General features: G+C 53.7%; 7 protein-coding genes and 1 pseudogene across 11 annotated transcripts; 5 read left to right on the top strand and 3 right to left on the bottom strand.

Moving 5' to 3' along the window:
* Nucleotides 1-6,836: 6,836 nt before the first annotated feature.
* Nucleotides 6,837-10,125, top strand: SLC25A1 (solute carrier family 25 member 1). Its single transcript, XM_082640407.1, has 9 exons — nucleotides 6,837-7,399; nucleotides 7,661-7,768; nucleotides 7,837-7,936; nucleotides 8,022-8,160; nucleotides 8,539-8,623; nucleotides 8,767-8,871; nucleotides 8,963-9,078; nucleotides 9,157-9,230; nucleotides 9,447-10,125. Exons 1-9 carry the CDS (start codon nucleotides 7,315-7,317, stop codon nucleotides 9,559-9,561), a joined length of 927 nt encoding a protein of 308 aa, XP_082496533.1. The 5' UTR covers nucleotides 6,837-7,314; the 3' UTR covers nucleotides 9,562-10,125.
* A 3,053-nt stretch (nucleotides 10,126-13,178) lies between these two features.
* On the top strand, nucleotides 13,179-25,887 carry GSC2 (goosecoid homeobox 2; the record flags this gene model as incomplete). Of its 2 annotated transcripts, none has more annotated exons than XM_082640521.1 (3): nucleotides 13,179-14,365; nucleotides 19,134-19,242; nucleotides 24,975-25,679. In XM_082640521.1, the coding sequence occupies 3 exons, from the start codon at nucleotides 13,889-13,891 to the stop codon at nucleotides 25,265-25,267; spliced, it is 879 nt and encodes a 292-aa protein (XP_082496647.1). In that variant the 3' UTR covers nucleotides 25,268-25,679. The 2 variants fall into 2 exon arrangements, with proteins under 2 accessions (XP_082496647.1, XP_082496648.1); XM_082640522.1 differs by lacking the exons at nucleotides 13,179-14,365; nucleotides 19,134-19,242 and adding exons at nucleotides 24,618-24,873; nucleotides 25,743-25,887 and having other exon boundaries at nucleotides 24,975-25,228.
* Nucleotides 25,888-28,969: 3,082 nt separating this feature from the next.
* Nucleotides 28,970-38,586, top strand: ESS2 (ess-2 splicing factor homolog). Of its 2 annotated transcripts, XM_082640043.1 has the most exons (11): nucleotides 28,970-29,137; nucleotides 30,155-30,323; nucleotides 30,415-30,516; nucleotides 31,375-31,500; nucleotides 32,289-32,458; nucleotides 32,562-32,679; nucleotides 32,956-33,089; nucleotides 33,717-33,819; nucleotides 35,155-35,264; nucleotides 37,519-37,634; nucleotides 38,027-38,586. In XM_082640043.1, the coding sequence occupies exons 1-11, from the start codon at nucleotides 29,003-29,005 to the stop codon at nucleotides 38,304-38,306; spliced, it is 1,563 nt and encodes a 520-aa protein (XP_082496169.1). In that variant the 5' UTR covers nucleotides 28,970-29,002; the 3' UTR covers nucleotides 38,307-38,586. The 2 variants fall into 2 exon arrangements, with proteins under 2 accessions (XP_082496169.1, XP_082496170.1); XM_082640044.1 differs by lacking the exon at nucleotides 31,375-31,500 and having other exon boundaries at nucleotides 28,972-29,137; nucleotides 38,027-38,585.
* A 1,658-nt stretch (nucleotides 38,587-40,244) lies between these two features.
* TSSK2 (testis specific serine kinase 2) lies at nucleotides 40,245-41,321 on the bottom strand (the record flags this gene model as incomplete). The annotated part of the gene is made up of 1 exon (XM_082640617.1): nucleotides 40,245-41,321. One exon carries the CDS (start codon nucleotides 41,319-41,321, stop codon nucleotides 40,245-40,247), a length of 1,077 nt encoding a protein of 358 aa, XP_082496743.1.
* Nucleotides 41,322-45,700: 4,379 nt separating this feature from the next.
* On the bottom strand, nucleotides 45,701-46,807 carry TSSK1B (testis specific serine kinase 1B; the record flags this gene model as incomplete). The annotated part of the gene is made up of 1 exon (XM_082640245.1): nucleotides 45,701-46,807. One exon carries the CDS (start codon nucleotides 46,805-46,807, stop codon nucleotides 45,701-45,703), a length of 1,107 nt encoding a protein of 368 aa, XP_082496371.1.
* Nucleotides 46,808-49,196: 2,389 nt separating this feature from the next.
* DGCR2 (DiGeorge syndrome critical region gene 2) lies at nucleotides 49,197-123,153 on the top strand. Of its 2 annotated transcripts, XM_082640519.1 has the most exons (10): nucleotides 49,198-49,468; nucleotides 82,117-82,239; nucleotides 98,735-98,860; nucleotides 99,576-99,786; nucleotides 101,730-101,806; nucleotides 103,151-103,327; nucleotides 112,159-112,362; nucleotides 118,085-118,237; nucleotides 118,946-119,182; nucleotides 120,454-123,153. In XM_082640519.1, the coding sequence occupies exons 1-10, from the start codon at nucleotides 49,390-49,392 to the stop codon at nucleotides 120,708-120,710; spliced, it is 1,644 nt and encodes a 547-aa protein (XP_082496645.1). In that variant the 5' UTR covers nucleotides 49,198-49,389; the 3' UTR covers nucleotides 120,711-123,153. The 2 variants fall into 2 exon arrangements, with proteins under 2 accessions (XP_082496646.1, XP_082496645.1); XM_082640520.1 differs by lacking the exon at nucleotides 82,117-82,239 and having other exon boundaries at nucleotides 49,197-49,468.
* Nucleotides 123,154-124,237: 1,084 nt separating this feature from the next.
* LOC309814793 (carbonic anhydrase 15-like) lies at nucleotides 124,238-127,207 on the top strand (annotated as a pseudogene). The gene is made up of 7 exons: nucleotides 124,238-124,304; nucleotides 124,563-124,598; nucleotides 125,093-125,246; nucleotides 125,888-126,046; nucleotides 126,147-126,227; nucleotides 126,601-126,684; nucleotides 126,769-127,207. The product of its transcript is annotated as a carbonic anhydrase 15-like (transcript).
* A 1,093-nt stretch (nucleotides 127,208-128,300) lies between these two features.
* FAM246C (family with sequence similarity 246 member C) lies at nucleotides 128,301-129,127 on the bottom strand. Its single transcript, XM_082640905.1, has one exon. The coding sequence runs from the start codon at nucleotides 129,082-129,084 to the stop codon at nucleotides 128,416-128,418; it is 669 nt and encodes a 222-aa protein (XP_082497031.1). The 5' UTR covers nucleotides 129,085-129,127; the 3' UTR covers nucleotides 128,301-128,415.
* Nucleotides 129,128-138,214: the final 9,087 nt, after the last annotated feature.

Below are 138,214 nucleotides of genomic sequence, written 5' to 3'. Positions count from 1 at the left end.
CAGCACAAGATCCCTGGTCGGCGGTTGATAGCGGGAAGAAGGCCGGTCTGGATGCAGCCAGCACACCTGGAGCACACCTGTACCGCCCGTGGGAGCAGGTGGGCCATGAGGGTCACACACTAGGAGTGGGGCCAGGCTGGAGCCGCTCCTTCCTCCAGGGCTCTGCAGGCCCAGGCTGCTGTGTGATCAGAGAGATACTCACCTGCTTTGAAACAGAAAACACCGCTTCCACCTGGGAACTTCCGACCAACTCTGGGGGGCATCCCATTTAAGAAGATCTCAGTAGACCTGATTGTCTATAGGTTGGAGACCCCTGTTAGGAGTAGGGGGTGTTTGAGGCCGCTGAGTGCTGTACAACAATGTCCCCAACCACACCTGTTGTCAAAACACAAGTTCATGTGCCTGACACACAGTGAGGCCAAACAAACTGAAACATGGGAGTTTAGATCAGAGAAAGGTTTATTGCAGGGCTGAGCAAGGAGATGGGGAGCTCATGCTCAAAAACCCGAACTCCCTGTTGGTTTCTGGGGAAGAGTGGGTTTGGGTTTTTTTTTTTGAAGTATAGTTGATTTACAATGTTGTGTTTACTTCTGCTGTACAGCAAAGTGTGATACAGTTATATATATATTCTTTTCCATTATGGTTTATCACAGGATATTGAATATAGTTCCCTGTGCTATACAGTAGGACCTTGTTTTTTATGTATTTTATATATAGTAGTTTGTATCTGCTAATCCCAAGCTCCCAATCCATCCCTCCCCCAGGTAAGAGTTGTTTTGTTTGTTTGTTTGTTTTTGTTTATTTTTGGCTGCGTTGGGTCTTTGTTGCTGCACGTGGGCTTTCTCTAGTTGTGGCAAGCGGGGGCTACTCTTTGGTGTGGTGCGCAGGCTTCTCATTGTGGTGGCTTCTCTTGTGTGGAGCACAGTCTCTAGGCACATGGGCTCAGTAGCTGTGGCTCGCAGGCTCAGTAGTTGTGGCACATGGGCTTAGTTGCTCCATGGCATGTGGGATCTTCCCAGACCAGGGCTCAAACCTGTGTCCTCTGTATTGGCAGGTGGATTCTTAACCACTGTGCCACCAGGGAAGTCCTGGGTAAGAGTTTTTATAGGTAAAATTTGGGGGGAGGTCTGCAGGGTGTGTGACCTTCCTCTGATTGGTTGGTGGGGAGGTAACAAGGTGGCGTTCCCAGAATCTCAATCATCAGTCTTATGGTTCTAACCAGTCTGGGGTCCACTGCTTGTGCTCAGCCTGAAGTCACCATCCTCCACCTGGGTGGGGGCCTTAGTCCTTGCAGAAGCACTCAGAGGTATATGTCAGACTGTTATGTGCCTCCCATGAGGAGGAGCTGGGCCCCTGCCCCATGCTGCACTGTTGCTGCTTTCTGCATTCCCTCACTCCCTAATTAGTACCAATAATTGAATCTGCCTTTTGGAACTCAGGGAAGGTCTAGGAGGCTGAAGCCATTTTCCTACAAACAAGAAGCAGGGACACGGACAGGCTTTTGTACCTGGGAGGGCCCCACAGGGTCATGCTCAGTTTCAGTTCCCCCTTTTCTTTGATACGTGTCAATCTTGAGGGAACAGGTGTTGGACAAGAAAAGGGAATAACATTTTGGACAGAGAGGTTCATCATAAACTCGGCAGAGGGGACTTCCCTGGTGGTGCAGTAGTTAAGAATCCGCCTGCCAGTGCAGGGGACACGGGTTCAATCCCTGGTCCGGGAAGGTCCCACATGCCGTGGAGCAACTAAGCCCGTGCCCCACAACTACTGAGGCTGTGCTCTAGAGCCCGTGAGCCACAACTACTGAAGCCCGCGCGCCTAGAGCCAGTGCTCCACAACAAGAGAAGCCATCGCAATGAGAAGCCCACACAACGCAACAAAGAGTAGCCCCTGCTCACCTCAACTAGAGAAAGCGTGCACGCGGCAACGAAGACCCAATGCAGCCCTAAACAAACAAACAAACAAACAAACAAACACTCCTTAAAAATAAATTAAATAAACTCGGCAGAGGACCTGGGTTGTAGGGGAACTTGGTTTCATGCCCACCTGGCTTCCACCCTGGTCACCCCCACACCCTCAGCCTGCCTTGTCCTCTGGGATGACTAGGAGAACCCTGTAAGCAAAGGCTCAGGGGAACCCCGTGTTGGTTAATCGGCTCTGGAAATTGTCCTAATAGCATGGAATTATCAGTGTTATTAGTAGCATCCCAACTTAAAGTATTTTCTAAAATCGTATCACCTTATTGGCATAATCAGTGTCAGTTGGCGTTGTTGGTTTTCTGTGGTCGGTTGGCAGGAAGATTCTCGAAGCTCTCTGACAATATCAGAATCATCTGTGAGTGGAAAAAAGTTTGTAAAGATGTGCACATGGTTTAGCTTCAATGAATGTGTGAAGCATTGTTTAATAAAAGAGTAAAATGTCCAATCAGTAGCAAGGCATTAATTAAACAGTATATATGTCATGAATCTACCTACCCTGCTGTCCAGAATGAACAGACAGAGCTACAGGAGAGGGTGTTTCCAGTTTCAGTGGGAAACAGCACAACCCCATCTGTTTGTGTGAGTGTGCAGGTCCAGGGGTTTCTGGTGACACATCACACAGAAAACACGGGCCAAGATCACCCCCCAGGGTAGCAACCAGTTATCTCTGGGTGCTGATTACTTTTATCTGCGTTTTCTGCCTCTCGCTCCAAGAAAACTTGTGCTGTGTGCCACAGGCGGGGAGGTGGGAAAGCTCCAAGAAGCTGGCTCTGCTGGCGGTGGTCCTCCCGGTCAGCCCTGGAGAGGCCTGCAGCCCGACGGCCTCGCCAGAGCCCTTTGGAGCAGAAGCCTCTTCTGCTCAAGAACAAGGGGCTCCAGACTCTTGCATCTACCCATACATGGAAAAGCACTAAATTCCTTAACTTGAGATATCTGGTTTCCTTTAGTTAACAGTAATCTTTTGATGTGCAGACTACCTGCCCTTTGTTGCAAAACTCCTATATATCCTGACTCCCCCATCTCCTCCTTAGAGCAGTTGGCTCAGGGTTACTTGAGATGCTGCCTCCTGGGCTTGAAGTCCTAAAAATTTCCACTGAATAAAACAGAACTCTCAAAAAAAAACCAAATAAAGAACAAGGGGCTCTTTCTTCACTTCCTGACATCAGCATCGTGGGTGCATACAGTACGTGCCGGGAGCACAAGTACAGTTAAGATAATCATCAGCGCCACCCGCATGGACAGCCCTGGGGACCCCGTCAAACCCTTTGCACACCCCAAACCCACCCCCGTCCCCTGAGCAGGCCTGGCAGGAACAGGGAGTCCTCCTCACCCCACTTCTCCAACACCCGCCTGGCCTGTGGGTCAGATGCACCCCGACGTCCCCCACCCCCAGCTTCGTGCAGCCCACCAGGTCTCCGCTTGTTCAGAATCCACCTGCGAAAGCCCCAGTGCTGGTGTTCCGGCGTTGGCGCTTACGCACTGCAGACAAAGGGGCGGTTGTCACCCAGAGGGTAGGCAGATGACCCCTCTGTAAATGAACCCCAACTGGCATATGAGACATCCTGGGCCCCATTGCCAGCTGGTATTTGGGGTTTTCCAAGTGCCCTCCCCTCTCTTGTGTCCTGGGACCTTCAAAAGCCCTGTCAGTCCCCATGGGACCACCCTTGGGTGACTTACTGAGACCACTGGGCTGGTGGTGACAGAGCCATAGCCACACCCACGGGGCCTTAGGGACAGAGGCCATGCAACAGTCCAGGAGGGGGACCCCGGGAGACCTTTGGAAGGGTCGGGCCTTCGTGCTGGTGCTGTAGTTACGCGGGGCAGGAGCCTGGGGGGGCTTAATGAGTCCCAGGACTCGGGGACCTGTGAGCCTGTGAAGGTGCGTGCCACCGAGGTCCGGTGACATGAGATTTCCTATTGCGTAGAAGTTCTAGAAATGAATTGTAAAGCAAACAGTGGAGGGTATTGAAGCAGCCCGGAGGCTGGCAAATAGAACACTCACCGTTCAGCAAATGTTTGAGCACCTACTGTGTGCTGGGCATTATTCCAGGTAATGGTTATCAGTGGGCAAAACACAAAAACCCTATTCGGTTGAATTCACATTCAGTGAGGTTGACAGGCGACAGACACAGTGTTTGAAAGGGATGAGTTTTGGGGGTGGGGCAGGTGCGGGGGCCACGGTGCCAGTGGAGCTTCACAGTGGGGCCGTCAAGGCAGCTCAGTGAGAAGGCGGCCCTGAGCAGAGCCCAGAGGAATCCAGGGGCAAGGTCTTGGGGACATTTGAAGGGAGGGTCAGCGGCCAGGGCAGGTAAAGGCAGGAACGTGCCAAGTGTTCAAAGAAGGGCCTTGGGGGTAGGGGCGGGGGGCACAGGCTGTCGTCAGGCCTCAGGTCATACTCGCAGTGGGACCTGGGACCTGAGGTGAGGGGCCTGCTGCTGAGAACGGGCTTCAGGGGTGGGAGCCGGGAGCCCTCGGGTGGTACTGACTCGAGTGAGAGGCCATCAGTGATCCTTCGGGGTGAGTGGGCGGCCATCCCCACGTGCACATGGATTGGGTGTGGAGTGACAGAAGCCAAGGATGACTGCTTTGGTACTTGAACATCAGAAACAGAGGGTTATCATCACTGATGGGGAAGACTAAAGCAGAGACGGCTGGAGGGCAGGACAGGAGCTTGTCTGGGACAAGCTGAGGGGGTTCGAGTGAGGCTGCTCAGGCGGTGGGGGGCCTGGCCAACTGGACAGTGCTGTGAGGCTGAGGGCCTGGACAAGAAGGCCAGGGCCCCTTCCCGAGTGGAAAACCGGGCCCTGGGCCTCTTGGCTCATCCGGGAAGCTTGAGGGCCAACCCTCCTGGAACAACCCCCTGGGCTCTCCCAGGGGAGTCCATGGGCCCAGCTCAGACTGTCTGGCTCCTCTCCTCAGCCCTGGTCTCATGGAGGGAGTAGAGGGCTGTCTCTGCTTGGTCCGGGCTGGGCTGGTCTCTCCCAGATCTGAGTATGTGCCGGACACGTGACTTTCTTCTCACCCAGGTGCTTGTTTGGAGTCCCAGACACACAGTTGCTCTTGTCTGGAGAACACAGTGTGTCCACCCCGCAGCCCCATGGCTACGCCTCACCCTCTTCCCTCACTGTCCATGTGTCTGCACAGGCCTGTGAGCACTGCACGGGCAGCATCTGGGAATTCCTGGAGGAAGGGCGGGGGGCAGCTTGTCCTCAGATGGCTGGTGCGGGGGGTGGGGGTGGGGGCGGGGGGGTGAGTCCCAGGTGTCAGGTGACTGGTCTCCTTAAGAGGGATGGGCAGCCTGGACTGGCTGAAAGCAGGAAGCACTGCCTTGTCTTGGCAGTGTCCCCATGTCCAGAAGAGGACTCAGCTGCACCCATGGACTGCTGTTGCTGTCCACCACTCTGGTGCCTTGGCAGCCAAGTTCCCACTTGAAGGCACAGGGCTGCAGCGGCGGCTGGGGTTCACCAGGGTCCCCCGCCCCATCTCTGCCTGGTTACAGACGTCATGGTGGGTGCCCCATGTGCCCAGCCTCAGCTCTAACTCTCCTGGAGGCTATGTGCTTGCTGCACAGCCCCCCACCAACCCCAGGCCCAGCCCGCACGCAGCCTGTCAGGCGGGCACTCGGCACTCCCTCCTCTTTGCAGGTGGACAGACTGGACGCCCCAGAGAGCCTGTGGCAGTGAGAGGAGCACATGGTGGCACCTGTCCCTCTCCTGTTTGGTAGGGGGCAGCCCGTAGCCCCTAGTCCCCTGTCCCCTGGGGAGGGGAGGAGAGTGGGGCAGTGATTGACACCGCCTGCCCTTCCCTGGCTGGGTTTCGGGCAGGGTGGGATGGACGGGGAGGACAAAAGTCAGTGCTCCAGGACTGCTGGACTGGCATGGCCTCATCTTCCCAGATATGCATGCCTGGCGGTTGCCCAGCTACAAATACTGCTGTTCCCCCCGCTGCCTGGCCCCGGGCAACAAGCCTGCGCTTGCTCTGCACTGGAAAGCTGCCTGGATGGCCTGGCCGTGAGCAGACAGAGCGGTTGGTGTCCCCTGCACAGAGGCTGCAGGAGGGACACAGGCCTGAAGTGTGTGGGCAGGCAGCACGGAGCCTCAGGCCTCCCACACCTGTGTCCTCCATACTCAGGCCTACCCAGCATTAATGTCAGTCTGTTTCTTAATATTTTGATGGGCATGCATGGACGCAGCCCACTGAGCTAAGTAGGTGTCTGTGTGGGGACTAGGTTACAGCCTAGCCAGCCCTCCAGGGGCCCCACAACAGCAACTCCCACCATCCCTGCAGCCTCTCTGCGGTCTGGGCTGGCCTGAACCCTGCTCCTTGGACCCCTGGCCACTCGGGGGCAGCAGGAGTCCTCACCCTGGGCCTCTCCTTACGCAGGCCGACCCTTCGCTGACAGCAGGCCCGCTGCAGGCCCGGCCTGCCGGATTCCCCGCCGGCTCCCTTGTGCAGCTTCTGCGGGGAGGGCGCCGGGTGCAGCACCCTCTACGGGTCACTGACCTCCCCAAGGAGCGCGTCACCCCAGAAGCGCAGAGAACCCACGGGAGGCGGGACGCCTGGACATCATTTATTTTGCTGGAGCCCAGTGATGGCAGCCTCTGAGCCGCCCGGAGCCGGGGGCGGCCACTGACTGCCCGAGGCAACCGCTGCGGCCAGCCGCGCAGGAGGTGGACTCCGACCTCCGGGCCCTCAGGCTGGATGGAGCCTACACTCTTGGGGAGTCGAGCGCAAGTACTCCCAGGCGCAGGGGAACGGCGCCCAGTCCACTCCGCGCTGGCAGAGCTGCCCCCACCCCCCGGGCCACTTCGCGGACCCGCTGGACAGAACATGTAACTCGCACATTAAATGAAAGTCTGTTTATCCGGGCCGAGCTTCCCCGCCGGTGCTGGCGTGGACGGAAGGGGCCCGTAGAGCTGCGGAGACTCTTGTGGGGGGGAGGGCGGTGAGCAGGGATTGTCAGGGGTCTTCTCCCCACCGTGTGCGCCGCCCGGAGCCTGGAATCCCGCGGCGGCCTCGCAGCGCGTTGGGTGCGGGGCGGCCCCGCCCTCCCGGTAGGGAGGGGGCGGCCCCACGCGCCCCGGGGGCGGGGCTCCGGGGGCGGTGCCTAGTCGGGCCCGCGCGGTCATTGGCTGGGCCGCCGGCCCACCCGGCCTTAGTTTCCCGCGGGCTCCGGGCGGCCCGGGGGCAGGGCCGGGCTCGGACTACGCAGGGCGGAGCCCCGGAGCGACGCGGCCGCCCCGCCCCGGCCCATAACCGGCGCCGCCGCCGCCGCCACGACCGAGCGCAGGAGCTCGGACCCGAGGCCGCCGCCGGGCCCCCCACCCCGCCCGCCATGCCCGCGCCCCGCGCTCTCGCGGCCGGCGCGCCCGCGCCTGGAAAGGCCGCACTCACGCACCCGGGGAAGGCGATCCTGGCAGGTGGGGCACGCGCACGCGGACCCCGACCCCCACCCGACCCCGCCGCGTTTCCGGGTGGGCCCGGGACACCGGCTTTGCCGCGCTTCCGGGCGGGCCCGGGCCCCTCCGCGTGTCCCCCCGGGCGCCCCGCTAGGACCGCGGGAGGGGCGTGGGCCCGGCTCCCGGGCGGCGGGCAAAGTCCGGGCGGGGGAGGGGGAGGGGCACGCCGGCAGGGAGGGGGAGGGGTCTCAGCGCGGTCCGGGTCTCGGTCCTTCCCCGCAGGCGGCCTGGCGGGTGGCATCGAAATCTGCATCACCTTCCCCACCGAGTATGTGAAGACGCAGCTACAGCTGGACGAGCGCTCGCACCCGCCGCGCTACCGGGGCATCGGTGAGTGGGGGCGGCCGGCGGGGGCGGGCAGGCCGGCGGGTGGGGTCGCTGACCGCCCCCTCCCCCAGGGGACTGCGTGCGGCAGACGGTCCGCAACCATGGCGTCCTGGGCCTGTACCGCGGCCTCAGCTCCCTGCTCTACGGCTCCATTCCGAAGGCGGCCGTCAGGTGAGGCGGGCTCGGGGCCCCGGGGCCGCGGGAGGGAGTCCCGGCCCCGCGGCGGCCCCTCTCATGCCTCTGCCTCCCACCCCAGGTTCGGGATGTTCGAGTTTCTCAGCAACCACATGCGGGACGCCCAGGGACGGCTGGACAGCACGCGCGGGCTGCTGTGCGGCCTGGGCGCTGGTGTGGCCGAGGCCGTGGTGGTCGTGTGCCCCATGGAGACCATCAAGGTGGGCAGGTCTCGGTAGGGGACAGGCGTGAGAGAGTGCTGGGGTGGCCAGGGTAGTGGTCTTGTGCCCGGTGGAGACCATCAAGGTGGGCAGGGGTCTGCCTGGGGAGCCTGGAGCAGGAGGCCCGCTGGAAGAGCCTTCTGTGGACTGGACTCTATTCTGGAGGCAGTGGGAAGACAAGGTCTTAAAAAACTTACGAGCACAAACCATAAGGTAACACGTGTTTGCTGCCTAAGTTGTGGGAAAAACCAGCAGACATGACGGCGGAGGCTCCTCGGTAAGGCGGCCCTCTTGATCCTGGGGCCACGTGTCTCAGAGGCCAGGTGTGCCCTTGCCCTGACCCTTGGGAGCCAGCGCCTTTGCTTCCCTCTTTCTCAGGTGAAGTTCATCCATGACCAGACCTCCCCCAGCCCCAAATACAGAGGATTCTTCCACGGGGTCAGGGAGATCGTGCGGGAACAAGGTGAGCCACTCAGCCTTACCCTCAGGTAGGGTTAGGGACCTGGGTCCGGCTGGAAAGGACTGGCACCTCCCCTTCCTGCCTTGGCGCTCCTTCGGGCCGGGGCCTGGAGGCGTCAGTGTGACCACAGTGCCTGCCTGCCCCAGGGCTGAAGGGAACGTACCAGGGCCTCACGGCCACTGTGCTGAAGCAGGGATCCAACCAGGCCATTCGCTTCTTCGTCATGACCTCCTTGCGCAACTGGTACCGAGGTGCGTCTGTTCCCCAAGACCCTACCTCCAGGCCTGGAATCCAGCCCTTGTCCTCCGTCCCCTTCTGACCGCAGCCCTCACGCCCATCCAGGGGACAACCCCAGCAAGCCCATGAACCCGCTCATCACTGGTGTGTTTGGAGCCATCGCGGGCGCAGCCAGTGTCTTCGGGAACACTCCTCTGGACGTGATCAAGACCCGGATGCAGGTGGGGGCGGGGGCCGGGGGCGGGGCCGGGAAGGGGTGGGACTGGCTGCTGAATCCCGCAGCTGCTGGTGTTCTGCAGGGCCTGGAGGCGCACAAGTACCGCAACACGTGGGACTGCGGCCTGCAGATCCTGAGGAACGAGGGGCCCAAGGCGTGAGTGGGGGAGGGGCAGTGCTGCCGTCTCCACCCCAGGCCCCCCGCCTTCCACCTGGGCCACACCCCACCTCCTGTCCACCCACCCCAGGCCCTCCCCTTGTCCTGTCTCCAGGGAGTCTGCTCTTTCTGCTCTTGCTCCTCCCTCCGATCTCTGGACCCACCCGCACTTTCCAGACATGCTGGCTTCATCTTCTCTTCACCCTCCCCCCTCAGGTTCTACAAGGGCACTGTCCCACGCCTGGGCCGGGTGTGCCTGGACGTGGCCATCGTGTTCGTCATCTACGACGAGGTGGTGAAGCTGCTCAACAAAGTGTGGAAGACGGACTGAGCCCTGGGGTCTGCGCATGGGCTGCCCCCAGCGCCCCCTTCTCACAATTCCAGTGCAGTCGTGCCAAAAGGCCCCCTCCCCCTTCCCCCGTACAGTCCATGGCCCAGGGCTGTCCCCTGTGGCCGTCAAGTCCATGTGTCCCCTGTGGTCTGTATGACATCACCATGGTGTCCATGTGTTCAGCTGAGACCGGGTGTTCCTCTGGCCTGTGAGTCTGTGCCCACTTGTCCACGTGCTTACTCGTATGCCTGTGTTTCATGTTTCGTGTCCTGTGACCCTGTGCCCCACTTCCCGGGGTGCCTGTGTGGCCTGGGTCACGGCCCTGTAGCCATGGCCTGGTCCCAGCCCGGTGCCTTCCACCCTGGGCAGCAGGGGCATCACCCCGGCCTACCACAGCTGCCTCCGGGCCTCAGCCTGGCCTCAGTGCATTCCAGGGGCTGCGTACCCCCCGCTTCTCCCGCCACTGGCCTTAACCAGCCCTTGGGCCCTCCCTCCGCCCAGGACAGGGTGGCACCTGCCACTCTCAGGACCACCCTTCCAAGGCAGAATAAACTGGATCCTGTTGCAGCCTCCTGTCCCTGTGTCAGCCCATCTGTGGGTGGGCAGTGGTGGCCACGCCTCTGCCAAGGGCAGGCCCACTCCTCACCCGAGGGCACTTGGGGCCAGGCAGGCTGGTGGGCAAGCGAGCTGTGGCCACAGTGTTAGCCCCTTGGGAGGCCTGGCACCAGGCCAAGGAACATCTGGCCTCCATCCAGGCCTTGCCTGTGGCCTGCGGGCAAGATCCTGCAGGGTCACCTGGCAGGCAACATTGAGTGGGCAGAGGAGAGCTGCCCCACGTTGGTGGCTGCGCCTGGAGACAGTGCTCTCGGGCTCTTGTCTGTCCTGCAGCCTGTGGCCCAGCCCAGCTTACCCCCTCATGGTTTCCCTGTGATGGTCTGCTCGAGGGGCACTGCTTTGGGGTGACCAACTTTTGGTTCCCTGAGACTCTGAGCAGGAGGTCCTTTGGTCTTTTTTTTTGGCTGCATTGGGTCTTCATTGCTGCGTGTGGGCTTTCTCCAGTTGCGGGGAGCGGGGCTACTCTTGTTGCAGTGCACGGGCTTCTCATTGCAGTGGTTTCTCGTGGAGCACAGGCTCTAGGCACGCAGGCTTCAGTAGTTGCGGCACGCGGGCTCAGTACTTGTGGCTCGTGGGCTCTAGAGCTTGGGCTCAGTACTTGTGGCTCGTGGGCTCTAGGGCGCAGGCTCAGTAGTTGTGGCGCACAGGCTTAGTTGCTCTGCGGCATGTGGGGTCTTCCCGGACCAGGGCTCGAACCCATGTCTCCTGCATTGGCAGGCGGATTCTTAACCACAGCGCCACCAGGGAAGTCCAGGAGGTCCTTTCTTAATCCTTCACTTAGTCTGGGAGGTAGCAGCCCTGGGGCAGGAAGGGGTGGGCACTTAGAGCCCTCACTCCACAGCACAACCTCAGGAAGGTGTCCCTCTTGCTGAAGACCCCCTATCCCGGGGCCCAGCTGGGAGCTCAGCCCAGCATGGGGGCCAAAGAACCCTGAACTGGAGGGCCCCTGTGGCCCAGATCTGGCTGGGAACCACCACCCACAAGCCAGGTGGAGGAGGTGTGAACAGGATGGGATAAGCCAGTGCCCCAGGCTGTGAGGGGGCGAAGGACCTTCCTGTCCAAGGGACTACAGGGCAAAAGCCACACAAAGGGCTTAGCTCAGACTGGGAAATTACCTGCCCGCAGGAGACTCCCAGCAAGCAGGTCCCATTCCTGGAGCTGCTCCTTCTGGGAGAGAGTTCCCCACCCCAGCAACCTCACACAGCACCTGGTGTCTGGGGCAGATCTGGGGGCCGAGGGTGGGCTTGAGGGTGCAAGGGAATGTGGTTTTGAAGGGCCAGGCTGTGTGTGTGCCCTCAGTGCTCACAGGAGATGCAGGAGAAAGGGCCCAGCAGCAAAGCTTGCCTGTTGACAGGCTGAGGCAAGCCACCTAATCTTCATTTCCCAACCTGTGAAATGAGGTGACACAAGAACCCACTCCAGTGGACTATGAGGCTGGAATGATATCATGTCTGTAAGGCACTTAGAACAATGCTTTGCACAGAGTGAACCCTCACGGGAGACTACTGGCAGTGCCCCAGGGTCCCAGGTAGTTCTAGAGCGGGCAGAGCCCAGGAGCTGGGCCCTGAGGGGACTTAAGTGTCCTGGAATTCTGACCTCTAGGAATGGCGTCTGCTCACTGGCTGCACCCTGAGTCCTGTCCCCATCACCTTTCACGAGGAGGAAGGGGACAGGCTACACTGAACTGAAAGAAGGGCATGGGGACCTGTACCCAGGAGGGGCAGGGACCCCTCTCTTGTGCCACACAGCACAAGGTGGACAGCAGGTAGCCCAGCCAGAAAAGTTGGTTGAGCTGGGCCTGTGTCCCCTGGGGCTGTGAGCCTGGAGAATCCACCAGCCCCACTGGACCACTGGTCCCCCACCCTGGCCCCGACTGTTCACACATAGCTGGAGCAGCCTCAGTTCCTGGACCTGAGACCTGAGGGAGGGGGGGAGGGGAGGGGGAGGGGCAGGGTCTCTGAGCTGAGAGAAGACCAGCAAGGCTGGAGGGAAGTGAGCAGGTGGAGAGTGGCTAGAGAGGCAGGCAGATGCCTGGAGGGAGCCCAGCTGCATTTAACCAAGATCTTGAAGGCTGTAGGGAGGAGGCCGATGGCAGGGGAACTTGCCTTTGCAGCATTAGGGCAAAGGGGCAGAATGACGTGGGCAGATCTTTGAGCAGTCGGGAGGCGAAAGAATCAACTTCCAGTGTGATCCCCCACCAACCTGGACACACAGGCCAGGGCCAGGGAGAACACCAGGAGGTGACTGGGTCTGCATATCAGAGGAGAGATGTGAGCTGAGCATGGAGACTCCAGGTCACCATATGCTGCCCACAGCCAGAGCCTCTGTGCCCAGCTGGAAGCCACTCAGCCTCAGGCAGCCTTCACCATCTGGCATCATCTTGAGCCTGGGATCATCACAAAATGTGCCCTGGACAATGGCCTCAGACACAGGCCAAGGGAGCAAAGGGTGAGGTGGTGGCCACTCCTGGGACAGGGCTTGGCCAACCTCCAGCCCCATCACAGAGGCCCTCAGGCAGCTGCCCTCCAGGTACCCCCGCCCCCACTTCCTTGAGGCCTCTCCTCACCCACTATTGCACAGGCGTCCTCTGGTTTTTCCATGTCCTTGTGTAGGTGATGAATGGCAATCAGAGCTTAGTACACACACACACAGAGTCACTCCTGACAAATGGGTCTCTCTCCTTTTAGCCAACAAAGAGAAATCTGTTTTTCGGGTTGTGCCCTCAGCCTTCACAGCAAACACAGTCTGAGCTGAGGATGCCAGAGTATTTTCCTCACTGACATTCTACTTTCTACGTGTTCTCAGATTCCCTGGACCAGGATCCTTTGTATAAGGCACAGAATCGGGGGGGTCTGAGGATCTCCTGCCTCCTTAAGATCTGGCAACAGAGCCAAGGAGAGAGATGCAGGCACAGCGGAGAACTAGCCGAAAAGGACAATGGGAGGACCACAGAGAACACCTAGGATCGTGGACAAACGTAGCCTAGGCCAACAGAGTGGGTGACCCATGGAAAACATGGTGGCCCCTGGTGTGGCCTTGTAGCTCCCCTCTTCCCACGCCCATCTGGCGAATATCCCTAAGAGTAACCTCCCCTCTGCTCAGATTGGTCTAGGCCCTGACCCATGACACTCCCCAACTGTTGTCACTTTTGTTTCCTCGGCCTGGCCAGCCACTCCCACTTATTCCTCCATTGGCTGGGCCTGGCCCGGTGGCCCCACTTGGCCACAGGACTGTCATCTCCCAAGTGACCTCCAGAGACGGGGCATCCCAGCGCCCCTGCTCAGCAGCCGGCAGTGGCCTGCCGCCCAACCCCCCCCCTCCCCCCCGCTGAAAAGCGGTCTAGGGCCCAAGCTCTCGGGCCAACAGGCCTGTCTGCCCCTGGCGGCCCTCCAGGCTGACCGCACCCTGGAGCCCCGCCTCCAGCCCACTATCCTCGCGGCCCGGGGGAACACCCCCCGACCCAGGGCTGTGATCGGGGAGATAAAGAAACATCCGCGACCGGGGCCGGAGCGCGGGGAGAGGCTGTGCCCGCGTGCCGTCAGCTAAAGGCCGCAGACCTTCAGGGCGACTCAGTTCCCAGCCTCGGAAATCCGGAGACACTCAGGAAGCTTTCCGGACCCGTTCGTGAGGGAGGAACCGAACTCGCCGGGGCGGGAACCCGCGACGCCGGCAGGGAGGTCGGGGCCTGACCTCACAGAGAGAGCAGCCGAGGATGACGGGAGCGGCGCCGCTCACGCCCGGAATTCGTGCGGCGCGCGCTGATGGCGTCACTGCGCGCCCGGCCGGCGCAGGCCCGCGCATGCGCTCGGCCCGCAATCTGAAGGCCCCCTCCTGCTCACTGCCGTCAGACCCAGGTCCTCGGAGCGGATCGCCTGTGCCCCGACCTCGTCTGCAGCCTCCAACAGTCAGCGCTTGGCCGGCGCAGCCACCATCGCCCACCCTCCCCAACGTCCAACTCCCACGCTGGACGCTGCCACGGGCGCTCCTGACGCGCCTGCCTGAGGCTCACCTCTGTGTCTTCCTCCCCGTGCAGCTTTTTGCTCCAAGTCCCCAGTCTCAGCCACGGGAAAGGAGATGGGGTCGCGGGATGGGACCAGGAGGTCCACCAGCCTCTCCACTGATGGTGCCGCCCAGTCCTGCCTGCCTGGCCATCTCCAGCCCAGCCACCTGTTTCCAGCCGTGGGCTCAAGTAAGGCACGGTGACCATGGCACATCCCCATGGAAGAGAAGGCCAGGGCAACCATATGGTGCAGGCACACCCCTCTAAGTCCCCCACTCCCGGAGCCTGTCATTACCGACCCAGGAGAAGAAGTGGGGCCTGGGGCATGTCCCTCCAGAAGGCAGCAGTAAACACAGGTGGCACCTCTGGTCAGTGGGCCTCCTGCCAGGACCTTTCCTACTCTCAGTCAGCCTCACTTCTCGGATGGGAAAACCCAGGCAGAGACAGAGGACCTCTCTGGGATCTATGGAGGCCCAGGTCTGCACAGTCCTCACCCTGTTCCACCTAATGAGGGAGCTGAAGATAAGCGGTTGGGGAGGCCGCAGGTGGCATCACGTCAGCCGGCTCAGGGGTCCACACCCTGGGACGGGATTCCAAGGGAGAGATGGAGGGTCTGCAAGCAGTGGCTCCTCCCTGGCCTCGAACAGCATCCCCTTGGTCTGCGACCTGCCTCCTGGCCTTGTGGGATGGGGAGGGGTGTGTGCCTTGCTTTGGAACCCGAGCTCAGTGGGGAGGCCGGCACCAAGTCCACAAGGGGTGAACGGAGCCAGACGTGGAGTGCGGAGGGGAACAGGATGGGGGAGGAGCCGACCAGGAGAAGGGAAGGGGTCCCTGAGGACAGGCAGGGGTTGTGTCCGGACCTCCCGCAGAGGCTGGCAGAGGTGGAGGCTGCAGCCAAGACCCAGGCTCCACTCACACCTGCTGGGCCAGGTGCACGCGTAACCCGTTGGCCTGATGGACCGAAGGGTTCATCCCTTCCTCTGGTTCTCGGGACCGGGCTTGGCCCAGTCACCGCTGGGGAAACCGAGACCAGCCCGGGGCCTGGACTGCAGAGGTACCGCGGTCGGTCCACCGAGGGGTCCCCCGCGCGCGCGTCCCGCTGACAATTGAGCGGCCAAAGCAGATTAACCCTCGTGCTAATCCCCGCTAATGGTTTCAGAATCCCCGGCGCCGAGTGGCTAAGCCGGCCTTTCTCCGCGGCGCGGCCGGCCCTCCCCGGCGGCCTCAGCCCGCGGCCGCGCGATGCTATCTCGGCCCCGCCGCGCTAATCCCCGCGCTCGCTTTCTTCCCGGGCCCGCTCGAGATCGGCCGATTGGCCCTTGATTACGGCTGCTATCGAGGGCCTCTTTGTGCTGTGGGCCCTAAATCCCCTAATTCCGTGATAAAGGAGGCATTAGCTGGCGTTTGCTGCTGAGAAAGGCACCGGCATGAAAGAAAGCAATCAGGGGAATCCTGATGGCCTCGCCTTTCCCGCCGGGGAGGGGGCAGGAAAGGGGGCCCGGGTGGGCGCTGCGGGGAGAGGGAGGGTGGGGGCCGCTTCCCACCTCCATCCCGAGTCCGCCTTCCCCAGCCCCGAGCTGCGCCCAGGACCCCTCCCCGCCCCCACCCTGGCTGCCGAGGGACCAAGCTCCCCGCCTCCCCTCTGGCCTCACCTCCGCACTTGCTGGGACCTAACCCCCAAACCGGCCCTGGACCTTGCTGGGCCTACCTTGCGCTCCGGCCTCTGACTGTCCAAAGCCCGTGGTTCCTCAGGACTTACCTGCAGATCCATTCCCTTGGCCCCTGACGCTCCTCTGGCCCCTCCTCACCCCCCGGAGCCCCTGCCCCCCATCTGCCCCTGTCTCTTGGCACTGACCAGCTTTGACCAGTCCTGGAAGCAGCTGGGTCTGTTCTTTAGTACGGGAAACAGAAAGGAGGGCAGCCGGGAGCGACTGGGATTGTGGAGGGAGCGTGTGCAGGGGGAGGGGGCCTGAGACCCCTGGCGGCGGGCAGGTGGGGTGCACAGGGAAGGCCCCTCTGCAGAAGCCACGCTGAACCCCAGGATGGAGCTGAGAGCACCGGGCTGGCTGCGAGCTGAGCGCAGTGGTGGAGCTGACCCAGAACCTGGGCAGCTGGGGGAAGGAGGCAGAGGCCAGCTGGGGCAGGTGGACAGAGGTGTCAGGGTCCAGGGGCTGGGGGAGCACGGAGATGAGGCGGCTGATCCTCTTATCCTGAGCGTTTGGAGCAGGGGAGTGCCGTGATTGGATCTGTATGCAGAGCGCACCTGAGCCACCACAGCAGGCTCACTTTGGGGAGAGTCTCAGGCCAGGAGAGTAGCCGGGAGTATGTAGAAAGGCCATTGTGGGGGCCCAGGTGGCCGGCATCTGCATTGGCACTGAGGGGGTGGCAGAACTGGTGAGATTTGGGGGTGGCAGTAGGGGATTGTCCAGCACTGCATGCACTTTGAGGCTTGGGCAGCTCTGAGGGCAGGTGGGTGTCATGGAGGCACATGGGTGGGTGGGCCACTTACCTGGGTGGACAGGTGTGCATTTACCAAGGTGAACAGAAGTCTAGGTGTTGTTTACCTAGGTGGTGAGGTGGAAAGGCAGGCCGTTTACCAAGGAGGACCAGTGGGTGGGTGTGGACGAGCGGATGGTGTCGTGGACCCCTTCAGTGGTCAGCTCACCCATCCTGCTCCTCTGAGTGTTGGCGACCAATGGTGCACAGCTGCCTTCACCTTGGAATGTTGGATGGAGCCACCTACACAGCAGACAAGGGCTGACCGGCATAGGGACTAAAAGGCTGGTCCCTGCTTCCTCGGAGACAGTTGAATACTGAAGCAGCCTGTGTCTGCCCCAGTGCTTCCCTGGGGGGGTTCCACGGACCCAGATGCCTTGTCGCTTAACACTCCACCCCTCACCCATGTCACCCTATTCATCAGTTTCCCAGGAAGCAGGACTCTCAGTGTGCAACTGGGATGGTTAGTCCCCCTATGCTTCTGTTGTGTCCCCCCAAAAAGAGATGTTGAAGTCCTAAGTGTTGGTACATGTGTTGACTCTCCTTCTAGTTTCTACCTGTTCATATACAGTGTTTTCAGTTTTTAAAAAAATATATTGTTCAGAGTTTATCATTGTTATCCATAGGAGGATTAGTCCAAAGCAAGTGACTCTACCATTAAGAGAAGTGTAACTCTGCTCACTCATTTAAAATATCTTTTGAGTCTTATCTAAATTACTAGATACCGTGTTTTTGTTTTTTGGGTTTTTTTAGTTTTTGTTTGTTTGTTTTGACCGTGCTGCGTGGCACGTGGGATCTTAGTTCCCCGACCAGGGATCGAGCTGTGCTAGGCATAATAATGGTCCCCTCGAAGATGTCTACATCCTGAGCCCCAGAATCTGTGAATATGTTACCTTACATAGCAAAAGAGACTTTGCAATTGTGATTAAGTTTATCATCTTGAGATAAGGAGATTATTTCTGGTGGGTCCAATGTAATCATTAGGGTCCTTAAAAGTGGAAGAGGGGGGAGAAGAGGTCAGAATGATACAATGGTCAGAAAGACTTGACCCACTGTTGCCGTCTTTGAAGATGGAGGAACAGGCTATGAGCCTTGAGAAACTGGGAAAATCAAGGGGATGGGTTTTCCTTCATCTATGAAAAATATAACCTTTGCTGCATCTATGAAAGACCTACATCTATCATCATACTTAGTGCTTAAAGACTGAGTTGTTTCTCTCTAAGACTGGAAGCAAGGCAAAGATGTTTGATTTCTCAATTTTTATTCAACGATCTACTGGAGGTCTAGACATTTCAATAACACAAGAAAAAGAAATGAAAGCCTGGAAATTCCCTGGCGGTCCAGTGCTTAGGACTCAGCACTTTCACTGCCGGGGCCCAGGTTCAATCCCTGGTTGGGGAACTAAGATCCTGCAAGCCATGCTGTGCCAAAAGAAAGAAAGGAAGAAAGGAATGAAAGCCATAAAGATTGTAGATGGAGAAGTAACACTAGCAGATAATATGTTCATGTGATATCATCGTTTACATAGAAAGCCTTAAAGTATATACAAAATCAAATTGAGGTCTATAAATTAATACATGAAATCAGCAGGGTTGGATTGTATTTCCCCCCAAAAAATATGTTCTACAAAGGGCCAATAGGCGCATGAAAAGATGCTCAACATAAATAGTCACTAGGGAAATGTAAATCAAAACCACAAGCTACTGGGAAGTTCCCTAGTGGCCTAGTGGTTAGGATTCAGCGTTTTCACTGCGGAGGCCTGGGTTTGATCCCTGGTTGGGGAACCATCCCACGTGCTGCCAAAATACCAAAACAAAACAAAAACATAAGCTACCACTTCACATCCATTAGGATGACTACACTTTTTTTTTAAAAAAAGGGAAAATAACAAATGGTGAAATGTGGAGAGATTGGAATTCTTGTGCTTTGCTGGTGGGAATGTAAGATGGTACTGCTGCAATGGAAAACAGTTTGGCAGTTCTCAAAAGTAAAACATACAATTATCATGCGATCCAGCAATTCCATTCCTAAGTATCTACCCTAAATAAGTGACAGCAGGGACTCGAGCAGATACTTGTACACCCATGTTCACAGCAGCACTATGCACAATAGTCAGAAGGTAGGAACAACCCAAATGTCCACTGATGGATGAGTGGATTTTAAAATGTGATGTATACATGCAATGGTACTCAGCCATAACCCCTGGTTGTCAGGGGCTGAGGGTAGGAGGAAATGGGGACCTAGCATTTAATGGGTACAGGGTTTCTGTTTGGGATGATGGGAAAGTTCTTGAAATGATAATGATGATTTACAACATTGTGAATGTACACTTAAGCATGGTTAAAACGGTAAATTCTATGCTATGTATTTTTTATCACATTAAAAAGTAAAATAATAGAAGAGCAAAAGACTGAAATCACCAGACCCAAAGGAGTGGCACAATCCTTTGCTCAATTTCCAGCCAGTTCTCAGACCCAGACCTCATCTGCTGAAGTCTCCTCCCGTGAGGAAGGATCCGGCAACACTGTGGAGAGTGTTTGTAGGCTTGATGCCCCTAATCCTCTGCAAAGGTACGTATGTCCCTTTCCTCAGGTAATTTTATGCTGGAGAAGAGGAGAACCCAGGCCATCTCAGAGCCATTGGATACAGGCTCCATGTTAACACTGGTCCCTGGGACCCAATGTGCCATCATGGCCTCTCCGTTGGATTGGGAATATAGGGAGGGCAGGTGATAAATGGAGTACTGACCCAACTCCATCTCACAGGGGACCCCGGGGGGCTCCTAACCTACCCACTGGCTATTCTCCAGTTTCTGAATGCATAATTGGAATAGACATATGTAACATTTGGCAGAACTTCCTCAGTGGTTTCTGATCTTTAGAGTAAGACCTATTTTGTAAGTGAGAGCTCCTGAACTGCCCCCTACCAAGATGAAAAAAATGCTTCCTCTTAGGAAGAATAGCAGAGTCGAATGTCATGGCTAAAGACTTAAAGAATGCAGGTGATGGTCTCTAACAAACCCATGATTTAGTTCATTAGTCTAGCTCCTGAAAAAACCAGATGGATTGTACAACACTTCTTTGTGATAAAACACTCAACAAACTTGAAATAGCAGGGAACTTCCTCCACCTGATAAAGGGCATCTATAAAAAAAATCCACAGTTAACATGATACATTATGATGAAGACTGAATCCTTTCCCTCTAAGAGCAGGAACAACATGAGAGTGCCCACTCTCACCACTGCTGTTCGGTGATTTATTGGAGGTTCTAGCCAGGGAACTTAGACAGGAAAATGAAGCAGAAGGCACCAATGTTGTAAAGGAAAAAGTAAAGATCTCTGTTCACAAATGACATTACCCTGTATATAGAAAACCTTTAGAATCCACAAAAAACTATTAGAATTAATAAACAAATCCAGCAGGTTGCAAGATACAAGATCAATGTACAAAATCAATTGTATTTCTATACACTTGCAGTGAGCAATCTGAAAATGAAATTAAGAAAATCATTCCATTTATAATAGTATCAAAAAGAACAAAATACTGAAGAATAAATTAAAGAAGTAAAAAATGTATACTCTGAAAATTACAAACATTACTGAAAGAAGTTATAGATGATCTCAATAAATGGAAGACATCCTATGTTCATGGATTGGAAGAGTTAATGTTGTTAACATGGCAGGGCTCCCCAAATGGATCTACAGATGCAATGTAATCTCTATCAAAATTCCAGCTGGTCTCTTCGAATAAACTGATAAGCTGGTCCTAAAATTCACTTGAAAGTTTGTGGGAACCAGAATAGCCAAATCAATGTTGAAAAAAAGAACAAAGTTGAAGAGCTCACACTTCCCAATCTCAAAACTGACTGCAAAGCTACAGTAATCAAGACAGTAAGGATAAATGTATAGATCGATGGAGCAGAATTCAGAATCCAGGAGTAAGTCCTCACATTTATGGTCAATTGATTTGCAACTGGGGGGTGGGGAACAATTCAAGGAGGGAAAGAATAATCTTTTCAACAGATGGGACTGGGACAACTGGATATCCAAATGCAAAAGAATGACATTGGATCCTCACCTAACATCATACACAAAAATTAACTCAAAATGGATCAATGTAAGAGCTAAAACTAGAAAACATAGTTTATAAAACTGTAAAACATCAGGGTTAATCTTCATGATCTTGGATTTGGCAATGTCTTAGAAATGACACCAGAAGTATAAGCAACCAAAGAAAACAACTCAACTTATTCAAAATCTTAAAATCTTATGCTTCAAAAGACACCATCAAGAAAGGGAGAAACCACCTACAGAATCGGAGAAAATATTTGTACATTATATATCTGATAAAGAGAGGGGGATGGCGCCAGGTTACAGCCTTGGGACCATGGCAGCCGCAGCCTGTCCCACTAGCTTTCCTCTCCCACTTACATCCAGAAAATATGCCCAACCAGAATCCTGGGGAAGTTGACTTCAGTGCACTTAACGTGAGAGTGGGTGGGCTGAGGGTGGCAGGGCTGCAGGAAGTGCCCTAGCGGTGTGAGCTGGTGACTTGCAGCTGCCCCTTTCCTGGAGCATCACTGGTGGGAGCTGCCTTGGCCAAGAAGGCTGTGCACCCCGACCTCACTCAAGGGGGCCCCAGACCCCCTGGGCTAGAGTGGAACCAGCCTCCCCTCAGCACCCACCCCCACTCCCTCGGGTGCTCCCCCACCACAAACACTGATTACATCGCCATCACTCCAATGTTGCCTTTTTCAAAGTGTCCAGTACATGCAGTCATACAGTATGTAGCCTTTTGAAAGTTGTTCTTTACTAAATACGATGTGTGTGAGGTCCATCCGTGTTGTTGCACGTGTCGCTGTCACTCTGGGCTCCTCCCTGGTGTGCGTGGACCCCGGACCCCGGCGTGTTCATCCATTCACCAGCTGATGAGCGTCTGAGTTGTTTCCAAGCTTTGTCGATAATGACTAGAGCTGCTCTAAACATTCATGGGCAGCGTCTCATGTGAGCACAAGTTTTCATTTCTCCAGGGTGAATCCCAGGGATGGAATTGCTGATACATGCTGTAGGTGTAAATCTAACTCTGGCTGCTTTGTTTTGAACATCTCTTTCTCCTTCCTCTGTAGGGAGCTAGAGGAAGCCAGGCAGCTCCTTCAACACCCCCACTGGGCATCTCCATAGCTACATCATCTGCCTCACCAGGTACATTTCCTATTTCCTGTTCTATGACAGGTGACAATGTTGCTAAACTTCTTGCCACTCCACAACAAGGGTCTCCTTCCCTCCATCTTCCAGTACATTCTCCTCACCTTCCCTAAGACCCACCGTCAGTCTCAGCAGGGTCCTTCCCACTCCCCCCGCCCCCGGCTGCCTGGTCACAAAGCCAGTGCCCATGGTTTAGGGTTTGTATCTGCAGCATTGCATTCCAGTACCAGGACCCGTCTGGTTACCTAGAGCCCATGATAGCCACCTCACACTCAGTGCTGAGGACACCACAGTCACCTCCTGCTGTTGCCTTTCACCGTTCTCACTTTCCCTCTCCTGCGATTGCAGTAGATGGTGGCCAGGACAGAAGCCACCGGAAGGCTGACTCACTCCTTGGCGGTGCTCCATACTGGCTGTTGGCTGGTACTTCAGCTGGAGCTGCTGGCGGGAACTGCTCTGCCTGTCCTCTCCTTGTGGCTGCAGGCGCCTCCTCTCAGCGTGGTGGCTGAGCTCGGAGAACAAGCATCCCAAGATGAGAGAGAGAAGCTCTGTCACCCAGCTGTAGGACCTGGCCTCAGAAATCACAGTGTCACTTCTGCTGCCTCCTAGTGGTTAGAAGCGAGTCACTAAGCCAGCCCACGTTCAAGGAGAGGGGATTAGATTTCACCTCCTGGAGGGAGGAGTGTCAAAGTATTTGCTGACATCTTTGAAATGCATCACGGTGGGCCGCTTATCAAGGTGGGCCGCTTATCAAGGTGGACTGGTGGAGACATAGGGTGTATGCAGAGGTGGACAGGTGGAGAGATGGTGCATCTACCAAGGTGGATAGGTGGGTAGGCGACCCATTTATCAAGGTGGGGAATACCAAGCAAGGGATGGATTTTGAGATCTTGAGTCTGCCCCAGGCATGGTGACTGGGAGATGTTCATTGGTGGCTGAAATGGGACATGGAGCAGGTACTTAGGGAGATGAGAGCCTGGAGCAGAGGGAGAAGTCAGGCTGGAGGTATCAACTGGGGAGTCCTTGGCACAGAGGTGGTGTCTGAAGCTTCAGAAATGGGGAGGGATAAAGGAACAACCAGGGCCCAGCCTTTATGACCACTGACCCTGTAGCCCCCATCCTTGAGGAACTGACTTCGATGGGTAGTTGACCCCCAGGTTCCTCTCTGATCTAATGGTGAGCACATGGTTCTGCGAGGGAAGTTGGCTGGGCGAGGTTTCCAGGGTCACCCAAAGGGACACGTGGGAAGAGATGGGAGCTCTGGGGCAGTGGCAGCCATCTTGTGACCATGAGGTGGCCCACTCACAGATGTGGTGGCTCCCTCACAGAGCTTCCAGATTAACAGATCCTGGGCAGCTGGTGTCAGGACTCTTATGACAGTTGAGTCAGCAGGTTCTGTCAGTTGAAGTCCAGAGTCCTCACTGACACCAGAGTGGAGTCAGCAAGGGAGCTTGAAAGGTGTGTGAGGTGGGAGGAGAAGCATGAGACCGTGTGTTGCCCCCCTAATGGTACCTGCCATTCATGGAGGCCCCTGCCCAGCGGGGTTCTAACCTCGCACACAGTAACTGGTTGAGCCCTCCAAGCACCTGAGAGTTAGGTCGCTATTATTATGCCAGTTTATAGATTGGGAAACTGAGGCACGGCAGGGGGGTGGTGGTGGTGAAGGAACCTATCCCACAGCCAGGAAGTGACAGCTGGGGCAGAAGCCAGGCCGTCTGCTGCTCTGTCCTGTGAGCCACACAGTAACTTTTCAGAGGTCCAGAGAAGGCCTTCAGCAGAAGTCCTGGCCAGCTGTCTGACACTGCTTAGATGAGGATGAAATGGTCTTCCTGGAACTTGGCAAAGTGCAGGCCACCGACAGAGTTGGGCAGAATGACCCGGAGGGATGGTGTGGACGGAGCTGAGGAGTGGGGGTGTGGGCACAGGAGGAGTCAGCTCCTGAGAAGAATGGCTGTGATGAGGATGGGGAGGGGGTGGTAATGGTTTGGGGTGGATTCTGGGAAGTACCGGAAAGCAGATGATAAGTTTCCCCAGAGCACATAAGTGGGGCCTCCGATGGGGCCCAGGAGAAAAGGCAAAGAATTGGGGGCTCAGGGCAGTGGGGCTGCGGGTTTAGTGATGAGCAGAGATAGCTTCCCACCCGCACCCCCGTATCCTCCACGAGGTTGAGACCCGGGCTCCTAAGTATGTGTGTGGAGGGGGCGGGGGAATTTGGGCCGAAGTGCGGTGGGACCGCGGGGTTGCCGAGGGTATTGGGCCCCATTTGAGGTTGGGGCTCAGGAGTTTGGGGGCCAGGAGACTGTGCAGTTTGGGGGGGGCTGTTCTCCAGACTTGCTCCTCCACCTGGTAGGTCCCCGAAGGGGACAAGGAACCAGCCCTGGCCGCGGTGGCTACAGGACCAGGGCACCCAGGAGTTGGACCAGGAGGCGGCCCCGCGCCCAGGGGCTGCCGTGGTCCAGGCGTCCTCGGGCCCTTGCCCACGCCGCAGGGTTGGACCGGGTGCCGGCGGGCAGTGGAGGCGGCCCGGCGCGCCTCTGCCAGCCCTGCGAGTCGGAGGCATGGACTAGCGGCGCAGGGCTTCCTGCGACCGCTCCCGCCCGCCTCCGCCGCCGCCGGGGATTAGCACGCTCCTGGCCGCGCGGCGGGATTAACCCGCGTGGACGCGGCGCCCGTCTCGGGGATTACGGCGCGCCCCCCCGACGGATATATTCCCGCGGCGGCGGCGGCGGCGGGCGTGAGGAATGGCGGCGGCGCGGGTCGCGGCGGGCCGCAGGGGTCCCGGGCGGCCCTGCCCCTTCTCCATCGAGCACATCCTCTCCGGCCTGCCCGAGAGCAGCCCCCCGGCCCGGGTCGCCCGCCCGCCGCCGCCCGCCGGCCGCCAGAGCCCCGCGGAGCCGCGGGAGCCTGGGGCGCCCGAGGCCGTGCCCTGCGCCTGCTGCTGCTGCTGCGGCCCCCGCGCGGCGCCCCGCGGGTCCCCGGAGCCGGCCGCCGGCCTGGGTGAGTGGGCGCGGGGTGCGGGAGCTGAGGGACCCGGGGCGGCGTGGCGGGGAGCGGAGCCCGGCCCCCGGCCCGCGCCTCACCGCCCCCTCGTCCCGCAGGCACGCGGCTGCCGTGGCCGCTGAGGCTGGGGCCCGCGGCGCCCTTGCCCTTGGCCGCACCCACCGAGGGCTCCGGGGAGCCGCCCGGCGCGGGCGGCCCTGGCCCACAGCGGCGCACGCGGCGCCACCGCACCATATTCAGCGAGGAGCAGCTGCAGGCGCTGGAAGCGCTTTTCGTGCAAAACCAGTACCCCGACGTGGGCACGCGCGAGCGCCTGGCCGGCCGCATTCGCTTGCGCGAAGAGCGCGTGGAGGTGGGTGCCTGCAGCCTTGGAAGAGCCGGCCCCGCGTGATGGGCGGAGGCGCACAGGCCCCGGGAAAGCAGGGGAGCCGGGTGGGTCCCTGGAAGCGGCGCCTGGGGATGGCGCGGGAGGAAGGGCGCGGGCTGGAGCAGAGGTCGGGCTCGTTTTCTTTTCCTTAGTTTTAATCCCCCACCCCGGCCCAAGACAAATGAGGCGCGCGTTTCTGTTCCGGAATTTGGGGAACTCGGAAGAGCGCGAAGCTGTTGAAGGGGTGTCCCGGGCGCCGTCGGACGAAGGCGGGGGTGGGAAGGGGCGGGCGGGGAGAACGCTCCGGGTGGGAAAGGGGTCCCGGTCCCGCGGCCCGAGCCCCGGTCCCCATCGGCAGCGGATGAGGGACGGTGGCGCAGCCGCTGCGCGGGGCTGGCCCCGCCGCCCGCGTCCGTCCCGAAGCCCCGGCCGGTCCACTTGGGAAACGCGCGGGACGCGGGTCCGGGGCTGGACCTGCTTGAGCGCCCCTCCTCCTCAGGTCTGGTTCAAGAACCGCCGTGCCAAGTGGCGACACCAGAAGCGCACATCGGCGTCCGCGAGGCTCCTGCCGGGAGCCAAGAAGCCCCCGAAGGAGAGCTGCTGACGGCTGCAGAGTTACTCCTGGGCTCGGTGGCACCCTCTGAGGCCGGCTCAGGGAGAGGACAGACCTACCCTAATAGGAGTTGGTAGAGGACGCCAGCCTCTAACCTGGTGTCTGCCCAGTTGCCTGCGCCCTGGAGCTCAACGCGGGAGCCCCTCTGCGTGTGTCCCCGCCCCACCCGCCTCGCGGAAGGAGAGCGCACTGATGCTCCGTGCTCCATGCGCCTTCCCTCCCAAGCGCAAGCGGGCAGGAGGGCCGGGGAGATTCGGGGGTGGGGTGCGGGGCACAGAGCAGATCAATTTCCTCAACCCCCACTACACCCCAGGAGGCACCAAGCCACCCCAGGACAGGAGCCACCCCTTGTCAACAGTGGCACCCAGCGTCCTCCTCCCCGCCCACTTCCTGCTGGCCTCAGTTATCTCCTCAGCAGGGACGCAGCCCCCTTGACTGGCCTAGACCCCTCCAGAGGCTGGGCGGGTGGGGTCTCTGCGTCCCGGGGCTGGTGCCAGGGGCCTGGACGTCCTGACCCGCGGAATAAGAAGGCTGAGTGAGGTAATCTCCAGAAGCCCCGTTCCCGCTGTTCAATCTTGTGAGTCTTGTGTGGATACTGAGAAATAAACAAGCTACTACAAGCTCTGAGAAAGCAGTCCAGACTCAAAGTCCTCCGTGGCTCCACTCCACACCCAGCCGGGACCTGCCCCTCCTCTCCTTCCCAGGGAGTAGGGGGCAGGCTTGTCACAGCCCAGTGAGTCCTCTGTCCCTGTGCCAGGGTGGGCCCAGCAGAGCAGACTGCCCCACAGATCGTGGCCCGGCACCCTGCACTGGCCTCTAGAAGCTGCTTCTTGGGTGGGGATCCTTGGTTTCCTAGCTCTGGGGTTTCCATGCAGGAGTGTCTGCCTCCCTCACAGCAGCCAATCTCTGCCACCCTGTGGGGCGGGACCAGGTTCAATTAGGAGAATCCCCCCCTCCACTGCCTTGGAAAATGCTGTCCCCTCCATCATCCTGGCCCCAGCAAGGACAGCATGAAAACAAGGCTTCAGTTCCCCAAGCTGGCCTGTATGGTGGGCGCGAGGCACCTAACACCCCCCTCACCTGGTGTGGGGACTTTGTTCTGCCTCCTCACAGGTTCTGGAGGGATGCAAGTGGGTATCTGGCAGGAGACACAGTCCCTCCACAAAAGGTGCAGAAGCCAGGGCAGCTCCTGGGCAGAACTCTCTGAGGCAGGTCAGGTCAGAGAACACAGAGCACGAGGGGTCCCTGGGCAGGACAGCAGCTCTCGCTCACCCTCCAGGATGCACACTTCCTGCTGTCACAGAGCCCGTTTTCCTGAATCCTAACCGTATCCCTGGAGATGGCACAGCCTGCCTGTGGAGCTTCCCCACAGCTGGGACACCCTCATCCCCCTGGTCCCAGAAAGCTCGCCCTCTTTGGCTGAGTGGCTTTATGTCATGGTGTGGGGCACCCATGATCAGTGCTCTGCTTTCAAGGGACCAGTAGTTATGCTGCCCTCCTGGCTTTTCCCTCCTCTCCAGCTATCTTGGGCAGGCTCACCCCGCAGCTGCCTGTAACACAGGTGTCCTTGGGCCGAGCCCAGACTCTCCCCTCTCATATCCATTCTCACCCTGGTTTATCTCATCCACCCTCAGGCTTGAGTCCCATCTCCGTCTCACATTTACATCCCAGCCCAGGGTTCTCCCCTGTGCTAGGCAGTTATGTCCAGCTGTCCCTTTGATGACTCCACCTGGAAGCCCAGTGTTCCTCTAGATCACTTTGTCCATGGCAGGCTGTTTCCCTGTGCATCCTCAATGCGTGAGCCAGAGAGCTAGGGGCAGGCGCCCTGACCCCTCTTCTCCCTCACCCACCAAACCCAGGCCAATGGCAAGTCGATTTTACCTCCCCAAACAATCCCAGAATCTGCCTTCTCCCCAGCTTCGACTGCACCATCCTGATGAAAATCGCTGTCATCTCTCACCTTGACCGTTGCAGCTGCCTCCAACTGGTCCACCTGTACCTACTCTGGTTCGTCTGTGATTCATTCTCCATAAAAGTCAGGTTGCAACTCTGAACATGCCTCTCCCCTGCCTACAGCACTCCCAGGGCTCCCACTACTCCCAGAACAAAGAAAAAACTCGCTGTGACCCATGACCCACGAGCCCCATGCAGCCTGGCCCTGCCCTTCTGGCGTCAGCTCCCACCCCACTGCTCCTTGCACTTTGTGTATCCAAAGGTCTCCTCCCACTGGAACTTTGCACATGCTCTCCCCCTCCACCTGTTCAATGCCTGTTCATCCTTTGGATCTGCAACCACTTCCTTCCTGGGGAACTTCACCTGACTGCCCCCTAGGTAGGCTGTCCCCTAGGTAGGCTACAACCTAGGTAGGAGGTCCCCTGGGTAGGATGCTCCCTAGGTAAGATGCCCCCTGGGTAGGATGGCCCCTAGGTAGGATTCTTTTTTTTTTTGCACCTGCCCGCTGCAGGGTTATGCTTGTTTGTGGGATGATCTGATTAGTGTCTGTCTTCTGCATTCAACTGTCAGCTCCACAAGGGGAGGAATCATACCATGGAGTCCCCACTGAATTGTACTGAATCGTTCTGGGGCAGAAATTGTTTGACATAATTTACAACCTTTGGGGAATAAATGATCTTTCGTGAGAAATGCTTAGACAATTTTCTTGTCCATTTCAATGAGGATTAGCCTTCTGGGAAGCCAACTCTGGCACTTAGGCACCAGACATTTATTTTCTTGCATAAACTTTGAATAAAAAGTTTGAAACTCATATATAACCAAAATTTCGGAAGCGTATTTTTTTAAATAACATAGAAGCGTATATTGATTATTTGCGAGAAATTGGAATTCCAAGTCTTCCAATTCCGTAGTGCTTTAATTTTTCACGACTAGCGGGAGCAACATGCCCCTAGCCCCTACCGCAGCGCCCCGTGGCTCCCACAGCCCAGATACTAAAGACCAGAGCGGGGCGGGACGAAGACTACAACTCCCATAAAGGTCAGGGCTTATGGTGACGTCACACGGAGCGCGGGCCGGCCTTCGAAACGCGCGGCTACCCCATTGGTAGGGCTGTTTCAGGCGCATGCGCAGTTGGAGCGCCCCGCCCCCGGCCTGCGCCGCGCCTGAGCCGCCGGGGCGGTGCTGGGATAGCGATGGAGACGCCTGGCGCTTCGGTCCGGGCCGTGCTGGTGCCCGCGGCGTCTGGGCCCCGGAGGAAGCGCGCCGCCGGAGAGGCCGGGGCTCCGACGAGCAGGCAGCGGGTCCTGGACGAGGAGGAGTACATCGAGGTAGGACTCGGCGTGGACGCCAGCGATTTCCAGGCCCCTTCCCTGCCCCGCGCTCCCCCGCCCCGCGCTCCCTGGGTACCGACGCTCTTGTACGCTCGCGAAGGTGGAGCAGCCCGAGTCTCTGCCCTCGGGATGTGGACAGTCGGGGGGACAAATAAGAACAGTGTGGAGCAAGGTGTCCCTGCTGTCAGGGAGCAGAAGGGGCGGATGTGTCTGTACGCGGTGGGGGGGGGCGGGTGTCAGGAAAACAAGGTTCTGTTAAAGGGTCAGTAGGAATTTGGGAGGATGGTGACAAAGAGGGTTTCTTGGAGAGCGATAATGGCAAGTGTTAAGGCTGGGGGTCCTGGAAACGGGCTGCCACTGTGGCAGCATCATTGAGCGGGTGGGCATCCCACCGCCCTTGAAGTAGGAGGAGCTGGCACGGGGCTGGGAGGAAGTTGGTTAAGTTTGGGAAGCTCCTGGGATGTGCAGGCAGGTGGCGTTAATGGGCAGCTGGGTGTGCAGACGTGCAGCTCAGGGGCAAGTCTGGCTGGAGGTGCGAAGCTGGGAATCTCCACCAGTGCTGGTGGTGGGGTGATTGGCTGAAGGCATCCCGGTGAAGGATTCAGACTGGAAATAGGAGATCATGGGTGGAATGAAGGTGGCAACACGCACATTGGTCCAGCTGGTGTGGAGGTGGAGCCAGCAAAGGAGAATGAAAGTGACCAGTTAGTGAGGGAGAGAGAAGGCTTTGAAAGTGCACCCAGTGGAAGTTCCCTGGAGATCCAGTGGTTAGTACTCCACGCTCTCACTGCCAAGGGCTTGGGTTCAATCCCTGGTAGAGTAACTAAGGTCCCACATCCCACAAGCAGCACAGCGTGGCCAAAAAAGAAAAAAAAAATTACAGCACTGTGTTCCCCCAAGTTCTGGGGATTCTTGGTCTGGACAGAGGTTGGGGGCCTCACACGTACCCTGTGGGCTGAGTGGCAGGGGAGAGGCAGACGGGAGCTCTGACTTGTGTTCTGATCGCGCCTTTAGGGCCTCCAGACGGTCATCCAGAGGGACTTCTTTCCTGATGTGGAGAAGCTGCAGGCACAGAAGGAGTACCTGGAGGCCGAGGAGAATGGAGACCTGGAACGGATGCGCCAGATTGCCATCAAGTTTGGCTCTGCCCTGGGCAAGATGTCCCGAGAGCCCCCTCCGCCCTGTAAGAGGAGTCCTGTTGGGGGGCGGGAGGGGACCCCCGCTGAACTGTTGTTTCAGGCTCCCTTCAATCCCCGTCCCCTCTCTTCCCCCAGATGTGACTCCAGCCACATTTGAAACCCCTGAGGTGCACACGGGCACCGGGGTGGTGGGCAGTAAGGCCCGGGGCCGGGGCCACAGCCTGGAGGACGGCGATGGTGAGTGAGCGCCCCATTTCCCTCACACTGTTGGGTTTGCCTGGGGACCTTGTCTGTGGGGCCCTGGGGTGTTCAGGGGAAGACTCCTTCTTGTCCCTGAGGGTCTCTCCTTAAAGGGCAACCCATGGGGTCTAGGAGGCAGAAGATCTGGGTCCAGCTCCCAAACATGGGGGTCATCTGAGCCTCCGGCCCTCCTCTGTGGCATGGGAATCTCGCCTCCCCTCTTGCTGGCCTGCTCACTGTACCAACCTCTGTCCGGGGGGGCGTCATGAGCCTGGGGCGGGGGCTCCTTCCCTCACTGCCTCCTTCCGATGCCTCAGGGCCTCTGCACTTGCTTCTCCTGAGCTGGTCGCCCCCTGTGGGTGACTGCATGGCTGCTCCTTCTCTTCCTTCAGGTCTCTGCTCAGATGCTGCCTGTCAGGGAACCTTCCCTGACCTCCCAGCGCAGTCACTCACCCTGTTCTCTGTGATTTGCCACCTGGCTCTGTTTTCTTGCTGGAGGACACGCCAGTTTAAAAGGCGTTTCTGTTTGTTTACTGTTTCTCCCTCCACAAGAGCAGGTCCTTTTGCTCCCGTCTGCATGTCCTGCACCTAGGGTGCGCCTGGGCCTCCGGGTCTCCAGCACGCTTACTGGAGTGTAAAGATTCATCCTGACTTTTCCGGGGAGCCTTCCCCAGAAGGAGCATCTTGGGCCCTGTGAACAGTGTGCCTTGGGCCTCCTCTCAGTCGTTGCTTCATCAGGGGTGGACGTGTGTGTGTAGATGGCCATGAGCTGCTCTCTACCGGCGTCTCATCCACAGTGTCCTCCGCTGGCACTGGTGCCCTGTGCGAGCACATGTGTGACGTTTTCTGCTCCAGAACCCAGCCTCCTGCCAGTCACAGCGCGTCCTGTGTGTCCTCAGAGCGTGGTTCTCCGTTGCGATGTGGCTCGAGAATCACAGACTGTTGGCAGATTCCTTTCCTTTGAATCCCCCTTACTTTTCGGTAAATGCAGGAATCCCCTGAGTAACCTGAGCGTAGGCACCATGTAGTTCACGGTTGCAGGCACGGGGACTGAGGCTCAGGAGGGCAGTAACCTCTGCAGGTCCCAGAGCTTTCGGTGGTGGGACGGGGTGTGAGTGCCCACCTTTCTGACACTCGTCTTGACCTTTTAGGCACAGTGCTTTGCACGCTGCCTGGCAGGTGGTCGGGGGTGGAGTAGAGACCCTCCCCCGTCGTCCCCACCGCACCTGCACCGCTGTATGCGGTGCTGCACCACCTCAGCGGGCTGCCCTTTCACTGGCAGTGGCCAGGGCGGCCCGGGGTGTGGCCCAGTGCCTGTTAGGTGCCCCCTCGCCCACTGCTAGATAATACAGGGTCCTTGCCATCAGGTCCGCTAGCGGGTCACAAGGCTTAGGTGACAGTCACCCCCCTTTAGCACAGATACCAAGAAGGGAGGGAGTCAGGATAAGGGACAGGGGGACAGCCCAGGGTTTTGGAGGCAGGGCCTACAGGACAGGCACTGTTTTGCTGTGGGAGGACCCCCTGTGATCATGCTGCTCTAAGGCCTGACGCCCCCTCCCGGCCTGAGTCAGAGTGCACTCTTCACTGGTATCCAGCAGATGGGAAGGGCCCCTGGGGGATCCCTGGGCAGCTGGAGGAGTTGATTCCCCCCAAGGGGGTGTTGTCTGGCAGTGTGGGTTCTCACGGACAGACCCAAGGCCAGAGACAGGGTTCCTGGGACCGAGTGACTGCATGATGGTTTCGTTTCACCTGCCTGCACCCCTGCACAGGAGAGGCCACAGAGGAGGAGGAAAGGGAACCCCTGCCCAGCCTGGACGTCTTCCTGAGCCGGCACACGAGTGAGGACAACGCCTCCTTCCAGGAGATCATGGAAGTGGCCAAGGAGAAGAGCCGGGCGCGCCACGCATGGCTCTACCAGGCCGAGGAGGAGTTTGAGAAGGTGCCCTGGTGCAGGGTCCGTGGTACCCACTCGGGGTGGGGGTCCCCGGGCCAGGGCCCAGGGCCGGGGGTCCTCCCTGACCTGTGCTTCCACCATGACGCAGAGGCAGAAGGATAATCTCGCGCTCCCGTCGGCAGAGTGTCAAGCCGTGGAGAGTGGCCAGGCTGGTGTGGAGACCTGGAAGTACAAGGCCAAGAACTCCCTCATGTACTACCCAGAGGGTGAGCGGCGGGCCGGGTGGGGGTGCAGGCTGGGGCTGAAGGTTTGGATTGGTTTCTGGGAGTGTGTGTCTGTGCCCCCTGTACTCTGGGCCTTTGGGGGTCCCGGTCCGTTTCAGGGCAGGCAGGTTCGCCTGTGGAGTCTGCGCGGTCGTGTGGCTCCCCCAGCTGCATTCAGGCTGTGCTCCATGGGGAACCAGCTCCTCTCCCTCAGGCCCTGAGCAAGGGGCGGGGGGCCTGCCCACCCTGACGCTGAGGCGATTCTGCTCCCGCTGCCAGGCGTCCCCGACGAAGAGCAGCTCTTTAAGAAGCCACGGCAGGTGGTACATAAGAACACCCGCTTCCTCAGGGACCCGTTTAGCCAGGCCCTCAGCAGGTCCCAGCTGCAGCAGGCCGCTGCCCTCAATGCCCAGGTAAGGGTATGGGCCAGCGGGGTGGCATGGGCATCCCCGCCTTTCTGGTCCTGGCCACCCCCATATGTTAGGACCATCCTTGGGCTCAGCAGGGCTCGGCGGTGGGGGTGTGTCTGGGTCCCTATGTGGCGGGGTCTGAGTCTCTTCTCCATTCGTGGAGGCTTCGATCAGACACATTCTGTGGGTTAGGTCTGTTCCAGTTCTCATGGGGTGGGCTGGGCTCGGTGTGGCGGACAGCAGAGGTTCCTGACCCTGGATTTACTGCAGGGCGGTGACTCCGGTGGTCATGGCGTTGAGGAGGTGGGAGGTGGGGGGACTGTTTTGGAGGCTTTTACAGGTGCCTTGTGGGAGCCATCAAGCACAGTTGCCCCAGTTAGCATAGCTCCCCACAGGGCCCTGAAGTCAGTAGCCCCTGAAGGTAACGCATGTAAGGTGTGGCTCGGCATGGAAGGCGGAGGTGCTTCCTTGCTTGATTGCTGCTCTGACGGGTCCTCAAGGTCCTTGCAAGGGCCAGGGTCCTCCCCGCTTCCCCTGGGTCTGCACCCAGGAAGGGGGGGTGGGCAGCCTCTTCCCGTCAGCCAGCGGGGATGGCCTAGGCCCCTGACACCACCTCTCCTCTCGCTCCAGCACAAACAGGGCAAGGTGGGCCCAGATGGCAAGGAGCTTATCCCCCAGGAGTCCCCTCGCGTCGGCGGATTTGGATTCATTGCCACACCTTCTCCTGCCCCTGGTGAGAAACACGCCCGCTGGTGGGACGGCCTGGGGGGAGGTGGGCTGCCCGGCTGGCCTGGCACTCCTGGCGCTCCCCTGGGTCTGCACCGTGCCTCATGTGACTCGGGCCCAGGGTCCCATCTGTGCCAGGGCTGAATAGGGCTGTGGGTGGCTGGGCTCTCAGGCAGGCCCGACCTGGGACGTGTGGGGCCAGCTGTTTTAGCTGGTCTAGCTGGGTGGTTCCTGTGGATCGCCCTGAGCTCAGCGGGACAGACTGGCCTGGTGAGCAGGCGGAGGGGCTTGGCGGGGAGGCCAGTGAGTCCAGTGGGCGCTGGACAGGCGTCCTTTTTTAAAAATTTTTATTTATTTATTTATTTATTTAACTTTTGGCTGCATTGGGTCTTAGCTGCTGCACGTGGGTTTTTTCTAGTTGCTGAGAGCAGGGACTACTCTATTGTGGTGCATGGGCTTCTCATTGCGGTGGCTTCTCTTGTTGTGGAGCGTGGGCTCTAGAGCGCAGGCTCAGTAGTTGTGGCGCACAGGCTTAGTTGCCCCACGGCATGTGAGATCTTCCCGGACCAGGGCTTGAACCCACGTCCCCTGCATTGGCAGACGGATTCTTAACCATTGCGCCACCAGGGAAGCCTCTGGGCAGCCATCCTGCGCATGGAAGCCAAGCTCAGTCTGCAGGAGACTGGGTGCACCTGGGCCTCCAGGGGCCGTGCCTGGCCCATGCAGGTGGGCAGGACGGGCCTGAGAGGTCCTACAGGGCCATGTGCACTTCCCTCAGGCCACCTGCCTTGTGCCACTGGCCTGGGCTGGGTGTCCCTGTCAGTCTTGGGTAGTTTTTCCTAGTTCTGGGTCTCACATCAGCAGGTGTGCGGTGCTCACAAACCTAAGCCCAGAGATCACAGCGGGCGCATGAGACTCGGGTGGCCTCCTGGGCACACGCTGGTCTCTCTCTGCACCCAGGGTCACCAGTGGCTGTGCCATGGCAAGGGCCTGTGGAGGCACCACGGTTTGCCCAGGATCCTGGGAGGTTTGGGAGCCCTGGAAGGCCCTGGATCTCCTCCCTGCAGCGGGGTCCTGTGACTATCCTCCAAGGGCCCCCTGGCCCTGTGCTAGGATGGGGATCTAACTCACCCAGCCCAGCTTCTCTGCGAAGCTGCCTACCCCAGGCTAAACCCCATGGTGCAGGGACATGGGCTGACCTTGATGTTTCCCTCCCAGAGGTCAGAAGTGCCGGGTTCTGGTCCTGGGAAGGAGAGAGGGCAGCTGCTGGCCTTGGTGCTTGTGAGCTGCGACCCCCATCTGGGTCCCAGGCCTGAGCTGGCTGTGGGCTCTCCATCCGCAGGTGTGAACGAGTCCCCACTGATGACCTGGGGGGAGGTTGAGAACACGCCCTTGAGAGTCGAAGGATCTGAAACGCCCTACGTGGACAGGACGCCAGGGCCAGCCTTCAAGGTGGGTCGCGGTGGGAGCAGCACGGGTGGACGCAGGGCCTCCTGAGCACCCATAGCTCCGTGCACAGCGGATGGGCTGCACACCTGGGCAGGCACTGCACTTCCACGTAGAACCGGGCACTGAGGACAGGAGTGAGCAGGTGGCTGGGTTCGGGGAGAGACTGGGGCGGGGGGGTTCGAAGCACCAAGGCAGGGAGCTGCCGGGGCCGCTCTGAGCCTGCAGGCCTGGAGGATGGGGCTGTTCAGAGATGAGAGGCGGTCTCAGGTGGGCCAGGAACTCCTGCTGTGCTGCAGCCTGAGGGCGGGAAGGGTCCCAGAACCCTAGTGTCCGTGGGATGTGGCTGTGTCCTCAGGAGGGCTGTGTCCTTGCAGAGAGAGGCCTCTGGTTACGGGAGAACCAGATCAGGCGCCCCCAGCCTGGTGTCATAGGAGCAGTCAGAGTTGAGGTTCACAAGGCCTGGAGCCCAGGAGGAAGGCCTTTTGTGGGCCAGGCAGGCAGGCGAGGGGGCCGGATGGCAGGTGGTTTGTAGGGATGGGGTGGCCCGGGAAGGCGCCAGCGAACAGGCAGGCAGGTGGGGCCCCAGAGCGACATTGGGAAGGCAGGTCCCTGGTCTGCACACAGTTTGTGGAGAAACTGAGCGATGGGTGTGGTTTGGGGGGGAAGTGGGGGAGGTCCCCAGAGCCTTGCGCCTACTGTCGGGTGCTCGGGGGGGTGCTGGTGGCAGAGGTGGGTGGTGCCACAGAGACTGAAGGCTGCAGGGTCATGTCATCTGCTTTGAAACCCCAAAGAATGGGGCACGGAATTTGGAATTCACATAGGTCTGCGGAGGGGACAGGGTCGCGGGTCTCTTTAAACACAGGCAGCACCGATGTGGAATGCAAAGGCAAAAGTGTCAGTCACTGTAGCAACAGAAACATACAATCAAAGGAGCGACTGGCTTGGAGAGAAAGCACAGACCTGTGCGGCAGAAACCTGGTGGCCGAGGGGCAGGCGCTTCCCCAGTGCAGGGGTGACGTGTGGCCAGACAGCGTGCGCGGGGCCTGGGCACCTTGGTTCTCAGCCTGGGATGCGGCGACAGCTGAGAAAAACTTGCAGGGGGATGTGTGCCGTCAGGCGTTGAAGCGAGCCACCCTTGGCAGGTGGGTGAGGCCTGAGCCTGGTCCCAGCGCCCAGGCAGGATTTGGAGCACCGTGCTGAGTGTGTGGAGCTAGGGTAACAAGCCAGGCCTTCAGTGTACACAGCAGGATGAGTTCCGGAAATATGGAAAAGTTGAATGTTAAAACAGCAAATGTTAAACCTCAGAATAACATACCAGTCAGCGTTTAATGTGACGTTGAGGCAGGAAGGCTTTCTAAACACGACAGCAAAGGGAGAAATCACGAAGGGAGTGGGGGCTGGATAGCGCTACGGGAAGATGACAACCTCGAGTACAGCGGAAAACATCAAAAGTAAAACTACAAGCAGATAACTGAAGAGAAATCTGAACAGTGTACGTTAACGTAGCCAACATAGATGAAACTCCTGCAAGTGAGAAAGGAAACAAAAAAACAATAGAAAGACAGGCCCAGGGACTTCCCTGGTGGTCCAGTGGTGGAGAGTACGCCTTACAATGCGGGGGCGCGGGTTAGATCCCTGGCCGGGGAACTGGGATCCCACATGCTGCGGGGCAACTAAGCCCACGCACCACAACTACTGAGCTCACGCACCTCAACTAGAGAGCCTGTGTGCTGCAAACTACAGAGCCCACGCACTCTGCAGCCTGCACGCCACAACTAGAGAAGAGAAAAACCCACATGCCACAACTAGAGAGAAGCCCGTGCGCCACAATGAAGATCCCACATGCCTCAACGAAGATCCCGTGTGCTGCAACTAGGACCTGACGCAACCAAAAATAAAATAAAATAAAATAAATAAATCTTTAAAACAAACAAACAGAAAGACAGGCCCACGAAACATTTCTTGAAGTTCTCTATGGAAGCGCAGAGGCTGGTACACCCTGGCAGTCAGATGGAAGCATATTGAAACGCCCTTTTCCTGGAAGGGGGCCACAGGTGCCTGACCGGGCAGTGCCGACTTCATGAAGAACCCGGGAGGGCCTTGGGTGGGTGGGCAGCTCAGGCTGGTTGGGGGCTTTCAGGGGCAGTGGTGATGGGCTGTTGGGACCACAGGGGCCAGGGGAAGAGGCCGGCGCCCCCGTGGCAGGGACTCCCTGGCTGGGTAGTGGCCCAGCTCCCCCACGCCTGCTGTCTTTTAGATCCTGGAGCCGGGCCGCAGGGAGCGGCTGGGGCTGAAGATGGCCAATGAGGCTGCTGCCAAGAACCGGGCCAAGAAGCAGGAGGCCTTGCGGAGGGCGACGGAGAACCTAGCCAGGTGAGGGTGGCCCGGCCCCTGCAGTGGGCGCTCTCAGGGCCGGGGCCTGTGGCCGTCCCTCCGGCCGGAGCGGGGCCCTCCGCCTTGTGTGCAGCCTCCTCCTCCCACGTACCTGCGGGGCGCCTTTAGGCCCATTGTCCCCACTGAGCTCCTGTCCACCCCATGGAGTCGGTGTTATCGCTGCCCTTGGAGAGGGTTGGGGTCCACTGCAGCCTCTCAGCCAAGGGCAGCCACACCCCTCGACTGCAGGCTCGGGCTCACTGTCTGGGCCAGGCCATCCAGGTCCCCACCCAGAATGATCACGCATCTTCCGGGAGCCTTCCTGTGGGGCCAAGGGAGGCCCTGCAGCGGGCCTAATCCTGCCTCTCACCCACCCCTTCCTTCCGCTGCAGCCTCACCCCCAAAGGCCTGAGCCCAGCCATGTCCCCAGCCCTGCAGCGCCTCGTGAGCAGGACGGCCAGCAAGTACACGGACCGGGCCCTGCGTGCCAGCTACACACCATCCCCAGCACGCTCTACCCTCCTCAAGACCCCAGCCGGCGGGCCCCAGACCCCGACGAGCACACCGGCTCTTGGCTCTGCCACACACACACCCCTCAGCCAGGATCCGGCCTGCATCACGGACAACTTGCTGCAGCTCCCCGCCCGGCGCAAAGCCTCGGACTTTTTCTAGTCCGTCCTGGGCTGGGCCCGCGGGAGCTTCATGGAGCCCTCAGGGCAACTCTCTGCCCAGCAGAGGACTCTGGCTTTCTGGGGACCCAGGCCTGAGCCCGAAGCAGCGAGCATCCCAGGAGACCCAGAAGACAGGTGCTGGGCTGGCACAGGACCTGCCCCGTGGCCTTGGGGAGCATCCCAGGGCCTTGCTGACATGCTTTTCTATCAAACCCCAACCTGTTCCTATTTAATCCTCATTAAAGAACATCTACAGCTCAGCGGGGCTGCCTCTCCGCCCTGTGGCCTGTGCGCCCTGGGGTCACCCTCGTGCCTGCATCTCACCTGCATCCTGCGCTCAGGACTGTGGACCTCCCGGGAAGAGGCTGCTGGGTGGTGACCCTCGGAGGGCCGGGGTGTCCAGCCTTTCTTGCTGCTGCTTGCGTTGCTTCCGGTGGTGCCCCCAGGGCTGGGGAACTGCCTCTGAGCTGAGCTCACAGCCCTTCGGTCCGCCCTTGGGGAGGGCAGAGCCCTTGGCAGTTGTGCCCCGGGTTTTCCTGCATGAAGAGCTGGTCCCTGGTCCCCCTGCTGCCAGGTTCACCCGGGCTCTGGGCCCAGGTCCACAGCCTCCCTGGCCAGGCCTGACCTGTGTGGTTTGCTGATGATGCAGCTGCACGGGTCCTGCATGTGAGGCTGCTCCCGTGGAAGGCACCTTCCCAGTGGCCTCAGCCATCACCTCCCAAGCACCTGGCTTCCAGCTCAGGTGAGCAGGGCCGTCCCCATGTCCCCTCCCTCCCTCTGCTCGGGGCTCCAGGCCCTGCCTGCCACGTGCTGCTGGGTTGCTGGCCTCACCCCATTGTCACCCCACCAGCAAGACCCCCATGTAACAGTAACTTGGGCCACAGTGTCACAAGCAGTGGGGCTGGGCTCCATTTGGACCCGAGAGTGCCGTGGGCACCACGGGCGGGCACCTGCCTCTGGGCCCGAGGGTGTTGGTGCCTGACCCCAGAAGTCTTGGGGCCAGCCCCTCACAGGGAGGTGGGCTGGCTCCCAGACAGGCTCTTTAGGCCTCGGGTTGTGCTCAGAGAGGCAGCCTGGGGTCTGCTCAGATGGGAGCCCCTCGCGCTTTGAGCACGCACACCCTGCAGTGGGCCATCCTCATGCTCGCTGGAGGCTGCCTGGGCACCAGCTGACCCGCGCTCCTCCTCAGGGAAGTCCTGCAAGTTCCTGGGAGCCAAGTCCCGGCTGTGCCCTGTGCCCCACCAAGGGGGCAGGGCTGGGACCGTCCAGGATCAGGAAAGGGCCGCTTTGGGTGCTTTATTCTCCATAGAGAAGGGTGCGTTTGGCCCTGAGGGAGCCCCCAGCAAGTAGGGGGTGGAGGTCTGGGTGGGTGTGAACGAGATGTGGGGCGCTGTCCAGGCAAGGCCACAGAAGACCAGGTGCTGACCACCTGGCGTCGATGGGGGTGATGGCTGATAAAGCATGAGGGCTGCTTGGCGGGGCTAGGGGCAGGGGGAATGCCACTGGAAGGTCTCGGCTTTGGGGTCTCCCAGCCCAACCGCGGGAATGAAGGGAGAGGGGGGTGTTGAGGAAGGGCTGCCTGAGTGGGGGCTGGGCAGGGTGGGGAGGCACGTGGGGGCCAGGCAGGCAGGCGGCCGCGGAGTCCTTGCCCATGAGGCCTGGCCCCACTCCAGATCCCCTGCGCCGCAGGGAGGGGAGTGCTGAGTCCTAGAGAAAATGACTCCTCACGGGCCTCTCTGCTGTATACACTCTGGTTTATTTGGTGGTCAGGATTTAAAGTCTTTGCTACTAAGTGGAAGAAAGCTAATAGAACGTAATCAAAATAATGGTTTAATTGACGGATTTTACTTGTTCTTGCACCTGTGCCTTCTTCAGCTTCTACCTCCTACTTAGATTATGGGGTGCTCACCGCGCCATGCCCCCCAGGCCCTCCGCACCGCTAGGTGCTCGCCTTCCCCACCTCGGCTCCGGAGACATGATGGTCCTTCACCCTGGAGGTCTCAGCCAGCCGGTCCTCCATCCTGTCCACGTTCTCAGGCACCACCGGCAGCCGGTGCTGGGTCTTGGCCCCCAGCTTGTGGTCAGGCCGGTGCTCGGGCCGCGAGCCCAGCTGGGTGTCCAGTTTGCACTCAGCCCGGTACTTGCCTTCACCCTCCCTCTTGAAGGAGGCCAAAAACATGGCTTTGGGCTTGGGGGGCTGCAGCCATGAGTGGCTGAGGATCTCGTCGATGTGCAGCCGCCGGTTGACATCCGGCTGCAGCATGCGATAGATAAGGTCCTTGCACTCGCCTGTCAGGTTCTTGGAGCGTGGGAAGTCCACGCGGTGCTCCTTCTGGATGTGCAGCATCTTCTTGATGTCCGAGTCGTCATAGGGCATGGAGCCGCAGACCATTATGTAGAGAATCACGCCCAGGCTCCAGATGTCATACACCTTGGGCTGGTAGGGGATGCCCTGCAACACCTCGGGGGCCGCGTACGCCACCGACCCACAGAAGGTCTTGCTGAGGATGACGCGCCCGCTGCTGTCCCGCAGGCAGCGCTTGGAGAAGCCGAAGTCGGACAGCTTGATGTTGAAGTCCTTGTCAAGGAGAAGGTTCTCACACTTGAGGTCTCGGTGGACGACGTCCAGGTTGTGGCAGTACTTGATGGCTGAGGACAGCTGCCAGAACATCTTGCGTGCCACATCCTCGTGCAGGGCCCCCCGGCACTTGATGAACTCGAGTAGGTCGCCCTGAACTCCGAGCTCCATGATGATGTAGATACGGCCATCAGAGGTCTCAAAGATCTCGTAGGTCTTGATGATGGAGTGGTGGTTGATGGTTGCCAGGATGTCCATCTCCCGGGGAAGGAATCTCTCCACAAAGTCCGTGGGCGTCTTCTTACGGTCAATGATCTTGACGGCCACGTTGAACTTGAGGCGCTCAGAGTAGGCGGATTTGACCTTTGCATATGAGCCCTTGCCTAGGTTGATGCCCACGATGTAACCCTTCTTCCTTAGGACTGTGGCATCATCCATGGTGCCAGGAGCAGCTGGCGCCGCTGCCCTCTACATCCCCTCCCCACCTGGGCCAGCAGGCATTGTCCTCGTTTGCACTGTGGTCTGGGCCTGCACTTGGAGGTGTGGAACACCCAGCATTGTCCCCTGTGAAGTCATAAAGCCAGGCTGCCCGGATTGGGGACTGGGTGGGGGACAGGCCCTGGAGCCCTGGAAGTCAGGCTGGCCTGGCAGGAGTGCTGCTCCCCGCCTGCTGGAAGGAAGCTGGTGCCCAGGACTGTGGTGACCCTCACTGCTCTTCCTCCTCGCTGTGCTGCATTGTCCCGAGTCAGGCCCAGGGGACCGCCCAGGTCCAGCCAGCGTGTGGGCCCCACGCCCGTTTCCCTCTCCTGGATGTGGGGACTGACTCTGCAATGGCCTCTGTCCCACAGGGGCCAATTTCCTGCCCCTTCTTTGAGGTGTGATGAGCACCCCCTCTGGGGCTGTGTCTTCAGAACCCGCCGTGCTGGGGAGGGACTTCCCTGGTCCGCCAGGCTGGTGGTGGTTCCAAGCCTGGGAGACAAGACCAGCTGTCCGGGGAGCGGGGGTGGGGTGGGGGTGGGTCAGTGCTGTGACGGCGAGCAGGGCGTGCTTGGGACAGAGGGCAGCTCAGAGGCTATGAGTGCCCAGCCCGGCGGCCCAGTCCCCAGTGGGCTGGCAGATGCACGTTCCGGGGGTGGGGGGGTGATAGGTCCAGGCAGGGAAGGGCGTGGGGGAGGGAAGGCCGTTCTGAGAATGGCTGAGTCCCAGAGTTAGGAGGAGGTGGAGGAGAGGGAGGGGAGACAGCTGCTGCAGGTCCCGGGGCAGGAGCAGCCAGAACCCAAGTCCTGTTTTAAGATGGGTCCTGGAAGAGCACATAGGGAAGGGGCTTTGGGGTGAGCGGAGGCTAGCGCCTGTGACCAGGCACAGGGAGGCTGGACCGGGCAGGCCCGTGGGGAGGGGGACCGGCAACAGAGGGAGACTGGGTTCTGGTGCGTTGGCCAGTGAGTGGGCAGGGCCTCGGGTGGAGCCTTGGTGCTGCGGTCCCAGGGTTCTTGGGGGACAGCAGCACCCCTGACAGTGAAGAGCAAGCACCTGGGTGAGGGGGGATCCTGAATTATGTCGCTGGGACCTTTGTGAGCTGTTGGAACCCTGGGAGGGCACAACATCTTTGCATCTCAGACTGTCTTTGCCCCTGGAAACAATGTGGAAACCCTTTTGTTCTTGCTTTGGGAAACGTGGCCTCCTGTAGCATCTCCTCGGGTGTTTCGCAAGCCCTGCTGTCCACTTGTCTGTCCTCTGTAGCGCGTTGCCAGGACAGGAGGCGTGCCGTGTGTGTGCTCAGTTCTCTGGGGGTTGGGGGAGAGGAAGTCCTGTTTGTGGGGGGGGGGGGAGTGACTGTGGAACCCGCATGCAGGGGGTCAGCAGGGCTCCCCCAGGTGCTGGGAGGTGTGTTGTCCTGGCCAGAGCACAGTGCGTGGACACACCTGGAGCGTGGAGAGCTCCCTGGCAAGAGGTCTGTGTGGAAGATCTCAGCGCAGGGCAGCCGGGTCCAGATGCCAGCGGGAGTGACTAGCCTGATGCCTGCCTTTCTCCTGGGGGATTTGGTAGAAATGACCAGAACTTCACTCCTTTGTGTCACAGAGGGGTCAGCTGCGAGGCCCCCAGGTCAGGCCCCGGAAGCCAGGCACCATCCCCACCTGTCTCCCTTGCCCCCAGGTCTCTGTCGGGGGCACCCTGCACGTCTGGCCTCTTGGCCAACCCCACTGCCTGTTTTCCCCTTTGTTGTGGGTTCTGCTCCTCCACACCCGCCCTCGCCCAGGACAGTGTGGCTTCTTTGGTTCTTGGGGGACATGGATGGAGGAGGCATGTGCCAGCATCAGGCCAGTGGACCTACCAGGTGTGGAGTGGGCGGCTCTGCCCAGGATGTGCACGCAGGGGCAGGGGCTGCTGGTGCGCTGGGTTGGTGGGATGTTAGACTGGATGCGGGCTCAGGGTGCTCCCGGCTACGGGCCTGTGGGTCCCAGACCTGCAGACCCTGGGACGCCCCCCGCGGAGCTTTGGCCTCTATTTCTCCACTCCATGGCATTCGAGGGTCGGCCTCAGGCCCTGGGTGACATGAACAGAACCTTGCTTTTTTGGAGTCTGGAGGCCAGGGAGGTTCAGTGTCACCCACAGTATGAATGCCCTGCGGCTGGGCCGTGACACAGGGATATGGAGCTGTGAGGTCAGAGAGCTGGGGCTAGACTCAGGGAGGCTGGAAGGCTGAGATCTGAGGTCAGGCCACATGGAAGAGGACGGGGACTGCAGTGCGTGTGATGGTCTGAAAGGTCAGCGTGGTGAGAGCATGCGGGGGTGGGAGGGAGCACGGAGGCCACATTGAGGGTCTTGATCCTAAAGCTTCAGGATCAAGGGGCTGAAAGGGTCTGAGCCCAGGCCGTGTGCAGTGGAACAGCTCACAGGAATAGGCCAGCATCTAAGGCCACCTGGGGAGGAGGGAGCCTCACACCCCTGGGCCTCTGCTCCGCACTGTGTGATTTCCGGCAGTCGCCCCACCCTCTCTGAGCCATCTCCCCACCTGTAAAGCACACAGTAGGTGCACCTTCCTGAGGTCCCTCCTGCCCAGGCTTGCCTCCGGGCTGGGCTGCAATGAGTCGCTCCCAGGCCTCCTTGCATTGCGCTGCCCTCGGCCGCAATGACCGCACTGATGACGGAGGAGGTTCACAAGCCTCCTGGGACATCCCCACCCCCGCTGGCCCCATGGGCTCTGGAATTCCACTCTACCGCTAGGACTAGGCGAGCTGTGTGACTCTGGGCTCCCGGGTCCTCCAGGACTACTCTGCAGAGGTTCTGTCCTGGGCCCTGGGCACTCGTAGGCCTGCCCTGGCAGAGGCCCCCAGAAGGCTTTGTGTGGAGGCCGTGGCCCCTTGGCCAAACCTGGAGAGATGGGCAGGGCTCCAGGGATGCGTCCACAAGCAGGGCTATGGCACATGGCAGGGGGCTGGGAGGCCAAGAGGAGGCTAGACCTGGGAGGACCTCAAGGGCTAGGTGTGGGGATCCTTCCTGCAGGCAGTGGGAGCCAGACTGGGTGCAGAAGGAGGGCTCTGGCCACCATGGGCAGCGATGGGAGAACAAGGACAGGGGCCTAGGTGGTGGCTGAGCCTTGACACATGGGGATGCGCAGCTCTGGGGACACAGGATGTGTGGAGGTGGCTGTGGGGAGACGGAGGAGCCAGGCAGAGGCCACGTCTGGGGCACTCACTGGAACTCACATCTCCCAAGACACCAGCAGGGGCGGGAGGAGAGGCGAGCCTGAAGGCTCTTGTTCTCTTGGTGTGTTAAACCCACAGGTCCATGCAAGGTTGTCAGGCGCACGTGCAGATCAGGAGGAGAAAGCATCTGCCGCGGCATAGCCGAGGTGAGGACAGCGTGAGAACCGGCACGGCGGGCCCCACAGTGCCCAGCAGCTGGCAATGCGCACACGGGCCTGCTCCCTCTGCAGACACCATGGCCGCAGGCCAGGCACGCGTGTGAGGACGCCTGTGCCCTCCTGCTTGCCAGTGTCCGCTTATCTGCTTTGGCAGGAGCGTCACCCCTGGGAGAGACTGGGACCAGAGGGGAACAAGATGTGTTCAGACCACACAGTGACTGCGGGACATGCAGGCTGGAGAGGGGCTGGCCATGTAGCAGGGCCCCTGCTGCCGGGGGATGCCCACGAGGCAGCATGACTCAGGGCGCTGTCGGGAACTGGGTGCTGGCAGTACGTGGGGGACCCTGGAGCCAGAGCAGAAAGAGCTGCCCACGGGGAGGGGCTCGAGGGAGGCTGGTCCGCCTGCCTCTACAGGTTCTCCCCACCGGCAGCCTTGTGGGGCTGTTGAGGACCCAGACCTTGGGGGGAAGGCCCCCGCCTCCCAGCCCTCGTCTGCCCGCAGCCACCTGCTCTTCGCGCCCCTCTCCAGACCGGCATCGCACTCATGGGCCTCCCTCTTGAAGCAATGTCTTCCTTACTCAGCTCTGCTCCAGTCCAGGGCCTGAGGTCATTGTCAGGGCTGGGCACACAGGGTTGTGTTTTCCCAAGTGGGAGGTGAAGCGCAGCGTGGTCTGAGAGTGGGGTTGGGGGGAGTGCAGGATCCTCTCCCTGGGCGACCAAAGACCGCAGGGCAAAGACACTGACCTCGGGGTCTGCAGTAATATAGTGATTTATTGCTTCTTTAGCTACATGAGTTACCAAGGTCAAAGGGAGGGGGAAGAAACTGACAAAAATAGCGGCTCATCTGGAACTGTCTTCCTTCTCGGCTTGTCCCTTGGCGGCTTTGGAGCTCAGGCTTGAGGCCATGAACTCTGCCTCATTTTCTGCCGGCCCCCTGGACCACGAGAGCTGACTAGGTGTGTGTCTCTGAAGGCTGTGGGGGGGCCCCTTCCTCGATCTCCTTGCTGGGCTGCTTGCTGGTGAGGCCCATGGCCTCTGACTGCCTCAACACCTGCACTGCCAGCGCCTCCTCCTTGGGTCTTGTCTCGACCCTGGCCTTGGGCCGGGCCTCTTCCCGGGGCTCCAGCTTGGTGGCAGACTTCTTGTCGGAGCTGGGCTCAGGAGTCCACGGGGGCTTGGTGGCCTGAGAGCTCTCCCCCTCCTTGTTGATGGCTGCAGAGGACAGGCCCCAGGCCTTGGGCTGCACCCAGCAGTGGCTGAGGATCTCACTGATGTGCAGCCGCCGGTTGACGTCCGGCTGCAGCATGCGGTAGATGAGGTCCTTGCACTCGCCTGTCAGGTGCTTAGAACGTGGGAAGTTGATGCGATGCTCCTTCTGGATGCGCAGCATCTTCTTGATGTTGGAGTCATCATAGGGCATGGAGCCGCAGACCATGATGTAGAGAATCACGCCTAGGCTCCAGATGTCATACACCTTGGGCTGGTAGGGGATGCCCTGAAGCACCTCGGGGGCCGCGTACGCTGCCGACCCACAGAAGGTCTTGCTCAGTGTCAGTTGGCCGCTGTCATCCCGCAGGCAGCGCTTGGAGAAGCCAAAGTCAGACAGCTTGATGTTGAAGTCTTTGTCGAGGAGAAGGTTCTCACACTTGAGGTCTCGGTGGACAACGTCCAGGTCGTGGCAGTACTTGATGGCTGAGGACAGCTGGTGGAACTTCTTGCGTGCATCATCTTCCTGCAGGGCCCCCCGGGTCTTGATGAACTCAAGGAGGTCGCCTTGGACCCCGAGCTCCATGATGATGTAGACCTTGCCGTCGGAGGTCTCAAAGATCTCATAGGTCTTGATGATGGAGTGGTGGTTTAGCATGGCCAGAATCTCAATTTCCCGGGGAAGGAATTTCTCCAGGAAGTCTGCGGGGGCTTTCTTGCGGTCGATGATCTTGACCGCCACGTTGAACTTCAGGCGCTCAGAGTAAGCGGATTTGACTTTCGCATATGAGCCCTCTCCCAAATTGATTCCCATGATGTAGCCTCGTCGCTTGAGGACGGCAGCATCATCCATGGTGCCGGGAGCGCCCAGTGCCCCTGAAGCTGCCCTCTACATCCCTGCGGGACATGGGCCAGCGGCGTCCTCATTTACACTGTGGACAGAAAGTCCTCTGGCCTGCCTCCTAGAGGCCAAGACTCTGGGGTGGAAGATTCAGCATTGTCTCCCTGGTGACTTCAGTGGATGAAGTCATAAAGGAGGACTGCCCTGGGGAATGAGGCTCTGGCCTGAGCCACTAAGACTCGGAACCCTGGAAGGCTGGCCAGTGGGCTGCAGCAGACAGAAGGTCAGCGGAGCATGGCCTCATGCTCGGCTGGGACCCAAGGTAGGAGGGGGCTGTGGAGAGTGTATTGGTCAGCCCAAGCCTCCAAACCAGAGCCAGGCCTGCTGGTGGAGCAGCGGGTTGATTTCTGCAACCCGGGGTATCCCTGGAAATCCAGGGCAGGCAGTCCCCTCACTCTGGGTCTCAGCAGGAAACAGGAGACACACTCAAGTTAGGACTGTCTGAGGAGGGTTTAATAAGGGGATGATTTACCAACATGGAGCAGAGTGTAGAGAACCCTGAGTAGTAATGGACCGCTGGAAGAAGGGTGGTCACTGGGACCTGGGAAGAGGAGTACAGGGAGGGCCGCCTTGACAGAAGCAGTGATCTCAGGTGGAGGCCACAGGACCCCACGGGGTGGGGGGGGAAATGTCCCTGGCCTCTTCTCCCTCCCTGCAGGCCTGAAAGCCCTTGATAATGTCCACGCAGGCAGCCTGCTGGCTGCACAGCAAGGCTGAGAAGGGGGAGGTAGGTCAGGAGGGGCAAGGATCCTGGCCCAGTGGTCAATGCAGTTTAGGAAGCGGGGGCTCTGCCCGCTTGCTGCGTGGTCTGCTGGACTTTTCACTTTCCTGTGCTGCTCTCCTCATCTGAACCTTTGCTGGCTGGCTCTGTGGGGTACAACTGGCAAGGGTTTCTGCTCTTGGCTGTGAGTTCCCTCCCGGGGGTCTGACCATCCATAGCCCTGCTGGGCTCCCAGGGCAGAGCTGGGACTGGGGGGCAGAAGGTGGGCCTGGACTTCTCTCAGTGCAGCAGCTTCTCCTGGGAATGCTCCCTGAGGATGTGCTAACAGGGCAGCATTGGACAGGGATCGCCGTTTCCACCAGCAGTGAGGCCCCTCTGCTGTGGGCCCCTGTTGTGTGCCACGCCCTGAGGGGACAGGAGTGGGCAGGTCTGGCCTAACCTTGGGGTTGACTTTGGCTATATCCGTCCAGAGGGAGTGGGTGCCTCTCTCAGATGACCCTGAATGTCCCAGGCTGGAATGCTGGGATGCTCGGGAGGACCATGCCCTGAAGGGGCTTGGGGTGACTGCTCCTGGAGAGTGATTTGGTGGGCTGGAGGTGGGCAGGGCTGGGCTGGGTGCCCACCAGCCTTGGCCCTCCCCCTTTTCTCTGCTCCCATCCCCACCCTTTTCCCCACCCTCTTCCCCACCCTGACACCCTGGGCAAGCCCTTGTGTGCGCGGCTGGTGGTCCCTCCTTTGGAGTGCTTGCTCCTCTCTCGTCGGGGACACCCCACCTACTGTGTACCCTCCCACGGTGACAGGTGCGCGGTCAGCGCTCGGAGCGCTGTCCCCGGCGGCTTCCCTCTGTGCAGACGGGCCTGCTGTGGCGGCAGCTGTGCTGCGTTCTCCTGTCCCCGCTGTGCGGGCAGGGCCCTTCCTCCAGAGGGGGGCTTTGCTCCGTCTCTAGGATCTGGGTTTCCCTGTCAGCTCTCCTTGTGTGACCCTCCTTGAGGCTACTCCCTCATCCGTTTGAAACGTTTCAGTTGTATGTGCCGATGAAGCCACACCTGCGTGTTCCTCACGAGGTGGAACCACCTCCGGAACCTCCTCAGGGTTAGGCTGGTCCCTCCAGTTTTCCTCATCCCTCTCCGCAGCGGTTCGGCCTTTAAAAGACGACTTTGGGGCGCACTCTTGGGCCACTGACCGGACCTGGGGCTGCAGGTGCGCGAGGTGTGAAGACGCTAGGTGTCCCAGGGCCCTCTTCACCCGGTGCCCGTCCCCACCCCGCCCACCGGCTCCCGTGCGCCCCGCCCCTCCCTTCAGGCCCCGCCCACGGACCGCCCCGGCCCCTCCACGCCCCGCCCCTTCCGTGTCTGTCATCTAGGCCCCGCCGCCCGGGCTCTGCGGGGCCCTTCGGAGGCCCCGCCGCTGAGGCTCCGCCCACGAGCCTCTCCTCTCTGCTCAGCCAATGGCACCTTTGACTCCTCGTAGTTCCGCCCCCGAAGGGCCCACCCCTCAGCCACCGCCCCGCCCTTGGGCCCCGCCCCCTTTCGGCCACTGCGCATGGGGAACACGCAGATCCCACCCCCACCCGGCGCTCATTGGCCGGCGCGGGCGGCGCGGGCGGGGGCGGGGCGGTGCGGACCGAGCAAGACGGCCGCCATCTTGCGCGGGACCAGAGTCTCGGAGAGCGCGACTGCCCGCGGCCTCTTGACCCTCCTCCCGCAGCGTCCTCGCCTGGCCTGGCCCCGGCCCGGCCCGACCTTCGGCCCGGCCCGGCCCGGCCTCCCCGCGGGGTCGCGCGGCCGCCCCGGGGACGATGAACGGAGGATAAATGGTGCCCAAGGCAGACAGCGGTGCCTTCCTGCTGCTCTTCCTGCTGGTGCTCACGGTCACCGAGCCGCTGCGGCCAGGTGCGCAGTGGTGGGGGCGGGGGCGCGGGCGGGGCGGGGAGGCCGGGACCCCCACCTCGCCGGTCCCTCACTTCGCGCTCGGCGGTCGACGGAGCGGGAGCGATGGGGGTCAGGCCGGGGGCCGAGGGGGCGGCTCGGGGCACCTGGAAGCCGCTGGTTGGTCACGGTCGCTCGGCCCGGGAGCCGCTGAGCCGGGCACCGGGGGTGCTCCTGGTCTGTGACCCTCAGATGCTTTTGGAGCCCCCGGGGGCTTGCGTTTTCTGAAGGAAGCCTGTGGTGGGGAATCGGGATCGCGGCAGCAGAAAGTCCTGGACGATCCTTATCTCTGTTTCTGATGTACCTCCTCCTCCAGCGAGAAATCAAGACCCCAAATGCAGGGCCGATTTATCCGTCAGGCACAGGAGGCCGGGGACCCAAGGTGCTTTTGGTGGACTGTAAAAATGTTTTACAGTCAGCAGGAAAAAGCCCTAAACTTTCAGGTTGAAGGAAATACTGTAACCTGCTCATATAAATACATTAGTTTTTATACCGGTGCGGTTGAAAAGTGTGGTTCTTGATTTTTTTTTTAAATGGAGGAAGGGGCCCATGAAGGCAGAAGTGGCCAGGGCTCCTTGTGTGGGTGTTGTTAAGACCTGGGTGTGTACAGCAGGCAGGGGAGCATAGCGGTGTGCGGGCTCCCCAGTCAGGCTCCTGCCTGGGCACGCTGCACCTCTCGCTGCCTCTGCCATCTGTATGGAGTGCTCTGCCTCCTCCCCAGTGTCCACTTGGTAGCCAGGACCCTGGCCCCCACTCAGCTGGAGTGTCCAGCGATGCTTCTTGGACGGTGGGGTGACTGCTTGGGGGTGGCCTTGGTAGGAACGGAAGCCAGCACTTGTGGAGGATAGTGCTGTATGGGCTCCTGGGGACCAGAGCCAATGGATTTGTGGGCTCTTGTGATTACGTCCTTTAGAAAACATGTTTATACCTGTGGAGAAGTGAGAGTCATCCCGTTTGACTTCTGGGTCCCGATTTTGCGCATTATGTCAGTGGATTCTGAGGGGTGAAGCCACACGTCATACATGTCTTTCTCAGGGTGTCTCTGGTTCCGGGTCCAGCATCTCCTGCCTGGGTGGATGGATGTGACTGATGTCCCCAACTCCTTTTCCATTTGTCCACATATCCTGCCAGCTGGCCAGCAGCAATTCAGAAAGTGTCTTGGCGTGGCTCCCCACCTGCCCATCACTAGGGATGCTCAAATGAAGAGAATATACCCTCCCTGTAGGAGTGCTTTTCAGGTTTGGAAGCAGAGATGAGGTAGTGGCAGAGGTGGCTAACCGTGTGCCCCTGCAAAGCAGGGGTGTGCTTCAGGAGGCCTCACACTCAGGTCTGAGTTGGGGCAGGGGGTGGCTCTGGTTGAGGGAGCAAAGTTATCCTATTCATTCCATGACTCCCCACATCAGAACTTTGCAGCAGCCCCTGGTGGTGTCTTGAGTTGCCCTGCAAAACATGGGGGGCTCCAAATGGCTCCCTGCTTTTGGTTGGGCAGCAAGGTGGGTCTCACTCTGGGTCAGATGTTCTCCTTGGGTACCTGTATGTGCTGTGTCCTTCCAGGCAGGGGTCTGCTGGCTGGCGCCTGGGAGGGAGGCTTTTCTGGTCTTAGTCTGCATGCTTTTTCTCAGAGTCCTGGGTTAGACCCGCACTGGGGTGTGAGGAGGGAACCAGGCAGACCTGCTTCCCAGGAGGCTTTCTGCCAGATGGAGCACTTTTAGCTCCCCTGATGCAGGCTAGGGTGTGAGGCCTTTCACAGAGTGGGGCAACAGGAAAGTGCTGAACTTGACCTTCCGCCACAATGTCTTTTTATTTTTATTTATTTTTATTTATTTGGCTGTGTCGGGTGTTTGTTGCTGTGCGCGGGCTTTCTCTAGTTGCGGTGAGCAAGGGCTAGTCTTCATTGTGGTGCATGGGCTTCTCATTGTGGTGCCTTCTCTTGTTGTGGAGCACAGGCTCTAGGCACGCGGGCTTCAGTAGTTGTGGCTCGTGGGCTCTAGAGTTCAGGCTCAGTAGTTGTGGCGCACGGGCTTAGTTGCTCCGCGGCATGTGGGATCTTCCTAGACCAGGGTTCGAACCTGTGTCCCCTGCATTGTCAGGCGGATTCTTAACCACTGCGCCACCAGGGAAGTCCCCACGATGTCTTTTAAATGCATGTTTGATCTTGGTTGACTGAGGATGTGTTATATGCCAGGGGCTCTCAGGTGGTCCCTGTGGGTTAGATATTGTTGCTACCTCCATTTTACAGATGGGGGAAATGAAACAGAACTCATGACACCAGGTGGCTGGGATGAGGTTTCAGTCCTAGAAGTCTGGTCTGTCCGCCATCATGCATCCTTGGCTCTCTCCCTTCCAGCTGTCTATGTCCTGCCCTGTCTGTCCTTAACCCCAGCTGTGGACCCCCAGGCCACCTCCGTTCCCCTGATCCACCCAGTGGTTCTCCAGGTGAGGGTGCAGAACTTTTTCCATCTGAATACTCTGATCTGAGGGGTAGAACCAGCCCTCCTCTCAGGTCCCTGCTGTGATCAGGCATCATGAATGACAGTGGTGTGTGTTGTATACTCTGGGGCTGTGGTGAGAAAAAGAGGGTGGGGACCTCTCCGAGGGGTGACAAACATGGAGGGGCATTTGGGGGCCACCGACTGCGATACCATCGCAGTGACCTTTCTCCATCTGCATCCCATTCTCAGGGAATGTAGCATCAAGTGCTGTTTCTAAAACCGTGTTTTTCTGGCTTCAGTTATGAAAGGAAATCCTGCCATGGTTTTGGCCACAGCTCCATCCAGGAGGACCCCACCATGTACTTGCTTTCACTGAGTGAGCTGAGGCCGCAGTTCTGGAAGAGCTTGTTTTCACCTGGTTGGCCTGATAGAGGAGCAGGACTGGACGCTGTCTTCCTTGTGCTTCTGGGAAGCTGGCTGGGAGAGGCCAGTGATGTGCATGAGGTCACACAGCGGAGGAGCAGCAGAGCTGGGGCACAGACAAGGGCGTGTGTGGGGGGCTGGCTCCTAGTTCAGGGTTCTGTCCCCTATGCCACTCGGGACCCCTCCTGCTGGCTGTGCCGAACTGACAAATTCTCAGTGAGCCGGCCAGCGCCTGCGGCCTCTGGAGCGGCACATGGGTTAGTGAACAGGAAGAGGGGGGATATTTCACAAGCAGATGTGGCCAAAGCTCACAGACGGAGCTGGAAAGTGGAGTCTGTCCAGGGCTTGCCAGGCACCTCCCGAGTTTGGAGCCCCTGCTCAGCCCCAACCCACAGCACTGCCGAGCTTGTCCTGCTGACAGATGGGGCTTTGGACCTAACACTTGGATTCTTTTTACTTGGAAAGTAGCGTAATAGACTTTCCAATCTCACTAGCTAATGAATTGTTCTTTTTTTTTTTATAAAGAAATATTTTGCTGGGGAATGGTTTCATACTTACAGAAGAGTTGCAGGGAGAAAATTAGTGCAAAGAGCCCTGCGCATCCTCTGCCCAGACCTCCCTGTTAGCATATTGCCTCATCTGCCTTACCCCCACTCTCCCCGCCCTGAGGGCATGTGTGTACGTGTGCACGTGTGTATATATGCAGGTGCACACGTGGTTGTTTTCTGAACCATTTGAGAGTAAGTGGAAGATGTCATGACCCTTCCCCCCCATCACTCTGGCCAGTGCTGAGAGCAGAGATGAGCAGTGATGCCTCCCTGCCTGCTGCCTGCTGTGTGCGGGCACCGTGTCGCCATGGCAAAGGGGAAAGGCAGCACTGCAGCCAAAGCTTGCTTGGCCCTGGAGCCTGAGTCAGGGGTAGAGTTTCAGTTGGTGGTTCTGGTCTCAGGAGTGAGGGGTGCGTGGCTGCTGCACTTTGGCACATGTGTGTGCACCTCTGTAGCTTCTCTGGCCCAGATTGCTGTCGCCGCAGCCCTCCCTGGTCCCTCTCAGGCCTGGCTTCCCCCCACCCATGAGCAGCAGCACTGACTGGGCTGCCCTGCACCGGTGGGGATCCCATAGTTCACGCTGTCCTCTGCCTCCCTGGCACTGGGCACAGGGCGACACCTGGTAGTTGACTCTGAGTGCAGTGTGTCAGTGACAGTGTTTAGGAGCTGGGAGATAGCAGGGGACCCACTAAACGTCTTTTCCTCCAGCTGCTGCTGGGCTGCTCCCTTGTCCCTGTGCTTGGTGTCTGGGTGCTGAGGAGTTGGTGAGCGGCCCCTTCCCCTTCCAGGCTGCGGAGCAGGCCAGTGTGATCCCGAGAGCCCAATTTTGGACTGTTAGTTTGTTTGCCAGTCAGAGTGATGGGTGGGCTTGCAGTGTGGTTATTGACCTGGGATGTTTTGTGAAAGAAGTCACATCTTGTCCTGCCGCTCCAAGCTTGGCCCTGTCGGCCTCTGCAGGGCAAGTCCAGGGGAGGGTGAATGGCCTGTGGGCCGTGGTCGGAGCGTGGTGACCCGGGGTCCCAGAGTGTTCTGGGGCTTCTGGGCATCCATCTGGGAGAGAGGAAAGCCAAGGTCTGGGGTTGCTTCCCTGGAGCACCAGGCGAGTCCGTGGTGGTGGTTTGAGAGCAAGGAGCCTAGTGCTGCACTGTCCGGAGTCTGGCCCCGCTCTGCTGCCCAGTGTGTGCCTTCTCGTTGCCTCAGTTTCCTCATCTGTGACATGGACGTAATAACAGAGCGTATGTACTTCGTGGAGATGTGAGAATGAAAGTGGATTGGTATCAAGTTCTAAAAAGTGTAAAGATGTAAAGCAAATGCTCCATAGAAGCTGTGAGCATTATCCATGAATTGCATTCAGGGAGTGTAGGACCCCCTGAGAGCGTGGACGTGCCAGCACATGAGGACATATTTCTCAGGAGAGCCCCCTGACTCCGAGGCAGGGAGTGCAGTGGCTGTGACCAGTGCCTGATGCTTCGTGAGCTCTGAGTCCAGCTGCCGCCGGAGGTGGGGGTGGCTTACCCAGAGCCCCCCAAACAGTCACAGCACTTTGGACAGGGCCAGGATTGTTCACGCTGACATGGTTTGCTCTTTGTCACATGCATGCTGGGTCTCCCGGGCCTGGTCTGGCACAGAGTGGGCGCTCAGAAATCAGTTATTGAACAAATGCACAAATGGCTGTTTATATTTTGACATAAAGAGCAACGGCTCCCTTTGCCAGCGGGCCTCGCAGCTGCCCCAGTGGGGGTGGCGAGGACCAGGGACTCGGGGGGGCCTGCTGCAGAGCCAGCTGGCCCGGGCCTCACGCTGTTGCGGGGAGGATCGTTCCTGCAGGCGTGAGCTGCCCTGAGAGGTGAGGGCAGGTGAGGCTTCTCATCGCTGTGGGTCCTCAATGAAGAAGCTCACCAGCCGCCAGGGGCTGGGGGGCAGCCTGCCCCACCGATGGCCGTGCCCTCTGCCCAAGGACGTGGCCCGCCCTTCCCAGGCTGGCGCACTACACTGGCCTCGCTCGAGAGCCGGCGGGTGTGGGGGCCGCACACGCTCGCCTCTTGCCTTCTCTCCCTCCTCTCCACCTGGCGTGGCCGTCGCTCCAGTCACCGGGGCTGGCTCTTGTCCTTCATGCCCCTGCCCCTTCTGGTCCCTTGCTGTAGGCTGGCTTTCAGGCCCCTGGCAGCAAGCTGTCAGTCCAATCAGCTTGTCGTCTGTCTTTGTGTCCTCAGCTGTTGACAGCTCCTTGTCGGACAGGTGGGGGCTGAGAGCAGAGCCCTGTGTGGATGCTGTACTGCAAGGGCCTCCAGGTCTACCCTGAGCCCCTGCCCTGCTGGGAAGCCGCCTTCCTCCCTGGGGACCCTCCTTTGGAGTTGGTCGCTGTGGGGAGGATTGCCTGGGGCTCCCCAAGGCACTGGACAGGGGGCAGGAGCCACCGTGAGGGCGTCCCGGAGGGTCGGTCTGGAGACGTAAGGCTCCAGGACCCCCTGCGCACTTGCCACCGGGTCTACTGACGTGGAGGCCTTTTCATGTGTCACTGGCGACTTCCTAGGGTCCCTGGGTCGGTCAGTTACCCACAGAGCTTCATGGTCATATGAGATGGGACGGGAGGCCTGGAAGGGCCTGGAAAGGATGCGGCGGGCTCTGCAGCAGCCGTCTGGGGGTCTGTTGGCCACTTCCGGAAGGGAGATGTTCTTCAGATTCTCTCCTCCACCCCATCCGTGCGAAGGATGTGGGTCCAGACCGGTGTGTGAGCTGTGGGAAAGCCCAGCACAGTGGAAATATGATGGCGGGGTTTTTTTCACACTTATAAAAATTCATACATCGATTATTTTATGTAAATGGAATTATACTTTTTTTACAAGTTTTTTTTTACTTTTTCATTTGACAGTGTTTTGGAGGTCTTTGTGGGTAAGTCCATACAGCTTTACTTCATTTTTTTTTTTTTTTTTTTTAGACAAGCCTTTATAAGAACTTTCCTCAGTCTTGTTTTGCCCGTGGGGCCTTCTTCCAGGCGACCTCTTATCACAACTTTTCCTCAACCCGAAGCTGCAATTTAGAGAGCTGCACGGTTGGAGATGGTGGCAGGTGCTGAGGATCTGATATCGTGGGCTTGTCTCAACCTAAAACCATCTGCAGCAGCTCCAGGTCGACTCCTGGTTTTTACATGTATTTATGCTATAACTCTAATTCGTGTGCTTATTTACCTAAATGACATAATTTCACCAAGGATAATTTAGACTCAGAGTGACCATTTAGAGGAACTTTGACATGAACAAAATTACTCATTTGTGAGGTGCCTTACTGGCAAAAGCGAAACCAAATCCTAAGATCCAATGATCTGCATGTTTTATTGGCATGAAGAAGCCTTAATTCCAAAAAGAATTAAGATTTCAAAGTATCTTCCTTCAGAGGAAGGCAGAGGGTTACCTCATTCTTTTTCCAAAACTTTTTTAACTTTGAAAACATTTCATGCTTCTAGAAAAGTTGCAAAAATAGTACTGTGAACTCCAACTGTATACAGTTCACTTAAATTTACCGATTGTGACATCTGACTCGTCCCACATCTGCACGCTTTTTGTGTGTGTGTGCGCGCATGCGCGCACGTCCAGAGATGAAATGTATCTGCACACACAGACATGACCCTTCATTTCTAAGTTCCTTTCCCCTATTTCCTGAGAACAAGCCATTCTCCCGGAAGCACGTTTAGGACTGCTAACACGGGGGTAGTACCATGAGCCATATCCCCACTTTGCCAGTTGTCCCATTCACCACACATTTTTTTTCCCCCCAATCCAGGATCCAGCCCGGAATCATCTGCTGCATTTAATTGTCATGTGCATTTAATCTTCTGAAATCTGGGACAGTTCCCTAGCTTTCTTTGTCTTTCGTGGTGTGGACTTTTTAAAAAGTACAGGCTGGCCATTTTTTGGAATATTCCTCCTTATGGGTTTATCAGATTGTTTCCTCGTGGTCAGATTCAGTTGCCGCCTCTTTGGCAGGAGTGATCCCCTGAGACATTGAGTCCCCTTCAGCGCGTGCATCCTGGGCACAGCTGGCAGCTTGTCCCAGGAATGGCCTTGTTAACTGTGGCCATGTGGTGAGGTGGCTTTGACTGCATTTCTCGACTGGAAAGGTGGCTTTCTTTCCCCCTTTGTGGTCGGCAGGTACTCGTTAGGGAGACAGATCACCTGGCCCAGTGTGGGGTTTTTTTGTGGGTTGTTTTGGCTGCATTGGGTCTTTGTTGCTGCGTGCGGGCTTTCTCTAGTTGCAGCGAGTGGGGGCTGCTCTTCATTGTGGTGTGTGGGCTTCTCATTGTGGTGGCTTCTCTTGTTGCAGAGCACAGCCTCTAGGCTCATGGGCTCAGTAGTTGTGGCTCATGGGCTTAGTTGCTCCGCGGCATGTGGGATAGTCCCAGACCAGGGCTCGAACCCACGTCCCCTGCATTGGCAGGCTGATTCTTTTTTTTTTTTTTTTGGCAGGCTGATTCTTAACCATTGTACCACCAGGGAAGCCCTGGCCCAGTGGTTTTAAGCATCTATTGATGATTCTTGCCTGAATCAGTTATTGCTGTGATGATTGCTAAATGATGTTTTTCTCTTATTCCTCTTTCATTTAGTACTAGTCTACTGTAAAAAAGCTTGTTCTTCCTCTTTAACATCGGTGTGGACTCATGGATTCTTCTTCTTATTCAATGTGTGATAGTCATTATTGTCATTCATTTTGGTGATTATATTGCAGTTGTTTTGGGCAGTGGGAACCCCTTCAGGCTGGCTTCTGTATCCTTCTGACATGCCCCAAGCGCTGTTGAACATTCCTCATTACCAGGCTCATCTTGTATCTTTCCTGCCCCCAGCATTTTTCCACGGAGCACTGGTTCCTTTTAGTGGGAGATGGTATTCTTGGAGAAACCAAGATTTTGGTGCTAGGTGTGTTCATCGCCAAGAGGACCTTGCTGCTGCTAGACCTTTCAGTCCAGCTGGGGCGTGCGTCCCTCTCTGTAGTGTGGGCGTATGGGTGTGTCCATGTGAGTCTCTTTGTTTATAAGTTCATACTGTATCTTTAGTTCCAACCCAGCATCCCAGGGTCTTGCTTCCTTTCCCTGGTTCATATTGGTATCACCCTTTTTCTACAGTAGAACTGGGGCTTCCAACAACATCAGTAGATTTACTATTTCCTTATTCCCACAGTGCACAGAGAACCATCTCAGGAGTGCTATACCTGTTACCACTAACAACAGCAGACTGACTGAGTTAGAGTTTGGGAATTTTTTTTTCCCCCAGCTCTTTTTTTGTCTTTAGACTGATGGTATGTACTCAAAGTACTGGGTCCAAAAGCTATTTGGATTAATTCTCTTCTCTAATGTGTGTCTGTTAAACAGTTAGGTTCAAAACTGTGTTTATTTGAAACCACATTTATGAAACAAATAATATTGAGAAAAGTATTTACTATAATCTCATTATTATACCAAGCTTCTATTTCATCACACTAATTGGTAAGGAAACATTTCTTTTTCCAGTAGGTTGTAGTATTTGCCTGGGTAAATTAAAGTATCATTTTAGGAGTAGATATTTATAGTTTTAACATGTCAACTCTCATTAGTATATATTGCTATTTGCTTAAAATATTTTTTCCAGTTTTGCTTTTATGGTATGAAGAGAATTATGTATGTTGAGTAGACAACCAGTCAGTATCACTGGAGACAAAGGCCAAGTAAAATTTATTACAATTAAATTATTTAGATTTTAGCATTAATAAATGCTATTAATGAATGTTTTTTATTTTGTTACCTTCAAATCTTCTGATGGAGCATATTAGAAATTACTTTGTGGAACTTCCCTGGTGGTCCAGTGGTTAAGAATCTGCCTTGCAATGCAGGGGACACCGGTTCAGTCCCTGGTCAGGGAACTAAGATTCCACATGCCGTGGGGCAACTAAGCCTGCGCGCTACAGCTAGAGAGAAGCCCGCGCACTGCCTGTGCACCGAAACGAAGAGCCTGTGTACAGCAGCGAGAGGTCCTGCGTGCCGCAGCTAAGACCCAATGCAGCCAAAAATAAATAAATAAATAAATAAATAAATAAATATTTTTTTTAAAGAGAAGAAGTTCTTTTGTAATACTAACTGCAATGTGGTGTCCTGGATTGGATCCTGGAATGGAAAAAGGACGTTAGTGGAACAAGTCTTTTTGCCTGTCTTTGAATTGGGTTGTTTGTTTTTAGGCTGTTGAGTTTTAGGAGTTTTCTGTATATTCTGGTTACTAACCCCTAATCAGATGCATGATTTGCAAATGTTTTCTCTTATTTTGTAGGTTGCATTTTTAGTTTGTTGTTACTTTAAGTTTGATGTAGTCCCCTTTGTCTACTTTTGCCTTTGTTGCCTGTGCTTTTGGTTTCATATCCAAGAAACCATTGCTAAATCCAATGTCATGAAGCTTTTCTCCTATGTTTTCTTCTAGGGGTTTTATAGTTTCAGGTCTTATATTTAAGTCTTTAATCATTTTGAGTTAATTTTTCTATATGGTATAAGGTAAGGGTACAGCTGCATTCTTTTGCACGTAGGTGTCCACTTTTCTCAGCACTATTTGTTGAAGAGACTATCCTTTCCACATTGTGTAACCTTGCTACTCTCTCAAAGATCATTTTACCATATATGTGAGGATTTGTTTCAGGGCTCTCTATTCTGTTCCATTGGCCTATATGTCATTGTTTATGCCAGTCACTGTTTTGTTTACTGTAGTTTTGTAATTTACTATGTTTTGAAATCAGGAAGTGTGAGGCCTCCAGCTTTGTTTTTATTTCTTAAGATTGGTTTTGCTGTTCAGGGTCCTTTGAGTTTTCACATTAATTTTGGGATGAATTTTTCTCTTTTGGCAAAAAAAAACATTGGCATTTTGATAAGGATTGTATTGAATCTGTAGATTGGGTAGTATTGACCTCTTTTTTTTAGAAATTTATTTATTTTATTTATTTTTGGCTCTTTTGGGTCTTCTTTGCTGCACGCAGGCTTTCTCTAGTTGCGGCACGTGGGCTTCTCATTGCAGTGGCTTCTCTTGTTGTGGAGCATGGGCTCTAGGCGCGCAGGCTTCAGTAGTTGTGGCTCATGGGCTCTAGGGTGCAGGCTCAGTAGTTGTGGCGCATGGGCTTAGTTGCTCTGCGGCATGTGGGATCTTCCCGGACCAGGGATCAAACCTGTGTCCCCTGAATTGGCAGGCGGATTCTTAACCACTGCACCACCAGGGAAGTCCCGGTATTGACCTCTTAAGTCTTCCAGTCCATGAATATTGGATGTCTTTCTGTTTATTTCTGTCTTTTTTTTTTTTTTTTGGCTGCACCACGTAGCATGTGGAATCTTACTTCCCCAACTAGGGATCGAACCCATGCCCCCTGCAGTGGAAGCATGGAGTCTTAACCACTGGACCACCAGGGAAGTCCGTATTTGTGTCTTCTTTATTATATATTTTTAAATAAATTTTATTTATTTATTTATTTATTTTTGGATGCATTGGGTCTTCACTGCTACATGTGGCTTTCTCTAGTTGCATCGAGCGGGGGGGCTACTCTTTGTTGCGGTGCACGGGTCTCTCATCGCAGTGGCTTCTCTTGTTGCAGAGCACAGGCTCTAGGCGCTCAGGCTTCAGTAGTTGTAGCACGTGAGCTCAGTAGTTGTGGCTCGCGGGCTTAGTTGCTCCGCAGTTTGTGGGATCTTCCTGGACCATGGCTCAAACCTGTGTCCCCTGCATTGGCAGGCGGATTCTTAACCACTGCGCCACCAGAGAAGCCCCTTGTGTCTTTTTTTTTTTTTTTTTTGGCGGTATGTGGGCCTCTCACTGCTGTGGTCTCCCGTTGCGGAACACAGGCTCTGGACGTGCAGGCTCGGTGGCCATGGCTTACGGGCCCAGCCTCTCCGCGGCATGTGGGATCCTCCCGGACTGGGGCACAAACCCATGTCCCCTACATTGGCAGGTGGACTCTCAACCACTGCACCACCAGGGAAGCCCCCTTGTGTCTTTTTTAATTTCAGCAATCTTTTGTAGTTTGTTTACTAGTGTACTAGTCTTTCACCTCTTTGGTTAAGTTTATTGCTGAATTTTTTTTTTGATGCTATTGTAAATGGAGATGTTTTCTTAATTTTTTTTTCAGGTTGTTCATTGTTAGTGTATAGAAGCACAACTAATTTTTATGTGTTGCAACTTTGCTTTTCAACTTTGCTGAATTTGTTTATTTTGTGATCAACTTTGCTGAATTTGTTTATTAGTTCTAACAGTGTGTGTGTGTGTGTGTGTGTGTGTGTGTGTGTGTGTAATCTTTAGACATGACCTACAAGATCACGTCAGCTGTGAAGAGAGATAATATTACTTCTTCCTTTCCAATTTGGATGCCTTTTATTTCTTTTTCTTGCCTAATTGCACTAGCTAAGGCTTCTAATACTCTATCAAATAAAACAAGATTTAACTTGATAAGAAACTGCCAGATGTTTTTTCAGAGTGCTTGTGCTATTTTTTTAAATTTTATTTTTATTTATTTATTTTTGGCTGTATTGGGTCTTCGTTGCTGCACGTGGGCTTTTTCTAGTTGCGGTGAGTGGGGGCTACTTTTCATTACGGTGCGTGGACTTCTTATTACAGTGGCTTCTCTTGTCGCGGAGCACGAGCTCTAGGTGCGCGGGCTTCAGTAGTTGTGGCACGCAGGCTCAGTAGTTGTGGCTTGTGGGCTCTAGAGCGCCAGTTCAGTAGTTGTGGCGCACAGGCTTAGTTGCTCCGTGGCATGTGGGATCTTCCTGGACCAGGGCTCAAACCCGTGTCGCCTGCACTGGCAGGCGGATTCTTTCTTTCTTTATCTTTCTTTTTTCCTTCCTTCCTTCTTTCCTTCCTTCCTTCCTTCCTTCTTTCCTTTCTTCATTCCTTCCTCTCCCTCTCCCTCCCACCCTCCCTCTCCCTTTCTTTCTTTTAACATCTTTATTGGAGTATAATTGCTTTGCAATGTTGTGTTAGTTTTTGCTATATAACAGTGAATCAGCTATATGTATACATATATCCCCGTATCACCTCCCTCTTGCATCTCCCTCCCATACTCCCCATCGCACCCCTCTAGGTGGACACAAAGCACCGAGCTGATCTCCCTGTGTTATGTAGCTGCTTCCCACTAGCTATCTGTTTTACATTTGGTAGTGTATATACGTTAGTGCTACTCTCTTACTTCATCCCAGCTTACCCTTCCCCGCCCCACATCCTCAAGTCCATTCTCAATGTATGCGTCTTTATTCCTGTCCTGCCCCTAGGTTCATCAGTACCTTTTTTTTTTTTTTTTTTAGATTCCATATATGTGTGTTAGCGTACGGTATTTGTTTTTCTCTTTCTGACTTACTTCACTCTGTATGACAGACTCTAGCCATCCACCTCATTACAAATAACTCAGTTTTGTTTCTTCTTATGTCTGAGTAATATTCCATTGTATACATGTGCCATTTTTTTTTATCCATTCATCTGTCGATGGACACCTAGGTTCCTTCCGTGTCCTGGCTATTGTAAATAGTGCTGCAGTGAACACTGTGGTGCATGACTCTTTTTGAATTATGGTTTTCTCAGGGTATATGCCCAGTAGTGGGATTGCTGGATCATATGGTAGTTCTGTTTTTAGTTTTTTAAGGAACCTCCATACTGTTCTCCATAGTGGCTGTATCAATTTACATTCCCACCAACAGTTGGCAGGCGGATTCTTAACCACTGTGCCACCAGGGAAGTCCCATCAGGTGGTTCTTTTTTTTCCTCTTTTTGCGGTACACAGGCCTCTCACTGTTGTGGCCTCTCCCGTTGCGGAGCACAGGCTTTGGACGCACAGGTTCAGTGGCCATGGCTCACGGGCCCAGCTGCTCCGCGGCATGTGGGATCTTCCCGGACCGGGGCACGAACCCGTGTCCCCTGCATCGGCAGGCGGACCCTCAACCACTGCGCCACCAGGGAAGCCCAGGTGGTTCTTTTTAATTGCATTTCCCTGTGAGTGATGATGTTGAGAACTTTTTCATGTCCTTTTTTTTTTTTTTAATTTGGCCATGCCACACGGCGTGCGGGATCTTAGTTTCCCTGCCAAGAGTTGGACGCATGCTCCTTGCAGTGGAAGCACAGAGTCTTAACCTCTGGACCACCTGGGAAGTCCTTTTTTGTGTCCTTTTTAACTGTTCATGTATCTTCTTTGGAGAAGTATTTCTTCAAATATTTTGCTCACTTGTATGAGGTTTTTTGCCTTTTCGTTATTTATGTTTATTGTTGAGTTGTAGAAGTTCTTTTTGTATTCCAGGTATACAAAAGTTCTTAGATGTGTTGCAGATATTTTCTGTCAGTGACTTACCCATTCATTTGCTTAACTGTACTTTTAAAAACATGTTTATTTGTTTAGTACACTAAAATTCACTCTTTCTGTGTATCATTCTTTGAGCTTTGACAAATGTAACCAGCACCACACTCAGGATGCGGAACACACTTCTATCCCCCCGTAGTTCCCTTGTGCACCTTGTGGTCAGTGCCTCCTCTGCCTTGAGGTCCCACCTGGCAACCACTTGTCTTCTGGTAAAGTCCAGTTTATAATAATTTTTCTTCTTGGTGATGAATGTAAGCACTCTGCCTAACGCAGGTTCACAAAGATTTTCTTATATTTTCTCCTAGAAGTTTTATAGTGTTAGGTTTTATATTTAAGACCTTGATCTTTTTGGGGTTAATATTAAGGTATGGGTTGAGGTTTGTTTTTCTGGGGTTTTTGTTTTTGTTGTTGTTTTGTTTTTGAGCGGTAGAGCACTGGGATTTTTTATTTTTTGAAGTATAGTTGATTTACACTGTTGTGTTAGTTTCAGGTGTACTGCAAAGTGATTCAGATATATATATGTATATATATATTTAGAAATATGTTTATACATATATTTATATTACATATATATTCTTTTTCAAGTTCTTTTCCATTGTAGGTTATTACAAGATACTGAATATAGTTTCCTATGCTATATATAGGTCCTTGTTGTTTACCTAGTTTATATATAGTAGTGTGTATCTGTTAATCCCAAACTCCTAATTTATCCCTCCTGCCCCCCACCCCTTTCCCCCTTGGTAACCATAATTTTGTTTTGTATGTCTGTGAGTTGAGCTTCATTTTTTGATATGTGGATTCCCAGTTGTTTCACTACCACTTACTGAGCTATTATTCTTTCTCCATTGAATTGTCTTTGTACCTTTGTCAAAAATCAATTGGCCACATTAGTGTGGGTGTATTTCTGGGCTCTGTGTTCTGTTCCACTGAACTAGGTATCTTTACTGAGCTTTTGATCAAAGAAATTGTGAATTTTGAAGAAGTCCAATTTATCAGTTTTTTCTTTTATGGTAATCTTTGCCTACTCCATGGTTGGGAAGATCTGCCTCCTTACTAGACTTTGAGCTCTGTGAGGGCAGAGACCTTGTACTTCTTCTTCTGTTCTCGCTTGCATCCAGCACAGTACCTGGCCCCCAGGAGGCACAAGGCTCTGTTGTTTGAAGGAGCTAATGGGTTCGTCTGAAGGATTTAAATGTAAAAATGTATTCAAGGCACTTTATACACTGCTTGGCACATGCAAAATGAACTTTCAAGAATCTGATTTTGCTATTGCTGTTGTTTCTCTTGAGATGTACTGGCTATACTATACCATGGCTGTCATCAGAATATGTTTTGAGTATTGTATGAAATTGCTGATATATGTTACGTAAGATGTGAGATAGCTATCACTCCAGTTCTGCAAACCAGCAAAGCTTTCATCAGATTTCATGGTGAGATCAAAATGTTAACGGGCAAGCAAAAACTAAGAGTTCGGCACCATCAAACCAGCTTTACAAAAAATGTTAAAGGGACTTCTCTAGTGGAAAATAAAAGACCACAACTAGAAATATGAAGATAATGAAAGGAAAAATCTAATTGATAATAGGAAATATACAGTAAAAGTAGTAAGTCAACCATGTATGAGGCCAGTAGGAAGGTTAAAAGACAAAAGTAGTAAAATCACCTATATCCATCATAAGTAAAGGGATACACAAAACAAAAAGATATAAAATATGATGTCAAACCAGTAAACTTTGTGCAGGGGTGCAGTAAAAATGAAGATTAGAGGGGCTTCCCTGGTGGCGCAGTGGTTGAGAGTCCGCCTGCCGATGCAGGGGACGCGGGTTTGTGCCCCGGTCCAGGAGAATCCCACATGCCGTGGAGCGGCTGGGCCCGTGAGCCATGGCCGCTGAGCCTGTGCGTCCGGAGCCTGTGCTCCCCAGCTGGAGAGGCCGCAACAGCGAGAGGTCCGCGTACCACAAAAAAAAAAAAAAAAAAAAAAAAAAGATTAGAATGCATTTGAACTCAAGAGATCAGCAATTTACAATAATTGTATCTATCTATTTATGTATCTATCTATATCTATATATAAACCTCATGATAAACACAAACCAAAAACCTGTAATAAATACACAAAAAAAGAGAAAAGAATCCAAATATAACATGAAAGATTCATCAAATCACAAGGGAATAGAGCAAAAGAAAAAGAAAGGAACCAAAAAGGACTACAAAACAACTCAAAAACAGTCAACAAAATGGCAATTAAGTAGGTGCATATGAATAATTACTTTAAATATAAATGGACTAAATATTCTAATCAAAAGACAGAGAAGAGAGTAGCTGAGTGGATGCACAAAATAAGACCCCATATATATGCTGCCTAAAGGTAACTCACCTCACATGTAAAGCCACACAGACTGAAAGTCAGGGGATAGAAGAAGGTATTTCATGCAAATAGAAATGAAAAAAAAACTGAGGTAGCAATACTTATATCAGACAAAATACACTTTAAAACAAAGATTGTAAGAAGTGACAAAAAGGATATTACATAATCAAGGGATCAATCCAAGAATAAAATATAACAGTTGTAAATATACATGTACCCAGGGACTTCCCTGGCGGTCCAGTGGTTAACACTTCGCCTTCAAATGCAGGGGGTGCGGGTTCGATCCCTGGTCAAGGAGGTAAGATCCCACATGCCTCAGGGCCAAAAAACCGAAACATAAAACAGAAGCAATATTGTAACAAATTCAATAAAGACTTTAAAAATTCAGTCCACATTTAAAAAAAAAAGTCTTAAACAATATATATATACATGCACCCAACATAGGAACAACATAAGTACGTAAAACAACATAATGGGTGACACTGATAGTAACACAATAATAGTAGGGAATTTTAACATCCCATTTTCATCAATGGACAGATCATCCAGAAGGAAAATCAGGAAGGAAACACTGGTCTTAAACAACATTAAACAACACATTAGACAGATGGACTTAATAGACCTATATAGAACATTCCATCTGAAAGCCGCAGAATACATATTCTTTTCAAGTGCACATGGAACATTCTCCAGCATAGACCATATGCTAGGCCACAAGACAAGTCTCAGTAAATTTAAGAAGACTGAAATCATATCAAGCATCTTTTTCTACCACAAAACTATGAGACTAGAAATCGCAACTAGAAGAAAAAATACAAAAAACACAAACATGGGAGGTTAAACAATATACTGCTAAACAACCAATGGATCATTGAAGAAATAAAATTTTTAAATTCCTGGAGATAAATGAAAACAAAAACACAGTGATCCAGGGACTTCCCTGGTGGTCCAGTGGTTAAGAATCCACCTTCCAATGCAGGGGATGTGGGTTCGATCCCTGGCTGGGGAACTAAGATCCCACATGCTGTGGGGCAACTAAGCCTGTGCACCACAACTAGAGAGCCTGCCTGCTGCAACTACAGAGGCCTTGCGATCTGGAGCCCGCGCGCCACAACTGGAGAGAAGCCCACACACTGCAACAAAAGATCCTGCGTGCTGCAACTAAGACCTGATGCAGCCAAAGATAGATAGATAGATAGATAAATAAATGATAACACAATGATCCAAAATCTATAGGATACAGCAAAAGCAGTTCTGAACGTTTATAATGATATAAGCTACCTCAGGAAATAAGAAAATCTCAAACAACGTAAAGAAACTAGAAAAAGAAGAACAAAACCCAAAGTTAATAGAAAGAAAGATCAGAGCATAAATAAACAAAATATACAGACTAAAAAACAATAGAAAATATCAATGAAACTAAGAGTTGTGTTTTTTTTGTTTGTTTGTTTGTTTTTTTTTTCTTTTTTTGCGGTATGCGGGCCTCTCACTGTTGTGGCCTCTCCCGTTGCGGAGCACAGGCTCCGGACGCGCAGGCCCAGCGGCCATGGCTCACGGGCCCAGCCGCTCCGCGGCATATGGGATCCTCCCAGACCGGGGCACGAACCCATATCCCCTGCATCGGCAGGCGGACTCTCAACCACTGCGCCACCAGGGAGGCCCCAGAGCTGTGTTTTTGAAGAGTTAAACAAAATTGATAAACCTTTAGCCAGACTCATCAGTAAGAAAGAGAGGGCCCGAATAAAATCCGAAATGAAAAAGGAGACATTACAATTGATACCACAGAAATACAAAGGATCATAAAAGACTACTGTGAACAACTGTATGCTAATAAAATGGACAACCTAGAAGAAATGGACAAATTCCTAGAAATGTAAAATCTCCCAAGGCTGAACCAGGAAGAAATAGAAAATATGAACAGACCAATTACCAGTAATGAAATTGAGTCAGTAAGTTAAAAAAACTCCCAACAAACAAAAGTCCAGGACCAGATGGCTTCACAGGTGAATTCTACCAGCCATTTAGAGAAGAGTTGATATCTTTCCTTCTCAGACTATTCAGAAAAATTACAGAGAGGAATGTTTCTGAACTTATTCTGTGAGGCCAGCATCACCCTGATACGAAAACCAGACAAAGATATCACAAAAAAAGAAAATTGCATTCCAATATCATTGATGAACATAGATGCCAAAATCCTCAACAAAACATTAGCAAACCGATTTCAACAATACATTAAAATCCCGGACTTCCCTGGTGGCACAGTGGTTAAGAATCCACCTGCCCAATGCAGGGGACACGGATTCAATCCCTGGTCTGGGAAGCAACTAAGCCCATGTGCCACAACTACTGAGCCTGTGCTCTAGAGCCCATGAGCCACAACTACTGAAGCCTGCACGCCCTAGAGCCCGCATGCCACAACTACTGAGCCCACATTGCTGCAAATGCTGAAGCCTGCATGCCTAGAGCCCGTGCTCTGCAACAAGAGAAGCCACCACAATGAGAAGCCCACACACCGCAACAAAGATTAGCCCCTGCTCACCACAACTAGAGAAAGCCTGTGCGCAGCAATGAAGACCCAACACAGCCAAAAATTTTAAAAAATAAACAAAAAAACCAATACATTAAAATCCCCACGATCAAGTAGGATTTCTCCCAGTGATGCAAGGATGGTTCGCTATCCACAAATCAATCAATGTGATGCACCACATTAACAAATTAAAGAATAAAAATGTCATCTCAGTAGATGTGGAAAAACTTTTGACAAAATTCAGCATCTGTTTGTAATTTTAAAAAACTCTCAACAAAGTAGGTATAGAAGAGGCATACCTGAACATAATAAAGGCCATATATGACAAGTCCACAGCTAACATCATTCTCAACAGTGAAAAGCTGAAAGCATTTCCTATGAGATCAGGAACAAGACAGGATGCCCACTCTTGCCACTATTTATTCAGCAGAGTAATGGAAGTCCTAGGTACAGCAATCAGACAAGAAAAAGAAATTAAAAAAAAAAAAAGGAATAGGGACCTCCCTGGCAGTCTAGTGGTTAAGACTCTGTGCTCCCAACGCAGGGGGCCCGGGTTCCATCCTTGGTCAGGGAACTTAGATCCCGCATGCCGCACAACGTGGCCGAAAAAGAAGAAGAAGGAAAAAGAAGAAATAAAAGGAATCCAAATTGGAAAGGAAGAAGTAAAACTGTCACCGTTTGCAGATGACATGATACTACACATAGAAAATTCTAAGGACGCCACCAAAAAACTGCTGGAGCTCATCAATGAATTTTGTAAAGTTGCAGGATACAAATTAATATACAGAAATCTGTGGCATTTTTATACACTAACACTGAACTGTCAGAGAAATTAAGAAAACAGTTCCATTTACAGTCACATAAAAAAGAAAAAACATTTAAAAATGGGCAGAGGTGTGAATAGATGTATTTCCAAAGAAATCATATAGATGGCCAACAGGCACATGAAAAGATGCTCAACACCACTAATCATCAGTGAAATGCAATTCAAAACCACAGTGAGATATCACCTCACAGCTGTTGGCTGTCATCAAAAAGACAGCAAATAACAAGTGTTGGCAAGGATGTGCAGAAAAGCGAACCTCCGTGCACTGTTGGTGGGAATGTAAATTGGTGCAGCCACTATGGAAAACAGTATGGAGAGTCCTCAAAAAGTTAAAAATAAAACCACCATATACAGTGCAGCAGTTCCACTCCTTGGTATTTATCCAAAGAAAATGAAAATACTAAGTAAAAGACATATATGCACGCCTTTGTTTATTGCAGCATTGTATACAATAGCCAGGATATGAAAGCAACCTAAGTGTGCCCATCAATTGATGAGTAGATAAAGAAGATGTGGTATACATATACAGTGGGATATTACTCAGCCATAAAAAAAGTAAAATCTTGCCATTTGTATCAACATGGATGTACTTAGAGGGTCTTATGCTAACTGAAATAAGTCAGAGAAAGACAAATACTGTATGATTTCGCTTATATGTTGAATCTAAAAAAAAACAAAACAGGAACTTCCCTGGTGGTCCAGCGGTTAAGACCCTGCCCTCCCAATGCGAGGGGCCCGGGTTCGATCCCTGGTCAGAGAACTAGATCCTGCATGCTGCAATTAAAGATCCCGCATGCCACAACCAAAGATCCTGCATGCTGCAACTAAAGATCCTGCATGCCACAACAAAGGTGCCACATGCTGCAACTAAGACCCAGCGCAGCCAAATGAATAAATAAAAATTTAAAAAGAGACAAAACAAACAAGTGTAACAAAACAGAAAGAGTTATAGATACAGAGAAGAAGCAGGTGGTTGCAGAGGGGAGGGGTGGGGGAAGGAAAGAAATAGGCGAGGGAGATTAAGAGGTACAAACTTACAGTTGCAATGTAATTGGTTCACAGGTATGAAATATACAACATAAGGAACATGGTCAATAATATAATAACTTTGCATGGTGACAGATGGTAGCTGGAGTTGTGATCATTTGAAGTGTATAGAAATATAGAACATGTTATATAATGGAAACTAACATAGTGTTGTAGGTCAGTTATACTTCAAAAACAAAAAATAAACTCAGAGAAAAGAGATCAGATTTGTGGTTACCAGAGGCGGGGGTTGGGGAGGAGGGGGAATTGGATGAAGGCAGTCGAAAGGTACAAACTTCCAGTTATAAGATAAATAAGTGCTCGGGATGTAATGTACAACATGATAAATAGAATTAACACTGCTGCGTGTTATATAGGAAAGTCGTTAAGAGAATAAACCCTAAGAGTTCTCATCACAAGGAAAAAAATCTCTGCTTCTTTAATTTTGTATCAATATGAGATGATTCATATTCACTAAACTTTTTGTGGTAATCATTTCACGATGTCTGTAAGTCAGATCATTACGGTGCACTCCTTAAACTTATACAGTGCTGTTTGTCATTATATCTCAATAAAACCGGGAGAAAGAAAGAAAAGTGAAAGATGTGTGGCATGAGTGTTGGATGAAGCTCCTGGTGGATGTTCCGTCAGAGGCGGATGCTGTTACTCCAGTTCTGCCCACCCCTTTGCCCTGGTCTCCCTCCCAAGTATACCCCTCCCTCCCTCCCCTGCACCCAGCCCTCATAAAGTGTAGACTTGTTGCCGGTTGCTGTTCGTTCCTTGAGGTGCTGTTGGTTCAGTAGAAATGCGTGGCGATCCTGCCTCTCCTCTCTGGTCCCGTCCTTTGCCTGGGGTCTCCCCTCCTCTTCTAGGCTCACTCACTTGCAGCCAGGCCTTCTTTCCCTAACATCCACTGAGGAGACTCACAGGGCAGGGCAGGCAGAGCAGACCAGCCAGTGTCCTGGTTGGGCCGTGTCCGAGGAGAGAAGGTTGCAGGTGATGGTCACTTCACCTCCTGGATGTAGAACGTGCTTGTTATTTATGAGAAATCAACACTGAACTTCGGCCTTGTCACTTTGTGCTGGGGAGGGGGCCAATGTCCAGCCTTGTGACTCCTCGGCCGATGGGCGGGAGTGGCTGCCGCTCCCCTGGGGCAGGCAGGTGCTGGGAGGCAGGGGGCGTCTTCTCTCCCTCAGGTGGGCTGAGTGAGGGGGAGCCTGGCCCTGGCTCAGTGAAGGGTTTGAAGGTCACAGTGACTGGGGAGCCCCTGGTGGTAGGGAGGCACATCGAAGCATCAGCGGACATATTTTGAAACCACCACAGGAGCCTTTTCATGTTCACAGTGCTTTGGTGCATCCCTGGCTCTGCAGGTCCCGTTGGCAGACAGGCAGCCCTGGTCCCCTGGGGCTTTGTGGGGCTGACCTCTACGGAGGCGCTGCGTTTCATGAGTCCTCTGACTTCTGTCTTAACAGAGAGAAAATGGGTCAGAATCAGAAAATTTGGACCCAACCCTCTGAAGGACGATGGGTTAGTCACACCCCACATCAGAGTGCGGAGCATCCTGGCGGGGCAGCTGTGATTCCTGCCTGGATTCTGCTTAGCTGTGCTGGCTTTGGGGCTGGGGATCTGGGTCCTATCCTGCTGTGCCAGCCCAACAGGGGACAGGGCAGGTGGGTCAACCCTTCTGCTGAGGGAGCCAGGTGGCCAAGGCGGGGATAGCATAAGCAGCGGGGTGTCTGGCCTGTTTTTATTTTTTTTATTTATTTATTTATTTTGGTTTTGTGGTTTTTTTTGCGGTACGCGGGCCTCTCACTGTTGTGGCTTCTCCCGTTGCGGAGCACAGGCTCCGGACGCACAGGATCAGCGGCCATGGCTCACGGGCCCAGCCGCTCCACGGCATGTGGGATCTTCCTGGACCGGGGCATGAACCCGTGTCCCCTGCATCGGCAGGTGGACTCTCAACCACTGCGCCACCAGGGAAGCCCTGGCCTGCTTTTAAACCCCACTGGTAACACTTCAGTCTATAGTTTGCCCTGAGCCACGCGCCTCCAGCTCCCTCTAGAACTCTGGGCCCTCGGGCTTGAGGGTCACAGGCAGCTGGTCTCTGAGCGCCTTGAGGCTTGAAGATCAGATGCCAGTGTCGCTCCTGCTGTGACCCTGGCGTCTGCCTGAGCCTAGGGACGCCCAGGCCTTCTGTCCGTGGGGCCTTGACGGGGCGCCGCACCGTTCAGATCCCTGGGCCTGACCCCTTTCCCCGGGCAGGTCCCTCCGAGAGCATGTTCCTCCTCAGAGGGCCCCGGAGTCATTCCTTGGGACGGAGGACACACATGAAGCTGCGCAGCCGGCCACCTCCTTGGGGCCTCGTGTCCACCACCCGCAGGAGGAGATGGAGCCCAGCAAGGTGGAGTAGGGGTCTTGGCTGACAAGGGGCTTCACTGCAGTCCGGGAACTGAGGCCTGTGGTTTGTCTAGGGACAGGTCCCTGGGGCCTCTTTCAAAGCTCATCTCCCTGTATATCATGCCAGGAACCTGCTGGAGCCGTGAAGTGATAGCGACTGGGAACCACTGGGAACGGGCCAGGGGTGCTACAGGGGGAGCCGTGGGAATAGCCGAGTCAGGGTTCCCAAGAACATGGGAAGAGGGGGTGCCAGAGGAAGGCTGGAGGCGGCCCTCTGCCTCCTGAAAAGGCAAGTGGCACTTGGAACCCGTCGGGAAGGTGGGAGTTGCTGATGTAATCACAGTTGGTTCTAGAACGGCCTCCCAGGCCCTGCTGCCATGGGTGTTCTGGGGCTACTCCTCCGTGGCTCCTCACACCGTGACCTTGAAGCCACTTGGTCCCTTTGGTTCATGTGTCCCACTGGGCCCTGCCACACAGGGCTCCCTCCAGGGCACATGCCCCACCTTCTCTGATCGTGGCAGGGGTCCAGCCCACGGCCTTCCCTATGGTCACTAGGGGTTCAGACCCCTTATTCTCAGCCTCTGACCTCAGGACTCAGGTGAGCCCTCTGCAGGGGGCCCGCCTTGCAGGGCGACCTGCGGATCTGCATCTGACTTCTCTGCGTTGTCAGCACTTGTTAGCAGGGACCGACAGCCCTCATGCCCAGGCGCCATGCCTTCTAGCCCTGCACAGCACTGCCCAGCACCCACTGGGCCCCACCCTGAGCTCTTTCCGGGGAAGCATGTGTGAACCATGTTGGGGAGGCCGGGTGGCCTAGGGCTGGGCCTGCGGGTCGCTGGGAGCCTGGGCCGTGGTGGCTGGGGAGAGGGGGCCCAACCCGCTCCTGCACTTCTGGGCTGAGTTTTGATTTCCCAAGTGATGGGCTTCTGCTGTATGCCATCTTCCTCTATTTCTCTTTTTTAATAAATTTATATATTTATTTTTGGCTGCGTTGGGTCTTCGTTGCTGTGTGCAGGCTTTTTCTAGTTGCAGCAAGCGGGAGCTACTCTTCATTGTGGTGTGCGGGCTTCTCATTGCGGTGGCTTCTCTTGTTGCGGAGCATGGGCTCTAGGCGCTCGGGCTTCAGTAGTTGTGGCACTCAGGTTCTAGAGCGCAGGCTCAGTAGTTGTAGTGCACAGGCTTAGTCCGCGGCATGTGGGATCTTCCCGGACCAGGGCTCGAACCCGTGTCCCCTGAATTGGTGGATTCTTTTTTTGTTGTTTGTTTTTGTTTTGCGGTACATGGGCCTCTCACTGTTGTGGCCTCTCCCGTTGCGGAGCACAGGCTCCGGACGCGCAGGCTCAGCAGCCATGGCTCACGGGCCCAGCTGCTCCGCGGCACGTGGGATCTTCCCAGACCAGGGCACAAGCCTATGTCCCCTGCATCGGCAGGCAGACTCTCAACCACTGCACCACCAGGGAAGCCCGGCAGGTGGATTCTTAACCACTGGTGCCACCAGGGAAGTCCCCCTCTATTTCTTTCTTTCTTTCTTTCTTTTTTTTTTTTTTTGGCTGCGCCATATGGCATGTGAGATCTTAGTTCCCTGACCAGAGATTGAACCCGGGCCCAGGCAGTGAAAGCACAGAGTCCTAACCACTGGTCTGCCATGTAAGTCCCTTCCTCTATTTCTTTGTGGGTAAATGTTGAGAGGAAATCAGTTCTAGACAATTTAGGCCATGTACTAAATTTCACACAGAAACCTGAGACAGCTCACTTTACATAATTTAAGATGAGGCCGAAACTTGCTGACAAGGAAGAAATTGAATCTAGAGAAAGAATCTGTACTGCAGAGACATGACATTTCTACAGGGCACGAGTCCTCCAGGCCCCAGACATCACGTGGTTAAAGCAGTAGCTCTGGGCTTCCCTGGTGGCGCAGTGGTTGAGAATCTGCCTGCCAATGCGAAGGACATGGGTTCGGGCCCTGGTCTGGGAAGATCCCACATGCTGCGGAGCAACTAAGCCCGTGCACCACAACTACTGAGCCCACGCTCTAGAGCCCGCGAGCCACAACTACTGAGCCCGCGCGCCACAACTACTGAGCTCGCGCTCTAGAGCCTATGAGCCACAACTACTGAGCCCATGCTCCTAGAGCCCATGCTCCACAAGAGAAGCCACCGCAATGAGAAGCCTGTGTACACAACGAAGAGTAGCCCCCATTCGCCGCAACTAGAGAAAAGCCTGTGCACAGCAACGGAGACCCAATGCAGCCAAAGATAAAAATAAATAAATAAATTAAAATTTTTTTAAAAAGCAGTAGCTCTCCCCGTGTGGCTGGGGTTTCTAGGACTCCAAAAGGTCACATGATTTTCATGACAGCACCAAGGGGTCCTCTGCCTCTCTCTCCCTCTCTCACAGGTGCAGAGTGCTGTTTCCGGAGGCTACCTGATGTGATGGCCAATGGGATATGTGCTTGGGATTCTCTCTCTTTTTATTTATTTATTTATTTATTTATCTATTTATTCTCTCTCCTTTTAAAGGGTTTTTAAAAATTGTGGTAAAATTCACATGACATCAGGTTTACCACTTTAACCACTTTAAGTGTACAGGTCAGTGTGAGTACATTGGCAGTGGTGTGCAGCCGTCACTGCCATTCATCTCCAGAACTCTTTCATCTTCCCAAACTGAAACCCATCAGACAAAAGCTCCCCATCACCAACCCCTGGCCCCTGGCAACTCTTCCACTTTCTGTCTCTGTGGATTTGACTGCTCTGGGGACTTCATGTACGTGGAGTCGTACAGTACTTGTCCTCCTGTGTCTGGCTTGTTTCACTGAGTATAATGCCCTCAAGTTTCATCCACATTTTAGCATGTGTCAGAATTTGCTTCCTTTTTATGACCCAATAATATTCCATTGTATGGACAGGCCACAGCTTGTTTATCCATCATCTGTTGCTGGACACCTGGGTTGTTCCTCCTCTTGGCTCTGGTGAGTCATGCTGCTGTGAGCATCAGAGGACAGGTGTCTGTGAGTCCTGGCGTTCAGTTCTCTTGGACACATACCTAGGAGTGGGATTGCTGGCTCCTATAGTAACTCTGTGTTCAAGCTTTTTTTTTTTTTTCTTATATTGGAGTATAGGTGATTTACAATGTAGTGTTAGTTTCAGGTGTACAGCAAAGTGATTCAGTTATACATATATCCATTCTTTTTTCAGATTATTTTCACATATAGGTTATTACAGAGTATTGAGTAGAGTTCCTTGTGCTATGCAGGAGATCCTGGTAGTGTGTATATGTTAATCCAGCCTCTTAATTTATCCTTCCCCCTGACCTTTCCCCTTTGGTAACTATAAGTTTGTTTTCTAAGTCTGTGAGTCTGTTTCTGTTTTGTAAATAAGTTCATTTGTATCATTTTTAGATTCCACATGTAAGTGATATCATATGGCATTTGTTTTTCTTTGTCTGACTTACTTCACTTAGTGTGATAATCTCTAGATCCATCCATGTTGCTGCAAATGGCATTATTTCATTCTTTTTTTATGGCTGAGTAATATTCCATTGTATATATGTACCACATCTTTATCCATTCATCTGTTGATGGACATTTAGGTTGCTTCCATGTCCTGGCTATTATAAATAGTGCTGCAGTGAACACTGGGGTGCATGTATCATTTCAAAGTATGGTTTCCTCCAGATATATGCCCAGGAATGGGATTGCCGGATCATATGGTAGCTCTATTTTTAGTTTTTGAGGAACCTCTGTACTGTTCTCCATAGTGACTGCACCAGTTTACCTCCCACCAATAGTGTGGGAGGGGTCCTTTTTCTCCACACCCTCTCCAGCAGTTATTATGTGTTTAACCTTTTGAGTAAGTGCTTGGGAAGCTTGTGTTTACACAGTTTCTCAGCTTTAATTTCCAATACAGTAAATGTTGATAGATGTATCCCATATAAACAAAAGATGTTTGGTGTCCTCAGAATTTTTAAGAGTATAAAAAGGTTTTGAGGGCTTCCCTGGTGGTGCAGTGGTTGAGAGTCTGCCTGCTGATGCAGGGGACACGGGTTCGTGCCCCGGTCTGGGAAGATCCCACGTGCCGTGGAGCAGCTAGGCCCGTGAGCCATGGCCACTGAGCCTGCACATCCGGAGCCTGTGCTCCGCAACGGGAGAGGCCACAACAGTGAGGGGCCCGCGTACCGCAAAGAAAAAAAAAAGGTTTTGAAATGAACAGATTTGAGAACTAGTGTGAAAGAAGTTCGTATTTTGGTGTTGTGGCCTTGCACGTACGTGGTGAGGGCATGGATTATTTCAAAAAGCATCAACAATCCATTGGCTAGAATAGCCAGCCAGGAGATAGTCATCACAAGAGGGGGCTGGGACAGGACCTTGGTGAACCCAGTAGTGGAAAGACGGGGAGATGATTTTTGAGCAGCTTTGTATGTGGCAGAAGTTGTGCTGGATGCTTTACAAGGGGACCTGAGAGGATATTGAGGAAGTAGAGGAAAGGGAATGTTGATTTACAGCTGGAGTAACACCAGTGAGACCCTCGGGAATCCCCAGCGGACACAGTAAGCAGCTGACTGTGTGTTGGTCCCCGCCCGGCATGCAAGGCAGGCTGTGCCACGTCCTGGCTCTCCCTGCTCCGTTGACCACACTAGCACAATCACCTGGAGGGTTGCCCAGCACAAAGTGGTGCTTAGCAAATATTTTTTGAATGAGCCATTCACATGTGTTAACCAGTGATTCACAGGTTGGATTGCTTTCTGAACAGCCCCTGCACTGTGCAGGTGAGTCAGGAAGGGAAAGAACCTTCCTGGGGATATCAGAACTGAGGACGCTTTGTTAGCGACTTAAAGAACAGAGTAGTTCAGTTCGGCAGACATTCAGTGGGCACCTCCCTGTGTTAGGTGCTGGGTATGGGTAGATTTATTTTGACACTTAACTCTAGAACAGGGTTTGGCAAGCTGTAGCTTGCAGCTGGCTGCTCGTTTTGGTCTTCTTTTGTCTTACACATTGCTGCATCTCAGTGGTTCACTCCTTTTTACTGCTGAGTAGTATTCCATGGTATGGCTCTGCTGCAGTTTGTTTATCCATTCAGTTGTTTGGGGCATTTGGGTTGTTTCCAGCTTTTGGCTATTGCAAATAATATTACTCTGAATATGTCTCTGTATGGTCATATACTTCTCTTGGATAAATCCCTAGGAGTGGAATGACTGTGTCATATGGTAGGTATATGTTCAGCCTTTTAGAAACTGTCAAACTGTTTTCCACAGTAGTTGTACCATTTTTACATTCCCACTAGCACTGTAGGAGAGTTCTAGTTACCTCACATACTGTCAGCTCTTGGTATTGTCATTTTTCATTTTAGCCATTCTAATATATAATGGTATCTCATTAGGACTTTAATTTGCATTTCCTTAATGAGTAATGATGTTGAGCATCTTTTTATGTTTTTGCCATCTGTATCTTCTTTGGTTAATTGTGCATTCTTTTTTTTTTTTTTTTTTTTTTGGCCATGTCTCAAGGCTTGCGGGATCTTAGGTCTCCAACTAGGGATTGAACCTGGGGCCCTGGCAGCCTGGCAGTGAGCACCGAGTCCTAACTACTGGACCGCCAGGGAATTCCCTAGTTAATTGTCCATTGAAATCTTTTGCCCATTTTAAAAATTGTGTGGGTTTTCTTTTTATTGAAATATCAGAGTTCTCTATATATTCTGGATACAAATCCTTTATCAGATGTGTGATTTACAGTTCTTCTCTCCCAGTATGTGACTTTTCTTTTTATTCTCTTAACAATGTCTTTTGAAAAGGAAAGTTCTCTATTTTAATGAGGTCCAATTTATCAACTTTTTCTTTTATGGATTATACTTCTGGTATAGGTATCTAAGAAATCTTTGCCTCATCCAAGGTCACAAAGATTTTCTCCTATGTTTTCTTCTAGAAGTTTTATAGTTTTACGTTTTACGTTTAGCTCTATGATTTATTCTGAGTTAATTTTTGGTACAAGGAATGGATCACAGTTTTTCTTTTCTTTTTTTAAATGGCTATCCAGTTGTTGTTTTCTCTGTTTTCTTGTGTCATCAATTTTCTCTCTGATCTTTTTTTACTTCTTGGCTGCTGCTTACTTTGGGTTCATTTGTTCTTCTGATTTCTTAAAGTGGCAGCTGAGATCATTGATTGGAGACCTTTCTTCTTTTCTGATATAGGAATTTTAAGCATTTTTAAAAACTTGTTTGTTTGTTTGTTTACAGCTGTGTTGGGTCTTTGTTGCTGCACGCAGGCTTTCTGTAGTTGCCGCGAGCAGGGGCTACTCTTTATTGCGGTGCATGGGCTTCTCATTGCAGTGGCTTCTCGTTGTGGAGCATGGGCTCTAGGCGCTCGGGCTTCAGTAGTTGTGGCACACGGGCTTAGTTGCTCCTCAGGTTGTGGGATGTTCCCAGACCAGGGCTCGAACCCGTGTCCCCTGCATTGGCAGGTGGATTCTTAACCACTGCGCCACCAGGGAAATCCCCTGATATAGACATTTAATGCAATACATTTGCCTCTGTGAACTGCTTTAGTTGCCTTTCACAAATTTTCATTAAATTAAAATGCTTTCTAATCTCCCTTTTCATTTCCTCTTTGACTCAAAGGCTATTTAGAAGTATGTCAGTTGTTTTCCATATAGTTGGGGGATTTCCCAGACATCTTTCTGCTGTTGATTTTTAGTTTAATTCCATTGTGATCAAACAACACACTTAAATTTGAACCTTTATGAATGCATTGAGATTTGTTTTATGGCTCATATATTTATCTGTTATGGTCAGTGTTTTGTATGCATGTGAAAAGAATGTGTATTCTGCTGTAGTTGGGCAGAGATTTCTGTGAATGTCGGTTGGGTCCAGCTGGTTGATAGTGTTGTTCAGGTTTTTGTATCCTTGCTGATTTTCTGTCTGCTTATTCTATCAGTTATTGAGAGAAGGGATTGAAGTTGATTGTGAATTGGTCTATTAGCAATTACAGGAGTTTTTCCTTCATTTGAAGCTCTGCTATAGATGCAGAGACATTTAATGTTATTATGTCCTTTATCACTATTAAATACCTTCTTCATTCCTCGTAATATTATTTGCCCTGAAGTCTCCTTTGTGTGGTATTAATACAGCCACCCCTGGGACTTCCCTGGTGGTGCAGTGGTTAAGAATCTGCCTGCCAATGCAGGGGACACGGGTTCAAGCCCTGGTCCGGGAAGATACCACATGCCGTGGAGCAGCTAAGCCCGTGCACCACAACTACTGAGCCTGCGCTCTAGAGTTCACAAGCCACGACTACTGAGCCCGCATGCCACAACTACTGAAGCCCATGTGCCTAGAGCCCGTGCCCCGCAACAAGAGAAGCCACCGCATCGAGAAGCATGCCCACCACAACAAAGAGTAGTCCCCTCTCACCGCAACTAGAGAAAGCCCCCATGCAGCAACAAAGACCCAATGCAGCCAAAATATATATATATATATATATATATATATATACAGCCACCTCTGCTTTCTTTTGATCCGTGTTAGCATGCCATATCTTTTTCCATTGTTTCATATTCACCTATTTGTGTCCTTATATAAAGTGGATTTCTTTTAGACACATGTAGTTTCATCGTGCTTTTTTACCTATGTAACAAATTCTGACTTTTAATTAGGGTGTTTAGATCACCCCATATGTTTATTGATCAGGCAAATTTAATTACAGTCTGCCATTTTGTCGTTTGTTTTCTATTTGTGCCAGCTGTTGTTTCCTTTTCCCTTTGTTTATTCTTCGTTTGGGTTGAGTATGTTTTGTTCCTTTTGTCTTCCTCGTTGGCTTATTTGCTGTAGCTCTTGTGTTAGTTTAGTGATGTTCAACTTTAATTTGTCGCATTCATGGGACAGACCGCTTTACCTGTAGTGTTAGAGCCTTTAAATGGTATATGCTTCAGTTTCGCCCTTCCTGGCTTTTGTGCTGCTGTTGTCACAATTTTACTTCCACTCAGGTTATAAACCCCACGATGGAGTATGTGTGCATTTGCTTTAAGTGCCTCCAGGTTGGCAGTCTTTTCTTTTTTCCTCTCAGAACTGAGAAGTGTTGTTCCACCATCTTCCAGCTTGTGTTGTTTCTAGTGAGAAATCTGCTGTCATCTTTACTTTGTTTTTCTGTGCATCATGTCTTTTTTATCTGCTTTTAAGACTTTTCTCCTTATTGCTGGTTTTAGGCAATTTGATTATGATGTGCCCTGGAGTATTTTTCTCTCTATCTCTTGTGTCCGCGGTTCATCGAGCTACTTGGATCTGTGGGTTTATAGTTTTCATCAAATTGGGGAATTTTTCTGCCATTGTTTCTTCAAATATTTTTTCTGTTTCCCCTCCATGTACATGTGTGTGGGTGGCTTGAAGTGGTCCCAGAGCCACAATTCTTTTTTTTCTAGCCTTCTTTTCTTTCTGTTTAGACTTTCTGTTGTCTGTGCAGTGTGTTTCAATCTCTCACAGTAGGTTTCTTTCTTTGTGTCTTCCGTATCTCTACTTAACATGTTTAATCTTTCCTCTAACTTCTTCAACATTTGCAGTCCAGTTATAATAATTCTTAATGTTTTATCTTTTCTGTCATTTCTGGATTGATTTTTTTTTTCCTCCTCATTTTGGTCAATTTCCTGTTCACATGTCTGGTAATTTTTTTATTGGATGGCAGACTATGAATTTTTTTTTTTTTTTTTTTTTTTTTGCGGTACGCGGGCCTCTCACTGTTATGGCCTCTCCTGTTGCGGAGCACAGGCTCTGGACGCGCAGGCTCAGCGGCCATGGCTCACGGGCCTAGCTGCTCCACAGCATGTGGGATCTTCCCGGATTGGGGCACGAACCAGTGTCCCCTGCATTGGCAGGCGGACTCTCAACCACTGCGCCACCAGGGAAGCCCAGACTATGAATTTTGACTTTCTGAGTTCTGTATATTTCTGCATATTCCTATAAATATTCTTGAGCTTTGTTTTAGGATGTGGCTTGGAAACAGTTTGGTCATTTCAGCTCTTCGTTTCAATCTTGCTTAGTCAGGACTAGGGCAGCATTTAGCCTAGAGTTAATTTTTCCCCACTAACCAGGCAAGACTCTTCTACATCTTGACCCAGTGCCCCACGAATTAGAAGTTGTTTCCAGTGTGGATCCTGAGGACAGGCGTTTTTGTGGCCCTGATGAGCTTCAGTTATTGTTATTGTTCCCTCTTACCCCAAGGATGGTCTCTCCCCAGCCGTGCCTGCTGACAGCACACCTGAGAGCCAGGGCAGGCGGGTGGCAGGAGCTGGCTGACCCCTGCCTCAGTCAGGCCCTTCGGTACTGAGTTACTCAGTGTTTTGTCTGGTCCCCTATTACAATTGCTTCCAGAAACCACTGCCCATTGTACCTTCCTTAAAGCACAGGTCTTATCATGTCACTTACTGGCTAAATCACCTTTGCTCCATACAACATGCGACCTGAAGTTTGAAATACCTTCCTCCCACCTGTCCCCGTGGTCTCGGTTTGTGGCAGACTCCCCTGTTCCTCCCTTCCTGCGCCATCCTGTGCACCTTGTGAAGCCTCGGGAGCCCCATGCTCCCACCTCATCCAGGCAGTGGCCTGGGGCCCTGGGTGGGGGCGGCCTCTCCCCCTGCATTCACCTAGTGTGCTGGCACCTCTGTCTGGTCAGTGTCTGTGTCGCCCCTGCCCTGTGTGCTCAGAGGTGCAGGTGGCACTGCATCCTCAACGGCCTCTTGCCTTTGGTCCCACAGAGCTGCGGTGCAACCCAGGCCAGTTTGCCTGTCGCAGCGGCACCATCCAGTGCATCCCCCTCCCCTGGCAGTGTGACGGCTTGGTGACCTGTGAGGATGAGAGTGATGAAGCCAACTGTCCAGGTGAGTGTCGGGCCGGGGGACGCGTGTAGTGACCGCCCTCCCCTTCTCCCTCTCTCTTTCTGTGTCTCTTTAAAAAATACATGCCCATTGCCGGCAGGTCCCAGTGTGGCTGGTTGCAGGGCCAGGGCCATGGGGGGCATGAGGGGACCCAAGAGGCCACGTTTGGGGGCACCGCGGCCCACAGCGAGCCCCTGGGTGGCAGCCCCGGTGACCGGCCATGGCCCTCCTGCCATCCTGCCCACTCAGGCCCTGGAGACGGGTGGATGCCACACAAAGTCTGAGTTGCAGCTCCTTTGCTCGGTTCTGCCCCTGTCCCCTCGATGAGGGTTGCCCCCAAGAGCAGCGTGTTCACGGCAGCCCTGGCTCTCAGCTTGGTCCAGGGTGTGTGCGTGTGCCTGTGACACACACACATAACACACTCATCCGCTGAAGACCTGGGTGTCGGCTCGAGGTGTTGGATGGTATCTGCCTGTGAAGGTGACTGTTGAGAGGCGACCCCTCCCGGTTGTCCTGGATCCTGTTCTGGCTTGACTATCTCGTGCGTGTCTCTGGTTGAGGTGTCTGTCTTTCTGGTGACATTGAGGGAGGTGGCGGCCAGGCTGGGAGCCTCCAGGGCAGGCCCGTGTCTGGGAGCCCACCCAGTCATTGAATATCTTTGTGGGTGTGGGCAGGGGCTCAGCTGTGACCTTCCTGATGTGGTGAAGTTTAAGTAAATCCATGGGAAGTCCTAGCCGTGCTAGGTCTGGCTGCTTTTGAACTTGGACTGCAGGACTTCTTGAGTGACCACAAGAGATTACTTCATTGTCCAGCTAAAAGCCTGCTAAAATTATAACAAAAGAGAACAAAAGAGTACAAAAGATGTAAAACCACAGGGACCAAGAAAATGGGAAAAGATGACACAGTAGATCAGTAATTTCAGCAGTATTTTGGGGAGATAGAAAGCAGATGGTGTGCCTGATGGTCTGGGCCTTCAGGACAGTCCCTGCCTTTCAGGGGCTGGAGCTGTCTTACCCAGACCCCCTGCCAGCGGCTTCTGGTGTTGTTTAGCCCCTGAGATGCATTCCTGTGACGTTTGGAAGGTGGAAGGGAGGGGGCCCCTTCTTCCCCTGGCCACAGTGTGGGTGTGTGGGCTCGGATAGTGGGAGCGTGGCAGGGCTGCAGAGTGGCGGTGATCCCGGAAGCATTTTCTGCTCAGCGGTGGGTGGCAGACTGGCCTGCTCGCTCTCAGCTGCAGCACAGAGGGGGCATTGACGGTTAGAGGTGGCCCATTTGTGCACCTCCCAACCTTGTCAGTTGTTTGAAAGCACAAATTCCCTTTGTGTTGGAAATACCTATGTGGTCCCTGCTCTCCTCAGTGAACCATGTCTGATACAAAGAGGAATGTAAAAGTTTTACTGGAGAAGAATTCACAGCTTTATTAAGACACATTAAAGAAGACTTGAATAAGTAGAGACAGGGTGTTCTTAGCAAGGAAGGCTCAGTGTGGTAAAGCTGCCCATTCTGCTTATACTGATCTGTGGATTCAGTGTTCTGGGAAATATGACAAGTCAATTCTAAAACCCGTGGAAGGATAAAGTCCTAATATCATTTGTCCACTTTGAAGAAGAGAAAGAAGCACGCACCAGCCTTGCCAGTGCTGAGGCTTCCTTCACAGTTGGCTCAGGGATTGGCTGGTGAGACAGAAGAGCTGCCAGAAATGGACCAGAGAAACTTGATTTGAGACAGAAGTGGCTTACCCGTCACTAGACAAAGGATGGAGTCCGAAAGGAATGCCGTCAGATCCCTGATGAACAGTGTACGAAAGATCGGTTTCAGGTTAATTGAAGAAAAACTCCTGGAAGACCGTAGAGGAGAATACCTTTATGACCTTGATAGGGAAGGTTTTTTTAAGTCACAAAAAAATGTTAACTCTTAAATAGAAACGACCAGTTTTACCAGATTAAAATTAAGGTCTCCCCTTTATCAAAAAGCCCCAATTAAGAATGTGAACAGACAAGTACAGAGTGGGAAGCCTATAAAGGATTATAATCCAGCGTGTGTAGAGGACTCCTGCGGATGGACAAAAGACGGTCAGGCATGTCAGCAAACAAGAAAAACGAGCAAGAATGGTGGCTAAACACATAAAGAGATGTCCTACCTCATTAGTATTCAGAGGCGACAGTGAGCTCCCACTTTGCAGATACTTAGATTGGCGAAACTGAGGACGTCTGACAAACCTGGGTGTTGGAGGTCTTTGGGCTGCTGGCGAGAGGGGTGCACTGACACACCCACTTTGGAAAACAGGCATTAACCTGCAAAGCTGAACATCCTCATATTCTGTGATCCAGGATTGCCATTTGGGGGAAGCTCTGGAGAAATTTTTGCAGTGCTGTTCATACTAATGTACAGCTTGGAAACAACCCAAATGTGTGTTCACACGACGGAGTATTTGACCCAGCGACAGCAGGTGCCTGTTAGGTTCCTGTAGCAACACGGAAGCTCTGAAAGCAGAATGTAGGTGACAGGGCAAGTTGCCCAGAAGTACACACAGCACAGTAAAGACAAGGATAACTGAGCACCATCTCATTTTCAGATACATCCGCGTGTGGTAAACCAAGAGGAAGAAAGGCTGAACAGCCCAGATACACAAAACCCGGGCTTCCGGTTCCTCGCTGGTGGGGAGACAGAGGGGTCAGCCTGGGAGAAGCAGACGTTGGGGTGCAGCCCTGTAGCAGATGACCGACTTAGCGAGGGCTGGGGGTTCATGACGTACTTTATTACTAGGCTTTACCGCGGCCTGCTTGGGGGGAGAGAACACCAGGAAATGAGCCAGTTTGCCCAGCAGGCCCTAAATGCCCTGGCTGGTGGGCATCTGGCTGGGGGTGGCTGGGCTTCCTCACTTCCTCACTTTCTCCATGGGGCTAGATGACTCTTCCATGGCAGACATGAAGCTTATTTTCCAGACTTTGGCCATCCAGTATGGTAGCCACGAGTCACATGTGGCTTCTGAGTGCCTGAAATGTGGCCGTTTCCAACTAAGATGCATCACAACTGTAAAGTATACACTGAATGTCAAAGAGTTAGTACAAAAAAGTAAAACACCTCATTAATACTTTTTAATATTTATTACATGTTGAAATTATAGTACTTTGGATATATTGGGTTAAATACAATTATTAAAATTAATTTCATCTCTTTTGAAATGTGGCTTGCATTATATTTCTGTTAGATAGCACTTGGACTTACAGTCTGCAGAATAGGAGGCACCAGGCCCAGCAGAGGGGAGCCATGGAGGTGGAAAACAGAGGAATTAAGAGAAATTCTCTATGGGGACAGATGAGACCCTTGACCATATCTTCTGCCCTGCTCCCCATGTGGTCTGTTTCCTCAGGCAGGGGGTTGTGGGAGTCTTTTCTGGAGAAATTGGTGCATCACGGGTGAGGTAGAAGCGGTATCAACAAGCTGGAGGGTTCCCACCTTGAACTCACCTGAACCCTACCAGCACCTAGCCCACGAGTGCCCACAGAGCCTCTGGCAAGCTGGACCACCTTCCTCTTAAACATGAAAGACAGCCAGTGCTCTCTAGACTCTGGAAGGAAGCAGCCACAGGATGCTCCCTGGACTCTGGCTAGAGCATCCTAGACCAAAAGGACCAGCACAGAGTGGCTGAGGTAGCTAACTCTGCTGTGTGTAAAACAGCGGTTAAATGTGGGGGCTCAGAACCAAGCTGCCTGGGCTGGTTCCCCGCCTCCGCCTCCTCTGGCTGTAGTCCTGTGGGCAAGATGCTTTTTGAACTTCATTGTCCTCACCTGTGAGATGGGGGATAATAGTACCTACCTTAGGGTTGCCAGAGGATTGATGTACACAAGGTATGCTTAGAGCAGAACACAGCACTCAGCAATCCCTCACTATATGTTAGCTCTTATTAATTCAGGGAGTAAAAGAAAACTTTAGCAATATATTCATCTTCTTCTTCTTTTTTTTTTTTTTTTTTTTTTTGGCTGCACTGCATGGCATAACAATATATTCTGATGTCAGCAAAATGGCTGTCTCAGAAACTTCAGACGCCCATTCTGTCATGCATACATTCAAAAAGCAACTAGAGGATGGCTAAAATAACTTCATGGAAGCTCTGGAAAACAGTCAAAGTCTATAGCAACCATGGGAACACCCAATCAGGAAAAAGCCACATTCAAGTGGTAGGAAATATCATGGCATTTTTACTCACCCTTGGCCCACTTCCTCCCCCAGTGGCACAGCACAGTCTAAAAGAAGCAACAACCCAATTCCAAATTCCTTGCCTCCAACCAGCGGGAGCAGAATGACCTTATTTGCAACATTCTGACCTGTCTGGGGGCTGCCTGAGGGACTGATGTCTGTTTTTTCTGACTTGGAGCTCAGAGAGGGAAAAATTACATAGTTTGGATCTCAGCCTGAAAAAACTGTAGAAAGTGTCAAGCAATGCTCACAAAAACTGGATACAGACCTGCAGATGCCTGGGGCAAGGGACTGTGGGTGGAGGAATACAATAGTACGTCCAAGACCCTGAGAAGCAGGTGACTGGCTCTGGGAAATTAAGACATTTTAAAGCAGGCATATATACTTAAGAATCAAAAGAAGTTAACACACAGGACCAGACACAATGCAAGTGCAGAAAAGACCTAAGAAGACCTTAAGCGTTCACCCTGAGCTGGTCTCAAGGCTTAGAACAAACCCTGCTAATTAATGAAGGTCTTCCCCAATACAGAACCAGTCTGCAAAGATTGGGAGAGGATTTATTCAAATGCCTAATTTTCAGCAACAACAAAATAACAGACATACAAAGAAACAGGAGAACACAGCCCATTTGAAGGAAGAAAATTATGTGGCAGATACTATCCCTCAAGAAACAGTGGGCCTCAGACATACTAAACAAAGGCTTTAAAACTACCATCTTAAATGTGCTCAAAGAGGTGAAGGAAAACATGGACAAAAAACTAAACTGAATTGAAAACTTCACTAGAAAGGTTCAACAGCAGGCTTCAACAGGCAGAAGAAAGACTAGGTGAGCTTGAAAACTGAACATTTGAAATTACTGAGTGTTTGGAACAGAGAGAACAAAGAAAGGTGAACAGAGCCTTGGGGACTTACAGGATCACCCAACAACCACCAACAGAATGCACATCTTTTTACTCAAATGTCCATTTAACATTCTCTAGGCTAGACCATATGTTAGGCCACAAAATAAGTCTGAACAAATTTAAAAGATTGAAATCATATAAATCACAGTGGAATGAAACTATAATAGGTATCAACAGTAGAAGGAAAACTGGAACATTCACAAATACATGGAAATTCAACAATATACTCTTAAACAGTCATGAGTCAAGAAGAAATCACACAGGAAATTAGAAAATATCTTGAGATAAAATGAAAAGAACAAACCATAGACTTCCCTGGTGACGCAGTGGTTAAGAATCTGCCTGCCAATAAATAAATAAATAAATACATTTATTTTAAAGAAAAGAAAACAACAAACCAAAACTTAGGGGCTGCAGCAAAAACAGTACTAAGAAGGAAATATGTACCTGTAAATACTTAAATTAAGAAAGAGAGAGTGTCAGCTGGAGGGAGGGAGGAAGGGTCTCAAATCAGCAATCTAACTTTACACCTTAAGAAAGTAGAAAAAGAAGAACAAACTAAACTCAGTGATAGCAGAAGGAAGAAAATAATAAAGATTAGAACAGAGGTAAACAGAATAGAAAAACAATGGAGAAAATCAACAAAACCAAAGGTCAACAAAATTGACAAACCTTTAGCTAGATTGACTAAAGAGAAAAGACTCAACTTCTTCATAAAAACACCGAATGGCTAATGACGCCACTGCTGTGGAAGGGCCCAGAGGCCCTGGGGGCCCTGGAATGGGGAGAAAAATAAAGTGAGTGAAGCCGGGAAAGAAAAAAGAGAGTAAAGACTCAAATAACTAAAATAAGAAATGAAAGTTGAGGGGACTTCCCTGGTGGTCCAGTGGTAAAGAATCTGCCTTCCAATGGGGACGTGGGTTCGATCCCTGGTTGGGGAACTAAGATCCCACATGCCGCAGGGCAACTAGGCCCACACGCCACAACTACTGAGCTTGTGCGCCTCAACAAGAGAGCCCACCTGCTGCAAACTGCAGAGCCCACACGCTCTGGAGCCCGTGCACCACAACTAGAGAGAGAAAACCCGCATGCCACAACTAGAGAGAAGCCCACGTGGCAATGAAAGATCCCATATGCCTCAGCAAAGATCCCACGTGCTGCAGCTAAGACCTGATGCAGCCAAAAAAAAAAAAAAAGAAGAAATGAAAGTTGGGACATTACTATTAATTTTACAGAAACAAAAAGGATTATAAGAGAGTACTGTGGGGGACTTCCCTGGTGGTCCAGTGGTTAAGACTTTGTCTTCCAATACAGGGGGTGTGGGTTCAATCCCTGGTGGGGGACCTGGGATCCCACATTCCTCGTGGCCAAAAAACCAAAACGGAAGCAATGTTGTAACAAATTCAGTAAAGATTTTTTTAAAAAATGGTCCACATCAAAAAAAAATCTTTAAAGAAAAAAAAAAGAGTACTGTGGAGAATTATATGCCAACAAATTAGAAACATAACTGACATGGACAAATTCGTAGAAACACATAACCTCCCAAAAGAAAACTGCAGACTAATATGCCATGAACATTGATGCAAAAATCCTGAACACAATACCAGCAAACAGAATTTAACAGTACATTAAGAGGCTTACACACCATGATCAAATGGATTTATTCTTGGAATGCAAGGGTGGTTCAAAAAACTAAAATCTGTGTAATATACCACACTAGTAGAATGTAGGAAAAAACACATGATCTTCTTGATGCAGGAAAAGCATTTGGCAAAATTAAACATTCTTTCATGGTGAAATACTCAACAAGCTAGGAATAGAAGGAAACTACCTAAACAAAATAAAGGAGGAGCTTAGTGGAGGAAGAGGGGCTGGGAGTCTGCCCTCCCCTCCTTAAATAAAGAACCATGACTTTCAGCTGAACTGGTATCCCCCATCCCAGAGACCCCCTGTTTTACTTTTTTAGTAAATCCCCCGTGTTCTGCTAGTGTGAAGGAGGGGCAGGTTTCCTGAGCACACCGTGCAGGGGTTGGGATCTGGGTGTGTGGACTGCCTTCTCCCTGATATTTTTTAAATTAATTAATTTATTTATTTTGGGCTGCATTGGGTTTTCATTGCTTCGCACAGGCTTTCTCTAGTTGTGGTGAGCGGCAGCTACTCTTTGTTGCGGTGCGCGGGCTTCTCATTGTCGTGGCTTCTCTTGTTGTGGAGTATGGGCTCTAGGTGTGCAGGCTTCAGTAGTTGTGGCACGCGGGGTCTAGAGTGCAAGCTCAGTAGTTGTGGCACATGGGCTAAGTTGCTTTGCGACCTGTGGGATCTTCCCAGACCAGGGACCGAACCTGTGTCCCCTGCTTGGCAGGCGGACTCTCAACCACTGCGCCACCAGGGAAGTCCCTGCCTTCTCCCTGATTTAATACGAGAAATTTCATATCTCCAGAAAAGGCTTGAGAGTAGTGCAGTGAATAGTGCAGTGAACGCTCCTGTAGCCCTTACTTGCATTCATCAGCCATTAGCATTTTGCTACAGTTGCTTTCTCTATGTACATTTTTTCTGAACCCTTTGAGAGTGTATTACAGATATGACATTTACCCCTAAATATTCAGCATCTTCTGAGAATGAGAACAATCCACTCTGTAACCACAGTACAGTTTTCACATGCAAGAAACTTACTATAACACTATTATCTTATATATAGTCCATATTGAAATTTTTTTCAATAGTCACAAAACTGTCATTTACAGGTTTTTTAAACTTTTAAGTCCAGGATTTAGTCAAAGGTTACATATTGTATTTTCTTGCCATCTTGCTCTGTCCTTTAGTCAAGAGGTGTCCCCAGCCTTTTTATTTATTTATTTATCATTTATTTATGTTTTATAAATTTATTCATTTATTTTTGGCTGCATTGGGTCTTCATTGCTGCGGGCAGGCTTTCTCTAGTTGAGGTGAGCGGGGGCTACTCTTCTGTTGTGGTGCGTGGGCTTCTCACTGGGGTGGCTTCTCTTGTTGCGGAGCACGGGCTCTAGGCGCGCGGGCATCAGTAGTTGCAGCATGTGGGCAGCTGTGGCTTGCGGGCTCTAGAGTGCAGGCTCAGTAGTTGTGGCGCATGGGCTTAGTTACTCCGTGGCATGTGAGATCTTCCCAGACCAGGGCTCGAACCCTTGTCCCCTTTATTGGCAGGAAGATTCTTAACCACTGCACCACCAGAGAAGTCCCCCAGCCTTTTTAAAAATTACTGATCTTACGTGACATTGACATATTTGAGGAGTCCGCACCAGTGGGTTTGTAAAATGTCCTTTAAGCTTGTCTGTTTCCTCATGATTAGATTCAGGTGAGACTTTTTTCTTTTTTAATCAGGTAATGAAGTGTCAAATCAAGGGTCACATGAGGGGCTTCCCTGGTGGTGCAGTGGTTGGGGGTCCGCCTGCCGATGCAGGGGACACGGGTTCGTGCCCCGGTCCGGGAGGATCCTGCATGCCGCTGAGCGGCTGGGCCCGTGAGCCATGGCCGCTGGGCCGGCGCGTCTGGAGCCTGTGCTCCGCAGCGGGAGAGGCCACAACAGTGAGGGGCCCGCATACCGCACAAAAAAAAAGGGGGGGGGGTCACATGAGGTCATTTTGTCCCATTGTTGGTGATATTATGTTTGATCATTTTGTTAAGGTAATGTCTATCAGATTCCACTATTGTAATAGTTTTTCCCCCCTTTTGTAATGAAAAGTAATCTGTGAATAGGTAATGAATACATAAGCTGTGGAGGAGTATTCTAGGTATTACCCAACTGTTTTAGTTTATACTGATGATTCTTGTCTGAATCGGTTATAATACTGGTAGTTTAAAATGGTGTTTTTGTTACTCTGCCATATGCACTACTCTTTGCAAATGATATTATTTTATAAAGTGCTTTCCTGTTTTCTGGCACTTGAAGATGTTCCAGGCTCATCTTGTACTTTTCCTGCCCTAAACCTGGAATCAGCCATTTCTCTTAAGGAACCCTGCTACTTTCGGTGAGGAATGGTACTTAGAAACCAGTATCTGAGTGTTAGCTGGGCTCATCCTTGCTTCTAGGCACTTTCAGTGGATAGCGCAAGAAAACGTTTTTTTTAAATCATGAGTTCATATTTGCTGTACCTCCGATTCTAATCTAGATTTCCTCCTCTCCTCCCCCATCTCATATTTGTACTTCCCTTTCCCATAGTAAGAACCCTGGTTCCCAGCACCATCTGTATATGTACTCATTTGGCCAATTCTAAAGTACACATAGAAGAGTTTTGGAATTATTGCTCCTGTACCACGGCCAAGAACAAACCTACTAACTAAATTCTAGGTTTTCTTCTCAGTTCTTTATGATGTTAGACTGTGTTGCACTGAGGGGGTACAGTCATTGTCTAGTCAGAAGCCACCGGATTCGTTCCTGTTTTTCTTCTGTGTGATGTGTTAACGTCTGAATGTTTGCATTCAGTTTTAGGACTTTGCCTCCTCATCTTCATTTATTTTTTAATTGAGATATAAATCATGTACCATAAAATTCACCCCTTTAAAGGTACAATTTCATGGGTTTTAGTGTATCCACAAGATTAACTGATTTTTTTTTAGAATATGTAAAACATTAGCAAGATTCAAAACTTGTAACTGTATAAAAACATACACTTAGAAGTTCTATTTCCCTTTAACTGTTTCCACTCATATCCAATAGGCCACTAGCTTGATTGGTTTCTGGCCTATCTTTTCTGAGTTTTGGGCATTTTTTTAATTACAAAAATAAGCAAATATGTGTATATTTTACTACTTGTTTCTTTTTCTTTACCCTTTCTTACATAAAAAAGTCTTACTATGTGTACTTTTTGCCCTGATTTTTTTTCTTTTTTTTTTTTTTTTCGGTATGCGGGCCTCTCACTGTTGTGGCCTCTCCCGCCGCGGAGCACAGGCTCCGGACGCGCAGGCCCAGCGGCCATGGCTCACGGGCCCAGCCGCTCCGCGGCATATGGGATCCTCCCAGACCGGGGCACGAACCCGTATCCCCTGCATCGGCAGGCGGACTCTCAACCACTGCGCCACCAGGGAGGCCCTTTTTTTCTTTTTTAATTCAGTAGAATATCCTTAAAATAACTCTGTATTAATTCATAAAGTTTTTTTTTAATTCTTTCTTACTGCTATATTGCTCTCCATCTTAAGAATATACTGTATTTTATTTAACCAGTCTCCTATGTGTGGGCCTTTAGGTTGTTCTCATTAGTTTGCTATTAAAAATAATGTCACATGGGCTTCCCTGGTGGCGCAGTGGTTGAGAGTCTGCCTGCCGATGCAGGGGACACGGGTTCGTGCCCCGGTCCGGGAAGATCCCACATGCCGCGGAGCAGCTGGGCCCGTGAGCCATGGCCGCTGAGCTTACGCGTCCAGAGCCTGTGCTCCGCAGCGGGAGAGGCCACAACAGTGAGAGGCCCGCATACCGCAAAAAAAAAAAAAATAATGTCACAGTAAGTAACCTTGTGCATATGCGGGGTTATGGGGGGGCCTTTTTTGTTTTGGAGGGGGTTTTGGAGATGTATCATCAATGTAAATTCTTAAATGTCGGATTGCTGGGTCTAAGGGTCAATGTATATAGTTTACAAATTCCTTACTTTGCCCAGCTGCTGGCCTAGGATTTAGCTTTCTAGGCTCAAATAAATTTGGAGTGACTTACTTCTAAAATAAGACAATTTTGAGACTGACAAATGCTAAACTGGATGGTATACTGGGACAGCGGGCATAACCAGGCATCTTAGGACATGTGGTCACCTTCTCTACATTATCACTTGTCCTTCTGTTTTCCAGTTGTTTTTTTTTTAATAAATTTATTTATTTATTTTTGGCTGTGTTGGGTCTTCATTGCTGCACACGGGCTTCCTCTAGTTGCGGGGAGCAGGGGCTACTCTTCGTTGTGGTGCGCGGGCTTCTCATTGCGGTGGCTTCTCTTGTTGTGGAGCACGGGCTCTAGAGTGCAGCCTCGGTGGTTGTGGCACACGGGCTTAGTTGCTCCGCGGCATGTGGGATCTTCTCAGACCAGGGCTCGAACCCGTGTCCCCTGCATTGGCAGGCGGATTCTTAACGACTGCGCCACCAGGGAAGTCCTGTTTTCCAGTTTTTAGAACTTTGTCATTCTCTTAACTGTTCTGTTTGTCCTTGTGACTGTGCCTTTTTAAAAATCCTGTTACTGGACTTCCCTGGCAGTCCAGTGCTTAAGACTCAGTGCTTCCACTGCAGGGGGCATGGGTTTGATCCCTGGTTGGGGAAGTTCTGCATGCCACGCAGGGGGGCAAAAAAATAATAATAATAAAATAAAATCCCATTACTGTTGTTTTAATGGGTTTCAGAGAATGAGTTATGTTTGTTCAATCTGATACCTTTAACCAGAAGCTTCAAAAATGTTATTAATCTGGGACTTTTATACCCAGAGAAATCAATGATACATGAGGCTAAAATAAAGAAATTTTAGGGCTTCCCTGGTGGCGCAGTGGTTGAGAGTCCGCCTGCCAATTCAGGGGACACGGGTTCGTGCCCCGGTCCGGGAGGATCCCACATGCCACGCAGCAGCTGGGCCCATGAGCCATGACCGTTGAGCCTGCGCGTCCAGAGCCTGTGCTCCGCAACGGGAGAGGCCACAACAGTGAGAGGCCTGCATACCGCCAAAAAAATAAAAATAAAAAAATTTTAGATATGAATAGACTCATAAATGTTGCTATACCCTTTCTTAGAAAGATGTGATCTTGTAAAAGGAGAGGGTTAAGCAAGAAAGAAGATGACCTGGGGTCCAGGAAACAGCATCCCAGTGCAGGAGGGTAGCAAAGTGGACCCGAGGATCACAGCCAGGCCCCAGCCCAGAGAGCAGCCCATTCAGCCTGGAGCTGGAAGGTAGGCAGGGATTCCAGGAAACAAAGTGGAGCTGGGTGGCTCTGACACAGTGTTTTGAGTGTTTTAAATTTTTACTGTTAGCCTTTGTTATCTGCTCTAGTAGCTGAAAAAATCAGTGGTTCATATACAGAAAGCTAAGAAAATTTAAAAACCGATGCAAATATTAACTCCAGGAAAAAAGAAAGTTGTTAGAGGATCGAAATAACCTTAGCATGCTATTTGGTTCACAAGTGAAGAACACTTACATTATTACATTATTCTACTGACTTTAGTTTTGAAATTTATGCTACTCTGTTGGGAAGGTAAGAGTGTATGTGAGCTAAGCCTGTACCTGCCTGACCTTAAGTCAGTGGGTAACATTTAAAATTGATAACACTAGGAATAGCAAGGTAAACCTATTATTCGGAAATACAGACATACTATCAGAAGAAATAAGTAAAAATAAGTAATTCTTTTTAAACTACTAGAAGAAGTAAGAAAAAATAATTTTAAAACTATCTGAAGAATTTTTTGTGGGAGGCTGGGGGAGGGGAGGCAGAATTTCTATTTCATCCTGTGATGTACATACCTAAGAGTTGAGAAGACCTTGAGTGAGGAGCCCCACTCAGGTCAGTCTGCTTCTGCCACAGCTCTCCTGGCAGCTGAGAGCCGTGGCCACAGGTGGAGTGTGCCTGGGACTGGTGGCTTCAGCTCCTGTCCCGGGCAGTAGCAGAAGGTAAAATGTCCCTTCTGTGAACTTGTGCCCTGAGACATTCATGGACCTAGGAGCCGCAGGAGGGAGGCAGATTTTGAACTTGAAACTTATAGGGCTGTGTTTTTTTTTTTTTTTTTTTTTTTTTTTTTCCGTACGCGGGCCTCTCACTGTTGTGGCCTCTCCCGTTGCGGAGCACAGGCTCCGGATGCGCAGGCTCAGCGGCCATGGCTCACGGGCCCAGCCGCTCCGCGGCATATGGGATCCTCCCAGACCGGGGCACGAACCCGTATCCCCTGCATCGGCAGGCGGACTCTCAACCACTGCGCCACCAGGGAGGCCCCCTAGGGCTGTGTTTTTGCAGTTAATCTCTGTGTACCGCATATACTGTCCACATGGGTATAAAATGGGAAGACAGAGTGTTCATGTTAGCGTGTCCCTGATGGAACAGAGACAGAGATGGTGGTCCCTGGGGCTCCCTCAAACCATCAACCTTTAGCCCAGTGAGATCCCCCTGAGCGACGTGACTGGCCCCAGCTGTGGGGAAAGAGAATCAATTTAAAGAATGTGTTCAGCGTAACGGAAATGCTATTAGTAACTGTATTTCCTGGCTCTCTGGTTTTAGAAATCGTGCGTTGGTTAGCAAGTATTGGTTAACTTAGAGACATTTGATTTTTGGCCATGATTCTAAATCTGTTTGGTGTGAAATAGGACAGTGACATGTGTCCCGACAGCTCAGAGCACTGAAGAGGTTCCAGTCTGTCCTGCCCTCTCCCTCATTCGGAGATGTTACAGGCTCATCTGGACAAGTTTTAAGTTTCTGGAAACACAAATTAGAATCACTCACATTTTGTCCTTTATTTGCACATCATCTTCTTTTCCGGCCACTTGCTGTTGGGAGCAGCAGGCAGGACACTGCCTGCCCTGACTCCTGACTCAGTTTCCCCGTTGGACTCGAGGCCTCCAGCTCTTGCTGCCCTGATCTCCGAGGGCACACGAGGGTCCTGAGCCAGGACACTTCTGCTCTGAAGCAGGTCTGTCACGGCCTTGCCTGCCTCCCCATCTCAGACATTCCCTCTTCCTCGGATTTTCAGTAGCGTTTCAGCCGGGTCTCCTCCTCGGGCTCCCATTCTGAAGTCCGGGGAGGGACATCTGAAGAGAGAGGAGCACTCCTTCAGAAACGTCAGGGCTGGGCTCGGGTTGGGTTCCAGGCTTGGACTCATCCCCATCCCCACCACAGGGAGTGAGAGTGAGACCTCCCACTAAGGGGTCAGGGCCACCTGCTGCCGGGTACCTGGGACAGTGCCTAGAGCTGCTCTGGGGCGTCTGCACCCTGAAACCCGCACTCTGGAGCTGGCCGCACACCCTCCAGCTGGCCGCCGCGCTGTCTGTGGGGCTCAGAGGAAACTCCTTATTGTCAGAGGTGGTCCTAAGAGGGCTGTAAGGCTGCTGATCCAGTGAACTCTGCCTCCCCCAGCCACCCTCACCTCTTGCTTCTGGCCCCCAGGACACTCGGGGGGCCTGTGTCTGTTGGTGGGTTTCGGTGGCAGCATGTAATGGACGCTGAATAATGAGTGAGTGATGAGGGGATGGATGTGGGCGTTTGGATATGAAGGAAATTGGAGGAGAGAGGAAGGCTCAGAATTGCCGCCTGAACCACAGAGAAGCCTGCTCATCACAGAGCAGCGTCCTCCACCGCCACCAGGCTTTCTGGTTACTTTACTGTGCTGTTTCACCTGCCCCCCCCACCCCCTCCCCGGGCTGCAGATGGCTTCACTGCCGGCCGCATCCTGGCCACCTGGTGTTCGGTGCCCCCAGCAGAACCGGTTCTTTTCTTTCTCTCCCCTCTGCCCTAGATTCCTCGTCCCTCTGTGAGCAGTTTGACTGGTTGTATACCAGGTGCCCAGGTGCTGTGCTTGGTCTGGGGAAGAGGCCAAGACCAAGTGGAACCACAGGTCTTGCTCGTTTGAGCAGGCAGAAGGGAGGTGTGAAGTGCAGGTGCAGTGAAATATGCTTCAGCTATACCCAAGCTGGTCTTCAAGCTTGTCCCAGGCATGCCCGGTTTGGGCCTTTGCCCAGGCTGCGCCCTCTGCCGGGGAGCACTCTGCTCCCCTCCCTCCTTATCCCTCAGCCCAGCGGGGATCTGCCCACTCCTCTGCTTGGCGCCCTGGAGGGACGGAGGCAGGGGCTTTGCAGTGTCTCCTGCGGGGAGTGGTGGTGCCCAGGCGTGTGCAAGGGGCACCCCAGTCCCAGAGAGCTGAAGCCGCCCCACCCCAGGGCAGTGTTTGAAGAGGGCAGCTTCTCCTCTAGGTCTTTGCCTGGGGTCCAACTTATCTCAGGCACTGGGAACACATTTTATGTGTTAGAGTGATTGGCAAGCTGATCCCATCACCTGCCTGGGAAGGGACTGTGGAAACTCCGAGGAAATACTCTACTGAGTAGTTAGTGGAAGGAGGGACAAAGCTGCTAGGGTCTCAGAGGACACACATGTGCTTCTTCTACAAAAATTAGAAAATGCAGGCAGCCCCAACTTGGAACCCTAGGAGTTGTGGTAATTAAAGAAATCGATTCACAGATGCTGAGCAGCCATTAAAAGTGATCTTCACTCACTTAAGAATGTGGAAAGCTGTTTATAGTCTTCAGCTTGCAAAGCAAATCATAAAATAGTGCTTGATGTGATCCCAATAGTTTTAAGGATTTGTGTAGAAAGGAGAGATTGGAAGGGCAGCCACCTCTAGAATAGTACAGTTTATCTGTTTCGTCTTTTCAAACTTTTGTATTTCTCAAATATTTTACATTGAATATGTGTTATTTTATAATGGGAAAAAAATAAAGATGATTTATTAAATAAAAACAGTGTCAGGGAATTCCCTGGCAGTCTCCTTTCACTGCCAGGGCCCGGTTCAATCCCTGGTGGGGAATTAAGGTCCTCTGCCCGCAGGTGGGGGAGGTGGGGACCGCCCATTGCCACGCCACGCCCATCGCCCCACCTTGGCACGCGCCACGCCCCTCCAGGGCCACGCCCCCCAGCCTCCCGGCCTGAGGTTGTTGAGCCACCTGCAGGCAGGTGTCTGTGGTGTCTGCGAAGCCGTGCAGACCAAGTTCGTCGCCTGTGCTGACCCTGTACCGGTATCCTCCACCAGGTGCCCCCCAGCAGGCAGAGCGCAGAGGCCCCTCGGAAACATAGCCCCTGGCTCTCTCCTGCCTTGGGTAAATCTCCTCACTTCTCTGGGTCTCCTCTCTCAGACCTGCGAATTACTCTTGGACCACCACACATAAAGCTAGCATTCTTCCTCACCCTGAGCTTTCTGGTCACGCTTTAACCATGCTCCAGGCCTGCTGCACACTTGGGCCTGTGCCAGGTGCCCTGACCCTGGCCTTGAGGCCGAGAGAGGGGCCAGCAGGCAGAGAGGGCCACACACAGCTAAGAGGGGAGGCTCCAGGCCAGTGGGGGAGCAGCCTGGGCTCTGCAGAAAACCCCCTGGGGCTGGGGATGCTGGAAGGTGTTAAGCAGGAGTGGCTGACCCTGTGATGTGCCCGCAGTAGCCTGTTAGAAAATGCAACCTGAGAGTCCCCATTTCGTAGTCATAATGAAAAATGAAGACTGCCCAGGCGTAATTTCAGCAAGAAGCTCATGTAACCCATTTGGCATGAACGGCATGTTTTAGAGTTGTAAAGAAAACCTGAATAGATGGAATCTGTGCTAACTCCTCCCTGCCCTCCCAACCCCCCCCCACCCCGCCATCTGACTGTACCGCGGTTCACTTTGGCGTCTGACCCCCATGAGCAGTGTTGACAGCCACTCTCTTTCTGCTTTCAGAAGTGATCGGGAAGGCGCGTCCTTACCATGAGAAGGAGGCTGTGGATCCGAGGCCGGGGCGGGCTCGAGGTGGTGACCCCACGCACTTCCATGCCATGAACATGGCGCAACCTGTCCGCTTCAGCAGTAAGTTGCAGACCTGCCCTGTTCATGATCAAAGGCTCACCCCCAACGTGGTCCCTGGCTCTCCCATGCCACTTGGCTGTGCCGGGGTGTCCGCCTAAAATAGCCTTTCAGGGCCTCCTTTGATGGGTGAAGCTGCGCAATGACCTGCCCAAAGCCACCCAGCCCGAGTGAGGAAGCCATGACCTGAACCCAAGCTCTGGAACCAGGCTGCTTTTTTTTTAAGAGATGGTTACCTTTTGGGGCTGAACTGTACCCGCCCTTTTGTAGGTGGAGAAGCAGGCTCTCCCTCCGTTTAAAAATTTTTTTAAATAACTAGTTATTTAGTGAACTCTCTACGATATTAGGATTTTAAAAGAGCAGAATAAATTTAAGGAAAATTGAAAGGCAGAAAAACCACAGCTGAAACCCCCTCCTGAGTAGACATGCTTAGGTGTGGTGATGTAGTGGGAATGCTCACACTGCCAGCCTGAGGAGTCCTACTGGCTCGTCAGCCACTTTACTCAGCGAACTCAGCGGCTGGTCTTGACTGCCCAGCGGCTACAGCCTCATACAACTGGGAGGCTCATGGTCTTGGAGGCAGAGCTCCCCTGTTGAGCCTCAGCTTCCCCCTTCTTGGGTGATTTCTAAGCTGCTTAGATGCAGCATGTACAATTGCATTTTGGAGTGAGGATGCTAACTTGGGGGACAACTCCCCGCCGTCCTTCATGTTTCCTAGGGAAGTGCCCGACAGGGTGGCACCACTACGAGGGCACGGCCAGCTGCTACCGAGTCTACCTGAGTGGGGAGAACTACTGGGATGCCGCGCAGACCTGCCAGCGCGTGAACGGGTCCCTCGCCACCTTCTCCACTGACCAGGAGCTGCACTTCGTCCTGACCCAGGAATGGGACCAGCCCGAGCGGAGCTTCGCGTGGCAGGACCAGCACAAGTGAGTCCGGGGTGGGGTCTGGGGCCTGTGGGGTGCCAAGGCCTGCCTAGTATGATGGCCTCCAGGACGTGGCCTCTGGAAGCCTGCAGCAGCTCCCCCCCGCCGGAAGCAAATGGAGATGGGAGTTTAGGGTAGGTGTTGCGATGGGGCAGGGTCTCTCAGAGGGGCAGGGATGGGCTGCCACCTTGTGTCACCTTGGGCCAGTCCTTTTCGTTGGTCCTCCTCTGTGGGTTCTGCTGCAACTGCAGGGGGTCTGGGCCTGTGTCAGATGGGGCTGCTCCACATGGGGCTTCACAGGCCTGGCTTGCAGGCCGTGCAGGTAGGTGGGGCGATCCTTCTGAGAAAGTGGGCTCTGCCAGGCCTGTGCTCAGTGCCTTCCATGGGCCCACTCGTTCAGTCCCCCAAACACCACAGGGCCCAGGGTGGTGACCAGGGCACATATTAACTGGGGTGTGCCAGGTTCCAACCCAGGCAATCTGGCTCCGGAGCCTGGCCTAGACCCCCAGGCTCCACAGCATCAGGGAGCAAGTGTGGAAACTGGCCAACTGCCGGCCTCTCCCAGGCCCGGCATTCAGGGGGTTTTGTTCTGGGGTCAGATGTGTGCTGAGGACCCCTTCCACACTGCCGGGGCCAGCAGTGGATCACAGGGTCACCATACTGCCAGTGCTCCCTCCACACAATGGCAAAGGCTGCCACACTGCCATAGGAATGCAGTGACCGTGGCAGGTGGAGGCTCCACCGTTATGCCCTGTGAGCTTGGCAAATCACCAAAGTGAGAAAGATAACTCCCAGCTCACTGGGTGGTTGAATCCTTGGAAAAGGGAGAGGGTTGGGAATGTGCCCTCAGGATGGGCACATGCATGGTGGGGGCTGGAGTGGCAGAGTGGCACCCACGGCAGCCAGGGACCCACTGATGGACATCTCCAGAGCTGGGAGGCTGGGGTCGGGAGCACCTGCTGGGTGGGAGGCTCCAAGGGAGGCAGTGTATACTCATAGGGGTTGTCTTTTATTGAGGTGTAATTCACATGCCATAAAACTCACCCCTCAGAGCATACTACTCTTTGGTTTTAGTGTCTTCACAGGTTTGTGTCCACCAAGAACTAGGTTGATTTTACTTAGAATGTAAAAGCTTTATTCGTTCAGCTAATAAGAAGAGTTTTGGCAGGAGTCACCCGAGATAAAAACTTTTTCTGACTAGTGAGTTTATTATTTACTTTTTTTTTTTTTGGCCTCTCACGTTGCGGAGCACAGGCTCCAGACGCGCAGGCTCAGCGGCCATGGCCCACGGGCCCAGCCGCTCCGCGGCATGTGGGATCTTCCTGGACCGGGGCACGAACCCGCGTCCCCTGCATCGGCAGGCGGACTCTCAACCACTGCGCCACCAGGGAAGCCCTATTATTTAGAATTTTAATGCATTTTATTAAAACTAAGTATCAAAATTTTCAAAAGTCATTAATGCCTTTGAAGCTCAATACTTTAAAGGTCAATGTAACTGTTAAAAATGCACACATTCAGGGACTTCCCTGGTGGCACAGTGGTTAAGAAGCCGCCTGCCAATGCAGGGGACACAGGTTCGAGCCCTGGTCTGGGAAGATCCCACATGCCGCGAAGCAGCTAAGCCCATGTTCCACAACTACTGAGCCTGTGCTCTAGAGTCTGTGAGCCACAACTACTGAGCCCACGTGCCACAACTACTGAAGCCCTCGCACTTAGAGCCCATGCTCTGCAACAAGAGAACCCACCACAACGAGAAGCCCGCGCACCGGAATGAAGAGTAGCCCCCGCTCTCTGCAACTAGAGAAAGCCTGCACACAGCAACGAAGACCCAATGCAGCCAAAAATAAATAAGTTTATTAAAAAAAAAAAAAACATGCACACACTCACAGAGTGGTGCCTGCTTCCCCCTGTCCCACTGAGGTCTCCTGCAATCTGTCTTCCTACAGGTTGTGGGTCGGCTACCAGTATGTCATCACTGGCCGGAACCACTCCTTAGAAGGTCACTGGGAGGTGGCATTCAAAGGTAAGGCTTCCTGGTCCTTCAGAAGAGTTGTTGGGCTTGAACCTGGGGGGCGTCATCCTGACAAGGGTGACTGTTGCCAGGCTCTCCACTCCAACCTTCTCCCACCCGGGTGCCTGGTGCGGGGCTGTGTGGAGGATTGGGCCCCAGACCCGGGGAGGCTGTGATGGCCCAGCCCCGGTCAGGCCCTTCCCCCAGGCCCAGGTGGGGCATGACCTCCAGAACCTGTCGTGGCTTCTCCCTTGGCCATTTCTAGACTGTCCACCCTCGTTTCAAAGTCCACAACTTTAATTGGTGCATAAAAATGAGCAGAGTGTGCAGCGGACATGAACTCAGGCCAGAGAGGGAGGGACAGGCTTCCTAGGACAGGGAAGGTCAGAGTTGGAGTCCAAAACATCCTGGAACCGTCAGGCAGGTGGAATTAAAATAGATCATGTATGTGAGTGTGAGCGTGCATGTGTGAGCGTACGTGTGTGTTGCTTTAACTACCGAGGTGATGTCAGGAGCCATGTGAGCAGCTGCGTTCCCACCCACCCGTGGTCACCTCTCCTGTCCCATTGCCCAGGTGCTGGCAGGTTCCTCCACCTGCCACCCGAGCCACATGCCTTGCCCTGTCCCTCCTTGAGCCTCTGGCTTGAGCTTGGGGCCAGTTCCTTTTCCTAAACACATCCCAGTCCTGCTGTTGATGTGTCTCTGAGGACAAATGAGGGCTGGTGAGCCCGGGGATCCTGGGCAGCTTGCTCTGTCACCTCCCTGCGGAAAGTGAAGGGATGTTGCGCTTGGGCAGAGCTCACCTGTCTCCCACCCTGGGGGACCTTGTGGCAGGTGGGTGGCCGTGTCTCCACACAGACAGGTCAGGGCCCCAGGCAGTGGCTTCCCCCCAAGCAGCACCCCCTGAGTCCTCAAAGGTCCTGCTGGAGCATCCCAGACCTGTACTCCTGGAGTGTGAGTGCCTGTTCCTATCTCCCGGTGGAGTAGTTGACTCGGAAATGGCCATTAGGTTTCCAGGCTCAGAGTCATAGCATGCCTGCAGAGGATCATTCTAGTAGGTTCTCACCTGCCCTAATCCCAGCTCTTGGGGTGAATCCCTAACCCCAGCGGAGGGTGCCAGCCTTTAGGACAGTGCGGACACTCCTGGGCACACTTGTGGTCCTGACAGTGTGGTCGAGGAGAGTCCACAGCTTCTCACTGGCTGAGTCCCTCTGGGGAGGAAGGGGCATCTTTCTCCTTCCTGTGGGCACTGCCGTCCTTGCAGGGCCTCTGACGTTGCAGTAACGTTTCTAAGCGTGCCTGCCTCCCTGCTCCCCGGCCTGCTGCCATCGTGCTGTGACGCTGTCTGTCCCGCAGGCTCCTCAGAGGTGCTTCTGCCCCCGGACCCCATCTTCGCAGCGGCCACGTCAGAGGGTGACGGCGTGTTCTGTGCACAGCTGCAGTGCTTCCACTTCCCCACGCTCCGCCACCACGACCTGCACAGCTGGCGTGCCGAGAGCTGCCACGACAAGTCCTCGTTTCTGTGTAAAAGAAGTAAGCGCACATCTGACGCTGGCGGGCCTCCCGTTTGGCCCTGTAGGCTGGGCCACAGTGTCATCCCTGAGCCCTCATCTCCCCCAAGGACAGAGGCCCTGCCCACCCCGTGTCGTTAGGAGTCGGGATGACGGTGGTGACCAGAGGACCTGCCGCATCTCGTGGTGTCCTGGAGCCTCGGACTCTCTTAGTCACCTCCCCCTGCTCTCCGCGGGTCCTCCAGAGGCCCTCACTCTGCTTCTCTGTCAGCCCCGTCTGGGCCACTGCCCTCCAGCCTGTGGTGTCAGGTCTGTTCTGGGCCCTCTGCCAGCTCGCTCGCCCACATTCCACATCAAGGTTCTTCCAGCCTCAGGGCCATGCCGTGATTGTGCAGCCCGAGGGCAGGGCTCCCTCATCTGTCCCCTCTGGGGACCATCCCTGCCTTCCCTGCCGATTTGTCATGGGTCAGGGTTTCACAGGGGCCAGAGCCTGGTTTTGGACTTGGCCATTGGTCAGTCCTTGCATGGGCACCATGTCATCACATTTATAGGAGCTTCGTGACAAGTCCTCCCAGCTGGTGGGCTCCTCTCCTGTCCTCGGCCATCGTGTTGCCTGTTCTGGGCCTTTTCCTCTTCTGTATAAATTTGGGGATCAGTTTTCTGAACTCCCTTATTAGTTGTCTACTAGAGAATAGACTTTCTGTTTAGACATTTTTGTGTTTTCTTTCAGATCTTTTTACTCTTTTTAAAACTTCTTTACTTTTTTTTCCTGGTATTTCTTTTCTTGCAGCTTCACTTAGAAGTGGTAGTAGTGAGCATTCTTATCTTCCCAACCCAAAAGAGATGGCTTTTAGTGTTCCAGCATTAAATGTAAAACTTTCTCTAGGACTTAGAAAACCAGATACCTTTATGAGACTAAGGAAGTACCCATCTAGTCCTTGTTTGCTGGGAATTTTTGCATTACAAAAATGTATTGATTTTTATATTAATGCTTTTTCTGCATTTATTGGGAATGTGTGGTGTTTCTTCTTTACTGTTTTACATTACTGCTTTGTTTATATTATGTGATTTTATCATTTACTCTTTCACATTAATAGATTTTCTCATTTTAAACCATCCTCCTGGTTTTTGTATGTATATTGCCAGCTTTGGTTTGCTGATACTTTATTTAGGATTTTTGAAACTGCTTTAAGAAGTGAGCTTAGCCTGTTACTACCATTCCTTTTCCACGTGCTCCTTGAATAGTTTTTGGTATCACATTTATATTAGGTTTATGAAATGAGCTGGGAAGCATTCTCTTTTACCAGCCTCTAGGTCAGTTTGTACAAGTTGGTGATAATCTTGTCCTTGTTTGATAGACCAACCTTATAGGAGCATCTGGGCCCAGGGGCTAGGGAACTTTCTAACTTGTTACTTAGATATCATTCCACACTTAGGGAAAAGTTACTAGAATGATACAAGGAACTTCCTGTCATACGCCTTCTACACAGAATCACCAGTTATTTATATTTTGCCACATTTGCTTTATCATTCTCTTTCTGCCTATTTTTCCTAAATCTTTTGAGAGTAAATTAGAGATACTGTGCCCTTGAGGCCTAAATACACAGTGCGTATTTCTAAGAACAACAGCATGTTCTTATATAACCACAGCACAATTATCCAAACAAGGATGTTTGATCTAGATGCAATACTGCACAATAAATGCTACGCAACAAACACCGCACAACAATCTGCAATTTGTTACTCTGGTGTTATCAGTTGTTTCAATAATGTGCTTTACGGGTTTTCTTTTTCTTGGCCCAGGATCCAGTTCAGAATCATGCATTGCACTTAGTTGCGGTGTCTCTTTAATTTCCTTTTGGTCTTTCTGTTTGAGTAATTTCTATAGACCTGTCTTCGAGTTTACTAATTCTTTCCTTGGCTGTGTTGAGTCTACTTGTGAACCCACTGATGGCTTTCTTCATCTCTTTTTTTTTTTAACATTTCATTTCTAGCATTTCTGTTTGATTCTTATGGTTTCTCTCTCTCTGCTGAATTTCCCATCTTGTATGTTGTCAACTTTTCCACTAGAGGTTTTCACATATTAATCCTACTTGTGTTAAATTTTCTGTGTGTTAGTTCCTTCTTCTGTGTCATATCCGAGTCTGGATTTGATGATCGTGTTGTCTCTGGAGTTTGGTATTTCCTTCTGGTTTCTCGTGTGCCTTGTCATATTTTGTTGAAAGTCAGCGCCTTGTATAGGACAGTAGAGGGGAGTCCAGTCATTTTGGTGCCTGGAAATAGGCTGGCCTTTCTTCTGTGGACCTTGGGTGTAGTGGGTGGAGGGGTCTTTCTCAGCAGGGGTCAGGCTGGGCTGTGGCTACCTTTATGCATCTGGTTTGCTGCAGGGCTCTTCTTAGTGTCTGTTCCAGCCTCTGCTTTAGGTTTTCCCTTTGGGCCCCTCTTCAGGGCATCTGTCCTCAAGGCCTCCCAGTAACGTGGGCTCCTCAAGTGCTTCCCCACCTCCAGCTGGGGTTGTGGATCCAGCAAGGGGCTTTTCAGCGGTGCCCTGATGGCTCCAGGTGTGCTCGGATTGGATGTGGTTGGTGTGGGAAGCTGGAGGTGGGCTGGCTAGAAGCCAGCCCATCCCTAACCACTTACAACCACTAACATTTCTAAAGTTTTTTCATTTCAATAGTGTGGTATAAATTGAACCATATTGCTATGCATCCTTTTGGGATTGGCTCTCTGCCCAGCACAGTTCCAAGTTGTTACACGTGTGTCTTGTCAGTACTTTGTTCCTTTTTTTTTTTTTTTTTTTGTGTGTGTGTGTGTGTGGTACGCGGGCCTCTCACTGTTGTGGCCTCTCCTGTTGCGGAGCACAGGCTCCGGACACGCAGGCTCAGCGTCCATGGCTCATGGGCCCAGCCGCTCCGCGGCATGTGGGATCTTCCCAGACCGGGGCACGAACCCGCATCCCCTGCATCGGCAGGCGGACTCTCAACCACTGCGCCACCAGGGAAGCCCAACTTTGTTCCTTTTTATTGCTGAGTAGCATTTAACCAGTCACTCACCTGTTGAAAGACAGCTGAGCCGATTCCAGTGTTTGACTGTTACAGTCAAAGCTGCCATAAACATGTGCACACAGGTTTTTCTGTGAATGTAAGTTTTTCCTTCTCTGGGATAAATGCACAGGATTGCAGTTGCTAGGTTGTATGTTAGTTGCATGTTTCATTGTTTATGAAACTAGTGAACTTTTTCAGAGTGTTTACATTCCCACCAGCCATGTAAGAGTGACCCAGTTTTCTCCACATCATGGCCAACACTTGTGATTTTCACTATTTTTAATTTTTAGCCATTCTGATAGGTATGTAGTACTATCTCTTGGTTTTAATTTGCATTTCCCTGAGGCTAATGATGTAAACCTTTCCGTGTGCTTATTTGTATATTTTCTTTGGTGAAATGTCTGTCCATGTCATTTGTCCATTTTCTAGTTGGATTGTTTGGGTTTTCTACTGTTGAGTTTTGAGAGTTCTTTATGTATTATAGGTTCTAGTTCTTTGGCAGATGAGTTTTTTACAGGTATTTTTCCTATGCTGTAGCTTGTCTTCATCCTCTTCACATGGGCTTTAACAGAACAAAGGTTTTTAGTTTTGCTGAAGTCCAGTTTAACAATTCTTCCTTCTATGGGTCACTCTTTTGGTGTCAAGTCTGAAAACTCTTTGCCTAGCCTTACATTCTGAAGAGTTTACCCTGTGTTGTGTTCTAAAAGTTTTATAGTTTGTATTTTACATTTGAGTCTGTGATCCATTTTGAGTTAATTTTTTAGTAAGGTGTGAGAATTAGGTCAAGCTTCATTTTTTTGCTGTGGATGTCCAGTTGCTCTGGCACTGTTTGTTGAAAAGCTGTCTTGCCTCCATTGCATTTTGTGCCGCTGTCAAAACTTAGTCAAGTATGTTTGTGTGGGTATATTTCTGGGTTCTCTATTCTGTTCCATTGAACCTTCTGCATTACCACACTGTCTTGATTGCTGTAGCTGTATAATCAGTGTTGAAATCAGGAAGTGGTTCCTCCTACCTTATTCTTCTAGGTCAGGATGCTTTTAGCTGTTCTAGAGCCTGTGCCTTTTCTACCTAAATTTTAGAATAAGCTTATCTGTCTGTAAAAACCTTGCTGGGATTTAGATAGGAAGTGCATTAAACCTATAGGTCAATCTGGGGAGATGTACATCTTTACAATGTTGAATATTCCAATGCACGAACATGGTATGTCTCTCCATTTACTTAGATATTCTTTTATTTCTTTCATGAGCATTATGTATTTTTCAGCAAACAGATCCTCTACATGTGTAAGTATATATCTAAGTAATTCATTTTCTTTGGAGCAGTTGTAAATGTATGTGTTTTAAATTTTGGCTTATATATGTTTATTGTTAGTGTAAAGAAATGTAATTGGTTTTTGTATGTTGATCTTGTATTCTGTGACCTTGCTGAAGTCACTTATTCTAGGAAGTTTTTTGGTAGATTGCTTGGGATTTTCTATATATACAGTCATGTTATCTGCAAATAGAGACAGTTTTATTTCTTCCTTCTAAATCTCTATGTCTTTTACTTGCTTATCTTGCCTTACTGCAATACCTAAAACTCCCAGCACTGTGTTGAATAAGAATGATGAGAACAGGTATCCTGATCTTATGGGCTATGTATTCACTCCTTTTACCATTAAGTATCATATTAGCTATAGGTATCATGGGCAGGTATTTTTTTTATCAAGTTGAAGTTTCCCTTTATTCCTAACTTGCTAAGAGTTTTTATAAATATTAGATTTTGTCAAATGCTTTTTCTGCATCATTTTTTATGAACATATGGTATTTCTTCTTTAGCTTATCGAGATGGTGGAGTACGTTGATTTTTTAATTTTTTAATTTTTATAAATTTATTTTATTTTATTTATTTTTGGCTGTGTTGGGTCTTTGTTGCTTTGCGCGGGCTTTCTCTAGTTGCAGCAAGCAGGGGCTACTCTTCATTGTGGTGTGCGGGTTTCTCATTGCGGTGGCTCCTCTTTGCAGTGGCTTCTCTTGTTGCGGAGCATGGGCTCTAAGCATGCGGGCTTCAGTAGTTGTGGCTTGCGGATTGTAGAGCACAGGCTCAGTAGTTGCGGCACACGGGCTCAGTTGCTCCACAGCATGTGGGATCTTCCCAGACCAGGGATCAAACCCGGTGTCCCCTACATTGGCAGGTGGATGGATTCTTAACCACTGTGCCACCAGGGAAGTCCCTGATTTTTTTAATATTAAACCAGATTTACATTTCTGGAATAAATCCCACTTGGCCATAGTGTATAACTCATTGAGTACAATGTTGAATTTGCTTTGCTAATATTTTACTGAGGATTTTTACATTTAAGTCCATGAGAAATATTGGTCTGTAGTTTTCTTTTTTTGTACTGTCCAGTTTTGGTATCAGGGTAACACTGACCTCACAAAATGAGTTGAGAAATGTTCCACCCTCTTCTGTTTTCTGGAAAAGGTTATATAGAATTGGTGTTAATTTTTCAAGTATTTGGTAGACTTCTCCAGTAAAACCATTTGGGGAGAGCTTTTTAATTATGAATTCAATTTATTTAATGGTTATAGGACTATCAAGATTGTCTTATTTCCTCTTCAGTGAGTTTTTGATAGTTTGTGGTCTTCAAATAATTGAGCCATTTCTTCCCTAAGCTTTTGGATTCATGAGCATTGTGAAATAAAAAGTTACACAGGCTGTCCTTTTGACGTGTCTGCATCATTCTTTGAGCATTTCCAAGTTCATCTTTTACTCTCTGGAATCATCCTTGGAGGACCTGAGCACTAGTTAATGCTCATTGCTTTTATGCCCTTTCAATGGGCAGAGCTAAGACGTGTGTGTGTGTGTGTGTGTGTGTATACATGTGCAATTTTTAATACTGATTTAGTTCCTTTAATGGCTATAGGCGTATTTACATCTCCTAGTTTTCTTGAGTCCGTTTCGGTAAGTCATGTGTATCTAGGGCATTGCCCATGTAATCTAATCTAAATAATAGCTTATGATTTTTTTTGAAGCATTTGTATGTCTGTCATTGTGCTCTCCTTTTGTTTCCTGATATCATTTACGTACTCTTCCTTTTTTCTTGATCAGTCTCACTGGAGGTTTGCCTCTTTGATTCATCTTTATGAACTCCCAGCCACAGGGTTTTTATACATCTGGTAGCTCAGGCTTTTTGGTGCTCTTGCTCAGATCTTTTTTGGCTGCATGATACATCAATTTTTTGAAAGAGACATGTTATAATCTCTCACTATGGATGTTGATTCATCCATTTTTCCTTGATACTCTCTAATTTTAGCTTTATCTTTCTTGAGATCATGTTGTTAGGGACATAAGCCATTATAATTATTATATCTTCCTGGTGAGTTGAACCTTTCAATTATTAATTGAAGCTCTTTTTTACCCATAGTAGTTTTTGTTTGTTTTACTTAAAGTCTCCTTCTTTTCCAGTGGTAGCTGTAAAATGGTGTTCCCCTGACCCCTCCTCAGGCTTGATTAATTTGCTATAACAGCTCACAGAACTCAGGAAACCTGTCTACCCACTAGATTACTGATTTATTGTGATGAGAAGACACATAAGGCAAGGTCCCCAACGAAGGAGCTCTGTTCTTGGGGAGCTCGGTGCCCAGCACAGCGGCCCGCAGAACGGTCTGGTTCCGTGCCATGGAAGCGTTCCAAAAAGGGCCAAAAAGCTGTCCTTTTGGGTTTTTATGGAGGCTTCATTACATAGGCATGATTTATTAAATCGTTGGCCGTTGGTGATTGATTCAACCTCCACCCGCCCCTACCCACCCCTTCCCCAGAAATCAAGGGATGGGAACCAAAAGTTCCAACCCTCTGATCACAGGGTTGGTCCTCCTGGCAACCAGCTTCCAAAAGTCACTTCATCACAGAACAAAAGACTCCTGTATCACTCTCTGCACTTAGGAAATTCCAAGCATTTGTGAGCCAGGAACTGTGGGCGAAGACCAAATGTATATGAGAAGTGTATGTTGGTCATCTAAATGACCAAATATATGTTTCTTCTAAATCACACTGTCACATACTTCTGTGAAACTCCGTTCTCTTTACCTCTCTTTGCAGCATGAGTACTGCATACATTAGATCTCTTAGCGTTAAAAACCCAACACTACACAGTTGTAATTGCTTTACCATCTGCAGCCGTTTCCTTTGCTCAGTGCAGCTTTGCTTCCACACACCTCTTTCACTGTCACTGGCACATACATTCCAGGTATATTACCTTTCCATATGTTATGGGCCCAACACTACACTATAGATATATTATTTTATGCAACTGCCTTTTAATTAAGTTGAGAGAATAAAAGAGGAAAAATACGCATTTATACTGTCTTATAATTACATAATTGCCTTTTCTAGTGCTTTTTGGTTTTTTGTATGGATTCAGATTACTCTCTGAGGGTCACCTGCTTTTTGCTGCAGAGCTTCCTTTGGTGTTTCTTTCTTTTTTTTTTTTTTTTTTTTTTTTTGCGGTACGTGGGCCTCGCGCTGTTGTGGCCTCTCCCGTTGCGGAGCACAGGCTCCGGACGCGCAGGCTCAACGGCCATGGCCCACGGGCCCAGCCGCTCCGCGGCATGTGGGATCTTCCCGGACCGGGGCACGAACCCGTGTCCCCTGCATCGGCAGGCAGGCTCTCAACCACTGCGCCACCAGGGAAGCCCCCTTTGGTGTTTCTTATCCTGGGAGTCAGAAAGCACAAGTTCTCTCAGGTTTTGTTTACCCGGGAAAGTCTTCATTTTTGAAAGACAGCTTTGCTGGATGGAGAACTCTTGGTTGACAGCTTTTCCTTTGAGCCCACCGCCTTCTGGCCTCTTGGCAGGAAATCTTACTGGGGTTCACAATAAGTATTGTGTCATTTTTTCTTGCTCTTTTTAAGATTTCCATCCTCTCTGACTTCCCGCTTTCTCCCTATGCCATGTCTGATGTGTTAATTCTTTGTGTTTATCCTACTTGAAGTCCGTTGAGCTTCCTAGATGTGCAGGATTTTGCTTTGCGGTAAATGTGGACATTTTTGTCCGTTGTGTCTCCAGATGGTTTTCCTGCATCTCCAAGGGCTCTGCTCATTTTCTTCATCCTTCCTCCCTCTGTTCGAGCAGGAACAGTTTTATGTAAGTTTCTTGCCCTGCACACTCCTGATCACGTGGGTTACACAGATTTGACTCCAGTCAAGTGTGGCACAGACCCGAGGTGTGGCGTCTTCTGCGAGTTTTCCTAGATGTCCCTACCCCACTGAGAGACCAGAACATCTCCTCCTCATTTCCCCGAGGAGAACCACGCCCCTGCCTCAGCCCTCATGCCCAGCATTGGGCGTGTCTCCTACCCGCTTCAGGGCCTGCGCCTTCACCCCCTCTCGTCTCACACCAGCAGTTCTTCCTCCTCTGGTCCCAGTCGGCTTTGCGCGAATTCACTGTGTGTCTCAGGTCCAATGGACCGTCTCCCAAGGCTCATCTGAGATACATTCTGATGCTAAAAGGGCTGGTACTCGTGACACCTGCATTTTATAATGGAGGGAATCTCACATGTAATGTGCTTAGGCACTTGAAAGCAAGCACTTCTCCCCGGGCTCTCTGTCCCTGCTGTCTGCTCGTGGCCAGGTATGCTGAGCAGCGTGTTGTCCTAACAGTGTGCCGGGTGGCCTCTCAGCCCCTCCCTGTGACCATGGGCAGACCCACCACCCTGGAAGGGGGTGCTCCAGGTCCATCTTGCCAACTCCTCTGCTGTCATGCAGAGGACTCCCCGGGTGGGGAGTCAGGGCTCCTCTGGCTGGTGACCCACATATCTCTTCCTATTGCAGGTCAGACATGTGTCGACATCAAGGACAACGTTGTGGATGAAGGGTTCTACTTCACCCCCAAAGGGGACGATCCGTGCCTGAGCTGCACCTGTCACAGAGGGGAGCCCGAGATGTGCGTAGCTGCCCTCTGCGAGCGGCCCCAGGGCTGCCAGCAGTACCGCAAGGACCCTAAGGAGTGCTGCAAGTTCATGTGCCTGGACCCAGGTGAGATGGCGAGCTCGGCCTTGCGTGGGGCTGCGTGTTCACATGGCAGCTGTGACCAAGGGCTGCAGGCCTGTCTCCTCTCCTGGTAACACTCAGAACTGGCTTCCGTCGTGGTCCCCATTGGAGCTCTTCCTGCTTCTGAGTGTGGTGACGTGGAATGTGATGACAGTTTCTGTTGCTTGCCATTATCAGTCTTTACTGTTAGAATCTTTAAGAAAAACATTAAATATTACCCACAGTTTTGACATAAAACTCCTCCCCACTCGTTGGTGACTCACAGTGGACGCCAGGGGCCATGTGGTCTCTGGGTGACCCTCCTCCTTCCACTTCTGATAAAAGAGCAGCGGGTGGGACTGTCCTTTCAGCCCTTAGCACAGCAACTCATGCAGCTGATTGTTCTCAACGCCAGAGCAGCTGGCATCTCCCTGTGAATTCACGACCTCAAGAGAAACGTAAAACAGAAGCATGAATTTCAGTGTGAGCGACATGAGCTTGTGGGCCCCACGGCGGACGGCTTGGGCAGGGCCTATAGAGGGAAGCTGGAGCCACATGCGAGGGCCACACACCGAGAGCCGTCCTGCTCCCCAGGGCCATCAGGGGAAGCCAGACAGCGTCAGGCTGGCTGAGGCTCGGCAGGCCGGGTGCTCTGGCGTGTATCCCAAACCCGTGTGGCTGGCTGTGGTGCATGCAGAGGCCATGTTTGCAAGGAGCCAGCAGGGGACATGGAGCTGGGGTGCGCTCAGGCCTCCCCGTCCCACAGGGTAGATGGTACCTGCTACTGAAGGGCACGTGCCTGCAGACCTCTGACAAGCCAGTTGGGTGCCTGCCAGGTCTCCTGCGCCCCAGCCACATCACTCCAGCCTCCAGCTTACTCACCTTCTACGGGAGTCAAATGCTGGCTTTCACAAGTCTCTTCACCTGGGTTCCTGGTTCCATTTCTCAGGAGTTGACTTCTGCTGCCTTGACTATTCTGTCCAGGCTCTGTAAGAATGACCAAATATATACAAGGGTGACTTATCTGTGGGCATGCATGGCCCGTGGAGCCCACCCAGCTCTGAGGACTTCTCAGCAGACCACGGCCTTCAGGGCATCTGGGCAGGATCAGAGCTGCCACAGGCCTCTTTCCAGTGCAGCCAGAACAGCCCAGTCAGGGCCTCACCCTGCCCCACACTGTGGCCTTGCTTCTGCAGCCTTCTGACTGCCTCCCAGGCCAAGCATCCTCTTCTGGGAACTGCCCACACTGCACCAAAGAAAGAAACACCAGGAAAATATCTCCTTCAACAAGGCTAGGACGTCTGCTCTCACCACCATGTTCGGGGTTGTATGGGAGGTCAAGGGCAATGTCAGAAAAGGCATCCAGACCAGAAGGGAAGAAATGAAATCATTTCTTGTTGTAGATGATGTGATTGTCTGCGTAGAAAATCCCAGAGGATCTACAAGAATGTTACTAGAATTAATAAATGTGTTTCGTTTGGCGAGGTCTCCAGATACAAGATGAATATGCAAAAATCCATTATGTTTATATATACTACCTGTAAAAAGTTGGAAATTGAATTTTTTATTTTTTATTTTATTTTTTTTTTTTTGCGGTACGCAGGCCTCTCACTGTTGTGGCCTCTCCCGCTGCGAAGCACAGGCTCCGGACGCGCAGGCCCAGCGGCCATGGCTCACAGGCCCAGCCTCTCTGCGGCATGTGGGATCTTCCCGGACCGGGGCACGAACTCGCGTCCCCTGCATCGGCAGGCAGACTCTCAACCACTGCGCCACCAGGGAAGCCCGGAAATTGAAATTTTTAAGAAAAGTACCATTTATAGTAGCACCAAAAACCATGAAATACTTAGGTAACAAATCTTACAAAATATGCACACCGTCTATATGCTACAAATCGTTAAGACACTGATAAATCAAGGGCATAAGTTAAAGGAAAGGTATACCACATTCATGGATCAGAAGACTCAATATCACTAAGAGGTTAATTCTCCCCAAATTTATCTATAGATTCTGTACGGTACCTCCCAAAATTCCAGCAGAGTTTTTTTATAGACATTAACAAGATGATTCTAAAATTTATGTGGAAAGGCAAAGGAATTAAAATAGCCAAACCAGTTTTTAAAAAGAACAAAGTTGGAGGATTCATGGCACCAGATATAAAACTTACTATATAGTCATAGTAATCAAAACAGTGTGATTTTTTAGCAAAAGAATAGACACATAGATCAGTGGAACAGAATAGAGAGTCCAGAAATAGTCTACACTTACGTGGTCAACTGCTGTTTTAACAGAGGTACAAAGACAATTCAATGAAGAAAGGATAATCTTTCACCAAATAGAGCTGGAACAATTGGACATCCATAAGCAAAACAAAAAAATTAACCTTACACTACACTTCTTGCAAAACGGTCATACACCTATGTAAAACTTTAAATTATAAAATTTCTAGAAGAAAACATATGTTCTTTTATTTTTAATTTTGGGGTATAGTTGATTTACAATGTTTTAGTTTCAGGTGTACAGCAAAGTGAATCAGTTAGACATACACGTATATCCACTCTTTTTTTAGATTCTTTTCCCATATAGTCCATTACAGAGTATTGAGTGGAGTTCCCTGTGCTACACAGTAGCGTCTTATTAGTTATCTATTTTATATATAGAGTAGTGTGTGTATGTCAATCCCAATCTCCCAATTTATCCCTCCCCCCTAACATATGTTCTTTTAAAATTAAGTCTTTTAAAAGAAAACAGGAGGGCTTCCCTGGTGGCGCAGTGGTTGAGAGTCCGCCTGCCGATGCAGGGGACACAGGTTCGTGCCCCGGTCTGGGAAGATCCCACATGCCGCGGAGCGGCTGGGCCCGTGAGCCATGGCCGTTGAGCCTGCGCGTCCGAAGCCTGTGCTCCGCAACAGGGAGAGGCCACAACAGTGAGAGGCCCGCGTACCACAAAAAAAAAAAAAAAAAAAAGAGAAAACAGGAGAAAAATCTTTGTAACCTTGGGATACGCAACATTTTTAGATCAAAAGCATGGTCCACAAAAGAAACATTGATAAATTAGACTTCATCAAAATTGAAAACTTCTGCTCGTTGAAAGACCCTTAAAGAAATGAAAAGATAAACCACCAACAGAGAAACACAAATCGGACAAAGGTCTTGTATTCAGAGTATATAAAGAACTCTTAAAACGCAATAATAAGAGAATAAACCACCCTCTTAAAAAATGGGCAGAGGCCCTAAAATGACACTTGACCAGAGCAGATGCACGAAGTCAGCCAAGCACCTGAAAAGATGTTCAACGGTCATTCGGCTCATTCAGGAAACAAATCGACGCTGAGCAACGGCCTCTCCTTCGTCCTGCGCTGGTGCCCGGGCTTGGGGCCGAGAAGTGAGGTGCTGGCCATGCACCAGCCGGTAGCAGAGCCTGCATCAGGGACCAGGCACCCGCCTCCGATTCCTGCTGAGCTTCGGCTCCACCTGCTTCCTCCGCAGAGACTGGATGCTGTCCTTGGCACCGAGCCCAGTGGGGTGCCAAGCTCCTCGTGGTGGCCTGGGGAGGCCTGGGCAGGCTCAGGCATCAGACCAAGGGTCAGGCCAGCGGCCTCCGGGGCCCCTTCCATTCAGCAGTGTCTGCTGCAGCATTATGTGTCTTCTGTCGGGGCCCAGGGCTGGCCAGGGACCTGCAGCCTGCACCACAGCAGGCAGCCCCGCCTGGCACTATCCGGACCCCATGGAGGGACCTGCCATGTTGAGGGCCCCCGGGGGCCCCTGGCTGGCCTCTGCCCCCGGGACAGTACTCTTTTCTTCATGTCTGACTGCTGGTGCCTCTTCCTGGTGAGTACCGTGGATGACGGTCAGGGACCTTGGCTGTGTCCTTGGGCTTATTTTAGGACTGAGCAGGAATTAGTCATTGCAGAGGCCCGCTGCTTTAGGTACCCACCCCCCGGGGGGTCTCTGAGCTGGCCGCCAATTAACAGCAGCCCCCTGGGCTGACAGCCCTCCTCCCGGACGGGGATGAAATGTTCCCTTGAGACCGGCATCAGAGCAGCAGCTAATTGGTGAGAGGATGTTTCCTTTCACACATTTACTCCAGTGTTGTCAGCAGTAAATGCAGCTTTGGGGGAAGCTTTCTGGCCCCGTGGGAGGAGGGCCAGTGTGAGCCTGGCCATCCAGTTGGCACCTGTGTTGGCTGTGAAGTGTCTCCTCAGGGCTGGTGGTTGGGGACTTGCCCATGTGGCTGTTGCAGAAGTGGGAGTGGACACAGAGGCTCCCATGGCTCAGGTTACTCCTGCCCCGTGAAACTCCCTGGCCTCCGCGCTGCATCTGGAGTCAGGTGTTCCCAGATCCCCCTGGTTCCAATTCTGTGACTCAGAAGTGGCAACCTCACGCAGGCGAGAGCCCTGGGAATGCCCGACACCGTTCTCTCCCTCTCTGCCTTGCACCAGCACCTCTCTTAGCAGCGCCCAACAAGCCTGGTGTGTGCCCGGCAGGGCAGGTCAGACCCTGAGCTAGTGGCCAGCAGGATGTTGAGTTGCATCCCCGGCCTCTGCCCACCAGGTGCCAGAAGTGCCTCCCCTGCCTGCTGTTGGGGACACCAAAGGTATCACCAGAAGCTGCCAGTGTCCCCGGGGGTGCAGAGTCACCCTGGTGAGGCCCCTGGACACATGCAGTCAGAGGCACAGGGCCCTTAGCAGAGCGTCCTGCAGCTGCGGCCTCCACAAGCAGAGGACTTTGGGACGCTTGGCTGGTGGGGCGGGGTTGGTGCTCACCATGGAGCTGCTGCCCAGGCCCTAGACCCCCACCACTTTTGCCCCAAAACATCCGGGTGCAGGCCCGACTCTGACCCCCTGAGGAAGCTGCTGCGGGACCCTGGGCCTCCACCATGGAGCTGGCCCAGAGCAGGCCCTGCCCAGCCTTACTCGGGCGCGGGCGCTATGACCCGATGGGGAGAGGAGCGTGAGTTGGCGGGGGGGTTCCCCTGTGAACACTTCCTCCCTGGGTGCCCCCTCTCCATCCTGCGAGACCGTGAGTGCGCAGTCGAGTCCCTGGCGGTGGCCCCCAGGCTCCCCACCCACAGAGAGGGCGGGCAGGAGGGTGGGCGTGGGGAGGTCAGGAATCAGAACAGCCAATGCGTGTATGTTTAACTCTGAACCACTGTGCTGTACACCTGAAACTAACACAACATTGTTAATCAACTGTACTCCAATATAAAATAAAAAGGTAAAAAAAAAGAATCAGAACAGACACTCACAGGGCTGAGGGTAAACAGGGGCTGTAAACAGGGACTCTGGGGTCCTGGGGAAGCTTCACCTGCATCCTCTGCTGATCACCTGTGGGGTCCAGATGACCCCAGCCTCCACATGTGAGCACTGCTGGGTGCAGGGGAGGGGCAGAGAGCTCTGGGCCCCCCGTAGGACTGAAGCCAAGCTCTGAACTCAGGCCACTGGCACAGCCCTGCTGACCTCAGCTCCCCTGCATCAGGGAGGACCTGGGTGCTGCGGCCGGATGTGCAGTCCTGCTCAGCACCCCATCCAGCCCCGAGTGGCTTCCGGGGCTCAACCCCAGCGATGGGGGCGGGTGGGGAATGGGGTAGCGACAGAGCCTTCAGGAGGGGCTGAGGCCGGGCTGCGGCATCCCAGTGGCTGTGTGCGGGGCCTGGTACTGGGAGGGGTCAGGAGGTACACTGCCTGGGGTGCCAACCCCCCTCCTGAGAGCAGCTCTCCCCGTCCGCACAGACGGCAGCAGCCTGCTGGACTCCATGGCCAGCGGGATGCGTCTGATTGTGAGCTGCGTGTCCTCCTTCCTCATCCTCTCGCTGCTGCTCTTCATGGTCCATCGGCTGCGCCAGAGGCGCCGGGAGCGCATTGAGTCCCTGATTGGAGCAAACCGTGAGTGCCCAGCCCTGCCACCCACAGCAGCTCGGCGGTGGTCCCAGGGCAGGGAGGAGGAAGACAGGGCTGCCCGGCAGCTGTGCCCTGCCCGCTTCTGCTCCCACTCCCGGGCTGAGTCACACGAGTGTGGTGGGAGGGGCACCAGCCCTGGCCCCCCAGGGTGTGTGGGCACCTGCCGGGGCAGCCTGCCCGCTAAAAACCTTGGACACCCATGGCTGGTGGCAGCTTAGGGAGCATGGCCCACCCTCCTCAGCCCACGTTCTCTGCCGCAGCCTGTGCCTGCGTAGAGTTTCTGAGATTCCCCCTTGTCTCAGTGAGCAAGCCAGGAGGCTTCCCAGTCCCTGTGGGGAGGGGGGCTGAGGATCATGGTGACGAGGGACCACAGCTGCCATGTTAGGGCTCCAGGGCCTCCGAAGACACACGTGTCAGGTCTGAAGGCCCCGCATCACGGTGCGCCCTCCTGGAGATGGAGCTGCAGGGTGGGCAGCACGCTGAGGCCGTCGCGGTCAGGCCCAGATGTGCTGAGAGCCTGGGTTCCGCGGGCCGGAGCTGGTGGGTGGGTGGGTGGGGCTCCCAGTGTAGATGGCAGGTAGCAGCCGGGCACAGGCATGTGACTGTTGGAGTGCGTGGTGCCCTGGGCCTGGACGTGGCAGGTCCAGCCCAGGAGTGACAGCTCCGTGCTTGTTTCTCTCTCCGACCGCCCAGTGCACCACTTCAACCTCGGCCGAAGGATCCCCGGCTTTGATTATGGCCCAGACGGGTTCGGCACAGGCCTCACCCCGCTGCACCTCTCCGACGATGGGGAAGGCGGTACTTTCCATTTCCATGACCCTCCCCCTCCCTACACCGCGTACAAGTACCCGGACATCGACCAACCCGATGACCCGCCGCCACCCTACGAGGCCTCCATCAACCCGGACAGCATGTTCTACGACCCTGCAGGTGACCCTCAGGGCAAGGGAGCCATGGGTCACAACCAGCTGGCATGCGGGCCAAGGCCCTGTGGCCCCCCAACTTCTGCCCAGCCTTCTGCTTTTGCTTTGGTTTTCCCTTTAAGATGGTCCCACTGTCTGGGGTGGGCACACTCTTCCCAGGGTTGCAGATGGCCACTGGCAGTGGTCTTCCTGCCCCTGCCTCCCTCCCGGGAACTCCTGTTAGTGAGCAGCCCTCGGGGCTCCCTCAGCAGGGCCCTGTGGGGAGCGGGGTGCCCAAATGCTGGGCTGTCAGGCATGGTGCACGTGTGGTAAGCTGAGGAGACACCCCCTCGGCATGCCCTCCTGTCCAGCGGTCACTTGAGTCTGTTGTTCATCTGATACTGTGGAAAATCATTCCTCACAGGCGAAGCAGAAAGAACGGCAGGTGTCCTGCCCATGGCCTGACCTGTCCCTGTCCCTGGTGTGCACGCAGGTGTCCCATCCCGATTCCCTGTGTGTTACACACACATGAACACGTGTAACACAGCAGGCTGGGCTTTGCAAGGCTGGCACTGCTGTGTTCTTGGTCTGTTCCCGTCAGTTAGTCCCGTCCTTTGTGGTCTGCACAGGCAGGAAAGCCTTGGATTTGATCTCTGTCCTTGGGACACTGATTGTCACAATATGCTGTCCAGGGGGCCAGGGTGGGTAGGACGAGGGATGCTTCTGGGAGAGCGAGTCTCAGATTCCTCCGTAGACCAGGCTGCAGGGGAGCAAATGCTCCCCGGGGCAGGACAGCAGGACTGCTGGGCCGGGGGTGTCGGCCAGGGGAACAGCGGTGCTGGGTCCCTGAGCCCCGAGCTTTCAGAGAGCATCTGCAGGAATAAGGAGGGGCTGCCACCAGGTCTCCCTCAGACCAGGGTGTTCTGCAGACCCCCACACAGTTGGCGGGGCTGCCTACTCTGGCCCATCTCCCGCACTTGCCCCCGTGTTCCAGCCCATGTCTAATGCATGTGAGCCCTGCCTGGACCCCCAGAGTCTGAGAGGGTTTCCCCCTCCCCTCCCTTTGATCTGCTGACTTAGTCAAAGCATGTCCCCTACGCACACATCATGCTTTGCTCACGGCTGTACCCCTGCTACAGCCCAACGCAGCCCACTGCATGGCGAAGGTGCGGGGTGAGCACAGTGGAGCCCCGTGGGGCAGGCTGTCCCCTGCCCGGCGGTGTTGGTGGGAGCAGGCAAGCAGGAAGAGCATACCCCGAGCCAGGACCACCCCCTGCTGACCCCCATCTCCTTCCGCAGATGATGACGCCTTTGAGCCAGCAGAGGCCGCCCAACCGACCACAGGGGGTGGTGGTGGTGAGGGTGCAGCGCCCCAGCGCCTGGAGCAGCCCCCGCCCACCCCCAGGGCCTCTCTGGCCGACCTGGAAGACTCAGCCGACAGCAGCAGTGTCCTCCTCGTGCCCCCTGACCCCGCCCAGAGTGGCAGTGCCCTGGCCACAGAGGCGCTGCCGGGGGGCGGCCACCACAGCCGAAGTTCCCTCAATACCGTGGTGTAGAGGACGGCGGGTCCGCGGCCCAAATGGGCAGGGAGCACCTGTTTGCCATCAAGAAAAACACTGGTCCCCTTGGGAGACTTGAGGGGCCCCTGAGTGAGCCTGGACCCAGCTGCACAGCTGCACCCGTGACGGCGGGCACACACACAGACACTGCGCCAGCCCCCAGGGCGCCAGCACCTGCCCGAGGCTCCTTGGGGGCTTCAAACACACGCGTAGCTTTGGGTCACTGTATTTTTCTTTTTAAACGGCAGAAGGATGACAGAGTTCGTGAGACCACATGTGTCAGGAGCAGGGAACAAAGGAGGCGCCATACGTTCTAGTGGGGCTGGACACTCCAGCTCTGATGGGCTTGCTTGCTGCCACTCGCCCTCCAGAGGAGCCCGGGCTGCTGCGCACGCCTTGCCAGCCGCCGCTCGAGAAGGCGCGCCCAGGTGGCGGGTGTCTGAGGACTGTCAGTGCAGTCGGGGCAGATGGCCTTGGAGGTTGCCACAAGGGCTGCTCTGGGGGTGGTCCCCCAGGTCCAGTTGTGAACATCCAGCTGTGGGGGCTGGGGGCTGGCCTGGTGCCCGAGGTGCCCAAGGCCCTGAGGAGGGCAGCTGGGAAGGAGGCTGGACTCTGTACTGTCTTTCCAGCTGGGCTCCGTGAAACCCAGTTCCACACCAGGAGGCCTGGGTCCCACCCCAACCATTTTCTCCCCAGCATCGCAATACGTGGCCCACCCTGGGCAGCTCTGGGGTCGGGCTGGGGCCTTTAGCCATGCATGAGTGTCCTGGCCCTGGATCCTCCACCGGGGCTGGCTCCTGGCTGCTACCCTCTGGAGCCCCCACTCCTGCTGAATTTGCCCCTGGGCCTGGCCTGCTCCCACCCCACCTTGTTTGTGCCATAAGGGTTGTGTCTTTGGGGGGAGGGATGGCTGAAATTCACATCCTGGGCTGTCCATCTCCCAGAAGTCCACTTCCTGCCCACCACTGCCACCACTGGAGCCACGTGCCCGGTGGCCGCCTGCCACCTTCCTGTCCCCAGCAGCGAGGTGCTGGGTGTCCTACCCTGGGGGGCCTTTGACTGAGGGTCACTGTTGCCTGTTTCTGGGCAGTGGTCTTGTTTCCTGACACGGGGTTTTAGCATTTCTGAGGTTTGGAGGTTAAGCGGGTTTTGTGCGATTTTTAGCACATTCATATCTTTTCTACGTTGAATGTCTGGATCTTTTCTTTGTTGTGTGCATGTGTATCTGTGTGCGTATGTGTGCGTATGTGTCTTAAGTGTTTGCAGGTGGTGGCGGTACACGGGGACTCAGGCCTGGGGCCCCCCTTTCCAGGGCCAGCCATGGCGTGCTGGGCGGCCCCAAGGCGTGGCCCTCAGCTGAGAGCAGGGAGCCCTTCCCTGGCCCCTCGCGCCCTCCCAGACCAGCAGTGAGTGGGGGATGACTTGAAGTGGGTGCTCTGTGGTGACAGGCCTCGCTGGCACAGTCTATTTCTGGACACGTTCTCACAGTCTCCCGTTGGGGACCGTTTTGTTCTTCCCTGGGCAGCATGAGCTTCTCAAGTTGCCCACAGACTGGGACTCGGCCCACAGGAGCCAGAGTGCTGCAGGCGGCCCCACGCAGGCAGGCTGCGTGCCGAGCAGTCCTGCACTCCCGCTGCCAAGGACTGGGACTGGAGAGTGGCTGCACTGGCTGCTAAAGACAAAGCAGAAAGCGTGTCCTGCCTCCACTGTGTTCTGGGCACTGAGCAGCTGTCACAGGCCTTGTTGGTGCTAGGTGAGGGTCCTGAGCACTCCTGCTTTGGAGTGGGCTCCCCCGTGGAGCCCCAGAGGGGCCTGGCCCCAACAGCTCAGGGTCCCTCCCAGCCCCCATGTCTCTGGCCCAGGCCTCAGACCCGTGTGTACAGGGCAGGGCGGCTGGCACTAGATGTGTGGGACTGGGGACTCCTTGGGGACCGAAGGACTGCTGGGCCAGTTGGGTGTGTGGGAGTCACTAAGGGGTGGCCTGAAGCAGGCTGTGGGGGCCACAGAGTGGGGCCTGCTTCTGGACAGGCCAGGGCTCTGGGGTTGCTCAGCCCATGTGCAGCACTGTTTCAGGCCTTGCCTGCTGCCCGCAGTGTCCCCAGGAGCTAGTGCCCCAGGGGCTGAGCTCCACTGGGGGTGGGGGTGGGGGAGCAAGGGGAGAGGTGGGGTTGGCCTAGGCCAACCATCATGAGATCTGGTTGTGCTCCGTGGTCAGACGAATCCCGACCAGCCCTGGCTGAGAGTCTTGTGCTCCTGTGAGCTGCTGGCCTGCTTGGTGGGGGTGGGTGTCTATAGGCCATTGTCTCAAGGCCTGTTTATGTTTTCCTTTCACTAAGGGTTTTTAGTTTGGGTTTATTTTGGTTGGGTTGGCACTAATTCTTTTCTTAAGATGCTGTGAGAACCGTTTCATCCGAATGCCAAATAAATTTGTGTTCTGGAAGTAGTGTGGTGCGTCCTCGGTGCGGCCCCAGCTGGAGCAGGAGGTTCCAGCCTTGTTGGGGCCGAGGGACAGGTGCAGAGGTGGCTGCGTGGAGGAGTTGGGCCACCTCTGGAAGCAGGCGTGGGGTTCTGAGACACCTATCCCTTCCGTTCTCTGACCGTGGTCTTTTCAATAATTTCTCAGTTCCTGATGTGAGGAAAGAGGGCGCCCAGGGGACTCAGCTTCGGGTGGGTCTTCGCGCTGGGCGGGCAAGGGGTTGGTTTAGGAAAGGCACTGGTGCGGCCCCTGGGGGCTTGGGGAGGCGGCCCTCGGGCCTGAATGCCTGCGGGGCGGCGGGCGGTCCGGTCAGCACCGCGGACAGCGCCTGGCGGGGGAGTCGGGGCGCGGCACTCGCGCTTGGGAAGGCGCGCCCGCCGAGCGCATTCCGGTGCGTCGTCTTCCCTCCTGGCCACTCGCGGGGCGGGGAAATAGGAACCCCGCTTTCCAAGAGAGCGACTGGGGCTCGGGCCACAGCCTGGGGTCCGCTGGGCGCCGGGACCTCCGAAACTGCTGCGGAAGCCGGGGTCCCACTGGGGCGGGGCGGAGCGGAGGAAGCAGCGGCTTCCCAGACCCTTTGGTCGGCAGGGGTGCGCTGGTAGGAGAGAGGCTGTGGTCTTGGGGCGTCTTCCCCACCCCAGCTCCCCAAGTCAAGGCACTAGAATCCAAGGTGCCATCTCCCTCGAACTTCGTCCTTTCTGGTGGCCTTGCCGTGTCACTCCTGGTCTCCAGCCTCCATTTCCTCATCTGTAAATGGGCATAATAATAGCATCCCCCCACCCAGGAATAGTTGGGGGGTGGGGGGGTCCGTGAAAGCGTTCAGCTTGGGTCGACGCCGGCGTTTGTTGCTGGCAGCCGTCCCCGCCCCGGGATCAGAGCGAGTGCCTGGCGAGCTCCAACTGTCTCCCCACTGGAGGCGCCGCCCCTCCAACCCTCCCCGCGCCTGGAGCCCCCAGGACTCAGCCACGCCCCTAACTCACCCCGCTGGTAAATTCGCCGCCCTCGCTGGCTTCCTCGGCCCGCGTCCTCCGCCACTTACTGCTGCACCATGCGGTCCCCGGGCTTGGTGCTCGCCTTCCTCGCCGTGCCGCTGGTGGTGCGCGCCGACTCGGAGGGTGAGCACAAGACCCTGCCTTTCTGCTCTGTCCTACCCTCCCCGGACGCTCCCTCTTCTCCGCTTTATGCCCTGCCCCTAGTCGGGGGGGGGGGTGCGTCCTTTGGGGAGGAGAGGTTGGAATTGGGGCGACAGGAGAATAGAGTCTGCCTGGCATCCACTGGCCAAAGCCCTGTGCTCCCACCCTTGGACCCTGGCTGGGATGGCGCTCAGAGCCCAGATGGCCTGTGTCAGCCCAGTCCCCTCCCACCGTCTGCAGGTGCCTGGTGCTACGACTCACAGGACCCAAAGAGTGGTGAGGACAGAGTGTTGTGTGAGGCTGTGTGGCATTGGTCTGTGTCCTGTGTCCACTGCACTTCTGTGGTCTCTGCGGGTTTTCTGTCTGTAGTCCTGGGTCGCAACGATTGGGAGTCCCCTCTGTGTGTGTCCGGGTCTGTGGCTGCTGTGCTCTCCAGTCCTTCTGTGTGTGCCAAGCTGCTCACATTAGGCGGGACCCATAAGCGTGCCATGTGGCCAGCCCACGTGTGAGCAGGTCGTGGAGGTCCCCAAAGTTGGCATGTGGCCAGGTGCCAGCAGACTTTCCCAGGCCCCTTCCCTGTGGAGCAGCTGCCTGCAGGGGCTGTACCTGTGATGGTGTTGCAAGCACTATGGCCAGGCCAGGTTTGGGGGGTGGCAGTTGTGACCTGTCAGGTGGGGGCTCTTCCCTGGGTGTGTGTGTGGGGGGAGGAGGGCCACCTTTGTGCACCCCCATGTCTCAGCCCCCCTAGAGACCTAGACTTGTTCCCCCAGGCCCCACCCACTGGAAGGAGATGGCCCCAGCCTGTGGGGGCCCAGGCCAGTCCCCCATAAACATCGCGGGACCCCACCCTTGGACCCTTCATCTTCCAAGGCTATGACTCAGCACCTCCAGGCCCGTGGACCCTGGAGAATGATGGTCATACAGGTCAGCACCCTGGGTCAGGCCCCCCCTTCCACAGACAGGGACAGCAACCCCCTGCACAAGGATCAGGATCCCCACACAGGAGATGAGACACCCTACAGAGACCAGGGATCCCCCCACAAGGGTCAGGAACCCCTACAGATGGATTAAGAGCTTCTACATAAGGATGGGAATGCCCCCACAGGAATCAAAATCTCCATAAATGGCACAGGAAGCTCCACACACAGTGGTCAAGACATCCCCCAATGGAGGTCTGGAACCCCCACATAGAGGTGCCAGGAACCCCCTACCAGTAGCAGTCAGCCATTGTCCCCGAGGACCAGAAGTCAGGGCGTACCCAGAGGTCAGAACTGGAGTCACCACAACCTCCAACAATCCCATAGCTGAGGTGGATCAGGACCCCCGCCACAGGAGGCTGCCTTCTCCCCTCCGTGCAGGGTCGGGGGTTTCCACTGCAGTCTGTGGAGCCCCACCTGGCCGGCCAGCAGAGGGGCCTGGACACCCAGGGTGTCATAGTTCCAAAGAGGCCCAGCCAGGGGGCAGACTGGCCTGAGGGGGTACCTTTGCTCACACTTTGTGCCCTAATGGCACGAGAGCAGCTGAGTGGGGGAAAGAGAGGGTGACATTTGTTCCCTCCCCCTCAGTGCTCCGCATGGACACTGGCCTGCAGAGCCTGCTGGAGATGCAGGACGCCAGGCTGCCACCACCATCCTACCGTGCCCTGCAGCTGCACTTCCACTGGCTGGTGCCCCGGGCGAGCAGGCTCAGAGCACAGCCTGGACGAGCAGCACCGCCCCATGGAGGTGGGCCTGGTCATGGGGAGGGTTGGCGGGAGTGCCCCATGGAGGCCAGGGCAGCCTGGTGGGAGTAGCTGGGTACCTCCCATGGTCTGTGTCTCCCCAGATGCACGTGGTCCATATGAACACCCGGTACCAGAGCATAGGGGTAGCCCGAGGTCACCCTGATGGTCTGGCAGTGCTGGCCGTGCTCTTGACAGCGAGGGAGGGGCCGTGTGCCTCCTGGCAGGGAGGGGGGCTGCTGTGTGACAGACTGCTTTCAAGAAAGGGGGTCCATGGGGGTCTGTAGATGGGACAGGTGGCCTGTGTAATCTTGGGTGGGCATTGGGGCCCCTAGAGGCTTTATAGGATGAACGGGTTCTGTGAGGGGGTGTGGCCAGTGAGAAGTCGTGGACCTGCAGGGTCAGTGGGGGTGGACCTGCAGGGTCAGTGGGGGTGGCCCTCCTCCCAGCAAACCCCCTTCACCTCTCTTCCCACTTAGTCTCCCCTATACCCCTCTCAGTGTTCCCCCCTTTTAAGACCCCCGCTCGAGCCCCACTCACTTGGAGCCCCCTTCCCAGGATCAGGACTCTGACAACGCCAACTTTTCGGCCGTCTGTCGGGCCTGAAGAACATGTCGGGCCTGAAGAACATGTCGGCGCGCGGTGAGGGGCGCGGTTCCCCGCGGCGGGGGCGGGGCGGCCGGACACCGGGAGGTTGGTTCCAACCCGCCGCCGTCTCTCTCCCAGGGACCTCCGTGAACCTGGCGTCCACCTTCCCGCTGGCCTCGCTGCTGCTGGGCGCCTCTGGCCTCTCGCGCTTCTCCCGCTACGCGGGGTCGCTGACCACGCAGTGCTGCGAGCCCGTGGTGCTCTGGACGGTCTTCGAGGACACGGTCCCCATCGGGCGCGGCGCCCCTCCCCCCGCCAGCCGCCCCGCCCCGCCCTCCCGTGCGCCGCGCCTTGACCGCCTCCGCCCCACACCCTCAGGTGGCCCAGTTCCGGATCTTGGCCCAGGCCGGGCCCCGCGCCGCTCATGGAGAACTTCCGGCCGCAGCAGCCTCTCGGAGTACGCAGGGTTGTAGCTTCCCCCAGCGCCTCGGTCCGCGCGGCAGCCCCCACCCCGGCCCGAGGGCACGGGGCTCTCCTGGGCTTGGGGCTCAGCCTGTGGCTCTGGCAGGGGCCCTAGGATGTAGACATGACCACCTTCCCGCAATAAACGACTCACAGAGTGACCTTGGCCTCCTGTGGCTGGGGGGAGGGGGGCAGCCTGGGCGCACCGCAGCTCCCACGGAGGCCTCCCGTGCCACCCTTCCCGACCCCACCACAGCCAGTCCCAGACCCCATCCAGAACCCCAGACCTCCCCAGATCCTTCTCGGGGAGTAGGCACCCCCACTCCCATCCTACATCTTATGCCTGAATCCCCCGATGAGATAGAAGGAGAAACTCCACCTGCTAAAGCCTAAGATTACTATTTTATTTTACAAACGAGCTGGCTGACCACCCCAGACACTGTGTGGTTTAGTGATGCCTCCAGCTGCCATTTCCCAGAGGCCAAGAGGTGAGAAGCTGCTGGATCCCAGCTCTGCAGCACAGAGTGTTGTGTCCTGGTGACAGGGACAGTGAGTGAAGGGCTGTCTGTACCAGGTGAGACCCGACCCAGGCGACACTCCGGGAAGATGGGCTGTGTAGTCTGATGTAGGTTGACACTGGAGAGACACTGCTGTCGGGTGACTGCCTGCGGTGAGGCTACTTAAGGTAAGTGGCCTTCGTGTCACTGTCAAAGCAAAGCTGAGAGTCCAGGGGGCACTGACCAGGTGCGCTGTGTCCAGGCAACGCTGTCCAGTAGAGGGTGGGCCCGACTGTCAGGGGAGTGAAGCTGGCTAGAGTTAGGCTGCTGTCCAGGGCCCACGGTAGAATGTGCTCGTACATCCGAGTGACACTGTCCTGAGTAAACCTGTGTCCAGGTGACAGTGTCCCAGCAGCCCACGTGTCCCCGGTGTCTGTCACTTGGTGTGTGGGTCACACTCTCCATCCACCCCAGTGCATGAAGGCCCGACCTCCTCCCTGAGACCCTTCAGGAAAATACTCTTGCAACCACCTCCCCCAGACAGAGGAGACCTTGGGCTCTCCCGTTGCGCTCACTCCCGGAGGCTGACATACTCCTGGCCCGAACTTTACCCCGCCCGGACTCCGGCTCCAGCTGTGCGGAGCCGGCCGCACTCCCCAGCCCGTTCCGATACCAGAGCGCTAGCCGGCGGCGTCGGAGGACCCTTCTCGCTCCAAGCCCTGCTCCACAAGCCACCTGGCCGGTCCCAGGTAGCAAAGCCCCGCGGCCGGCGGCGGCGGCGGCGGCGGCGCGCCAGGCCCTCGCCCCGGGCTCCCTCTCCCTGCGCTTAATCCCCGCCGCCCTGCGGGGCCCCGGGCGGGGTCTTCTTGAGGTTCTTACTGGCCGGGGCCCGGCTCGCGCCGCCGTCGACCGGGCTGTCCGAGGCGTTGTCGGTGGGCCTCGCGCCCGCGGCCAGGGCGTTCACGGTGCCCAGCGCCCGCAGCAGGGCCGGGCCGCGGGGGCCGTGAGGTTCGCGGAGGGCGAGCGGCGGAGGCGGCAGCAGCGCGCGCAGGGCGTCCAGCTCGGCCCGCAGCTCCGCGCGCAGCGCCTCCAGCCCCGCGCCCATCTCGGCGCGCACGGCCGCCAGGCCCTCCTGCAGCTGCCGCTCGCTCACCTCCAGGACGCCCGCCGGGTAGATGGCCCCGCCGCGCGGCTCCCCGCACACGGAGCACACGGAGCCGCGGCTGCGCGCCTTCTCGGGCTCCCCGGCCCCCGCAGCGGCCCCCGCGCGCTCCACCAGCCGTGGCAGCCGGGGCGCGTCGGCCCGCGCCGCCACTTCAGCCCGGAACTGGCACCGCAGGCGCGCCAGGCGGCCTGAGGCGCGGGCTTCATTGGGGCTCGGCCTGTGGGGCTGCGGCTCGGGGTCCGGCCAGCGGCCCACCGCGCGCCTCAGCGCCTCGCTGGCACCGTACGCGCTGCGCGCCTGGGCCCACGGGCGCCGGGGCTCTGCCGCCATCCGCGCCGCCGCCGCCGCCTCCAGAGCCCGGCCGGGCCAGAGCCCCAGCCCGTAGCCTAGCGATCAATGGGGCCCGGGAGACGCTTCGTGGAGAGGGCCTCCGGGACGGCTGTGGGAACGACCAAGGCCTCGGGGAATCTGGCCTGGGGCCCCGCGGAACCCCCGCAGGGCTGAAACCTAGGCGAATGGGGCCCCGAGGAACCGGGGGAACGACGCCAAAGGCTTGAGTCTGCAGGACTTGTCCGCGGTGCTGCGCTGTCAGTGGGTCCCAACAAGGGGCTTGAACAGGCTTCTGAGCAGAGGTGATGGGGACGTGAAAGCGCCCAACCCCGAGTGGGGAACCGAGCTCACATACTCTGCTCAAAGCCACAGTCCCCATCACAGCCAGGGGAAGGCAGGTGTGGTCACTGCCTGAAGCCCTCCTCACTGGCTGGGGCCACCTCCTCCCATACCACAGTCCAGGCTGCTATCTCTGCACTGCTCCCCTACAGCCCACACACAACATGCACTTCTGCCCCTGAACTCAAGATCCCCATTGCTCTCTGCTGGGCCCCTGCCTTCAGGAGGCTGCTGGAGGTCCAGGCCATCCCTCGCTGCTGTCTGTGCACTGGCCCTGTCCTCTTCCTCCTCTAACCCAGTGACCATCTTCACCCGCTAAGCCTTTGCCTAGGCTGTTTGTCTGGCCTGGAATGTGCCCCCTGCTCTCCCCTCTCCTGGCTGTTCCCACTCATCCCACTTCTCCAGGGCAGCCTTCCTTGACCATCTCACCCCCTACCAGGGAACTCAGGCCCCTCCCCCACAGCACCCTCGCAATCATGATTAAATGGCTCTGTTCTCTGTCCACCTCCATCCACAGTAGGATCCCGAGTACGGGCCCAGTGGTGCTGAGCGGGCTGGATGTTGGATGAAGTCCTTGGGTGAATGAATCTGGGGCTGAGAGTCCCGGGTGGGGCCACCCCACCCCTGTCCAGCTGTGCACCTCCTTTGCCTGGCATTCAAGGCCCTCACGGCCATCCCTGCTGGCTTTCCTCTCCTTCCCACCTTACCACTGCACCCCATTCATTCTCACCCTGGTGCCTTGCCACATGCACTGCTGCCCGTGCCCATCACAGGGCCGTGGGCAGTATGCTGTGGGCCTCTCTGGAAGGCAGTATCCCCTGCCAACATGTTGTGCTCACGGCACCCGAGGGGCTAGTTAGGACTCTGGGTGCCCTGGGGCCTCCCCAGCAAATTGTGGGGAGGGAGGGCCTGGCGTGGATCCAGGCTGGGCTGGGAGGGGAGATGGCAAGACACCCACTGGAGCCTGTGTCCCCAGGGCCCAGCGGGGCCTACCCTCTCTGCAGCTCTGTGCCCATGTGTGCGTGTGTGTGTGAGATTCGGGGTGCCGTCGACCCTGTTCTTGGGCAACCTTGGCCCCAGGCCACTGTGAAGAGGCCTGGATCCCCTCGGTTCATTCATTCATTGGAGCCTGTCGCTCTGGAAGGTGCAGGGAGAGGGGAGAATTTGGTGCTCTGTCACCCCTCTGACCCTCCATTCTGCTGAGTCACCTGGCCCCTCAGGACCTCCAGCCTGTGGCTCTGCTGCTCCCTAGAGCCTTGTTAACCGTACCCGCCACCACTCTCCCCTCCTTAATTAAAGTACGACTGACACAAGAGCCCTGCATTCCTCTCCAGGCCTGCTGGAGCCAGGCTGTGTGACCCGAGGGCTCTGCCCTCTCTGAGCCTTACCTGTGAAACACAGGAGACCCTCAGGTCCCCAGGAGGGGACGGCAGGGAGGCCGAGAGGGTGGGAGCAGGTGTGGGAGGGACTCCAGATTTGCCGACCAGCAATTAGGGATGTGAGAGCCAGGAGGGCCTAGAGTGGGCTGCCCAGGCAGCCTGGGCCTGGGGAAGACAGAGGCCGAAGGAGGTGGTGTGATAGGAGCAGAGACAGACTGGGAGGGGAGGCCCTGGGGACCCCATGGGTCCTGAGGGGAGTTGCAGATGTGTTGGTTGGGGCGAACAGGCAGGGGTGGTCAGCACGACTCTGATCCCCAGAGGTCAAATTCAGTGAGGATCAGGAAACAAGGTGTGGTGACCCTGGCCCCATGATCATCAGTGGAGAGGCCAGGGTGCAGGTGAGGCCTGCGGTGCGGAACCAGGTTGGAGTGCCCTGGCCGGAGATGGCTGGTCAGAGCCAAATGGCTGTTGTCCCTTCAGGGGACAGAACTGCTGGGTGGGGGGCTGCACACAGGCCTGCTTTCCAGGTCCTCCCGGAAGCTCCTCACAGCCCTGAAGCCAGCCTGCCAGGGGGCTCCCTGTATGGGGGTGCTGACAGGCCCAGCTCCTCCCCAGTCCCGTCCCTCTCTGTGTGCCAGGGGCCAGGCAAGCTGTGTCTGTGGGAAGCCACCGACCCCCCCGGGCTGTCCCCAGCCGGGTTCTGTGCCTTCAGGCCAGCCCTCCCACCAGGCAAGGTGGGCGAGTAGCTGCTCATTAACACAGGGAGGAGAGACCACCCTGGGCTCAGCCTCTGCCCAGAGAAGGGGGTGGTCACTCCCTGTGACTTCCCTGTGGTCACCCTTGCAATCTGTTGCAATTAAACCCTGGCAGCCACCTAGGCGGGAGGTTTTCTTTCCCAGAGCCTGAGGGCAGTCGGGAGCCAAGAGGGCATTGCATGTTGGGGGAGCTCTGGTGGCCTTGGGGGGTCGGTAGGGAGCAGCCGTGTGACTGCAGCCTCACAGTCCTCAGGGGAGCATCTGGTAATGCAGGGCCCCAGGTCCCCAACCGCACGAGGTAGAGGGGGTGTGGGTGCTGAGGGCACAGAGGTCTTTGTCTTCTGCAGTTGAAGGCCCACCAGGTTCTTGGCAAAGCGAGGGATGTGGCGAGGCAGGTGGTGGTCCTGAAGCCGGCGGAATCTGAGGGCCTGTGTTGGGGGGGGCACACCAGGCAAGGGCCCAAGGGGGACAGGACCTCTGTGCAGGCCACCCACCGGGTGGGATGGGGGTTAGTTTTGGAGCTGGTCCTGGCAGGGGCGGTGTGGCCCAGGGCTCTCGGGTAGGGGCTGTGCTCTCCATCTGGCCAGACTGGCTGGGCCTTTGGAGGGTGAGCAAGCCATCTTGGCAGGGGCCTGGACCGCGGGCCCTGGGCTCTAGGGAAGGGAAGGCTATGGTGCCCTTAGGCCCTCAGAGTGCAGGCCACGTTGTGGGACCTCGGTGGACTAAGCTGGCAGGTCTGGCTCAAGCCATCACTCAGCACAGTTCTGGGCAGCTTCATCCTGCCTCACGGGCCACTGGTGGTCCCTGTGGCCTCGCCTGTCTCTCCCCACCCCACCCCCACCCGTCAGAGCCCAGGACGAGTCTCTGCTGGCCAGGAGATGGTGAGGGCGCAGAGGTGACAGAGGCGGGAGGGCGTGCAGTGGCCAGGGGAGGCCTGAGTCCTGAGGTCTCTCCTTTAAATACAGGGTCAGAGAGGGGAAGTGACTCACTCTGGATCCTAGTGCTAGAACGGGGCTTCCTGTGGGCGCTGGACTTGGGCACACCTTGCCCCTGAACACCCCCTGCCCACCAGGCCCTGGAACTGTGCCATGGCCTCCTGGTGGCTCTAGCTACCCAGGCATTCCCTGGAAACTGTTCTGGGTCAGGTGGCTCTGTGGGGGGCAACTCATTACCCGGTATTGACCTTGCCTGACCTCAGTAATGAGTTCATTACCTGGTAATGGCTTTGTTTGCCTGGTCCTGGCGTCAGCAGCCTGGAGTAGCTCTGACCAGTCTGGGCTGGGCCCCTGGCCCCCCAACCTGCCCCAGGTGGGGCATCAGGCATGCCAGCATCTGTGTGTGCCCCGAGGGCCCAGCCTCGGCTCTCAATGGGACAAGCTCCCCAACCTTGGGCAGCTGAGGCCAGTCACCACTCTGTGCATCACCCTTCCACCCACAGATGGGGCGGAGTGGGGAGGGCCGCCTCGGATGGGCACACTGCCCATGCAGGGGTCCTCGGGGTCCCCCTTCTCTTACCAGCTGAGCCGGGGTCTCCATTCAACTGGCCCCTGGGATGGACCTCGTCTCATCATTCCTGGTGAACGGGGCTGGGCCCCATCAGGAGCCCCTCCACCTCCCTGTGGCCAAAGGTCACCTCTCTGTCCTCATCTTTGACCTCTTAGCAGCACTGAAAGAGCTGGCTGTGCCCTTCCACTCACACCCTCCCGGCCACCCCAGACCCTGGCGCTTCTTGCTGCTGCACTGGCCCCCCAGACAGAGCCACCATACTCCCACTGGCCTCACCTCTCCAGTCCTTGGCTTTGGCCCTGACCCTCTCAGGCAAGGCTGTTAAACCTACATCTGGGGACTTCCCTGGCGGTGCAGTGGTTAAGAATCCGCCTGGCAACACAGGGAACACGGGTTTGATCCCTGGTCTGGGAAGATCCCACATGCGGTGGAGCAGCTAAGCCCAGGTGCCACAGCTACTGAGCTCTAGAGCCTGTGAGCCACAACTACTGAGCCCATGTGCCACAACTACTGAAGCCCGCATGCCTAGAGCCCATGCTCCACAACGAGAAGCCACCGCAATGAGAAGCACACAGACCACAACGAAGAGTAGCCCCCGCTCGCTGCAACTAGAGAAAGCTGGTTCAGCAACAAGGACCCAATGTAGCCATAAATAAATAAATAAATAAATAAATGTTCCTGTGAGGGAGGAGTCAAGATGGCAGTGTGGGAAGATGCAGAGATAGCGTCTCCCCACAACTAGGGCACCTGCCGGGCGCTGGTGGGGGACTCTGACCCCCAAGGAGATGGGAGGAACCCCAAAGTGAACCGGTAGGACGTAAGTGGAGGCCAGGCAAGATCAGCGCCCCTGAGGCTGGAGAGATCAGGAGAGGCAGGCGGGAGGGGCCCTGAGGGAGGAGCAGGAGAGGAGCAGAGGGTGTTAACCCCACCCATTTGGGCATGGGGAGCCTGCTGAGCTCCCAGGCTGGTCCCCTGCCCTCCAAGCCCCCTCCAGGCTGCGTGGGTCCTTGGGGGCATAGGAGGGAGGCCAGGGAGATCAGGACAGGCAGGTGGAAGGGGCCCTGCAGGAGGAGCAGGAGAGGAGTGGAGGGTGATTGCCCCGCCCACTTGAGTCCAGGAAGCCTGCTGGGCTCCCAGGTGAGGTCCCCTGCTCTCTGAGACCTAAGTGGGGGGCACCCTGGGCCCCTTCTGTTCCTTGAGCCTAAGTCCCACCCCTCCCAGCCCCCAGGGCCTTTTCCAGCCTTGTGAGTACTGAGCATTAGCGCTGCCCACCGCCCAAACCTCACCCTTGCTTAGGCCCCGCTCTGCATATCCAAGGCCTTTTCTCCCCCACCCCCACTTTTTTTTTTCCTTTCTCTCCTCCTCTTTTTTACTATTGTGGTACTGATGTACCTTTCAGTTGTTGATTCATCTGTTTTTTAATTTTTACATTCTTTCTAACATATCTGTTAGTTTCCTAGTCTAATTTTATTTTTTACTTTGTTATTTTTCTTTTTTTTTTTTTGCCACCCCATGGGACTTGCAGGATCTTGATTCACGAGCCCAGGGTTGGGGGGATGCTCCTGCAGTGGGAGATCTGAGTCCAAACCACTGGACTAACAGAGAACCTCACACCCCAGGGAATATTCATTTGAGTGAGGTCTCACGGGGTTCCTCATCTCAGCACCAAGACCCAGCTCTACCCAATAGCCTACAAACTCCAGTATTGGAAGCCTCAGGCCAAACAACCAGTAAGACAGGAACACAATCCCACTCATTAAAAAAAAGAAAAAAAATGAGATGGCAAAAAAATATGTCACAGATGAAGGAGCAAGATAAAAACCTACAAGATCAAATAAATGAAGAGGAAATAGGCAATCTACCTGAAAAAGGATTCAGAGTAATGATAGTAAAGATGATCCAGAATCTCAGAAATAGAATGGAAACCCAGACTGAGAATATACAAGAAACGTTTACCAAAGATCTAGAAGTACTAAAGAACAAACAAACAGAGATGAACAACACAATAACTGAAATGAAAAATACACCAGACGGAATCAATAACAGAATAACAGAGGCAGAAGAACGAATAAGTGAACTGGAAGACAAAATGGTGGAAATAACTGCTGAGAAACAGAATAAAGAAAAAAGAATGAAAAGAATTGAAGACAATCTCAGAGACGTCTGGGATGATACTAAATGTACCAACATTCGAATTATCAGGTTTCCAGAAGAAGAAGAGAAAAGAAAGGGTCTGAGAAAATACTTGAAGAGATTATAGTGGAAAATTTCCCTAACATGGGAAAGGAAATAGTCACCCAAATCAGGAAGCACAGAGAGTCCCATAAAGGATAAATCCTAGGAAAAACACACCAGGACACATTAATCAAACTAACAAAAATTAAATTCAAAGAAAAAATACTAAAAGCAGCAAGGGAAAAACAAAAAATAACATACAAAGGAATCCCCATAAGGTTATCAGCTGATTTTTCAGTGGAAACTCTGCAGGCCAGAAGGGAGTGGCAGGATATACTTAAAGGGATGAAAGAGAAAAATCTACAACCAAGATTACTCTACCCAGCAAGGATCTCATTCAGATTCAATGTAGAAGTCAAAAGCTTTTCAGACAAACAAAAGCTAAGAGAATTCAGCACCACCAAACCAGCTTTACAACAAAATGCTAAAGGAACTTCTCTAAGCAGGAAACACAAGAGAAGAAGAAGACCCACAAAAACAAACCCAAAACAAGAAAGAAAATGGTAATAGGAACATACATGTTGATAATAACCTTGAATGTAAACCAAAAGACACAGACTGGCTGAATGGATTAAAAAACAAGACCCATATATATGCTGTCTACAAGAGACGCACTTCAGACCTAGGGACACATACAGACTGAAAGTGAAGGGATGGAAAAAGATATCACATGCAAATGGAAGTCAAAAGAAAGCTGGAGTAGCAATACTCGTATCAGATAAAATAGACTTTAAAATAAAGACTGTTAAAAGAGATAAGGAGGGGCTTCCCTGGTGGCGCAGTGGTTGAGAGTCCACCTGCTGATGCAGGGGACGCGGGTTCGTGCCCTGGTCCAGGAGGATCCCACATGCCACGGAGTGGCTAGGCCTGTGAGCTATGGCCGCTGAGCCTGCGTGTCCGGAGCCTGTGCTCTGCAATGGGAGAGGCCACAGCAGTGAGAAGCCCGTGTAACGCAAAAAAAAAAAAAAGGGATAAGGAGGGACACTACATAATGATAAAAGGATCAATCCAAGAGGAAGATATAACAATTATAAATGTTTATGCACCCAACATAGGAGCACCCCAATACATAAGGCAAATGCTAACAGCCATGAAAGGAGAAATCAACAGTAACACAGTAACAGCAGGGGGCTTTAACACCCCACTTACACCAATGGACAGATCATCCAAACAGAAAATAAATAAGGAAACACAAGCTTTAAATGACACAATAGACCAGATAGATCTAATTGATATTTATAGAACATTCCACCCAAAAGTAGCAGAATACACTTTCCTCTCAATTGCACATGGAACATTCTCCAGGATAGATCATATCGGGTCACAAATCAAGCCTCGGAGAATTTAAGAAAATTGAAATCGTATCAAGCATCTTTTCTGACCACAATGCTATGAGATTGGAAATCAATTACAGGAAAAAAACTATAAAAAACACAAATACATGGAAGCTAAGCAGTGTGCTACTAAATAACCAAGAGATCACTGAAGAAATCAAAGAAGAAATTTTAAAAATACATAGAAACAAATGACAATGAAAACACAATGACCCAAAACCTGTGGGACAGAGCAAAAGCAGTTCTAAGAGGGAAGTTTATAACAATTCAATCTCACCTCAAGAAACAGGAAAAATCACAGGGCTTCCCTGGTGGCGCAGTGGTTAAGAATTCGCCTGCCAATGCAGGGGACACAGGTTCAAGCCCTGGCCCGGGAAGATCCCACATGCCGCGGAGCAACTAACCCCATGCGCCACAACTACTGAGCCTGCGCTCTAGAGCCCTCAAGCCACAACTAGTGAAGCCCACGTGCCTAGAGCCTGTGCTCTGCAACAAGAGGAGCCACCACAGTGAGAAGCCCATGCACTGCACCAAAGAGTAGCCCCTGCTCACTGCAACTAGAGAAAAACGCGCACAGCAACAAAGAACCAAAGCAGCCAAAAATAAATTAATTAATTAATTAAATTTTTTTGAAAAGAAGAAAAATCTCAAATAAACAATCTAACCGGGCTTCCCTCATGGTGCAGTGGTTGGGAATCTGCCTGCCAATGCAGGGGACGGGTTCGAGCCCTGGTCTGGGAAGATTCCACATGCCGTGGAGCAACTAAGCCTGTGAGCCACAACTACTGAGCCTGCGCGTCTGGAGCCTGTGCTCCACAACGAGAGAGGCCGCGACAGTGAGAGGCCCGCACGCTGCAATGAAGAGTGGCCCCCGCTCACTGCAATTGGAGAAAGCCCTCGCACAGAAACGAAGACCCAACACAGCCAAAAATAAATAAATAAATTTATTTTAAAAAAACCAATATAACCGTACACTTAAAACAACTACAGAAAGAAGAACAAAGAAAACCCAAAGTCAGTAGAAGGAAAGAAATCATAAAGATCAGAGCAGAAATAAATGAAATAGAAATGAAGAAAACAAGAACAAAGAGCAATAAAAGTAAAAGCTGGTTCTTTGAGAAGATAAACAAAATTGATAAACCCTTATCTAGACTCATCAGGAAAAAAAGGGAGAGGAGGCAAATCAGTCAAATTAGAGGGGGGACTTCCCTGGTGGCACAGTGGTTAAGAATCTGCCTGCCAATGCAGGGGACACAGGTTCGAGCCCTGGTCTGAGAAGATCCCACATGCCACGGAGCAACTAAGCCCATGCACCACAGCTATGGAGCCTGTGCTCTAGAGCCTGCGAGCCACAACTACTGAAGCCCGTGCGCCTGGAGCCCATGCTCTGCAGCAAGAGAAGCCACCACAATGAGAAGCCTGTGCACCGCAACAAAGAGTAGCCCCCGCTCACCACAACTAGGGAGAAAGCCCACATGCAGCAATGAAGACCCAATGGAGCCAAAAATAAATAAATAAATAAAATAATAATAAATAAAATAAAATTAGAAATGAAAAAGGAGAAATCACAACAGACACTGCA

Source organism: Mesoplodon mirus (genome assembly GCF_964341445.2).
Source record: "Mesoplodon mirus genome assembly, chromosome: 13".
Taxonomy (NCBI): domain Eukaryota; kingdom Metazoa; phylum Chordata; class Mammalia; order Artiodactyla; family Ziphiidae; genus Mesoplodon; species Mesoplodon mirus.
Note: the sequence above shows the minus strand (reverse complement) of the source record. Positions and strands in the feature narration are given on the sequence as shown.

Bases quoted from the DNA above. Each gene is read 5' to 3' on its own strand.
- FAM246C (XM_082640905.1), bottom strand. From the start codon at position 129,084: ATGGCGGCAGAGCCCCGGCGCCCGTGGGCCCAGGCGCGCAGCGCGTAC.
- ESS2 (XM_082640043.1), top strand. From the start codon at position 29,003: ATGGAGACGCCTGGCGCTTCGGTCCGGGCCGTGCTGGTGCCCGCGGCG. The intron at 33,820-35,154 runs GTGAGAAACACG...CTCCATCCGCAG, and splicing joins CACACCTTCTCCTGCCCCTG to GTGTGAACGAGTCCCCACTG. The intron at 37,635-38,026 runs GTGAGGGTGGCC...CTTCCGCTGCAG, and splicing joins GCGACGGAGAACCTAGCCAG to CCTCACCCCCAAAGGCCTGA.
- SLC25A1 (XM_082640407.1), top strand. From the start codon at position 7,315: ATGCCCGCGCCCCGCGCTCTCGCGGCCGGCGCGCCCGCGCCTGGAAAG. The intron at 8,161-8,538 runs GTGGGCAGGTCT...CCTCTTTCTCAG, and splicing joins GCCCCATGGAGACCATCAAG to GTGAAGTTCATCCATGACCA. The intron at 8,872-8,962 runs GTGCGTCTGTTC...ACGCCCATCCAG, and splicing joins CTTGCGCAACTGGTACCGAG to GGGACAACCCCAGCAAGCCC.
- DGCR2 (XM_082640519.1), top strand. From the start codon at position 49,390: ATGGTGCCCAAGGCAGACAGCGGTGCCTTCCTGCTGCTCTTCCTGCTG. The intron at 82,240-98,734 runs GTGAGTGTCGGG...TTCTGCTTTCAG, and splicing joins TGATGAAGCCAACTGTCCAG to AAGTGATCGGGAAGGCGCGT. The intron at 98,861-99,575 runs GTAAGTTGCAGA...CATGTTTCCTAG, and splicing joins GCAACCTGTCCGCTTCAGCA to GGAAGTGCCCGACAGGGTGG.